At 41.8% G+C, this 142943-nt stretch overlaps 9 protein-coding genes and 1 pseudogene across 25 annotated transcripts in view; 5 read left to right on the top strand and 5 right to left on the bottom strand.

The window, feature by feature from the left end:
* Window positions 1-1013, top strand: part of gpatch2 (G patch domain containing 2) — a 7409-nt gene extending 6396 nt beyond the window's left edge. For both annotated transcript variants that reach the window (XM_058393253.1, XM_058393252.1), the window contains exon 10: window positions 1-1013. This exon is cut by the window's left edge and continues 1404 nt beyond it. The gene's annotated coding sequence lies outside the window, so the exon portion shown is untranslated.
* A 13427-nt stretch (window positions 1014-14440) lies between these two features.
* Window positions 14441-24722, top strand: esrrgb (estrogen-related receptor gamma b). 2 transcript variants are annotated; one of them, XM_058391123.1, is made up of 8 exons: window positions 14441-14645; window positions 14967-14984; window positions 17898-18244; window positions 18342-18458; window positions 19291-19407; window positions 19497-19673; window positions 20252-20521; window positions 21828-24722. In XM_058391123.1, the coding sequence occupies exons 3-8, from the start codon at window positions 17908-17910 to the stop codon at window positions 22082-22084; spliced, it is 1275 nt and encodes a 424-aa protein (XP_058247106.1). In that variant the 5' UTR covers window positions 14441-14645; window positions 14967-14984; window positions 17898-17907; the 3' UTR covers window positions 22085-24722. The 2 variants fall into 2 exon arrangements, with proteins under 2 accessions (XP_058247106.1, XP_058247105.1); XM_058391122.1 differs by lacking the exon at window positions 14967-14984.
* A 2904-nt stretch (window positions 24723-27626) lies between these two features.
* Window positions 27627-32249, bottom strand: LOC131354084 (tripartite motif-containing protein 16-like protein). Its single transcript, XM_058391354.1, has 6 exons — window positions 31594-32249; window positions 31118-31213; window positions 29536-29769; window positions 29068-29227; window positions 28813-28872; window positions 27627-28708 (listed from the first exon to the last, which is right to left on the bottom strand). Exons 1-6 carry the CDS (start codon window positions 32179-32181, stop codon window positions 28167-28169), a joined length of 1680 nt encoding a protein of 559 aa, XP_058247337.1. The 5' UTR covers window positions 32182-32249; the 3' UTR covers window positions 27627-28166.
* Window positions 32250-49474: 17225 nt separating this feature from the next.
* Window positions 49475-53453, bottom strand: LOC131354324 (tripartite motif-containing protein 16-like protein). Its single transcript, XM_058391831.1, has 6 exons — window positions 52851-53453; window positions 52196-52291; window positions 50634-50867; window positions 50372-50531; window positions 50163-50222; window positions 49475-50028 (listed from the first exon to the last, which is right to left on the bottom strand). Exons 1-6 carry the CDS (start codon window positions 53427-53429, stop codon window positions 49487-49489), a joined length of 1671 nt encoding a protein of 556 aa, XP_058247814.1. The 5' UTR covers window positions 53430-53453; the 3' UTR covers window positions 49475-49486.
* A 2923-nt stretch (window positions 53454-56376) lies between these two features.
* LOC131354316 (tripartite motif-containing protein 16-like) lies at window positions 56377-63607 on the bottom strand. Its single transcript, XM_058391822.1, has 6 exons — window positions 61402-63607; window positions 61026-61121; window positions 60103-60336; window positions 59736-59895; window positions 59439-59492; window positions 56377-59164 (listed from the first exon to the last, which is right to left on the bottom strand). The coding sequence occupies exons 1-6, from the start codon at window positions 62089-62091 to the stop codon at window positions 58632-58634; spliced, it is 1767 nt and encodes a 588-aa protein (XP_058247805.1). The 5' UTR covers window positions 62092-63607; the 3' UTR covers window positions 56377-58631.
* A 148-nt stretch (window positions 63608-63755) lies between these two features.
* On the bottom strand, window positions 63756-67688 carry LOC131354329 (E3 ubiquitin/ISG15 ligase TRIM25-like). Of its 8 annotated transcripts, none has more exons than XM_058391839.1 (7): window positions 67504-67688; window positions 67088-67371; window positions 66584-66691; window positions 66407-66499; window positions 64858-65017; window positions 64598-64636; window positions 63756-64369 (listed from the first exon to the last, which is right to left on the bottom strand). In XM_058391839.1, the coding sequence occupies exons 2-7, from the start codon at window positions 67352-67354 to the stop codon at window positions 63831-63833; spliced, it is 1206 nt and encodes a 401-aa protein (XP_058247822.1). In that variant the 5' UTR covers window positions 67355-67371; window positions 67504-67688; the 3' UTR covers window positions 63756-63830. The 8 variants fall into 8 exon arrangements, with proteins under 8 accessions (XP_058247822.1, XP_058247820.1, XP_058247821.1 ...); XM_058391837.1 differs by having other exon boundaries at window positions 64598-64639; window positions 67504-67685; XM_058391838.1 differs by having other exon boundaries at window positions 64598-64639; window positions 67508-67685.
* A 132-nt stretch (window positions 67689-67820) lies between these two features.
* On the top strand, window positions 67821-76960 carry LOC131354333 (RNA polymerase II-associated protein 1-like). 5 transcript variants are annotated; one of them, XR_009204739.1, is made up of 5 exons: window positions 67944-68164; window positions 68243-68390; window positions 68829-68971; window positions 70495-71258; window positions 76806-76960. XR_009204739.1 is itself a non-coding variant. In XM_058391850.1 (4 exons), exons 3-4 carry the CDS (start codon window positions 68937-68939, stop codon window positions 70961-70963), a joined length of 504 nt encoding a protein of 167 aa, XP_058247833.1. In that variant the 5' UTR covers window positions 67821-67936; window positions 68243-68390; window positions 68829-68936; the 3' UTR covers window positions 70964-73266. The 5 variants fall into 5 exon arrangements, 4 of the variants coding, with proteins under 4 accessions (XP_058247833.1, XP_058247834.1, XP_058247832.1 ...); XM_058391850.1 differs by lacking the exons at window positions 67944-68164; window positions 76806-76960 and adding an exon at window positions 67821-67936 and having other exon boundaries at window positions 70495-73266; XM_058391851.1 differs by lacking the exon at window positions 76806-76960 and having other exon boundaries at window positions 67944-68123; window positions 70495-73266.
* On the bottom strand, window positions 74595-80061 carry LOC131353868 (tripartite motif-containing protein 16-like). The gene is made up of 5 exons (XM_058390941.1): window positions 77588-80061; window positions 77219-77452; window positions 76945-77042; window positions 75805-75856; window positions 74595-75757 (listed from the first exon to the last, which is right to left on the bottom strand). The coding sequence occupies exons 1-5, from the start codon at window positions 77660-77662 to the stop codon at window positions 75176-75178; spliced, it is 1041 nt and encodes a 346-aa protein (XP_058246924.1). The 5' UTR covers window positions 77663-80061; the 3' UTR covers window positions 74595-75175.
* A 260-nt stretch (window positions 80062-80321) lies between these two features.
* Window positions 80322-85651, top strand: LOC131354317 (tripartite motif-containing protein 16-like). 4 transcript variants are annotated; one of them, XR_009204737.1, is made up of 7 exons: window positions 80322-81006; window positions 81450-81545; window positions 81710-81943; window positions 82091-82250; window positions 82893-82996; window positions 83589-83636; window positions 83713-83802. XR_009204737.1 is itself a non-coding variant. In XM_058391823.1 (7 exons), the coding sequence occupies exons 1-7, from the start codon at window positions 80416-80418 to the stop codon at window positions 84692-84694; spliced, it is 1728 nt and encodes a 575-aa protein (XP_058247806.1). In that variant the 5' UTR covers window positions 80324-80415; the 3' UTR covers window positions 84695-85651. The 4 variants fall into 4 exon arrangements, 2 of the variants coding, with proteins under 2 accessions (XP_058247806.1, XP_058247807.1); XM_058391823.1 differs by lacking the exon at window positions 82893-82996 and adding an exon at window positions 84655-85651 and having other exon boundaries at window positions 80324-81006; window positions 83544-83636; window positions 83713-84226; XM_058391824.1 differs by lacking the exon at window positions 82893-82996 and adding an exon at window positions 84655-85650 and having other exon boundaries at window positions 80324-81006; window positions 83713-84226.
* Window positions 85652-102171: 16520 nt separating this feature from the next.
* Window positions 102172-129424, top strand: LOC131353867 (uncharacterized; annotated as a pseudogene).
* The last annotated feature ends 13519 nt before the right edge of the window (window positions 129425-142943 follow it).

The following is a 142943-nucleotide window of genomic DNA, read 5'->3' as shown; positions in this document are numbered from 1 at the left end:
GTTCCAGTGAAAGGAACTCTTAATGCTTCAGCTTCATACCAAGACATTTTGGACAATTTCATGCTCTTTGTGGGAACAGTTTGGGGTTGACCCCTTCCTGTTCCAACATGACTGCACACCAGTGACCAAAGCAAGGTCCATAAAGACATGGATGAGTGAGTTTGGTGTGGAGGAACTTGACTGGCCTGCACAGAGTCCTGACCTCAACCCCATAGAACACCTTTGGGATGAATTAAAGCGGAGACTGTGATCCAGATCTTCTCGTCCAACATCAGTGCCTGACCTCTAGAGGAACGGTCAAATATTCCCATAAACACACTCCTAAACCTTGTGGAAAGCCTTCCCAGAAGAGTTGAAGCTGTTATAGCTGCAAAGGGCGGGACAACTCCATATTACATTCATGTGCATGGAAAGGCAGACGTCCCAAAACTTTTGGCAACATAGTGTATCTTTAAACAATTATGTAGATCTGCGCATCCATGAATTTAGTTCGCGTTACATCTAAGAATCATGGTTATTTTTTTTTTATTATTATTGAAGTGTTGGTTCAGCTGAAATCAGGAGGAGTTTGCTCAGTAAAAACGCCGTGTCTAGATTGATCTTCTCCCGTCTCTGTAAATGATCAAATTTGCACTGGCGAGCTGAAGCGGTTCACAGGGACCCTGAGATGAGAACCGCTGTATAGAGTACATCTTATCGATCATAAAGGTGCTGATATGGGATCGGTTTTTACTCCTGTGTATGCTGGTGTACTGTATAACGTTACGTCAACAAGGTCACTGATTGTAGATCAGCTCAGAGCGACATCCTGCTCTTCGGTTGCTGCGCTTCCTGTTTAGAAAATGGACGTCCGGATGGTTTATGGCAGGAAAAGGTGACTGTGGTGGATGGAGACTGATTCGCTCTGATCTTTACAGCTTTACATGGGTTTTGTAAAAGGTTCCGTTTTGTATTACAGACCAGAATGCTGTTCTCCATGTAAACGCTGAAATGAATAAAACCAAGAAACCTCATGGAGTCCATGTGTTGTTGTTTTTTTTCTTTCTGGGTCTTCAGCATGTGCTAGGCTAGCGCTGAGAGTAAATAATAGAGTAAATAATATAACCCTGATGCAAAGAAGAACTTGTATAGTATTGTAAGAAAGCTTAAATACGATACGATGCTGCTAATGCTAACAATTTAACCTCAGAGGATTTTAGTCACGTTCATGCTAACTAGCTAAAAGAAACGTACCTGAGTTTATTTTAAAGAGAGAGGTTTTTTTTTTTTTCAAAAGTCGTATTCATAAATATACATGAACTGCATTGCTAACGTTAGCTAGCTAGTCAACACTATGAAACCTGAAAGGATTTTTAGTCATAAACATACTTCATATTTATTGCAAACATTAGCCTGGTAGCTAAAATAAACTTACCTGAGGTATTTATTTATTTATTTTTAAATAGGAGATGATTAAAGTCATGTTCATAAATATACATGAACTGTATTGCTAACGAGAGCTAGCTAGTCAACACACTTTTACCTGAGAGGATTTTAGTCATAAAAGAACAAATTTACTGCCACCATTAGCTAACTAGCTAAAATAAACTTACCTGACCTTATTTTAAACAGAGAGGATTTTGTAAAAAGTCATATTCATAAATATACATGAACCTTATTGCTAACATTAGCTAGCCAACATCATGTAACCTGCGGGGATTTTTTTTAGCAATGTTTTTAGTCATGTTAATAAATTAGCAAAATAGCTAGCCGAAATAAGCTTACTTGACGTATTTGTTTTATCTAGAAGATTTTATTTAAGTCATATTCATAAATATACATGAACTGTATTGCTAACATTAGCTAGCTAGTCAGCATAAAGTAACCTGAGAGGATTTTTAGTCATATCCATAAACATACTTCATATTTATTCCAAACATTAGCTTGGTCGCTAAAATAAACTTACCTGAGGTGGTTTTTTTTATATTCTGAGATGATTAAAGTCATGTTCATAAATATAAATGAACCTTATTGCTAACGAGAGCTAGCTAGTCAACACACTTTAACCTGAGAGGATTTTAGTCATGTTCAAAAAATACCTAAACTTTACTGCTACCATTAGCTAACCAGCTAAAATAAACTTACCTGACCTTATTTTAAAAAGAGAGGATTTTTCCTAAATATACATGAATTGTATTGCTAACGTTAGCTAGCTAGTCAGCATAATTAAACCTGAGAGGATTTTAAGTCATACTAGTCATGTTCATAAATATACATGAACCTTATTGCTAACGTTAGCTACCTGGTCAACATCATTTAACCCGAGGGGATTTTTAGTCATGTTTATAAAAGCACATTATATTTACTGAAAACATTAGCAAAATAGCTAGCTAAAATAAGCCATATATATATCTATATATATATCTATATATATATATCTATATATATATATATATATATATATATATATATATATATATATATATATATATATATGGCTTATATATATATTATAAAAGACATACATTAATATACATGAACTGTATTGCTAATGTTAGCTAGCTAGTCAACATAATTAAACCTGAGAGGATTTTTAGTCATGTTTACTTCATATTTATGGCAAACATTAGCTAGGTAGCTAAAATACACTTACCCAAGGTGTTTTGTTTTAATCTTTGTTAGCTAACTTCTTAGCAACATCATTTAACCTGAGAGGGTTTTACACCATATTTACCGCTACCATTAGCTAACTAGCTAAAATAAACTTACCTGGCATATTTTCGAAACTGAGAGAATTATCTAAAAGACATATTCATTAAAATACATGAACTGTATTGCTAATGTTGGCTAGCTAGTCAACATAATTCATTTTTTTTATTAATTTTTAGTCAGAAACATACTTCATATTCATGTCAAACTATTAGCTAGGGAGCTAAAATAAACTTACCTGAGGTGTTTTGTTTTAATCTGAGAGGAATAAAGTCATGTTCATAAATATAACATTAACTTTTTTTCTTTCTTTTCTTAGCTAACTAGCCAACATCATTTAACCACTAAATAAGATGAGCTTACCTCATAGAGATTTTAGAGAGGATTTATTTTTTTAGTAATAGAAAAAAGGTACATCATATTTACTGCTATTATTAGCTAACTAGCTTGTGACAGTAAAATATCGGCGAGAATCAAGGGGAAGGTGTACAAAACAGTGGTGAGACCGGCCATGCTGTATGGTTTAGAGGCAGTGTCACTGAGGAAGAGACAGGAGTCAGAGCTGGAGATGTTGAGGTTCTCTTTGGGAGTGGACGCGGTTGGACATCAGAGGGACAGCTCATGTTGGACGTTTGGGGTACAAAGTTAGAGAGGCCAGGTTAAGATGGTTTGGACATGTCCAGAGGAGGGAGAGTGAGTATATTGGTAGGAGAATGTTGGACATGGAGCTGCCAGGCAGGAGGCAAAGAGGAAGGCCAAAGAGGAGGTATATGGAGGGAATAAATGAGGATATGAAGCGCAAGTGTTGAGGATGCAGAAGATAGGTGGAGAGAGACGATTCGCTGTGGAGACCCCTGAAGGGAAAAGCCCAAAGAAGAAGCTAAACTGAGCTTCATAAATTCATAAATGTTAGTGATAATATTAGCTAGATGGCTAAAATGAAGTAACCTGACAGGATTTCTGAGAGGATTTCTTTTGTTTGTTTGTTAACTTTGGATCCAGTGTTAAATTACATCAGGAGCGGATCCATGTTCCCAGGGTTCTAAGGGTCCTATGTTCCCCGGATCCCAGGGTCCTAAGTTCCCCATTTTCATACCAATTAACAGAAGCCTGAAAAACACCTCGGCTTTGATCGAGATTTTTAGTCATATATATATATATATATATATATATATACACACTATATTACCAAAAGTATTCGCTCACCCATCCAAATAATCAGATTCAGGTGTTCCAATCACTTCCATGGCCACAGGTGTATAAAATCAAGCACCTAGGCATGCAGACTGTTTTTACAAACATTTGTGAAAGAATGGGTCGCTCTCAGGAGCTCAGTGAATTCCAGCGTGGAACTGTGATAGGATGCCACCTGTGCAACAAATCCAGTCGTGAAATTTCCTCGCTCCTAAATATTCCACAGTCAACTGTCAGCTGTATTATAAGAACGTGGAAGTGTTTGGGAACGACAGCAACTCAGCCACGAAGTGGTAGGCCACGTAAACTGACGGAGCGGGGTCAGCGGATGCTGAGGTGTATAGTGCGAAGAGGTCGCCGACTTTCTGCAGAGTCAATCGCTACAGACCTCCAAACTTCATGTGGCCTTCAGATTAGCTCAAGAACAGTGCGCAGAGAGCTTCATGGAATGGGTTTCCATGGCCGAGCAGCTGCATCCAAGCCATACATCACCAAGTGCAATGCAAAGCGTCGGATGCAGTGGTGTAAAGCACGCCGCCACTGGACTCTAGAGCAGTGGAGACGCGTTCTCTGGAGTGACGAATCGCGCTTCTCCATCTGGCAATCTGATGGACGAGTCTGGGTTTGGCGGTTGCCAGGAGAACGGTACTTGTCTGACTGCATTGTGCCAAGTGTAAAGTTTGGTGGAGGGGGGATTATGGTGTGGGGTTGTTTTTCAGGAGCTGGGCTTGGCCCCTTAGTTCCAGTGAAAGGAACTCTGAATGCTTCAGCATACCAAGACATTTTGGACAATTCCATGCTCCCAACTTTGTGGGAACAGTTTGGAGCTGGCCCCTTCCTCTTCCAACATGACTGTGCACCAGTGCACAAAGCAAGGTCCATAAAGACATGGATGACAGAGTCTGGTGTGGATGAACTTGACTGGCCTGCACAGAGTCCTGACCTCAACCCGATAGAACACCTTTGGGATGAATTAGAGCGGAGACTGTGAGCCAGGCCTTCTCGTCCAACATCAGTGTGTGACCTCACAAATGCGCTTCTGGAAGAATGGTCAAAAATTCCCATAAACACACTCCTAAACCTTGTGGACAGCCTTCCCAGAAGAGTTGAAGCTGTTATAGCTGCAAAGGGTGGACCGACGTCATATTGAACCCTATGGATTAGGAATGGGATGTCACTTAAGTTCATATGCGAGTCAAGGCAGGTGAGCGAATACTTTTGGCAATATAGTGTATATATAAATATATATATTTACTGTTAACATTAACCAGTTAGCTAGGAAAGGTTCACAATCATAAACATACCTGATTTCTGCTGATGATGTTAGCTGGATGGCTCAGACGAAGCATCCTGACAGGATTTCTCACACAATTTGTTTTGCTGACTTTGGATAAAATAACTCGCATCAGCTAACGTCAACCTGCCAGAGACTTCCTAATGATTTATCATACATTTGCATAATCGTCACTGTCAGTGTTAGCTAGCTAAGTAGCACAAGCTAACCTAACAGGATTTCTGAGGGACAATTTTAAGTTCATATAAGTGTACATATAATTTGCTATTAATTTCGGTTAAGCATTTTAGCTAAAATGATATGGATTTCTCAGAAGATTTCTTAAAGCAATATTAATAAATAGGCACAGTTGTTTTTGGTAAAGTAAACTAGTTAGCGAACAAGTCTGAGATTGCTGCTATTTTTTAAAAAGTTTTAAAATCTTTACTGCTATTATTTTCTTTTAACACAACAAATACAGACAGTTTTAATTATACAAGCTTCTTAAAAGCTGTAACTCTGTTTTCTTTTATACTCATAAAATGCTAAGATCTATCATTTCATTCAACTGTCTCTCCTACAGTATACCATTTATTCTGTACTCTTTCTTTACTCTCCTGTGTGTTAATACACCGTATTGTGTGACACGGAAACCGGTTGTAGCAGTCTGAGGGATTTGAGTGATGTTGTATCAGCAACCATCTACAAAACATAGGGTTCGCATGGAGACTGTCGTCTTAAGAAGAAAAGAAAAATAGAAACAACAAAAAAACACCTCACGATAGCAGCAGTGAAAAAGATTGGTCCATGGTAGAAATGAAAATGACAAAAAAATAAAATAACATTTTTCTGTACAATGTCCATGTTTACTTCAAGTTTCAGCTAATAGATAGGAAAAAAAGCTTTGTGGTACTGATGTAGGTATTTTATTGATTTGACATTTTTTGTTATGTTTTAATGAGGATTTTTATAAAAGTTTTTTATTTTATAAAAGTTTTGTATATTTTCTTTTGAGTAAGATAAAAAAATATGTTAATGGAAAAAACCACCACAATGATTAATAATGTTATAAGTACACTACATTGCCACAAGTATTGGGACACCCCTCCAGATCACTGAGTTCAGGTGTTGTTTTTCAGGGGTTGGGCTCGGCCCCTTAGTTCCAGTGAAAGGAACTCTTAATGCTTCAGCTTCATACCAAGACATTTTGGACAATTTCATGCTCTTTGTGGGAACAGTTTGGGGTTGACCCCTTCCTGTTCCAACATGACTGCACACCAGTGACCAAAGCAAGGTCCATAAAGACATGGATGAGTGAGTTTGGTGTGGAGGAACTTGACTGGCCTGCACAGAGTCCTGACCTCAACCCCATAGAACACCTTTGGGATGAATTAGAGTGGAGACTGTGAGCCAGACCTTCTTGTCCAACATCAGTGCCTGACCTCACAAATACGCTTCTAGAGGAATGGTCAAAAATTCCCATAAACACACTCCTAAACCTTGTGGACAGCCTTCCCAGAAGAGTTGCAGCTGTTATAGCTGTAAAGAGGCTGGACAACTTCATATTACATTCATGTGCATGTAAAGGCAGACGTCCCAAAACTTTTGGCAATATAGTGTAACACCTTAAAACTGATTCAGAAGTAAGTGAATAAATAAACCCAATATAACTAGACATGACTACAGCACATTTAGGATCACATTAAAGAAATAATATAATGTTTATTTCCATTTTATCCCAAATATGACAAAGCCATCAGTCTAATATAGCTCAATTTCTATTAAATTCAAATACACCCCTCAAACCAGATCCACAGACTTGTTCATGTGGTTCAGGACCCAGTAGGACATGTTGTTATCTATAAACACGAAGAAAGCCTTACTAGCTGAACAGTGTAACGTTATGGAGGCTGCCATTTTGGATAGCTGGAATCGCTTTTCTTCTTTGTTTTGATTCTTATTAAATCTGGCATTGAATAGGCTAATAGAGTAGTGATAGTGATAGCTAGATATGTGCTGCTGTTTAGAGCAAATGGAGGTCTGGGTATGTGTTTACTGTAAATATTTTGGAGCGAGAAAGTTTAATTATTTTCCAGCTACTTGTCTTGCCCGATGCTTTACATTTTGTAATATAAATACACTCCACTACACTTGCCAATGGAGAAACTTGACACCACTGAATCTCTTCACTGAAAAACCGCGGGCTGCTCTGATTGGTCTGGGAGTTTAAGGGTTTGTGCTGATGAACGTGGGAACCGTAGAGGTTCGGGTGATGAGAAAGAGCTGGAAAAAAAAAAAGAAAAGAGGCACGACCGTGGTCTTGATCTCTTATCTCGCCGTGTATTTTGTCAACTTTACATCCTTGTTTACTCTGGCTTTTGCTGATGTGCCTTAATTAAACAACGTCAGGCTGCGTGAGAGGGAATCTGTCCGGATCCTGTGATCCTGTCTGTTACGTAATAACGTTAGGTAGGATGGATAGATGTGGATGAATAGATGAATGGATGGATGGATGGATTTAGGGGAATTTAGTGAGGTGTGTGTGTGTGTGTGTGTGAGTGAGTGGTCTGGTGTCTGAAATATATGCTAATTATCTTATAAATTGGTGAGCGAGTGAGCGTATTAAGTTTCCGAAGGCGTACGTTTTTTTTATTTCCTGTGTAATTGATGGATGAAGAGAGTCATCGGGGTTTAAGCAGATTAAGCTGACGGATAGACAGAACAGAACGCCTGAATGCCTGCTTGTGGCTTAAGTGAATCAAGCTTATTTAGAGTCCTTTGGTGTGTGTGTTTGTGTGTATGTGTGGTCTACTAGTGACAGGAGTCTTGTTCAAACCCAATGTCCTGTCAAAGTCCTGACTGAAAAAGCTTGTGTTTTGACGTGCTCTACAGCAGAAATATTAATCACATAGACAAGCAGAAGTAAAAGGAATTAATTCACCGAAAGGTCCTGAATATTTTCATCTCACCTTTGTTCTGTGATCTGCTAGCACATTTAAAGAGTGATTACTTGAGCCTTATTTCAGCTCGCACCGGACTGGCCACTCTTCTCTAACTCTCTCTCACCAACAAACTGTTTGATTGTTGTGAGTGAATATCTCAGGACATCAGCAGATTCGGAAAGAACTGCACTAACATTGCATTTGTTCCCCTTTCTGACTAAAGCCTCTGATCTCTATCTGCGTGATTTTTATGCTTGGGCTGCTAACACATGATTGGCTGAATGGATAATTGGTTCATTGTTCCTATTAAAGTGACTTTCACGCTTTAAAAACAGATAAATATTTACAGCATAGGGATTTTGCAACATGGGAACCTCAAAAATGAGATTTAATGTAAATTAGACCAAAGGTAAAGCATCTTAGATTCGCAGGAAAAAGTGGATTCTTTCAGAGAGATCAGACTCAGTGTTTAGCCAATCACGTTCATTTGTAGTGTAGAGTTACGTGGAATCTACTGAAATAACTATGTTCCTATTGAGCAGCGACGCTTGGTAGAAAGCTAATATTAGCGTAGGCTAATTAGGTAGAAAGTTAGCTAAATTTTCACTGGCTTCGCCTCACCATTGACGTAATTGACATAAAATCAGTAACTTTGACATTTTTTTTAACATGTATATCTCTCCTTTATATTGATTTGATGCTTAAGCTTCTGGCCAGACGTTTATGAGCTCAAATCCCAGGACCTTGAAGCAGCCTCTTAACCCTTTATTTTGTATACCGTTTCTCTTTCATGTCGCAACTGTTTGCTGTTGTCTTCACTCCTAACAAGGCGAGTGAGTGACCTTCACATACGCCCTTGTATCACTTCTCTGGTTAGTCTTTATTTATGTAACACATTTTGCTCCAATTCGAGGCTTTACAGTCAACAAAGACATGAATCAGCTGTGACAAATGTCCACTGCGGGTGAATATGCCCCGGAGGATGAAGAATAAAACCCTTCATGAAATATTACGTCTCACGTTTATAACCTGTGGATGAAAAATAATAATAATAATAATAATAATAATAATAATAATAATAATAATAATGGAATTATTCCTGAACTGAAACCTTTCTTTTATTAAAGAGCAATCAATAGGAAGACATACGTTCAATCCATCTATAGTGATATCTATAGTTTAATGATGTGTTATATCCATCTATCAATCCATCCATTGTCTATACCCACTTTATTCCTAATTAGGGTCACGGGGGTCTGCTGGAGCCTATCCCAGCACACATTGGGCGAAAGGCAGGGGTACACCCTGGACAGGTCGCCAGTCCACATATAGACAGACAACCGCACTCACTCCTATGGGCAATTTAGAATTACCAATCCACCTAATGTACATGTTTTTGGACTGTGGGAGGAAACCGGAGTACCCGACGTATACCCATGCAGGCATGGGGAGAACATGCAAAGGCTGGGATTCGAACCCAGGACATTCTTGCTGTGAAGGAACAGTGCTAATGTGGAATGTGCTTAGATTCTAGCAGCTACAAACAGTCGTTCTCTCACCAGCTTTTTTACTCTCTCCCTCTCGAAGTTAATAAATAAAAAAAAGAAACGTTACAAAGAAGCTGCAAAGTGTAAATTTGTACAAGATTCGCCATGAAATAAGGACTGAATTTGGGCTTCGAGCTTCCCAAGCATTGATTAAGCCATTACCCTTGTGAAAGGACTGTTGCTAGGCAACAACACAGCTAGCTAAATCCTGAGAGCAATATAGCTAGCAGTCGTTTAAATGGATGATGTAAAAACACGATGGAAATTAAACAAAGCTATGAGGAATGTCAAGTTTTTCCACAAGCGGAAACTTCGCCATTGTATTAGTGGACCTTTTAACAGAAACCTGCTAGTAGACAGGACAAGCACACAGCTTTTAAAGTTAGCACACAGTGTATTTGGATTTGTAACAGCAAAAGAATCTCATTTAAAGGAAGAAACAAACCCAGAATATTTGCACAATAAAGTCTAATGGATATCAAACAGACATCTAAAATAAAGAAAAGAAGCCATTCATACTGAAAGCAAAGATCTAATGTGTGTGTGTGTGTGTGTGTGTGTGTGTGGTTGGCAAGCTGATGTTTACTTCCGCAGAATAAAGGCTGTGTACACACAAGAGCTTAGTTCCTTAATCATTAAAAAAAATTATAATGGTGTTTGTAAAAGTAGCCTGTGTGTGTGTGTGTGTTATCAGTTATCAGTAATCAGTTACAGTGTGTACTGGAGTAAAGTGGACTAGGCTTTAATGTTGTACCTCAGACAGAAGTCTGTGTGTGTGTGTGTGTGTGTGTGTGGTGTAATGTCACCCTTCAGGAAACTGCTATGACCTGGAAAGTCTTTCTGGTCTTTCTGATACACAGCTCTTTGTATTGGATTAAAGACACCTGCATTTACACTGTTCACCTTTTACACGTTTTTTTATTTTAATCACTCAGTCGTTTCTTTTTCGTTGTGTTGTTGGAGGTAAAAAAAAAAACCTCTTGGTCATCACCAGCTCATCTTTCACACTAGATAGCATAAATGCGTGGTCAGTAACGGCTGGAGCGGTGAGTCCATTACCTGTATGAGGGAAAAGAGGAAAATGCGGAATGCGTTTTTCTTTTTGGCTCAGATGGAGATCATCCACGGGAAGATATTTAGGAGTATTGTATTTAAAATTGTGTAAAAAAAGTAAATAAATAAATTATACTCCCAGTCCTGGAGGAAAACTATATTATTATTATTACTATTAATATTATTGTTGTTGTATCTTCTGCATCCTCAACACTTGCGCTTCATATCCTCATTTATTCCCTCCATATACCTCCTCTTTGCCTCCTGCTGGCAGCTCTATGTCCAACATTCTCCTACCAATATAGTCACTCTCCCTCCTCTGGACATGTCCAAACCATCTTAACCTGGCCTCTCTAACTTTGTCCCCCAAACGTCCAACATGAGCAGTCCCTCTGATGTACTCGTTCCTAATCCTGTCCAACCGTGTCACTCCCAAAGAGAACCTCAACATCTTCAGCTCTGCTACCTCCAGCTCTGACTCCTGTCTCTTCCTCAGTGACACTGCCTCTAAACCATACAGCATGGCCGGTCTCACCACTGTCCTGTACACCTTCCCCTTGATTCTCGCTGATATTTTTCTATCACACAGAACTCCCGACACCTTTCTCCCCAAGTACTTAAACTCCTGTACCTTCTTCACCTCTTCACCCTGTAATCTTACTGTTCCACTTCCCTCCCTGTCATTCACACACATGTACTCAGTCTTACTACCACTGACTTTCATTCCTCTTCTCTCCAGGGAAAACCTCCATTTCTCAAGGTTTCCTTCATTTCTATTTAAAATAAACTAAAAAGAGTAAATAAATAGAATTACATAAAAACATTAAATTGTGAGGATATATTCTTTAGCAGGGCAGCACAGTGTCTTAGTGGTTAGCACTGTTGCCTCACAGCAACGTCCTGGGTTTGAATCCCGGGTTCAAACAGGGGCCTTTCTGAGTGGAGTTTGCATGGTACCCTGTTTACTCCGGGTACTCTGGTTTCCTCCCACAATCCAAAAACATATACATTAGGTTGACTGGTAATTCTAAATTGCCCATAGGAGTGAGTGTGTGTGATGGAGTGGTGACCTGTCCAGGGTGTACCCCTGCCTTTTGCCCAATGTGTGCTGGGATAGGCACCAGTAGATCCCTGTGTCCCTAATTAGGAATAAAGTGGCTATAGAAAATGTAGCAGTCATTTATATATTGTCACTACTCGATCTGTACCGGGAACACGATTTGTACTGCAGAAACTCGGGTTTTGTTATGCGCATGCGTGACATTGCTGCCAACAACACATTATAACATTATACTATTAGTAGTATTATAACAACAGTATTATACATACCTGCCGTATAAATGAACTGCTGTCAGTAGTTTCGTCGTACTTCAGACAGCATTCTCTGCACTTGCACAGTACAAATCGTGTTTCCGGTACGGATCGAGTAGTGACAATGTGGTGGCGAGTTCCCGAAAGAAAAAAAAGGATGGTGTTGTGCAACATCCATGAAAAGTACTTACATTAAAGCAGCTACCAGTTAAGGGCATGTAAATAAACCCATAAACCCGCAGATTGTTTTATTTATTCCATTCAATTCCATTGTCTGTACCGCTCATCCGATCTATCCTCGGGTCACGGGAAGCCTAATAGCTAGTATCTCAGGCGTCATCGGGCATCAAGGCAGGATACACCCTGGATGGAGCGCCAACCCATAGCAGGGCACACACACACACGCAATCACACACTATGGGCAATTTAGAGACTCCAGTCAGCCTAGAAGCATGTCTTTGGACTGTGGGAGGAAACCGGAGCACCCGGAGGAAACCCACCAAGCAAGCAAACTCCACACACACACAGTGAGCAGGAGCGAGACTCGAACCCATCTTTTTTTAATATGAAGCTGCTGTTCGAGAAAGTTCTGGACTCAGCGATCCAGGTTTGGAGGCTGTTTAAGAGTCAGGCCTCAGAAACGTGAATAAGAAAGAGCTGCACCTTTAATCCATGCTCAGGCAGCGTGTTTGGAGTTGTGTATGCAAACACGGTCTAATCTGAGAAAGTCAACACCGCCGTCTAAATCTCCATCTAATGAGCCTGTAGCCCGGCTCGAAAAACAACCGCTTTATCAGCGCTGTTATCTGATCGAGTACAAAAGCACGAAGGAAACTCCGATCTGAAGCTCAGATCTTTACCTTAAGCGCAACTGAAAAAATAATAATAAAATAAAATAAAAATAAAAAAATGAAACTCAGTGCGCGTGCGCGTGTGTATACTACTTTAATTCAGGTAGGTTTACCCCACAATATTGGCCTCTTTTATACCCTAAATAATCGCCCTTCCTCTCCGGTCTCTCCAGCTCTCTTCACCGGTATGACTGCCCGCTGTATACACGACACGCCGCCGTGGATAATTACTAATAAACACAACAAACACAAATACATCACTAACGACAATAATAGTGGCGGATTGAACCACCTCAAACCCGATTCTTTATTCCTGTATTGTGTATACATGACACAAAGAATGAAAACCCTAAACATCCAGCCCGTATCATCCATTACAGCTGTGACGCGATGCCGTCTTTAACTAATGATAATGAAGTGGTATTTATTGTGTCATCATCGTCTGTGGTCAACAGCGACGACAACGGCACGCGCTCGTCCCGGGGTGGTTGTATGGTTTCTATAGCAACGGCTGACTCCCTTTGACTAGTGCTGCAGATCTAAAACCGCGTTATAAAACCGGTGTCGTGTTTATTTAACATTTATTTTAGATTTTAAGCAATAATGTTGTCCGGTTTAAAGCTCGTTTTTGTGTTTTTTGGGGAATATAGGAACACGTAAATCACTGAAAACGGAAATAAATGTAAACTTCTGCAGCTCTCTCTATACACCTGTCTGTCATTTACTACAGTTTTACCTATAAAGAAATAAATAAATAAAGAAAGAAAGTAAAATGAAATAAATACACGGCTAAAAAACTAAAATATTGTCAAAAAATTACAAATAAATTAAAAATATATATATTTTGATCTTCACTAATCATTTAAACAAAGTTTTTTCTTTCTTCCTTGCTTTAGGTAACACACCTAAATTGTGTACATTTTGTGATTTTAAAAAATATTAAAAATGATTTTCAAATATTTTCAAATACGATTACATATTACACAAAAATACGCCATTTTTTTAGACCCGAACTTTACAGATTTGGGACTTGATTTGATTTAGATTTTATTTTTGTATTATATATAAAACACAGCTGGACATTTTGTACTTGATCTATCTATCTATCTATCTATCTATCTATCTATCTATCTATCTATCTATCTATCTATCTATCTATCTATCTATCTATCTATCTATCTATCTATCTATCTATCTAATTTTTAATTTTAGCTATTAATTATTCTATATATGTTATAATTTGTCTTACTTCTACATCACTTGTATTTTTATACTGAATACCTTGTATAACACATTGAGTTTATTATATTATATAATAATGATATAGAGTTTATATAATAATAATAATAATAATAATAATAATCATAATCATAATCATAATCATAATCATCATCTCTTTCTTTCTGTCTCTCTTCTTTCCTGTCTCCTGTCTATCTTTTTATTTTTCTTCACAAACCCCGCCCCTTATGCATATGCATATCACCGCCACCTTATTAGCTGGAAGTCCCGCGCATATGCAAATGAGCTCATGAATATTTATAGCCGCACCGGGTCTCGTTGCCCTGGCGCTCGAGCTGTGAGGATTCACGCGTCTTTCCTGGCTGAGCGCGTGACACACCGGAGCTCACCATACATATCTCCGAAAAACTTTAGAGGGAAAAAAGAAATCTTATTTAGGACGATAAAATAGAAATATAGATGTATATTTTTGAAAGCTATATTTTTAAATAGAGTATGACAAGAGCTGGTGTTTCTTCATGGATCTAATGGAGCTTTATCAGCGCGAGTAAGTGTTTCCGTTTCCACTCCTCTTCTTTTTCTTCTTCTTTCTGTTCATTGCTTGCTTTCTTACTCTTTCACTCTTTACCAACTTTTTATTATTAGTGAACTGGATTTAAACCTGAGCGTCATTCATTAACTGTAATCTCTCTCTCTCTCTCTCTCTCTCTCTCTCTCTCTCTCTCTCTCTCTCTGTGCTCATCTTTCAGTATAAATCTACTTCCTGTTAAAGGTTAATTACTTTTTTTTGTCACATTAACAGTGTGTTAATAGAACTCTCTCTCTCTCTCTCCCTCTCTCTCTCTCTCTCTCTCTCTTTTCCGGGCAGAATTGATGGCTGCTGAATGTATGGATGAAATAATTGTTCATATATCAAAATGCTTTTAATCTGACAAGGGATCATATATATATCACACACACACACACACATACACACACACACAGGATGGAGATGGAAAGTCTCTGCTCTTGCTATAATCATATATCTTTTCAGGTTGTATAAAGAGCCTCTTATTTCTCTTCCTCAGTCCTGACTCCAGACTTCTTTAACACTCACCTGCAGCGTTTCCTCTTGCACTTATACTGGCTTTTTCACTTAGCTAACGTAGCTAACAAGCAAGAGAAACGTATAGCTACCAGTTTAGCATTTGCACACTTTCCTTAAACGTCTTTGAGGAGTGGTTCAGTGTCTCGAGCTTCGTTTTAGGAAAAAATTAAACTCCTTCCTTCAAACTTCAGTGTGTTTATTGTTTGGTGTTAACAGACCACTGAAAAACAGAAAAATAGTACATTAAAATACATTCAAAAATTGATCTTGTGGTTATTTTGGATCGTTTGAGCTTTATTCGAAATATCTTTGGAATTTTTTGGTCACATAAACCAACAACAAAATGTTCTAAATTGTTTCTGTGTCGTTTTGTGTGTTTGGGGTTCAATGTGTTGATATAATAAACCCAGACCCCCTCAGGTGACACCAAACTACTACTACTCGCTCAGGTAAGGGGGTGTGGCCTAAAATGTAAAAGGAGAAATGACTGAGATGGTAAAACCATTCTAATTCTCACGACGAGCGTGTGTTCAGGCTGAACTGGTAGCTAATATTAAAACATTACTCTCTGTTTAACTGGGCTGTTCCTTGACAGAGATTTTTTAAAACTTTTCATGCACAGCTTTTACTTAAAAATGTGAAAATGGTGTATGTTTCCATAGTTCCAATAGCAATGAGGTAAGAGGTGGAGAAATAGACCTGGACTGCGATTAGCTTCTTCAGTAAAGCCGCAATATATTCAGCTTTCAGAAGGAAAGACTGTTACAGTAGATACATCTTGAGCTTTTGGAATCTTAACATCTTGGCATTCCAAGCTAGTAAGTGGTAAACTAGCTTGGTTAGCTTGCTAAGCGGTGTAGCTGTAGCTGCGCAGTGGCTTAGTGGTTAGCACTGTTGGTTTACAGCAAGAAGGTCCTGGGTTTGAATCTCGGGTCTGAACAGGCAGGGACCTTTCTGTGTGGAGTTTGCATGTTGTGTGGGTGTACTCCAGTTTCCTCTCACAGTCCAAAAGTATGTACATTAGGTGGATTGGTCATTCTAGATTGTGTGTGTGGTCTGGTCTGTTTATAAGTGATAGACTGGTGACCTGTCCAGGGTGTACCCCTGCCTTCCGCCCAATGTGTGCTGGGATAGGCTCCAGCAGATCCCTGTGACCCTAATTAGAAATAAAGCGGGTGTGGACGATGGATGGATGTAGCTCTAGCTTTAGTCACGTGTTCCTCATGCTCCTCCTCGCTAAGTCTTACCTTGCTTATTTTTGTAAAACGAAATTCTTGTTTTTTCTGTCGGTCAAAAAAAATTTGGCAGTTTAGTGCAACATCAACCTTAATCTTGATCTATTTTCTTCTAAGACTGACTTCTGCAAATCTCCAGTTTAATTAAATTATAGCAGGGATCCTCAAATCTTGCCCACGAGATCCACTTTACTGTAGAATTTAGCTCTAACCTCAAACACCTGAGCATGCTAATCAGTGTCTTCAGAGTTTGATGAGCTAAACTCTGCAGTAGACTGGCCCTCCAGGGAAAGATCTGAGGAACCCTGAATTATAGACTACATAAACATGGTTCAGGAGGCGTGGAAGTCTCTACTGGTGTACAGGTGTGTGTTTGAATCATCTGTGGAAGAACCCTAGAGTCGTTGAACGCTGCCGTTTCAGTCTTATCAGAGAAAAGTGGAACAGCAAACACGCGTTACACTGCAGACGCAACAACATCACACACAGTTTACACAAGAGCTGAGGAATGAGAACAATAGAGAGATACGAGGAGAGAGAGTCGGCGGAAATGCGGCGTACATTAAAGACGTTGTCGAGCGTCAGAGCGACTGATAACGTTCCGGAGCTGGCACGAGAAAATCCATTAGTGCGACTTTATCCTGTTGAAGGTGTAGAGACCGAAGAGAGACGAGTGATGATTTATTTCTCATTGAATCGTAAACAAACGAGATGTCAGTCAGTCGAAGGTAGATAGAGTTCTGACTGGACTAAAGGATACCACTGCTATGTTAAAACGCTTGAAGGTATTTCTATGATACGAGGAATGTGAACTAAAGGTGTTGTTAGGCAGTAGAGTGTTCATTAAAACACAGGGAGCTTCGTTTCTTCAATGGTTCTGACTTTGAATCTCGCAACTAAAAGGTGGAACTGCTGCAGGAACCGAGAACATTTCACTTAAAAAGAATAAAAATAAAAAACATGTAATTGTATGGGATTTACGGACAACACAATGAAACATGGAGTGTGTAATTGTTTGCTGATTGCATGGTGTACGGGTAAAAGTGTGTGTGTGTGTGTTGGTGGAAAGAGACTTATGGGATTGCCGTCCAGGTCAGTCAGGTCTAAATCGGCTAGTTCCCACGGAAAAGCCAAATCAGCTTCAGCCTCACATTACTGGCAGCTTTCCAGAAGAGTGTGTGTGTGTGTGTGTGTGTGTGTGACAGATGGGGGTGGTGTGACCTGTCTGGTTGAATGCTAATGGGCAGGTATTAACAGGTATTGTCTGGTAATAGTGTGTGTGTGTGTGTGTGTGTGTACTGTAAACACAAGTGGTACCTAGACGTGGGAAAGTGGGAGGAGATTCATGTGAGAACGAATCCGCCTAGCCGTCTTTTCCTGCATTTAAAGCGGAATTTTCAAGCTGACACGACGGAATTTGTTTTTCCTGGGATTTCCGACAAAAGTTCCAAAAACACTATGACTTTCCCTCTTGCAGCTACCTGGATATGATACCCATCAGCGGTCATTGCCCCGCCTTCATCAAAGCCGAGCCTGCGAGCCCCGCCTCCATGATGCAGCACAGCCCCGAAGGATCGTCGTCGGACAGCTACGGCTCCTTAACCCGGAGTCACCGTGGGGGCGTGGCCTCACCAGGTTCATATCATACCTCAGGGGCGGAGCTTAGGTCCGATTCGGTTCCCGGGCTGCAGGTGAAGAGCGAGTTTGAAGCGAGCTCGGGGCCCAAGCGCATGTGTTTGGTGTGTGGAGACGTCGCGTCTGGGTTTCATTATGGCGTGGCGTCCTGTGAGGCCTGCAAAGCCTTCTTCAAACGTACTATTCAAGGTTCGGACATGAAAATAAAACCTCTAGAGCTGTACTCCAGAATTTGATGTAATTCGGGAGCTTTATTCTTTCTCTCTTACTCTCTCTCTCTTTTTAGGCAGTATTGAGTACACATGTCCGGCGAGCAGTGAGTGTGAGATTACTAAGAGGAGGAGGAAATCCTGCCAGGCCTGTCGCTTCACCAAGTGCATCAAAGTGGGCATGCTGAGAGAGGGTGAGTGTGTATGTGTGTGTGTGTGTGTGTGTGTGCGTGTGTATGTGTAAGGAAGGAAAAGAAAGTAAAAAAAATAATTTGACAGTGAGCTACCTTTAGGCCAGGGCTCCCACATATAGGACACACCTCTTACATTTAGGACATGCCTCTTACATTTAGGACACGCCTGGTCTGCTGAGGAGATGAGGAGTCTGCTGTTTTTAAAGCTTAAAAACAGAAAAGAAAGACAGACAGGCAAAAAGAAGGACAAATGAGGGGAAGAGAGAGAGAGAGAAAGAGAGAGAGAGAGAGAAACTGATATAGACAAAGAATAATGACAGAGATAGATAGATAGATAGATAGATAGATAGATAGATAGATAGATAGATAGATAGATAGATAGATAGAGAAAAAAGATTTATATAGAAACAAACAGACAGAATAAAGGAAAGAGACAGATATACAGGACAAAAAAAATACAGAGAGAGAGGGGTGGGGGTGGGGTTGTAGATGGAGGGATCATAAGTCTAAAACCCGAGACACTCATCACGGCTTAATCGAAGGCGACACGGCAGATCAATAGTCATAATGAAATCCAATTAATCTCACACTTGCTTTTAAACATAATGTACCTTTAACTCAAGGACACACACACACACACACATATATGAGGAATCATGCACACAGTGAACAGCCTCTCAACTTAATATACACCTCAAACACACACACAATTTCAATTCCAGATTATATTAGACTGCGTTATTTTGTGTAATGATGCCCATGATGTGCTTTTCTCAGATGCTGATTGATCATGTTATTCTTAATGAATGTTTGTGTGTGTGTGTGTGTGTAGGTGTGCGCCTAGACAGAGTTCGAGGAGGTCGTCAGAAATACAAACGCACCATAGAATCCAACAGCAACTCTTACCTCAACATGCAGTTACCACAAACACACAAGAGAATACGCACAGGTACCACAGACACACACACACACACAGCACAATTACACTTTCTCTACATTACACACCAGCACTGAGACTAAACTGTGTGTGCATCTCAGAGTCCTACATCGTTGAGAACAAGGTGGTGTCTCACCTGTTGGGGGCGGAGCCAGAGAAGGTGTATGCCATGCCTGACCCCACCCTCCCTGATGATGACATCAAAGCTTTGACCACGCTGTGTGATCTCGCTGATCGTGAACTGGTGCTGAACATTGGCTGGGCCAAAAACCTTCCAGGTATACACACACACACTCTAACACTAACCCTAAGCCGAACCATTTTTGGTCTTTTTATTTTTTGCTAAAAGAGTGGACGTGGGCGTTTGTTCTCTAAATCTATCTGCCTTATCAGCGATAAATAACATAACACACACTCACAACAGAAATAACTACACACACACACACACACGTACACACACACACTCTAAATGGGCTGGCACCTGTTTTTATGTTGACACTCACCTATAAAGTAATGCTTACAAAACAAAGTCCCCCCAAACCAGGTGTGTGAGTGAGCATGCATTTGTGCGTGTGTGTGCGTGTGTGTGTGTGTGTTTGTGGGTGTGTGTTTGTGCTGTACAGATCAGCAGATTTCTTGCAGCCATCAAGCTTTGAAGCTTTGCTTGTTCTTAAAGTAAGGGTTGGAATAGCAGTGCAGTCACGAGCCGATACGCTCATTAGCATGCATGCTAGCGAACGTCAAAGCATTTCTCATACTAAACTCTCAAAGACTCATTTACTGTAATTCTCTCTCTCTCTCTCTCTCTCTCTCTCTCTCTCTCTGTCTCTGTCTCTCTCTCTCTTTCTTCATCCAGGTTTCTCCAGTCTCTCTCTGCCAGACCAGATGCGTCTCCTGCAGAGTGCATGGATGGAGATCCTGATCCTACGTGTGGTCTTCCGTTCGCTGGATGCTCAGGACAGCCTGGTGTTCGCCGAGGACTACGTGATGGACGCCGAGCAGGCAAAACGAACCGGTCTGCTCGAGCTCCACACGGCCATACTGCAGCTCGTCAGGAAGTACAGAGCCATGGGCCTGGAGAAAGAGGAGTTTGTCACGCTCAAGGCCATCGCGCTCGCCAACTCCGGTACAAATATATGAATCATGACCAGGAAGGGGGTGAATGTAGTCATGATGGTTAGTTAGGTATCCAATCATGTTGCAGCAGCACAGTGTGTCTTATTCTTCACGTCACGTAACATGTTTCTTCTGGGATTCTCACACACTGATCTGTAGAGTTTACACCGAATGGTGCGGAAAAACAGGAATAGTTCTGTGGGCAGAAACACCTTGCTGATGAGAGAGAAGTTGAGCATTTGAGTACTTTACAGCATATTAAAACAATCAAGCAACCACTCTTTACAAACAAGATGAGCAGAAAAGTATCTCAGGATGCACAACACAAAACAACACAAGAAATCCTCAGGCAGATGTGGTTACAACTGCAAAGAGATTTCCACTTCTTTCAGTCAAGAACAGTCTTCAGTCAGGTGACACAAACACAACCAATCAAAAGTGTGAAAAAAGAAGAACGAAAAATTATGAGTTACTTTGGCAACAAAGTTAGACAGATAGCAAGACCCAGGATGTTAGTAGGGGTGTTAATTTGTAGTAACACAGAACCGGTGGGATTGATTTCTGGGGACATGTGATGTGCTGGGGCTGATGGATAATGCAAGTTATTACATGTTATATTTATAACAAAGGCATAATCTGGATACAAATATTAGCTCAAGTAAGCAAGCTAACATAGGAAGTCTATTAATGCTAGCTAGTGGCTAGCTAATGCAGCCTGCTGAAATGCTTTACCTTAGTTACCAAAATACACTACATTGCCAAAAGTTTTGGGACACCCCTCCAGATCATTGAATTCAGGTGTTGTTTTTCAGGGGTTGGACTCGGCCCCTTAGTTCCAGTGAAAGGAACTCTTAATGCTTCAGCTTCATACCAAGACATTTTGGACAATTTCATGCTCTTTGTGGGAACAGTTTGGGGATGACCCCTTCCTGTTCCAACATGACTACACACCAGTGACCAAAGCAAGGTCCATAAAGACATGAATAAGTGAGTTTGGTGTGGAGGAACTTGACCTCAACCCCATAGAACACCTTTGGGATGAATTAGAGCAGAGACTGTGAGCCAGACCTTCTCGTCCAATATCAGTGCCTGACCTCACAAATGCACTTCTAGTGGAATGGTCAGAAATTCCCATAAACACACTTCTCTTCCCAGAAGAGTTGAAGCTGTTATAGCTGCAAAGGGTGGGACAACTCCATATTACATTCATGTGCATGTAAAGGCAGACGTCCCAAATGTTTTGGCAATATAGCGTATTTGGTCATATTTGTGCAAATGACAAAACAAAAGTTAACCCACCTTTTTTTCTGTCTCAGACTCTTTGCATATCGAGGATGTCGAGGCAGTGCAGAGGCTGCAGGACTGTGTGCACGAAGCTCTTCAGGACTACGAACGGCATCACCACGGCGATGACCCGCGGCGGGCGGGCAAACTGATCATGACCCTCCCCCTGCTGCGGCAGACCTCGGCTAAGGCCGTGCAGTACTTCTGCAGCATCAAGCAGGATGGCCGGGTTCCCATGCACAAACTCTTCCTGGAGCTGCTGGAGGCCAACACCCAGCCCTCGCCCTGATTGGACCACGGCTCTGAGGTGACCGCGCCCACTCTGGAGCTCTTTAGACGGGCACAAAAGATACCGAATCATAAAAGAGCTATGAAGAATGTAAAGGAAGGTTAACAGTAGATGTACAAAAGGGGGGAAAGAAGATTGTATAAATGATGTTGAAACATGAAACAATGATTTATTGAAGAAACCACGCTTGACACTTGAGACACCATGTCGCTGTCACGGCTGCGCTAATTTAAGATGACTTTCTTTTTTACTGGTGCTTCAATATGATGAGAAGGAGATGACCGGGATGTCGGACTTGCCAAAGAAAATGGAAGAGGGACGCTTTGACGAGCTAACGAAAAACTCATTGTTCACAATAAAGTTGTGTTATTTATGAGAATGTAATAAGTTTCGACAGGAGACGAGCAGGTGTTGCTGCTAATCGTTGTATTTGTTGATAGTTCGTGATTGTGCTGTTGAAAGTCTTTTTATTTTTCAATCTGTGCTGCAAATTTAAAGCAGCTTGTTGCTGTTGAGCTCAAATCTCCCTACAGTGTGAAGAAAGGAAGGAAGGAATTGTAGGATTCGAGGTTTTCAGTTCAATGCAATAACACCAAAAACTTTGTAGCTTTAACACCTCAGATCACAGTTAAAAAAATAGATCTGAGATCTGAACTCATGACCTTTGGCCCACCGAGGGTCGTATTCAGAGTTGATCTTAAATCCATATGGATGTGGGGAAAGTTACGTGTTATCAGACTCGGGTTACTGATCACAAATCATGCAAGTCACCCATATAATACGAGGTTGCCAGATCTTTCTTTAGTAATGGAAAATATTGTGCCTTTAAACACAAGCCTTCAAAACCAAAAAAAATCCAGAGTTAGAAAATGAAGAATGAAGAAGAAAATAGAGGTTTTGTCTTTTGCTGTCAAATGTAATATTAAGCAACAAGACTAATGTTATGAGAAAATGGTGAAGGTTGAAATAATATTGAAGTAATTAATAATATACTGCTGCATGAATATTCCTAGCTGGAATTATCACATTAGTCACAAAATAGCACTTGATCCAGTGAAGCCTATTTATTTTCCCTGCTTTCTTTCGGTTGTGCTCTGATGAAGCCAAGACCTCCGACACCCTGAAACTGTAACCTTGTAGTCTGTCATCTGTTTCATTCTCCATGTCAGTGTTTTGTTGAATCTATGTAAAGATAACATGCGCATGCTTTGAAGGATAAGCTGACCAAGCACTACTCTGTCTTCCGGATAATCAGTGTCTCTGATCGAGATGATTCTATGCAGGAAAAATTAAACAGAACAAACATTTTCATGGACATTAAAGCGGTCAATACTACGTAAAGAATCTAAGTTGACTCTGAATACGACCCGGACAAAGAAACCTCCACTCATCCAAAGCCAGCAGGGAACCTGATTACTCGCTACGATGCTAAAAACTGAGTAGATCTGAGTAGAAAAAGGAAGACAAATGACATACAGTTTCTCTTCAGTGTTTCTTCGTGTCCTCTGAATGTTTTGTCAAAAGATACTGAACAATAATTATGAAAAGATCATCTTTATAAATGCTTTCAAAACAACATAGTTGTTAAGGGTTAACCAAAAATATGAAAAGAAAATGTGACACAAATAAGTTCTAACACAAACTAAATCTTATTTTGGGACGGAAATTGTTTCAGAAATGATGCCAAATTTATCAGTATTTCTTTTGGATGTTTCCTGAAAGAAAAGAAGAATTGTCTTTTGCAGTCTCACTCGATGCATTTTTAAAGCAACGGAGAAACGAACGCAAGTCGAATCTGTCTGGTAAAAAAATAAAAAAATGAATATAAATAAATAAATAAATAAATAAACAATTATAAATAAATAAATAAACAGATAAATAAATGCATAATTTAAAAAAATATTATTATTAATAAATAACAAAACAAAACAAAGCTGAACAAAGCATACTTACCAATAATTTTAACTTGCTAACTAGCTGATGTTAGCTGGCAATAAAGATCAAATTATTCTCACTGCTGTGCTTCTATAACATTAACCATTTTAATTTTAAGGCAACTTCCACAAGGACATGTCCTTTGTAGAGCCTACGGAAGATTTGTAAAGAGCTACCAGAATGTATTTCAGTTTTTACTAAGCTGAGCATTGATTAGTACTAGAATAAACATGGGGCTAGGAGAAAAAAAGTGACCAGAATGTGCCATAAAGGTTTGATGAAAATACTTTGCAAGAAAAAACAACATGAACTATGAATAAAACTCTTAGCGATGGAGCTGCTATGGGAATTCCTCTAAAAAAAGCAGAAATGAGAAGGGAGTCAGAGGCGATTGGATGTGTGAGAGAGAATTAATCGTAAAGCGCATTATCTCTGCGCTCTGAAGCTAATCATTCTTTAATCTATGAAACGCAAACACATTATTTATGCTTGCACACCATGTCATGTTCATCATGTCGGTATACAAGGTGGAAATTACAAACCAGTGATGACATTAAACCCTCAAAAGTGTCTGATACTTCGACTTCTACCACTAAAGCAATTAGCTATAAGATGACAGAGATGATACGGTGATTTTTTCTTGAGTGAGGATGTATTTCCCTTTTTAAACCACAAAAAGAATGTGAAAAAACAACAAAAACAAATCAAGTGTTCAATAAATCATTTCATTTATTGTTAAAAAAATTCTTGATATTTTCTTGTCTCATCGCTTAATTAAGTTTTGGTTATATTTATACATATGGTTACATAGCAAACAGAAATGCATTAATAATCTATTTAATAATTATAATATATATTATAATCATATAAATGGAGAGTGTATAATATATATATAATGTATATATAATGTATATAATGTATATATAATATATATACATTATATACATTATATATACATTATATATATATTATACACTCTCCATTTATATGATTATAATATATATATAATGTATATATAATGTATATAATGTATATATAATATATATATAATATATATTATAATCATATATAAATGGAGAGTGGTGGCTCAAGCAGTTAAGGCTCTGGGTCACTGGTCAGAGGTTCGAGCCCCAGTACTGCCAAGCTACCACTGTTGGATCCCTGAGCAAGGCCGTTAACCCTCCCTGCTCCAGGGGCGCCGTATTATGGCTGACCCTGCGCTGTGACCCCAACTTTCTAATAAGCTGGAATATGCGAAAACACGGCATTTCGTTGCCTTGTACATGTGTAATGACAATAAAGTTGAAGCTAATCTATTATAAATTAATTGATACACAGTCTGTACATTTTGGTGTTTGAACATTTCGAAATGGAAATTGTCAAACCTTTCAAAAACAATCAAACAATTGTAGGCTAATCGCTTAATTAAAGGAAAAGATAAAGCACTGAGCCAGGAAAGATACTCACTCCAATCTCTCACGGAGATGCACGACTGTCCATAATCAATAACCCTAATTTGCCACTCTGTCAAACCTGGAACCGATGGACATGGGTGTTTTATTTGATTTTATTTATTTATTTATTTATTTTTTAAAAATCATCATTTCACAGTCTGTTGGTGTGGGAACACAGATCGAAGGATTCAGCACTAAATGAAGTCCCTTCTCTGATTGGAGGCAGATGATGCAGGAGTAATTAAATTGAGCTTGTTTGAGATTCGCTTACATGGGGAAAATTGCGTTACGCAGGATAGACACAGAATAATGAAAACCAACAAGGTGGCACCGGTGGAGGGTGTAACGTGGACCTGCTCTGAGGTTTTCTGTACACTGCACACACTTTAGGTTTGATCCAGGGAGGCGTTTTTAATCCAACATGACTTGAGCACCTGAAGGACCAGAACATGAGCAAGGACCTGACAGTGGCTGGGATTTAAACTCACTTGCTTCTCACCTGTAGGCCAGAGCCTTTATATCTAAAGTTTTACAAGAGTCCAAGTCAAGTTGCCAGTAAGGGTATTGTGGGCTAATCGTGAGTGCTGGTCATGTATTTAAATTAGCCTGTTTTTGTCATTTGGCTACAAATTCATGACATTTTAAAAGTCTAAATCTTAGATAAAAGTTGCTTAAACTATAAATATATCATACGTACTGAGCATTTAAGCAACATTTGAAAAGAAACCCCACTTTTTTAAAAACATAATATATTTTTTAAACATTTTTTCGACCCAAGTTTAGTTTACTCTGTTTAATATCAGTTTACACCCATTATTTTCCACTGCTTTTCTTTCTAAGGGTCTAGTCCACCTGTTTGTCCATCACATGCCTGCCTTCTGATCTCAGCACATTTTACATGTGGTGAACCTGAAAGGAACTTCCACATTTTGGACCGATCCTGACCTGATACCACCACCAGGCCTATCTTCAAGGATGTCCTCTGGGAAGCATGGTGCATGTTTTCTCTTTTTTGTATATTTCATGAGGGTTTTTAGGTTTCTCATCTTGGATAACAGCTCATCAGCTGAAACTCAATCCCAACAAAACTGAACTGCTGGTCATCCCAGGTGATTCATAGCCAGCTAAGGATCTTGCATTATCTCTGAATAACTCTATGACTTCCCCTTCAGCCACTGCTCACAACCTTGGGGTAACCTTGGGGCAACCTTGGGAAATCTCCCCTTTGGCCACTGCTCGCAACCTTGGGGTAACCATGGACAATCCACTGTCCTTTTCCTACCATGTCACTAATGTCACACACTCATGTCGGTTTTCTTCTGTACAACATCAGAAGAATTCGACCATTCCTATCCACAAAGGCTACTCAGGTGCTTGTTCTGTCTCTGGTCATTTCGAGACTGGACTACTGCAACTCTTTTCTGGCAGGTCTTTCTCTGAATGCAATTCGTCCACTGCAAATGATCCAAAATGCAGCTGCATGACTTCTTTTCAACCTGTCTAAGTTCTCCCATACCACCACCACCACTGCTGCGTTCCCTCCACTGGCTTCCGGTAGCTGCATCAGATTCAAAGCACTGATGCTTGCCTACAAAGCCAAGAATGGACCAGCACCATCTTACCTCAAAGATCTTATTACTCCTCACACGGCACTTCGCACCCTCAGATGCACTAGCACTGTCTGACTGGTCCCACCATCTCTCAGGGTAAAAGGTAGGTATATATCTAGACTCTTCTCTGTTCTGGTACAGAGGTCTTGGAATGAACTTCCTGTTACCCTGTCTGTACAGTCGAGGCACTGACCGTCTTCAAATGACAGATGAAGACGTAAATGTAAATGTAGGATTGCAGTATGTCTGATATTTTGTTCAGCAAGTGCTGCTCTAAATCTGTCCTCTGGTCTTGGTTTACGCAAGTTTATTCATTTAATTATTTTTATATATAGCACAGTAGTTCATGGAGCCAAATAAGCAGATTTCAGGTCTGATGTGCCATCACTTCTTTAATAAACACAGAGAGTCCAGACTCGAACCGTGAATACTGATGAAGCTATTAAAGCCTGACCATTTCTGTGTCACAGTCAATTAAAGTCAGTGTGTACACTTACTGTTGTGAGGATGATGTCAGTTGCTGAGCATCTCTGTGCTTCTGGAGCTCTGTGAAAGCTCAGCATGTCTCTGTATCACACAGTCCACTGAGATAATAACCACTGACCTCTGAGATAAAAATCATCCAAGTTCATACCTAGGCTTTCTGATTCTTTAACAGTGAATTTCAGAATTGCAGAATTAAGAGAAAGCATTGAACATGAGATTGATTCTATTTTATTAATTCTGATTGATTCTGTTTCTGATCGAGTCTGATTCTACTTGGTTATTAAAGCTGAACAAATGTATCTATACTGCCCTCTACTGGCCAGGGTACACAGGTGCACCCATATATAACCAGAAATCCTTTTGTGAATGAGTAAGTACGCATACATACACATACAAGAGGAGAATATTGATATATTAATATTATATATATATTGATATAGACAATAAGCCATTCCAAACTGAAAGAAATGATCACAAAAAATGTAACATTCTAAATAATTATATTGTAAGAAATAAAAAATCAGTTTATATTACATCTTTATTAGAGAAAACCTGATATAAAAAAGGAATGTTATATTTGCTAGTTTTGATAAAAAATCACATTAGTAAATTTTTATTTAATCTCACATCTGATTTTTTACTAACGCTGAGCCAGAATCCAGCGTATAGAGGCTGAGTGAATGTGGTGTGGACTCTGTGGAGGAGCTTCATGGGGTCAGAGACGCTGTAGAAGGACAGAGTTCCTGCACTGTGATCCACATAAACTCCTATTCTGGAGGATGATGGAACTCTGAGATCAGTCTTAATGTAGTTGTGATAGAAATAAAGAGAAGAAGAAGAACATTCCAGACTCCAGGACTGATTGTTGCGTCCAAACACACACTTATTACCCGGTCCTTTCCTGCTGATGTCTTTATATGAGACTGATATTTCCACACATCCCTCACTGCTCCACTCCACCTCCCAGTAACAGCGTCCACACACACTCTCCTTACTCAACACCTGACTGTAGATGTCAAATCTCTCTGGATGATCAGAGTATCGCTGCTTTCTCTCACTGCTCTTCACCGCTCTGTTCTTCTCAGACAGAATGAGGTAATAATGTACTGTGTTGGGATCCAGAGTCAGATCACAGAAATCTAAACACATGAGAAATGTGAACATGTTAGATATTAATCACAGGATATACTGATATGGAGTGTGTGTGTGTTTGTGTGTGTGTGTGTGTGTGTGTTACACGTACACTGCAGAAAATCTTCTCTGCTCTTTGGTTCTGAGGGTAAAATCATCTGAACTGCTGCAGCTGTGGAGACACAGAAACAAAATGGAGATGAAAAATCAGATGCTGTAAAAGACAGAAACAGTTTAAAGTGATAAAATTTGTGTCTGATGTTTAATCAGTTTTTTATTTTAGAAAACACATCTCTAGGTGTGGGATTTAATTGATTTTTTAGTCTGAATGTCAGTAAAATAAATCCAGCAGGGTGATTTCTCTCACCACATTCAGGGATTTTGATGAATTCCTCCTGGAAGATTTCCTCCAGTCTCTTTTTCAGATCAGAGAGAGATTTCCTCACTCCATCAAATGAGAGATGTTGATGGACAGTGATGCTGGATGAGTCGTCACGTCCAGAAGAGACACGGAGAGACTGGAAACTCTACAGAGAGAAAGACAAACATCATGGAGAAGGAGAAAGGTGGAGAAATACTGTATATATATGCTTAGTGGACTGATGAGCAGTGGTAGCTCAGTGGTAGCTTGAGGTGTTGGACTAATGGTTGGAAGGTTGTGAATTTAAATCCACCAATCTGCTGCTGTTGGGCCTGTGAGCAAGGCCCTTAATGCTCAATTGCTCAGTTATATAAAAATGTAAGTTGACCTGGATAAAGGCATCTGACAAATACTGTAAATGTAAATGATTATACAGACATTGTGTGTGTGTGTGTTTCAGACAGTGAGCGTTACCTGGAGGAAGTGGATGTGATCATGTGTGTGTGAAAGCTGCTCCATCTCAGTGTCTCTCTTCTGAAGATCAGCAATCTCCTGCTCCAGTTGCTCCAGGAGTCGTTCAGCTCGACTCAGTTCAGCCTTCTCCTGAGCTCTGATCAGCTCCGTCACCTCCGAGCACTTTTTCTCCATGGAGCTGATCATCTCAGTAAAGATCATCTCACTGTCATCTACTGCTGTCTGTGCACTGATCTGTTAGGACACACACACACACACACATACACACACACACACACACACACACACATGCACACACACACACACACACACACACATACACACACATGCACACAGGTATATTTGAAGCCTATTTGTCATTCTCTTACTGTCATATATTCCCCTTTCTGTATGTGCTACAGAATAGTACAGTACTGTGATAATTTTTGGTCAAACTTTGATCATTTTTGGTCCAAAAATAGTCATGGACAATGTCATTGTCAAGGTTTCTTGTCCTAGTGTGTCATTACTGTGTTCACCTATACACAATTCCTGACTAGTTTGCCTATTAAAAACCTTCTGTTTCTTTGTTTTATTACACAATATAATCATGCATTTTATGTTACCAAGTTCCAAGTTGTTGTTTCCCTTGTTTTGACCCATGTCTGCTGTCTAGTTTTCTGCTCATAGATATGTCTGTCTTAACCCTATCTGCCTGTGTATTGACCCATTCTAAAATTTTGATGATTATATTTGAACTGCCCTCAAGAAAATGCACATCAATTTAGTGCAGTTGTTTCCTGTCTCTTCACCTAATGCAAAACCAGAAACACCAGAGAACACTGAACAAACAGGGCTGCTGGAAAAAGAAGCTATATTTCTTTATCAAAATATAATAGTAAACAGCAATTTTCAGAACATATTGTACTGAACTATACATTATTATTCAAGGCCTAAACAATTGTGTGGTCCTCAGCATCGAAAAGTCATGTGACAATAAAATAAAAACTCACAACACATTTCATTATTCAGTCATTTTCCTCCAAAAAGTAAACCACAATTGAGAAACCAGGTGGGATAAGAACACCCTTCCTACTTCCACAATCATTAAGAGAGTAATTAGCAGCCAGATGTTACTCAGGAAATGTACAAGATTAGTTCATCATCAGAAAGTCTGACTGTCAGTATAAAAGCAGAAAATAAAAAAAAACTTTATGGCAAGTTTGGTGTTCTGGATCAATCAGCCAGGAAGACCTCAGAGAAACTTTGCTGCTGCTCATTAATCTGGAAAGAGTTATAAGGTCATCTTCAAATACATTGAAATTCACCATTCTACAGTGTGAATGATCGTCTACAAATTGAGAGCCTTCAAGACAGTTGCTGATATTCCCAGGATTTGGTATCCCAGCAATTTCAGTCCCAGGTCAGAGTGTTTAAGCTCTAAAAGAAAACCGAAGAAGTTTAGATCATGTGACCTTCAGAACTCTGCAAGCACAATAAATGTTCCTGTTCAAACATTTAATTTTGATCCATGTGTGTGTGTGTGTGTGTGCACGTGTGTGTGTGTGTGTGTGTGTGCGCATGATCTTAGGCCTCTAAGTACCTTCATGCTGTTCACAGTCTGTTTCAGCTCCTGCACCTTCTTCTGCTTCTCCTGGATTCTCTGCTGGAATTTCATCTGCTCCTCCTTTAACTCACTCTGAGGACAAATAAAATACATCTCACTGTTTATACATTATGAGATTCTGAGCTCAGTGGATGAACATTAACTGTAGGTAAAGGGTTAAAGTTCATTTCATTCATTTATACAACTGTGTCTTGTGCAGTTCTGGATAATTTGTTTTATCAAATGTGTCTTCTGTGTACCTTCTTTAGCTGGTGGAGTCACATCATGGATGCTTGCCAGAGAAAGTTTCAGTGCTAAATTGTGGCTGTTCTGTGTGAGTATATGTGTTTGTTCAACTTTGCATGATGTCTTGACTTGTACAGAAATGTTCACCAACTGGTCTGTTCAGTTTTATGTCAAATACTGACTGAGGATGGATGAAGTTATACAACATTCAATGTTAATAAACTCACCTGTTTTTTAGCTCTCTCTGATACAGCAGGAACAGTGTCATGACCTTTGTGTTTGTCCATCGTACACAGATAACAGATGAAGCTCTGGTCAGTACGACAGTAGATCTCGTTCAGTTTATCATGTTCAGGGCAGATCTTTTCAGAAGCTTTTTCTAACTTGTCCTTTTCCAAACCATTTCTATCATTTTTGTTTAAGGAGGTAGGACACATAAAGTAGGCCAGACACAACAGAACAATCAGCCACATCACATGGGACAGATGCATCAGATCATCTGCAGACTCCCCAGGTCCAGTGTAACAGTGAGCAGGAGAAGCAGCTTGGACTTCAGTCTTCTTCTTCAGTTTCTCCACCACTTCAGCCAGCATGTTGTTTCTGCGTAGAACAGGCCTTGGAGTGAAAGTGTCTCTGCACTGAGGACATCTATAAACTCCACTCTGATCCTCCTGATCCCAGCAGCCATTAATACACACCTTACAGAAACTGTGACCACAGGGGATAGCCACCGGATTCTTCAGGAGATCCAGACACACTGGACAGATAAACTGATCCACTGAAAGCTGATCTACTGAAATACTGGCCTCTGCCATTTTCCTGAACTCACAAGCAGTGAGAGAGGAAGTAAAATATGAAAAAAGTTCTTGTTATGTGTTGCGATGTGACAGAGACAGTGGGTGGAGCTCTATATTGGTAAAGAATGAAATAGAACTGGTCTTAAATGCTATCCTTCCCACTCTGAAAGCAGGACAATTATTCCCAGAGTTCCATACAGATTAGTCTATCTGTATTTCTGTAATTAATTTGCATGTAAACAAATGCAACACTTTTCTAGGTGTTAGTTTTAGAAATGATTAAACTGGTTTATTAAATAACCAAAATAACAACATATATAAATATACAATGAAACAATGGAAACATATTTGAATTAATTAGTTGTAATGTGACTAAATATCTATTCCTCATTGTAGACCGTTATTAAAACAGCTTTGATTAAAGTAACAATTTACCGACTATTGGCCACTGATCTAGGTTCAATCTTGTTGGATTTAATTGCAGCTTTTAGTACCATAAATCAATTTTTATACAGAGCAATAAAAGATGATAAACACCAGCTTAATAAATCTGAGAAATTTATAAAGTACATTAGACGCTGCATGTAAATCTACAAGGGTCACAGGATGTCATTTGGAGCTCATGCTATCTCTTTGTCATGGACTGCTGGACAGTTTCTTTGCCAGAACACCAGAGGGCAGTCTGGCAATGTTCCTTTATGTGCCCATATGTCTTTTGTTACTCGTTTTGCCTTCTGGTTCTGTTTGGTTTTTGTGTTTGTTAGTTTGTTCTTAGTTGCCTAGGTTTTCCCCAGTGTTTCCATTGTCTCTGTAGTTTTTGTTATTTATTAATAAAATCCAGTTTTCTCATCTTATCCCTGCATTTGGGTTTGGATTCTGCACCAGTGGAGGCACCAACTCCTGACAGAAGGACTCACAGACCCTGCAGGATAAGTCTAGCCAAGTTCCTAAGGGTTTTGTGGAGCATATATTTCTGGAAAATTTAAGTCTGGCCTTCAAGGACCTTTTTTTTTCTGGACTTTCTCTATTGCTCATGACATCGCTCTGCTTCTGCTCCTGTGAGGGACACCGCTTTGCTTCCTGTTTTCCACAGAGGGGGTCGCCTCACTCCTTGCCTATGAAGGATGCTACCAGCCTGATCTGCTTCTCCTGTTTCATTTTCTGCTCTGTGACATCACTTAGCTTCTGTTCCTGTGAGGGACACCGTTTCGCTTCCTGTTTTCCCGTGGAGGACGCCGCCTCACTTGTCTGCGAAGGATGTCACTGGCCTAATCTGTCTCTTTGGTATTCCCTTCACTGGTCTTTGGTTGATATTTTCCTGCTCCTGTGGGGACACGGCCCAATTTTGGGCACTCAGCAGAGGACGTTTTCCTCCCTTCTGCACTCAGGATGTTTTGCTGAGATCGTTGTTTGTTTTAGCTCGGTTTTGAACTTTGCTGGGCCTTGTGCCCAGCTGCAGATGTCACTTAGGACCCTTTGGCTTTGCCGCCGTGCTCCTTGCTCCCCCCACGTGCCTCACCATGCTCCCCGCTCCCCCCACCTGCCTCACCGTGCTCCTCGCTCCCTTACATGCCTTGCTGTGCACCAGAGGGCGGTCTGACAATATTTCTTTATGTTCCCATATGTCTTTTGTTACTCGTTTTGCCTTCTGGTTCTGTTTGGTTTTTGTGTTTGTTAGTTTGTTCTTAGTTGCCTATTTTTTCCCCAGTGTTTCCATTGTCTCTGTAGTTTTTGTTATTTATTAATAAAATCTTGTTTTCTCATCTTATCCCTGCATTTGGGTCTGGATTCTGCACCAACTCCTGACACTCTTACTCCTTGCTAAAGTAAAAAAAAAATTCAAATGGAACTACACTAGTATAGAAAACTAGTTAATGCTTTGTTTTTACCACTTTGTTGCGCCAGTGTACCACCTTACACTCTGCAGGTTTCAGTGAGAGAAAAAACAAGCTCCAGAATGTAGTACATACTAGAACCAAACAGTTTGATTACATAATCACATACACATAATTTATCCACACGACATTGTTTAAAAGTAAAATTTCAGACCTCTTCTTCTTCTTCTTCTTTCGGCTTTTCCCTTCAAAGGTCGCCACAGCAAATCATCTCTCTCCACCTATCCCTATCTTCTGCATCCTCAACACTTACACCCACTAGCTTCATATCCTCATTTATTCCATCCATATACCTCCTCTTTGACCTTCCTCTTTTCCTCCTGCCTGGCAGCTCCATGTCCAACATTCTCCTACCAATATACTCACTCTCCCTCCTCTGAACATGTCCAAACCATCGTAACCTAGCCTCTCTAACGTCCAACATGAGCTGTCTCCTGATGTACTCTCGTTCCTAATCCTGTCCAACCGTGTCACTCCCAAAGAGAACCTCAACATCTTCAGCTATGCTACCTCCAGCTCTGACTCCTGTCTCTAAACCATACAGCATGGCCGGTCTCACCACTGTCTTGTACAACTTCCCCTTGATTCTCACTGATATTTTTCTATCACACAGAACTCCCGACACCTTTCTCCACCCATTCCAACTTGCCTGCACTCGCTTCTTTACCTCTTTCCCACACTCTCCATTACTCTGGACTGTTGACCCCAAGCACTTAAACTCCTGTACCTTCTTCACCTCTTCACCCTGTAATCTTACTGTTCCACTTCCCTCCCTGTCATTCACACACATGTACTCAGTCTTACTACGACTGACGTTCATTCCTCTTCTCTCCAGCGCAAACCTCCACCTCTCCAGGTTTTCCTCCACCTGCTCCCTGCTCTCACTACAGATCACAATGTCATCTGCAAATACCATTGTCCAAGGAGACTCCTGTCTGACCTCCTCTGACAACTGGTCCATCACCATAGAAAACAGGAATTGGCTCCGAGCCGATCCCCGATGCAGTCCCACCTCCACTCTGAACTCCTCTGTCTGACCTACAGCACACCTCACCACTGTCCGCTCCTCTCATACATGTCCTGCACCACTCTGACATACTTCTACTCCTGACTTCCTCATACAGTACCACAGCTCTTCTCTTGGCACCCTGTCATACGCTTTCTCCAAGTCTACAAACACACAGTGCAGCTCTCTCTGACCATCCCTATACTTCTCCATCAACATTCTTAGAGCAAAAATTGCATCTGTTGTGCTCTTTCTGGGCATGAAGCCATACTGCTGCTCACAAATTTCCACTACCTTCCTTAACCTAGCTTCCACTACTCTTTCCCATAGCTTCATTGTATGGCTCATCAACTTTATCCCCCTATAGTTGCTGCAACTCTGCACATCACCCTTACCCTTAATGATTGGCACTAATACACTTCTCCATTCCTCAGGCATCTTCTCACTCTCTAAAATCCTGTTAAACAAACTATTTAAAAACTGCCTCTCCTAGACACTTCCAGACCTCCACCGGGATGTCGTCAGGACAAACTGCCTTTCCACTTTTCATCCTCTTCAAAGCCTTCCTGACTTCATCCTTTCTAATCTTATATACCTTCTGTTCCCCAGAGTTCACCCCTTCAACTCTTTTTTCCCTCTGATGTTCCTCATTCATCAGCTCTTCAAAGTACTCCTTCCATCTTCTCTGTACACTCTCCTCACTTGTGAGCACCTTTCCATCTCTATCCTTAATAACTCTAACTTGCTGCACATCCTTCCCATCTGGATCCCTCTGCCTAGCTAACCTGTACAAGTCCTTCTCTCTGTCTCTAGTGTCTAACGTAGTGTACAACTCATACTCCTTCTGCTTGGCCTTAGACACCTCCCTCTTCACTCTGTGCTGTAACTCCTTGTATTCCTGTCTATTCTCTTCAGTCCTGTCAATGTCCCACTTCTTCTTGGCTAACCTCTTCCTCTGAATACTATCCTGAACTTCCTCATTCCACCACCAAATCTCCTTATCTTCTTTCCTCCTTCCAGATGACACACCCAGCACCTTTCTTCCTGTCTCCCTGATCACTTTTGCTGTAGTTTCCCAGTCATCTGGCAGCACTACCTGACCACCCAGAGCCTGCCTCAACTTCTGTCTAAATTCCTCACTTTTCAGCTTCCACCACTTGGTTTTCTTCTCTATCTTTATCTTTGACCTCTTCTTCTTACAGACCATCAAAGTCATCTGTCGGAACTCAGAGCCCCCTCCGAGTGGACATATCACCAGGTGGAATTTTAGTTTGTGTCTATTTCTCTTAGCTTTCCATGATCTTACCCAATGAACTCAATAAACTATCAAAAACTTAGCCAAAATAAAGGAGATCTCAGTCAGCAGATGAGAAGAAGCAGGTTTCTTTATTCAGCCATGCAATCACATGCATTTCTGAAGAGAGCAGCTCATCTGAAAAACCCAGAAAATTCCCCTCTACTTATACCTCGAGCGCCCTATGGCACCTCCTTCTTTAATTTACATATGTTGAGCAGTTTTCCCATTATTTTCATGTTAAGAGCCATTTTGGCCCCTCCTTACTTAATTTACATACTTTTACCATTTCCCATTATTTTCTTATTTGTCCCGATACCGCAGCTAAATTAAGATCATCCTCCCCTTGATGACGTCACTTTTCCCCTCTCAAGTTCCCCTTATTTTTAGGCTAATTTGGAAAGTTTTAAGAAAAATAGCGCCTACATATAAGTGCCCACTTCCTTATCAACTTCATTTGACCGTGACCTTTCAAGCTGCCTACACGGATCATCTTGACCTCGTACGTTGCCTTCCACAATGATGTGTAAGTACCCTTTTTCTCTATGTCACCTTGACATTGACATTCATTAAATGATTGATCTAAGTTAGATGCGCTTCTATTTTTAATGTAATAAGCCTTGCCATTATACTGTTTCACATCCTCTGCGCTTCATTTGCAATTAAATACTGATGTACCAGTGCTGTTGATTACCATAGACTAGGTCACCATACCCTAAGAGCCTACCACTGTTGTCACAGTAACCTAGCTTACTGTCCACACTGTCTTCTCCAACCTTGGTGCATATCCTGGGCCCTGAGCCTTTAAGTGTTTCATTGCCTTTTCTTGTTGCCTGCTAAGCCTTGTTTAAGATTACATAGTCACACGATATACACCTCACTCATCCCATTCTGTTTTTCCCTCTAGCTCAGTCAGCCCGCCGTGCTATCTCCCGAGGAGTCCCGGGGGTGTTCTGAGATGCTATCGCCAGTATCAGCTGTCTTGCTTGGCCATTGAGCTTACTGGTTTCCTAGAACACCTGTCTGAAACCTCTATTCCTGAGTCTCCTCACCTTGCTCAACATATTGTGAGGGATACCATCTGTCATGATCAGAGCACCCAATTCTTCCCCAAAACCTGTGATCAGTCCACCCAGACCTTCTACTGGCATTGGACATGCACCCCTTCTCTCTAACTCACAACCTACCTGTGGGGCATAACCACTAACAACATTCAACCCCTTCAACCTCTAACTTCAGACTCATCACCCTGTCTGACACTCTCTTCACCTCCAGAACATTCCTCACAAACTCCTCCTTCAGGACCACACCTACCCCATTTCTCTTACTATCCACACCATAATAAAACAGCTTGAATCCTGCCCCTATACTACGAGCCTTGCTACCCTTCCACCTGGTCACACAATATATTCACCTTCTTTCTCTCCATCATATTAGCCAGCTCTTTTCCTTTCCCTGTCATAGTACCAACATTCAGAGTTCCTATTCTCAGTCCTACACTCTTACCTTTCCTCTTGGGACTGGCACAGAAGTCACTGGACTGTGGCCTCCATGGCTAGATTTCAGATCTAAAGGTTTTTTTAATCAAGTAGTAGTAAATGTAAATGTAACTGTACAACAACAAACAAACAAAAAACCTGTGACCTACTGAATCACTGTTATTGTATGCACTGATAGAGACTTTAAAGCACTCTTGTATGTCGCTATGGATAAAAGCATCTGCCAAATCTCAGAAATGTAAATATAGTATCGCAGTACGTCTGATATTTTGTTCAGCAAGTGTTGCTCTAAATCTGTCCTCTGGTCTTAGTTTACGCAAGTTTATTGATTTAATTATTTTTATATATAGCACAGTAGTTCATGGAGCCAAATAAGCAGATTTCAGGTCTGATGTGCCATCACTTCTTTAATAAACACAGAGAGCCCAGACTCAAACCATGAATACTGATGAAGCTATTAAAGCCTGATCATTTCTGTGTCACAGTCAATTAAAGTCAGTGTGTACACTTACTGTTGTGAGGATGATGTCAGTTGCTGAGCATCTCTGTGCTTCTGGAGCTCTGTGAAAGCTCAGCATCTCTCTGTATCACACAGTCCACTGAGACAAAAACCACTGACCTCTGAGATAAAAATCATCCAAGTTCATACCTAGGCTTTCTGATTCTTTAATAGTGAATTTCAGAATTAAGAGAAAGCTGACACGGGGGCTTCCACCTCAACCTTGCGACCACGCCCTCCATCACCGGAGTTCTTCACCTGACACTCATTATCTCACACACTATTTATCTCCCTCTCACCACACGAGCAGAGACTAGTATTAACATTACTATATGATGTTCATGACTTCTTTCCCCAAAGCCCTATGACTCGCTAGCCACTGCTTCTGCCCCATCTCACCATGTGGGGAAATATCTTCATTTGCCTTCTACTTGATCAGATAAGACTCTTTAAGTTACGTTTTCAGTTTGCTTTCCGTTTGCACTGTTTGTTGCATAATAAAGCACCACCGCTTTACTCACCATCTGCTCTCCAGTCTCTGTTCCTGGGTCCAGTGTGACAGAATACTAACCCGAAGAGAGAGAAAAGGGGACAGTCCAATCTTCAAGATGGAAGCCGTATCCCCTCCCGTCCCGGACCCAATCTCTGAGCTGGTCACTTCCCTTCGCGAGACTATCCGGACTTGCCCAGCCGTCTCCTGTCCCATGGCCATGCCGGATCGGTATTCGGGGGAGGTTGCGGACTGCCTGGGGTTCTTGATGCAATGCCGCCAGTATTTCGAAATGGTTCCCCAGCAGTTCTCTGGAGACAGCGCAAAGGTAGCCTTCATACTCTCCTTATTATCCGAGAATGCGCGACGCTGGGCAGAGGCGCTCTGGGCTTCCAAAAGCCCCATATTGGATGCCCTCGACACTTTCATGGCGCATTTTAAAGAGGTGTTTAGCACGAGCGCGTCAGCTCTTTCCGTCCATGATGAGCTGTGGAATCTACGGCAAGCCAAGCAGCCCATCCACGATTACACTCTCCAGTTCCGCACACTAGCAGCCACTAGCGGCTGGAATGAGGTGGCGCTCCTTTCAGCATATTGGTGCGGCTTACATCCCACTCTCCGCAAGCTAATGGCCGTCTACGATGATTCCATAGGACTGGAGAATTTCCTTTTGAAGGCCCAGAATGTGTTCCAACATCTGACAGCTGTCTCTGTTGAGGAAGGAGATTCTCAGATGACTTCACCCAGGAACCTCTCCTTGGAGCCAGAACTCATGCAGACCATGAAGAGAAGTTGTCCCTACTGGTGCTGGAGGAGGCCGAGGTTGACCCCTGGCTGGCACAGCACCAACCGGACATTCAATGGCTCTCGGGGAGCATTGTGCGATGGAGTGATCACTGCCTACAACACTGCATGTGGTCACTGCCGGAACCATCTCCAAAACCCACCATCCTCTGAGCCACCTCCATCAAAAGTCCCGACCAGCTACCCAGGTCGATCTCCCACACCAATACCAGGACGTTCCTAGACATCTTCTGCAAAACAGCTGCCACTAAACTGCCTCCTCACCGGCCATGGGACTGCGCCATAGACCTTCTGCCAGGGAACAAGCTGCCAAAGGGTAAGATCTATCCTCCCTCGATCCCAGAGCACCAAGCCATGGACGAGTACATTCGGCCTTCCACCTCTCCGGCGGCTTCCAGCTTCTTTTTTGTGGCAAAGAAGGACGGAGGACTCCGGCCATGCATCGATTACCGGGTCCTCAACACACAAATGGTGAAGTTTGCGTACCCCCTACCACTGGTGCCCTCAGCCCTGGAGGAATTACGGTGAGCTCACATCTTCTCGAAGCTGGATCTCCGGAGCGCCTATAATCTCATCCATATACGGCACGGAGATGAGTGGAAGACCGCCTTTGTTACACCATCAGGGCATTATGAATACCGGGTCATGCCATACTGACTCACCAACGCCCCCTCCATCTTCCAAAATTTCGTTAACGAATTCTTTAGAGACATGCTCCACAAGTTTGTGATTGTGTACATCGATGATATACTGATCTACTCCCCAAACCTTTCAGAACACGTGGAGCATGTCAAACGGGTACTGACCCAGCTCCGTCAATTCCACCTGTTCCTCAAGCAAGAGAAATGTGAGTTCCACCAGTCCACCATACATTTCCTCGGATATGTCATCTCACTCGAGGGCATCCAGATGGACCAATCTAAGGTGGAGGCCGTCAAATGCTGACCACAACCGTCCTCCATTAAGGATCTCCAGCGCTTCTTGGGGTTCTCCAACTTCTACCGCTGTTTCATCACCAGCTATAGTGGACTCATGGCCCTGGTTATGTCCTTGCTGTGCCAGAAGCCCAAGAGACTTGCCTGGACACCCGATGCTGACGCAGCCTTCCGGAAACTGAAAGTCGCCTTCTGCACAGCCCCTACACTCATCCACCCGGACCCAACTCGACCCTTCATAGTGGGAGTGGACACCTCTTGGAATGGGGGCTGTGCTATCCCAAAGGAGAGGAGAGCCTCCAGTACTCCACCCGTGTGCCTATTTCTTGAAGAAACTGTCCCCGGCGGAGCAGAACTATGACATTGGGAACAGAGAACTCTTAGCCATTAAACTGGCCCTGGAAGAATGGTGGCACTGGCTGGAGGGAGCCAACCACCCATTTGAGGTCATCACGGACCATAAAAACCTGCAGTACCTTTGAGAGGCTAAATGGCTAAATCCCTGGTGGGCCCTCTTCTTCACCCAATTCCACTTCTCGGTCAGTTATCGCCCTGGAACCAAGAACACCAAAGCTGACGCACTTTCTCAATTCCATTCTCCTAACCCGACACCCGAAGAACCAGAACCCATTCTCCCCCCCAGCCCTAATACAGCCGTATTTCCCATCACATGGTCCCTAGAGGAGAACATTCGTGCCTCCACAAGAGAGGAACCAGCCCCGCCGGGAGGTCCAGAAGGTAAGACCTACATACCAACCCCTCTACGCCTCTCCCTTCTGGACTCAGTGCACACATCTCTGGGATCGGGTCAACCGGGCAGCCAACGAACCCTCTCACTCCTCAAGGAGTGGTATTGGTGGCCCAACATGGCCCAGGATGTGACATGCTACGTCAAGGGATGCTCTGTCTGTGCCATGGTTTCCACCCCGCGACGACTACCGGAGGGTAAGCTCAAACCACTCCCTAATCTGTTTCGTCCCTGGTCACACCTAGGTGTCGATTTCAAAAGGGCCAGGCTGACCTCTGCAGATGGGAAGCTCCCCGGTATCAGCTGGGCGACCGGGTCTGGCTCTCCATGCGGAACATCCACTTACGGCTGCCCTGCAGGAAGCTGATGAGACCATCTACCAGGTCCGGGAGATCCTGAACTCCAGACAGCGAGGTGGATGCCTTCAATATCTGGTCAACTGGGAGGGGTACGGTCCAGAGGAGAGATCATGGGTGGACCTCTGCTTCTGCCCTGTCTCACCGTGGAGACAGGAAATGTCCGTGGTAAATATCTTTGTTCGCCTTCTACTTGCTCAGATAAGACTCTTTAAGTTACATTTTCAGTTCCGTTTGCACTGTTTGTTGCATAATAAAGCACCATCGCGTTACTCACCATCGGCTCTCCGGTCTCTGTTCCTGGGTCCAGTGTGACAAAAGCATTGAACATGAGATTGATTCTATTTCAATCATTTTGATTGATTCTGTTTCTGATCATTTTTGAGTCTGATTCTACTTGATTATTAAGATGGTGCCGGTGAGGTCAGCTGCCATCACGACTGCTCCTACCACTTTTTCTTTGTTTTTGTTTTTTAAGTTAACTTTCAATTCCGAAAAACCAGCCATTTCTTCAACATGGAGTGCATTCGTTACAATAGAGATACTCTTATTTCTATTGGTGTACAATGTACTCACAATTTGGCATTTTTAACCCTGGATCCAAGCTGGCCGAGTGAGATCCTGAGGGAGAACAAAGGACGTGACAAGAAGCGGCGGCCCAGGGGGAAACAAGCCAGCATCAGAAACAGGCTGAGAGCTAGCATTCTGCTCGCCAATGTCCAGTCTCTGGAGAACAAGCTTGATGACCTCTAGGCCAGGGTAAAGTTCCAGAGAGACATTCGGGACTGCAATCTCCTCTGCTTCACCCAGCGGTGCCAGACCACGCCATCCAGCCGGCCAAGTTCTTCTCGGTTCACTGCATTGATAGAACACTGGAATTGGTCAAGAGGAGTCGGCATGTGTTTAATGGTGAACAGTAGCTGGTGCAACAGCTCCTGCACACCCAACCTGGAACTATTGATCATCAAATGTCGTCCTTTTTATCTTCCTCGGAAGTTTACATCGGTCATAGTCAGCGCCGTTTATATTCCACCTCAGGTGGACATGGACACTGCTTTATGCAAGCTGCATGAAGCACTCACACAGCACCAAACTCAGCACTGGGACACTGTGCTTATTGTGGTGGGGGACTTTAAGAGTGCCAACCTCAAATGCGCAGCACCAAACTTTTATCAGCACATCAGCTGCCCCACCAGGGGTGAAATTACACTGGACCACTGCTACACAACAGTCAGAGATGGCTACAAGGCACAATCTCACCCTCTGTTTGGGAAGTCTGACCACGCCGCCATCTTCCTCATGCCAAAATATAAACAAAGGCTCAAGCAGGAAGTTCCGGCTCTGAGGGAGGTCTCACGCTGGATGGACCAATCGGTGGCCACTCTGCAGGATGCTCTGGATGATGCAGACTGGGACATGTTTCGGTGCAGCTCTGATGACATCAACATGTTTACAGAAGCGGTTATGGGACTCATCGGGAAACTAACGGATGACACAGTTCACAAGACTATCATCAGAACGTTTCCTAATTAGAAGCCATGGGTGGATAAATCTGTCCACGATGCTCTGAGATCCCGCTTCGCTGCATACAACATGGGGCTCACCAGTGGAAACATGGACGAGTATAAGGCTGTATCCTACAGAGTGTGCAGAGTGGTGAAGGAGGCAAAGCAGCGCTATGGACAGAAACTAGAGTCACAATTTCAACTCTGACTGTGGCAGGGACTAAGAACAATGACAGACCACAAAACACCATCTTCCAGATTGGTGAATGCAGATGCTTCTCTGGCAGACGAGCTAAACACCTTTTTTGCTCGCTTCGAGGCTGCAGCTCACAGCACTAACAGCGTGTTAGGAAACACGCACGAGGAGCAGGCTGTGAGAAAGGCATTCAGGAGAGTGAATACCAGGAAGGCAGCAGGACCAGATGGCATCACGGGTCGGGTCCTGAAGGCGTGTGCCGACCAGCTTGTTCCAGTGTTCACTGAGATATTCAACCTCTCCCTGGATCATACTATAATCCCGACATGCTTCAAATGGTCCACCATTGTTCCTGTACCCAAGAAACCCCAGCCCGCCTGCCTGAACGACTACCGCCCAGTAGCCCTGACCTCAGTGGTGATGAAGTGCTTCGAAAGACTAATCAGAGACTTCATCACTTCTTCCCTACTTGACACACTGGACTGCCACAGTTCGCATACTGTCCCAACCAATCTACAGAGGACGCCATCGCACACCTCCATCATGCAGCCCTGAGCCATCTGGACAGCAGAAGGTGGAATTATGTCAAAATGGTGTTTGTTGACTACAGTTCAGCGTTTAACACCATAATTCCCTCCATACTCACCACTAAGTTGGAGATCCTGGGCCATCCCTGTGTCAATGGATCTCCAACTTCCTGACAGACAGACCACAAGCGGTACGGTTGGGCAACTATGTCTCACCCTCACTCACCCTCAGCACTGGAGCCCCCCAGGGTTGTGTTCTGAGCCCCCAGCTGTACTCTGTACACCTACGACTGTGTGGACACTTCCAGCTCCACCAACATCATTAAGTTTGCAGACAATACTGTGGTGGTGGGCCTGATCACCAACAACGATGAGACAGCCTACCTAGAGGAGGTTAGAAACCTGGAATTATGGTGCCACGTCAACAATCACCTCCTGAACGTCAGCAAGACTAAGGAGCTGATAGTGGACTTTAGCACAAAGCAGGAGAGGAATTACCAGCCCCTCACTATCGATGGGACCCCAGTGGAGAGAGTGGACAGTTTCCGGTACCTAGGTGTTTACATCACGCAGGACCTGACATGGTCCTGTCACGTTAACACCCTGGTGAAGAAGGCCCGGCAGCGTCTTTATCATCTCAGACGCCTGAAGGACTTTAAACTGCCCTCAGAGGTGCTGAAGACATTCTACACCTGCACCACTGAGAGCATCCTGATGGGAAGTATCACAGCCTGGTTTGGAAGCAGCACCAAAAAGGACAGGCAAGCTCTCCAGAGGGTGGTGCGATCAGCCGAGCGTACCATCCGCACCGAGCTTCCTGACCCGGATACTATATACAGCAAGCAGCGCTGGACCAAGGCCAGGAAGATAATGAAGGACCTCAGCCATCCCAACAATGGACTCTTCTCTCTGTTGCAGTCAGGGAAACGTTTCCGTTCCTTGAAGGCAAACACAGAGAGAATGAGGAGGAGCTTCTTCCCCCAGGCCATTCGGGCCCTCAACCAGAAGACCTAGTACCTGGACTTTCTAGACTTACCCCATACATGAACATTACATTCTACCTCAGCTGATTGTCGCAGACACAAATTGCACTACTTGTATACTCTGCACTACTCTGCACACACAATAACCACACACACTGGACATCTTTGTGTGCATACTGCACCGACACTTTACTGTTACGATTGGTATTTGTACAATAGATATCGTTATTCCTGTTAAAATTGGACATTTATATTTTCCCTTATATATATACAGTATCTCTCCAGGTAAATGTTAAATATTCTATTGTCAGAATGTTAACACCACTTTTTGATTATCATTAAAGAAACAGGAAGTTTTCTACATTTCAAAAAAAATTTTTTTTTTATAAAATTGTACTTTATTAAGGTCTAATTATATGCATTGAGAAAAAATTAGTAAAGCCATCATGGCTTCTCTATTGTTAGCCAAACATCCTGAGGCACCTCATCCTCCGCAACACCATTCTCATACACCGCAACCATTTAAGGCCAGTTAAAGAGAACTTTAAATATCTCTTATGAGTTTAATATTAATTTCAAATTTCCTGAATGTTGATATTTTGCTTTTTAATTTGTTTCATTGTAGACAGTCAGGAAGTGAGGGAAAAAAAAAGCTTTAGCAAAGGCCAGGGTGACAAAGTTCAGGGAAAAATTCTACAGAAACCCAGAACTGCTGGAGGAGTACAGAAGTGGGAGAGAGAGAGGTTAGGTTTGGAGATGTTACAGCAGGGGTAATTAGCAAAAAATACCCTACAGTGTTAGTACACACACACACACACACACACGAGTAAGCATCAAGTCTATACTATATGATGATGTATAGATAAAATGTTTTCCCCCATGTTATGAGACTAATTTTATGTAATGCTTTCTTTCCGCTTCCAGGAATCAAAAACAAACTGGTAAAATAAAGAAAACTGAAGAGCTGACTAAGAAGCAACAGGAAAAGAAAAAAAGACAGTGGTCAGTTATTTTTTAGTGCCATGGTAAAATGGTTCATGTTTTTTAGGTAAACGTTGAAATGTTGTCCTGTTTATTCCTGTTTTAATGTTTCTCTTAATTTTTTTAATTTTTGGCTTTTGTATTTTTGAAGCACTGGACAATAAAACTGTTTTGAACTTGAACGCATGATTGTGGAAATATCATCTGTTTCTTTCTGCATTATCTCAGACTAGTGTACAAGTCTCAGTATAAATCTCAGACTAGTGTACAAGTCTCAGTATAAATCTCAGACTAGTGTACAAGTCTCAGTATAAATCTCAGACTACTGTACAATCCTCAGTATAAATCTCAGACTAGTGTACAAGTCTCAGTATAAATCTCAGACTAGTGTACAATCCTCAGTATAAATCTCAGACTAGTGTACAAGTCTCAGTATAAATCTCAGACTAGTGTACAAGTCTCAGTATAAATCTCAGACTAGTGTACAAGTCTCAGTGTAAATCTCAGACTAGTGTACAAGTCTCAGTATAAATCTCAGACTAGTGTACAATCCTCAGTATAAATCTCAGACTAGTGTACAAGTCTCAGTATAAATCTCAGACTAGTATACAATCCTCAGTATAAATCTCAGACTAGTGTACAAGTCTCAGTATAAATCTCAGACTAGTGTACAAGTCTCAGTATAAATCTCAGACTAGTGTACAATCCTCAGTATAAATCTCAGACTAGTGTACAAGTCTCAGTATAAATCTCAGACTAGTATACAAGTCTCAGTATAAATCTCAGACTAGTGTACAAGTCTCAGTATAAATCTCAGACTAGTGTACAAGTCTCAGTATAAATCTCAGACTAGTGTACAATCCTCAGTATAAATCTCAGACTAGTGTACAATCCTCAGTATAAATCTCAGACTAGTATACAAGTCTCAGTATAAATCTCAGACTAGTGTACAATCCTCAGTATAAATCTCAGACTAGTGTACAAGTCTCAGTATAAATCTCAGACTAGTATACAAGTCTCAGTATAAATCTCAGACTAGTGTACAAGTCTCAGTATAAATCTCAGACTAGTGTACAAGTCTCAGTATAAATCTCAGACTAGTGTACAAGTCTCAGTATAAATCTCAGACTAGTGTACAAGTCTCAGTATAAATCTCAGACTAGTATAGTTATCATCATTACTGAAATAATTAACCTCATTACCGAAACCTATACAGTGAGGGGAAAAATGTATTTGATCCCCTGCTGATTTTGTACATAATTTTGTCTAATTTAATGGTAAGTGTATTTGAACAGTGAGAGACAGAATAACATCAAAAAAATCCAGAAAAACGCATTTCAGAAAAGTTCTACATTGATTTGCATTTTAATGAGTGAAATAAGTATTTGATCCCCTATCAATCAGAAAGATTTCTGGCTCCCAGGTGTCTTTTATACAGGTAAGGAGCTGAGATTACAGTAGGAGCACTCTCGGGGAGTGCTCTTAATCTCAGCTGGTTAACTGTATGAAAGACACCTGTCCACAGAAGGAAGCAATCAATCAGATTCCAAACTCTCCATCATGGCCAAGACCAAAGAGCTGTCCATGGATGTCAGGGACAAGATTGTAGACCTACACAAGGCTGGAATGAGCTACAAGACCATCGCCAAGCAGCTTGGTGAGAAGGTGACAACAGTTGGTGCGATTATTCCCAAATGGAAGAAACACAAAAGGACTGTCAATCTTCCTCGGTCTGGGGCTCCATGCAAGATCTCACCTCATGGAGTTTCAATGATCATGAGAACGGCGAGGAATCAGCCCAGAATTACACTGGAGGATTTTGTCAATGATCTCAAGGCAGCTGGGACCACAGTCACCAAGAAAACAATTGGTAACACACTACGCCATGAAAGACTGAAATCCAGTAGCGCCCGCAAGGTCCCCCTGCTAAAGAAAGCACATGAAGTTTGCCAGTGAACATCTGAATGATTCAGAGGTCATGTGGTCAAATGAGACCAAAATCCAGCTCTTTGGCATCAACTCAACTCGCCGTGTTTGGAGGAGGAGGAATGCGGCCTATGACTCCAAGAAGACCATCCCCACCGTCAAACATGGAGGTGGAAACATTATGCTTTGGGGGTGTTTTTCTGCTAAAGGGACAGGACAACCGCACCGCATCAAACGGACAGTAGACGGAGCCATGTACCGTCAAATCTTGAGTGAGAACCTCCTTCCCTCAGCCAGGGCATTGAAAATGGATCGTGGATGCAAAGAGGAGTGGGCCCAAATTCCTTGAGATGTGAGATGTCTGCAAACCTGGTGGCCAACTACAAGAAATGTCTGACGTCTGTGATTGCCAACAAGGGTTTGCCAACAAGTACTAAGTCATGTTTTGCAAAGGGGTCAAATACTTATTTCACTCAATAAAATCAAATCAATGTAGAACTTTTCTGAAATGTGTTTTTCTGGATTTTTTGTTGTTATTCTGTCTCTCACTGTTCAGATAAACCTACCATTAAAATTCCAGACTGATCATTTCTTTGTCAGTGGGGAAACGTACAAAATCAGCAGGGGATCAAATCATTTTTTCCCTCACTGTATATCATTACCGAAACTCATGTTTATTAGATGTTAATTTAATTAATAGAAATATAGTACTTTGATTTTAAATGCATGTGCAGAATCTTATAATGATGTTCTCTCAGGTTTGTCACGTCATTTTGAAAAAATCTCAGGTTTCTTCAAAATGTAAAGAAAAAATGGTTGTGGACGGTGTTGCGGTATTGCTCTAAATCTGTCCTCTGGTCTTGGATTACGCAAGTTTATTCATTTAATTATTTTTATATATAGCACAGTAGTTCATGGAGCCAAATAAGCAGATTTCAGGTCTGATGTGCCATCACTTCTTTAATAAACACAGAGAGTCCAGACTCGAACCGTGAATACTGATGAAGCTATTAAAGCCTGACCATTTCTGTGTCACAGACAATTAAAGTCAGTGTGTACACTTACTGTTGTGAGGATGATGTCAGTTGCTGAGCATCTCTGTGCTTCTGGAGCTCTGTGAAAGCTCAGCATGTCTCTGTATCACACAGTCCACTGAGATAATAACCACTGACCTCTGAGATAAAAATCATCCAAGTTCATACCTGGGCTTTCTGATTCTTTAACAGTGAATTTCAGAATTGCAGAATTAAGAGAAAGCATTGAACATGAGATTGATTCTATTTCATCAATTTTGATTGATTCTGTTTCTGATCGTTTCTGAGTCTGATTCTACTTGGTTATTAAAGCTGAACAAATGTATCTATACTGCCCTCTACTGGCCAGGGTACACAGGTGCACCCATATATAACCAGAAATCCTTTTGTGAATGAATAAGTACGATACATACACATACAAGAGGAGAATATTGATATATAATCCACATCAGATTAGCTATTAACATTAAACCACACACACACACACACAGTAAGCCATTCTAAACTGACAGAAGTGATCACAAAAATGTAATATTCTAAATAATTACATTATAAGAAATATAAAAATCAGTTTATATTACATCTTTATTAGAGAAAACTTGATATAAAATGAAATATGTTATATTTGCTAGTTTTGATAAAAAATCACATTAGTAAATTTTTATTTAATCTCACATCTGATTTTTTACTAATGCTGAGCAAGAACCCAGCGTATAGAGGCTGAGTGAATGTGGTGTGGACTCTGTGGAGGAGCTTCATGGTGTCAGAGACGCTGTAGAAGGACAGAGTTCCTGCACTGTGATCCACATAAACTCCTATTCTGGAGGGTGATGGAACTCTGAGATCAGTCTTAATGTTGTTGTGATAGAAATAAAGAGAAGAAGAAGAACATCGCAGACTCCAGGACTGATTGTTGCTTCCAAACACACACTTATTACCCGGTCCTTTCCCGCTGATGTCTTTATATGAGACTGATATGTACACATATCTCTCACTGCTCCACTCCACCTCCCAGTAACAGCGTCCACACACACTCTCCTTACTCAACACCTGACTGTAGGAGTCAAATCTCTCTGGATGATCAGAGTATCGCTGCTTTCTCTCACTGTTCTTCACCACTCTGTTCTTCTCAGACAGAATGAGGTTATAATGTACTGTGTTGGGATCCAGAGTCAGATCACAGAAATCTAAACACATGAGAAATGAGAACATGTTAGATATTAATCACAGGCTATATGTGGAGAGTGTGTGTGTGTGTGTGTGTATGTATGCATGTGTGTGTATGTGCATGTCTGTGTGTGTGTGTGTGTGTTACACGTACACTGCAGAAAATCTTCTCTGCTCTTTGGTTCTGAGGGTAAAATCATCTGAACTGCTGCAGCTGTGGAGACACAGAAACAAAATGGAGATGAAAAATCAGATGCTGTAAAAGACAGAAACAGTTTAAAGTGATAAAATTTGTGTCTGATGTTTAATCAGCTTTTTATTTTAGAAAACACATTGTCAGGACATCAGGACGATTTCTCTCACCATGTTCAGGGATTTTGATGAATTCCTCCTGGAAGGTTTCCTCCAGTCTCTTTTTCAGATCAGAGAGAGATTTCCTCACTCCATCAAATGAGAGATGTTGATGGACAGTGATGCTGGATGAGTCGTCACGTCCAGAAGAGACACGGAGAGACTGGAAACTCTACAGAGAGAAAGACAAACATCATGGAGAATGAGAAAGGTGGAGAAATATATACATGATCATACAGACAGGTGTGTGTGTGTTTCAGACAGTGAGTGTTACCTGGAGGAAGTGGATGTGATCATGTGTGTGTGAAAGCTGCTCCATCTCAGTGTCTCTCCTCTGAAGATCAGCAATCTCCTGCTCCAGTTGCTCCAGGAGTCGTTCAGCTCGACTCAGTTCAGCCTTCTCCTGAGCTCTGATCAGCTCCGTCACCTCCGAGTGCTTTTTCTCCATGGAGCTGATCATCTCAGTAAAGATCATCTCACTGTCATCTACTGCTGTCTGTGCACTGAGCTGTTAGGACACACACACACACACACACACACACAGGTATATCTGAAGCCTATTTTTCATTCTCTTACTATCATATATTCCCTTTTCAGCATGTGCTAGAGGATAGTAGAGTACTGTGATCATTTTTGATCTCTGATCTCTTTTGGTCCAAAAATAGTCATGGACAATATGTCTGTCCATCCCATGTCTAGTGTGTCATTACTGTGTTCACCTATACTCAGTTCCTAACTAGTTTGCCTTTTAAAAACCATCTGAAAGAAAACTCATTCTTTGTTTTATTACACAATATAATCATGCATTTTATGTTACCAAGTTCCAAGTTGTTGTTTCCCTTGTTTTGACCCATGTCTGCTGTCTAGTTTTCTGCTCATAGATATGTCTGTCTTAACCCTATCTGCCTGTGTATTGACCCATTCTAAAATTTTGATGATTATATTTGAACTGCCCTCAAGAAAATGCACATCAATTTAGTGCAGTTGTTTCCTGTCTCTTCACCTAATGCAAAACCAGAAACACCAGAGAACACTGAACAAACAGGGCTGCTGGAAAAAGAAGCTATATTTCTTTATCAAAATATAATAGTAAACAGCAATTTTCAGAACATATTGTACTGAACTATACATTATTATTCAAGGCCTAAACAATTGTGTGGTCCTCAGCATCGAAAAGTCATGTGACAATAAAATAAAAACTCACAACACATTTCATTATTCAGTCATTTTCCTCCAAAAAGTAAACCACAATTGAGAAACCAGGTGGGATAAGAACACCCTTCCTACTTCCACAATCATTAAGAGAGTAATTAGCAGCCAGATGTTACTCAGGAAATGTACAAGATTAGTTCATCATCAGAAAGTCTGACTGTCAGTATAAAAGCAGAAAATAAAAAAAAACTTTATGGCAAGTTTGGTGTTCTGGATCAATCAGCCAGGAAGACCTCAGAGAAACTTTGCTGCTGCTCATTAATCTGGAAAGAGTTATAAGGTCATCTTCAAATACATTGAAATTCACCATTCTACAGTGTGAATGATCGTCTACAAATTGAGAGCCTTCAAGACAGTTGCTGATATTCCCAGGATTTGGTATCCCAGCAATTTCAGTCCCAGGTCAGAGTGTTTAAGCTCTAAAAGAAAACCGAAGAAGTTTAGATCATGTGACCTTCAGAACTCTGCAAGCACAATAAATGTTCCTGTTCAAACATTTAATTTTGATCCATGTGTGTGTGTGTGTGTGTGTGTGTGTGTGTGCACGTGTGTGTGTGTGTGTGTGCACGTGTGTGTGTGTGTGTGTGTGTGTGTGTACACGCATGATCTTAGGCCTCTAAATACCTTCATAGTGTTCACAGCCTGTTTCAGCTCCTGCACCTTCTTCTGCTTCTCTTGGATTCTCTGCTGGAATTTCATCTGATCCTCCTTTAACTCACTCTGAGGACAAATAAAATACATCTCACTGTTTATACATTATGAGATTCTGAGCTCAGTGGATGAACATTAACTGTAGGTAAAGGGTTAATGTTCATTTCATTCATTTATACAACTGTCTTGTGCAGTTCTTAAGAAAACCTTCTTAAGCTGGTGGAGTCACATCATGGATGTTTGCCAGAGAAAGTTTCAGTACTCAGTTGTGGCTGTTCTGTGTGTGTGTGTATGTGTGTGTGTGTGTGTATGTCTTGTTCACCAACTGGTCTATTCAGTTTTATATCAAACAATGACTGAGGATGGATTTAGTTATACACCATTCGATGTTGATAATCCATTAATGAACCATACTTAGCAATACAAAACTAAAGTAACAGTTTAAACTTACTTTTTCAAAGACAGCAAATTAAACTTACCAGTTAAGGAACAAATATAAAAAGTGTGTTACAGCAGTAAAATCAACAAACTAGACTGGAGTTGTGTTTCCATGCTATAACTGACTATGCAGCTAATCCTAGATAAGAAACAGGACAAAATTATTGCTGATAATGTTTTCAGGACTCACCTGTTTTTCAGCTCTTTCTGATACAGCAGGAACAGTGTCATGACCTTTGTGTTTGTCCATCGTACACAAATAACAGATGAAGCTCTGGTCAGTACGACAGTAGATCTCGTTCAGTTTATCATGTTCAGGGCAGATCTTTTCAGAAGCTTTTTCTAACTTGTCCTTTTCCAAACCATTTCTATCATTTTTGTTTAAGGAGGTAGGACACATAAAGTAGGCCAGACACAACAGAACAATCAGCCACATCACATGGGACAGACGCATCAGGTCCTCTCCAGACTCTTCAGCTCCAGCGTAACAGTGAGCAGGAGAAGCAGCTTGGACTTCAGTCTTCTTCTTCAGTTTCTCCACCACTTCAGCCAGCATGTTGTTTCTGCGTAGAACAGGCCTTGGAGTGAAAGTGTCTCTGCACTGAGGACAGCTATAAACTCCACTCTGATCCTCCTGATCCCAGCAGCCATTAATACACACCTTACAGAAACTGTGACCACAGGGGATAGTCACCGGATCCTTCAGGAGATCCAGACACACTGGACAGATGAACTGATCCTGATCTACTGAAATACTGGCCTTGGCCATTTTCCTGAACTCACACGATGTCACTCAAAGTTAGCTCTGAAATAAATGCTTGTTTTGTGTTGTGGCGTGACCTAGAGCATGGGTGGAGCTATACCTGGGTGGAGAATCAAATAGAATTAAATGCCATTTGTCCCACCCTGAAAGCAGGACAATTATTTTCAGACTCCCTTCCACAGCTGGCTATGGAATGGTTAGGATTAACCTGTGATCTCAATACAACAGAGCACACATGTGTGCCTGCTTTAAATAAAGTACTGATCTGAGAGGAAGCAAGTTCCATACAAATTATTCTTTCTCTATTTCTGTAATTACTTGCCATTCTTTACCATTTTTTTGTTCTGTGGCATTAATAGTGAATAAACCCCAGTTCAGAAGTTTTGGCTGGCACTGTAGGTAAACAAGACACAGCCCAAAGCAAACCAGTTGTAAAATGTTTACATGTAAACAAAGGCAAAATTGTCAATAATGATGATAATGACAATGCTGATGAAGACTAATCCAGATTGCAAGTTTTAGAAATTATTAAACTGGTTTGTTAATTGACTCCATAACTACATATACAAGTACACAATGGAACACTGGTGATCTAGGTTCAATCTTTTGTAAAATGTACTTGACTTAATTGCAGCTTTTAGTACCATACACTTCTGCCTAACTAAATCTGTCAACATGGAAGTACATCTAATAGGGTCACAGGCTGTCATTTGAAGCTCATGCGATCTCATAATCCTTGCTAAGATGAAAAAAATCTAACTGAACCAAATGACACAGAAAACTAGTTAATGCTTTGTTTTTACCACTGTTTAGGACCAGTGTAACACCTTACACTCTGCAGGTTTCAGTAAGAGAATAAACAAGCTCCAGCTAGTCCAGAATGCAGTACTTACTAGAACCAAACAGTTTTACATTTTAATTACATAATCACATGCACATAATTTATCCACACAACATTGTTTACAAGTAAGTAAAAAAGGTTTCTTTTACTCAAGTAGTAACTATAATTGTATATGAGAGCCAGTTAAATTATAACAGTCGTATAAACATATGTATATATATTGCGGAATTTTCAAGCTATATAGGATATGATGATGATGATGATAATAATAAAATATATCATACAAACTGAGCATTTAACATTAAACAGATAAAAAAAAACCTTTATTTATTACAAATATATTACATACATTTTATTGACCCAAGATTAGTTTACTCTCTTTAATGTCAGTTAAAACCCATTGTTTTCCACTATTTGTCTTTCTAAGGGTCTAGTCTACCGGTTTATCCTGTTTGTCCATCACATGCCTGCCTTCTTACCTCAGTACATCTGTCTTTACCTGCACATGAATGTAATATGGAGTTCTCCCGCCCCTTTGCAGCTATAACAGCTTCAACTCTCCTGGGAAGGCTTTCCACAAGGTTTAGTGTAGTGTGTTTATGGGAATTTCTGACCATTCCTCTAGAAGCACATTTGTGAGGTCAGGCTCTTCTGTTGGACGAGAAGGTCTGGCTCACAGTCTCCACTCTAATTCATCCCAAAGGTGTTCTATGGGGTTGAGGTCAGGACTCTGTGAAGTTCCTCCACACCAGACTCTGTCATCCATGTCTTTAAGGACCTTGCTTTTTTGCACTGGTGTGCAGTCATGTTGGAACAGGAAGGGGTCATCCCCAAACTGTTCCCACAAAGTTGGGAGGATAAAATTGTCCAAAACGTCTTGGTATGAAGCTGAAGCATTAAGAATTCCTTTCACTGGAACTAAGGGGCCGACCCCAACCCCTGAAAAACAACACCTGAACTCAATGATTTGCAGGGATGTCCCAAAACCTTTGGTAATATAGTGTATGTGGTGAATTTGAAAGAAACCTCCACATCATCATTATGGACAGATCCTGACATGGTGCCACCACCAGGGTTGGCTTCCAGGATGTCTTCTGGGAAGCAGGATACATGTTTGTCTTTTTTGTATATTTCATATTTCAGGGTTTTTCAGGATCGCAGTACGTCTGATATTTTGTTCAGCAAGTGTTGCTCTAAATCTGTCCTCTGGTCTTGGTTTACACAAGTTTATTCATTTAATTATTTAATTATTTTTATATATAGCACAGTAGTTCATGGAGCCAAATAAGCAGATTTCAGGTCTGATGTGCCATCACTTCTTTAATAAACACAGAGAGTCCAGACTCGAACCGTGAATACTGATGAAGCTATTAAAGCCTGACCATTTCTGTGTCACAGACAATTAAAGTCAGTGTGTACACTTACTGTTGTGAGGATGATGTCAGTTGCTGAGCATCTCTGTGCTTCTGGAGCTCTGTGAAAGCTCAGCATGTCTCTGCATCACTGAGACAAAAACCACTGACCTCCGAGATAAAAATCATTTTCATATTAGTCAGAGATTTCTGACTCTTATTAACTCTGATTCTAATTGATTGTAATTTTGATTGACTCTGATACTTAATAGATTCTGATACATCTTCTGACTCTCATTGTTTATTCCAGATGTGATTGTTTCTCACTCTGATTCTGACCATTAACACTTAACAAATGTATCATGTACTGCCCTCTGCTGGTCAGGATATGCTGGTGCATGGACAGAAGAAGAAAGAAGAAAGAATGAGCATTATAATATACATGTACAAGAGGAGAAAATAACAAGGTAAAATGACATGCCATGTCTGAGTCATAAATCTTTCTGCCAAGCAACGTTAGTGAAGATTTAGTCATTTCCTTAAAGGCAGCTCACTAAACCAGACTGGACCTGTAACTGACTAAACAGTTTTTGGAACGTTTATGAACATTTTGTAAGTTTTTCAGAGGCTTAAATTAACTTTTCTGACACTGGTTCCTCTCAAGATATCTTCCTCGTATCATTAAAATGAGGACATATCAAATTTGTCCTCATCACTCTAACCTCTTGTTGGTTCATAAAGGATTTAAACATACTGTAGATAATTGAATTTAACTGTTTTATTGGTAAGCTATAAAAATGACCAAAATAATCTTAATTTACAATTTTAGTTACAATAATATTATTGTATGGTATATATGGTATATATGGTATATATATATACAATATACCAGTTCACCACCTGGTAATCTGCTGTAAAATAATCAATATCTCTGTTCCCAGAAAGCGAATTGCTGTAATGTGTACCATGTTACTGCTAACAGAAAATCTATGTAGATGTAATAATAATAATAATAATAATAATAATAATAAGATAAAAAACAGCTCTTACAAGTAAACACATACACCCACCAACAAAAAAATAGTGATCATGTAAAGAAAAGGGAAAAAAAAGCTTAGAAGACTTATCAAGCTAAATTTAATCTCAGGCAGTTTTTAAGGTGTCCCTCAAGACTCATACTGTTCTCCATTCTGTTTACAGATTATGTTTTTATTCTACCCCATTATTCACCACATTTCACAGGTTTACCTCAGAACTCAATCTACTGCTCCTCTGCTCTTATTCTATAATATATATATATACAAATAAAAAATAATCCATTAATAATCAATTAGCCATAACATTAAAACCACTAACAGTTAAAGTGAATAACATTGATTATCTCATTACAGGATTGGGATACCTTACATGGCAGTTGAACAGGTAGTTCTTAAAGTTGTTGGAAGCAGTAAAAGTGGGCAAGTGCCAGAAGCCAAATGGCCAAACTGTGATGCCTCGATAACTGGGTGAAAGCACTTCTGAAACAACAGGTCTTTTTGGGTGTTCCTGGGATGCAGTGGCTAGTATCTACCAAATGTGGTCTTAAGGCTTGGTCACACTACAAGACTTTAACCGTCGGCAGATCGCTTTGCTGTTCAGACTACATGACTTCACTTCAACCTTTTTGTCCTTGTGGTGTTCACACTACGCGACGCTTCGTAAATGATCCACAAGAGGGGCTCGCACACCACACCATCTGACAACAACTCTCGTCACTCAACGCCGTCCCCAAACCACGTTTTGTCACGAAAACACACGCGACAGGTGGATCCGGAAATGACGCGAGACTTTCGGTAGAGGTTTGTTTTGAAAATGGACGTCGGCAGGAGTCTCGCTCTAAATAAATGTTAATTTATTAAAATAAATGTTGTGTCCACACTATTTTTGAAGCCATGTTGCTGCTGCTGCTGCTTTTCTTCCGGTGACCTCAACTCTGTTGACTTGCTCTCTCATTGGCTGGAGGTCGTAGCTACAACTGACACCACGTGATGTGGAGTCGGCCGACCGTCCCAGATATTTAACATGCCAGATATCTGGATTTTGTCAGCGACGCGTCAGCGAGCCTCTGTGATGCGTCCTTGAGTAGATCACACATAAAGATTGCCGAGCGCTGATCACCCTCTGATTTTCCCACGATCACAGACCGATCTGTCGGCGAGCTCGTTAATTTGCAAATCGGGCTTAAAATCCTGTAGTGTGAACTAGGCTTTAGGAAGAACCTGGTGAACTGGGTCATGGATGCCCAGTGCTCACTGATCTGATCTCACAGACGAGCTACTATGGAACAAATTGCTAAAAAAGTGAAAGCTGGCTCTGATAGAAAGGAGTCAGGTCATCACTGCTTGGTGTGTACAGAACTGCAGAGTGATCAAAGTGACCATGATGACTCCTATACACCAGCAAAAGCTCTTACAGTGGACATCAGAACTGGACCATTGAGCAATTGCTGAAGGAGGCCTGGTCTGATAAATCATGTTTTACTTATACATCATGTGGAGGCTGGTTGTGTGTGAGACACGTAGCTGGGGAAGGGATGGCACCAGGATGCACTATGGGAAGAAGGTGAGCTGGCAAATGATCTGGGCCGTGTAAAATCCTGGTATTCACATGGAAGTTGACATGTACCAAAAAGCTTAGACATTGTCAGACCAAGTACAATCTTCATAGCAACTGTGTTCCCGAACGACAGTGTCCTCTTTCAGCAGCTCCCTGCCACACTGCAGATATTGTTCAGGAACAGTTAAAGAAACACAGCACAGCTCAAGGTGTTGACTTGGATTGGTGTCAGATATAACAGCACACCTTCAGAGGTCTTGTGGTATCAAGGACTAAATGGGTCAGAGCTGTGTTGGTGGCACATAGTAGATCTACACAATATTAGGCAGATGGTGTTAATGTTATGGCTGTTATCAGTGTATCATGCAGAAATGAAAAATCTGACAATATATTTAAACACCAGAATGCACCACAGGTACATTATTTTGCATCACATAACCTGACACTTGATTCAGAATCCCAAATCCAGAACCCAGCGTATAGAGGCTGAGTGAATGTGGTGTGGACTCTGTGGAGGAGCTTCATGGTGTCAGAGACGCTGTAGAAGGACAGAGTTCCTGCACTGTGATCCACATAAACTCCTATTCTGGAGGATGATGGAACGTCAAGCACAGTCTCCGAATTATTGTGCCAGAAAGACAGAGTGGAAGATGAACACATCAGACTCCAAGACTGATTGTTGTGTCCAAACATGCAATCATTACCCCACCCCTTCCTGTTAATTTCTTTATATGACACTGAAACAAACACTTTGTCTTCACTTTTCCACTCCACCTCCCAGTAACAGCGTCCACACAGACTCTCCTTACTCAACACCTGAGCATAAGAGTCAAATCTCTCTGGGTGATTAGAGATTCTCTGGAATTTCTTATTACGTGTCACCACTGTGTTCTTCTCAGATAGAATAAAGGAACGGTGTCCTGTGTTGGGATCCAACGTCAGTGTACAGAAATCTAAAAAACAGAAGGGAAAAAAAGAAAAATGTAATCGGCCCAACATGCTAATTCAATAATGTTATTATATTGTACTGTCATGTGTACACTTTTATTTTTTTTTGTGCATTTAATGGGTTATTTAACCACCACCACCATAATAATAATAATAATAATAATAATAATACAGGTGTTCATAATTTGTCTGCTTACTTTAATGAGTTTTCTGGGAATTCTATTGTGTTTGTCTGTATGTCTCTGTGTGTGTGTGTGTGTGTGTGTGTTTTATGCATACACTGCAGCAAATCTTCTCTAGTCTGTGAAGGTAAGATCATCTGCACTCCTGCAGCTGTGGAAACACAGAAACAAAAAAAATGGTTGTTTATTATTATTAGCCAAGAAAAAAAATGATAAGTTGTTAGTCAGTTATTCCCTTTTAACCTCCTTGTTTTTTTGTGCCGCTATTGTTGTAGTCTAGTAGTGTTTGAAATAAAACAGTAGTCGTGGCATTTTAATTTCTACCAATGATGATAAGAGTGCAACAATAGCAGGAAAAAAAATCAGGACAACGATGCAGGTCAATTTTTCTTACCGTGTTCAGGGATTTTGATAAAATCCTCTTCACAGAATTCCTCGAGTCTCTTTTTCATATCAGATAGAGATTTCCCCACTCCATAAAATGAGGGATGTTGACTAACAATGATGCTGGGTGAGTCCTTACATCCAGAAGCAGCACAAAGAAACTGGAAAGTCTACAGAGAAAAAAAAAAACAGAGAAGGAGAAAGTTTGGCTATTAACTAGAGCTAACAGAATGCACTGCTACTATTTGTGAATAGGCATCTTGGGAGGTTTCTGAGATACTGCTCACTCTGTTAAGAGTATAATGAGTGTTACCTGGAGGAAGTGGATGTGATCATGTGTGTGTGTGTGTGTGTGTGTTTCAGACAGTGAGTGTTACCTGGAGGAAGTGGATGTGATCATGTGTGTGTGAAAGCTGCTCCAGCTCAGTGACTCTCCTCTGAAGATCAGCAATCTCCTGCTCCAGTTGCTCCAGGAGTCGTTCAGCTCGACTCAGTTCAGCCTTCTCCTGAGCTCTGATCAGCTCCGTCACCTCCGAGCGCTTTTTCTCCATGGAGCTGATCAGCTCATTAAAGATCCTGTCATTGTCCTCCACTGCTGTCTGTGCACTGAGCTGTTAGGACACACACACACAAGATTTACACAAGAGATCCATTTAAATGGACATGATAATGCTATATACCTATGATGAACCTTTAATATGGATTATTAATCTGCATACTGAGTACTGAATACACGAAGTTTAAAGACAGAACTTCATAAAGAGATTTTGTCATTTCCTGTCTAATTGATATAATGTGCCATGACATGGATTAATCTTTTTCATCCTAGAGATTTCAGTTTCCGCTGAACTCGTTTTGATGGTGGCTTTATATAGTTTGTTACCATTACCATTCGCTCTGAATGTAATCTACTTTGATCAAAAAGTGCAGGATCTTTATTGGTACCCCAAAGAATAATGACTATATCAGTGGGTTGAGCTTTCTCTTCCAAAGCACACAGTAATGCAGCAGTCTTCCAAATCGTGTTTGGGAATTTGTTAAGTCAAACATTTGTTAATAAGCTTTACTTCTAATTGAAGGTGCAGATTTGAGTTATAACATTCCCTCACCACCTGTTCTCTCTCTCTCTCTCTCTCTCTCTCTCTTTACTATTAATTGCTTCCGAGAGAATAGAAAGACATCATGGAAAAGGAAAAAGATGGAAAAATATATATGTGATTATACAGACAGATGTCTATGTCTAGTTGTGCTTCAACTGCAGTACATTTTCTTAAGATCTTTTTATAGGTTCTCTATGCACCTTAAGATTGTTCGCAGCCTGTTTCAGCTCCTGCACCTTCTTCTGCTTCTCCTGGATTCTCTGCTGGGATTTCCTCTGCTCCTCCTTTAACTCACTCTGTGAACAAATACAATATCTTTCACTGTTTATGTATTATGAAGTTAGTAGGTGAAAATCAACTGCAATAGAATAATTTACCATTATTCTACAGATCTTTGACAGTCATGTGATACTATAAATCTGTATTGTTGGAATACGGGTGTTAGCTGATCAAATGTTCACTGACTGGTCTGATGACTTTACAACAAAGAGTGACTTTGTTTGTGAATAACAAATCTACAACCCTGTTCATTGTTTAGTCATTTTAAAATATAAAAAATAATATTACAGTTCTGACCTGTTTCTGGTTTCTTTCCGTTGCAGTTGAAACTGTATTGTGGTCTTTGTGTTCATGCATTGAGCACAAAACACAGATGCATCGTTGATCAGTACGACAGTAAATCTCAACCAGTTTATTATGCTGAGAGCAGATCTTCTTTTGTATATTTCCAGAGGTTTCAACTAACTCATGCTTTAAGAAAGCAGGAACTTCATAATGTGGTTTCAGATGCGTTATACAAAAGGAGGCCAGACACACCAGACAGGACTTAATGGCTTTGTGTTTTCTCCCGGTGCAGAAATCACACGCCACATCTCCAGGTCCAGTGTAACAGTGAGCAGGAGAAGCAGCTTGGACTTCAGTCTTCTTCTTCAGTTTCTCCACCACTTCAGCCAGGATGTTGTTTCTGTGTAGCACCGGCCTTGGAGTGAAAGTGTCTCTGCACTGAGGACAGCTATAAACTCCACTCTGATCCTCCTGATCCCAGCAGCCATTAATACACACCTTACAGAAACTGTGACCGCAGTGGATAGTCACCGGATCCTTCAGGAGATCCAGACACACTGGACAGAGGAACTGATCCTGATCTACTGAAATACTGGCCTCAGCCATTTTCCTGAACTCACACGTTATAGTGTCATTCAAAGTTAGCTCTGAAGTAAGTACTTCTTGTGTGTTATGATATAGAACATGGGTGGAGCTTGACATGGGTGGAGAATAAAACTTTTCTTGAATGCCATCCTTCCCAAATATTTTGGCTGGGAGTGTAGGTAAAAAGGCACAGCCCCAAAAAAGCAAATCAATTATAAAATACTTGCATGGAAACAAAGGCAACGCTGGCAATAATGATGATAATGACAAGAACGATGATGATGATTAAACCAGAAAGCATGTTGATGAACTACAGGGTTATATTTTCCTTGTGTCATTTTGGCTAAGTGGTTTTGAAACAGTGTTGAATAAAGTAGCAAATTACTGATTATTGTCCGCTGATCTTTTTCAGTCTTTTCTATATGTTACTTGATTTAACTGCAGCTTCAAATATCATGAATCAGTTTTTTTAAGATCAGTAAAAGCAGTAAAAGATGATAAACATGAGCTTAATATACCTGAGGAATGTATAAAAGACATTAGACCCTTGATGTTGGGTAACATCTGCCTAGCTAAATCTGTCAACACAGATGGAAATCTACTAGGGCCACAGGCTGTCAGTTGAAGCTCATGCTATCTTTTAATCCTTGCTAACCTAAAAAACAATCTAATGGTACTAAATGATACCGGAAACTAGTTAATGCTTTGTTTTGCCGCTGTGTTGGACAAATGTAACATCCTCACACTCTGCAGGTTTCAGTAAGAGAACAAACAAGCTCCAGCTAGTCCAGAGTACTTACTAGAACCAAACAGTTTGATTAACATTGGTTCCCAGTAAAATTTAAGACCTAAAGGTTTTTTAGTTAAGTAGTAATTGTAAATTGGATAAATAAATTGGAAGTTATGCTGCTTAACTACTAAAAACTATATCAGTCTTAGATTTTATGATTTTAAAATTTATGCAATATATATACTGCTGAAAAAAATTAAAGGAACATTTTGAAAACACATCTCAAGATCTCAATGGGGAAAAATATCATGCTGGATATCTATACTGATATGGACTGGGTAATGTTAGGAACGAAAGGATGCCACATCATTTCATGGAAATGAAAATCATCAACCTATAGAGGGCTGAGTTCGAAGTGAAAAAATGATGCAGCAGGCTAGTATATTTTGCTGAAATTTCATTGCAGCAACTCAAAATGGTACTCAGTAGTTTGTATGGCCCCCATGTATGTATTTGTATGCATGCCTAACATCAGCGCATGCTCCTAATGAGATGATTGTGTACTGGGGTATTTCCTCCCAGAACTAGACCAGGACATCACTGAGCTCCTGGAGAGTCTGAAGTAGAACCTAGTGGTGTCAGATGGACCTAAACATAATATCCCAGAGGTGTTATTTTGGATTCAGGTCTGGTGAGCATGTTGGCCATTCAATGGTATCAATTCCTTCATCCTCCAGGAACTGCCTGTGAAACCTCTGTAGGGTCCAGGTATCACCTCATGCTACCAGTAGTGACACTGACCCTAGCCAAATGTAAAATTAGTGAAAAACAGTCAGGAAAGTGAGTATGGAAAAAAATGTCAGTGGCCTCCACCTGTAAAACCATTCCTGTTCTGGCGGTCTTCTCATTGTTGCCCATCTACATTTTGTAAATTCCATTAACACTAAAGCAGCTGAAACTGATTAATAACCCTCTCTGCTTCTTAACTGTCCAGATCAATATCCCAGGGATTTAATTGACTTGATGCTATCTTCTGATTAAAAAGTGTTCCTTTAATTTTTTTGAGCAGTGTGTGTGTATATATATATATATATTCTATGATTGATGTAGTTTTATTGTTTCATTTTCACATTTCTTTTGGCTCACATAACCTTACAGTTGATCCATAACAGCGCAGCCAGAACCCAGCGTATAGAGGCTGAGTGAATGTGGTGTGGACTCTGTGGAGGAGCTTCATGGTGTCAGAGACGCTGTAGAAGGACAGAGTTCCTGCACTGTGATCCACATACACTCCTATTCTGGAGGATGATGGACCACTGAGATCAGTATTAATGTTGTTGTGCCGGAAAGACAGAGAAGAAGGAGAACATCTCAGACCCCAGGACTTATTGTTGCCTCCAAACCAACCCTCATCACCCCGACCTTTCCTTCTGATGCTTTTATATGAGACTGCTATGTACACACACTCCTCACTGCTCCACTCCACCTCCCAGTAACAGCGTCCAGACAAAGTCTCCTTACTCAACACCTGACAGTAGTCGACAAATCTCTCTGGATGATCAGAGTATGGCTGATGTTTCCTACTGTCTGTCACCACTTTGTCCTTCTCAGACAGAATGAGAAAGCGGTGTGCTGTGTTTTCATCCAGAGTCAGATAACAGAAATCTAAAAAAAAAAAAAAAATGGGACTGGGTTAGATAGTATGTACTGATTATAGAATATACTGTACCCTGGAACAGGTTAAGACTCTAATAAAAATGTATTTAAATGATTAATATTATTTTACTGTTTTACTTTGATGTCTACCAGGAGAAACCCATGCTTGTTGGTATGAACTAAACTAAAATATGTGTCTTGTGTGTGTGTATGTGTGTGTTTGTGAGGTACACATACAGTTAAGAAAGTACTCTCTGCTTGGTTCTGAGGGTACAACTGCTGCAGATGTGGAGACACAGAGACAAAATATTTTTCATTATATTCTTTCTATCACACTTTAGTAGTCACATTTTCTGTGTGTGTGTGTGTGTGTTCTTGCATTTTATGACAGTATAGAACTATGGTAACAAATGCAAACAAATAAAGCAGTTAATTGCCTAAAAGTAAATTTGTATAAATATTCTTTAATATGCATGTTGAATTAGAAAGTCTCTCACCACGTTCAGGGATTTTGATGTATTTCTCCTTGTGGATTTCCTCGAGTCTCTTTTTCAGATCAGAGAGAGATTTCCTTAATGCATCAAATGAGAGACGTTGACTGACAGTGATGCTGGATGAGTCGTCACGTCCAGAGGAGACACAGAGAGACTGGAAACTCTACAGAGAGAACAGAGACATCATGGAGAAGGAGAAAGGTAGAGAAATATACACATGACTATATAGACAGGTGTGTGTGTGTGTGTGCATGCATGTGTGTGTAATACCTCAACCTGCAATGCCACCAGAGGAAGCTCTTGCCCATATACTGAGCCACTTCCAAACTCTCATATCTCTCAAAGTTGGACTATTTCATACCGAAACACTGGTCTTCTACATCATCTCCTCCCGAATCGAATCCCATTATCATGGGGTTCCCCTGGCTCCACCTACACAACTCTCAACTCTCCTGGCAAGACAAAGAACTTGTCCAACTTGTTCAGGTCTCTGCCTGGCCCACTGCCTCCAGTAGAAATGTACCCAAACAAAGTGAAAGCAGTGACTGAGTGGCCATTACCCTCCAATGTAAAGGAACTACAATGATTCTTGGGGTTTGCCAACTTCTATAGACATTTCATATGGGACTACAGCTCTGTGGCACCCCTGCTTACCACACTTCTATGGGACAAACCTAGACGTCTGCTCAGGACAGAGAATGGCAAGGCTGCTTTATGATGGCCCCGATCTTAAACCATCTCAACCCAAGCATACCATTGCTGGTGGAGATCTTAATGCCATAGGGACCCAAGTAAGCTGTTTCCATGTACTTTCCATTTATGGAAACTAACCCCCAGAGAGGCCAACTATGACATCAGGAACCGGGAACTCCTGTCCATCAAGGAGGCATTGGAGAAGTGGCAGCAGTGGTTCAAGGGAGCAAAATGTTTTCAGATAGAGGTGCCCAATTCACCCACCGGGTCTGGAGGGTCTTTTATGAACAACTGGGCATTAACATGAGCCTGACCTCGGGCTACCACCCTCAGTTGAATGGACATGTGCAGATGCTTAACCAGGAACTAGGCCGGTATTTACAGTCTTCCAGCAATTGGGAACAGCAACGCAGAAGGGACTTCTTCGCAAACATCTCAACTCACAAGGCCACCAGAGGGAGCCCTTGTCCGAGTACTGAGCTACTTCTGAGTTAAGGTCACTTCCAGGGTTTTTGAACATTTAAACAGCGTGCATGCTAGCATATAACGTGAAGTATTGTTACTCTCACTGCTTCCCGGGCCGTTTAATTGTTTCATTGCATTTGTTTGCCACGGACAACAACCAGGGCTTGTTTTCTCATTTTCTGATTATCTCTTTTTGTGATTTGGATTTGTTTGCCGATTTCTTCTGCCTGTTACCTGACCACAGTTCTTGGATTGCATTTTTATATTGTCTATCTTGGATTAATAAACTCTGTACATGGATTCTCAGCACTCAGCATCAGGAACTTTATTTCAGTATGTTTCAGACAGTGAGTGTTACCTGGAGGAAATGGTCATGATAGTGTGTGTGTGAAACCTGCACCAGCTCAGTGAATCTCCTCTGAAGATCAGCAATCTCCTCCTCCAGTTGCTCCAGGAGTCGTTCGGCTCGAATCAGTTCAGCCTCCTCCTTAGGAAGGAGATATGCAGGCCATTTAACCCTAGATCATTTGTTGTAATCATGTCATATTGTGTGTGTGTTATCACTGCTCACCTTTATAGTGTCCACAGCCTGTTGCAGCTCCTGCACCACCTTCTGCATCTCCTGGATTCTCTGCTGGAATTTCATCTGATCCTTGTTTAACTCGCTCTTTGATAAGGACTACATTTCACTAGTTTAAATTTCACAAGTAAATGTAATTTGCCTGCTCTTGTTAAGGAATGAATATTTTGTGCCCATTCCTTGACAAGTAGAAGCACAGGACGGTTGCATGTACTTGCACGATTTGTTTCAGTGCTCAGTTGTGACTCTATTACTCTCTTTGATAAATGTTTAACCTTGTAGTCTATATCAGAGGGATGGAGCATAACAAAGGTTTGGTGGCTTTCTTTTATCTGAATATATTTACCAGTCAATGATTAAATAAAAAAGGTGTGTTAGAGCAGTTAAATCACCAAACCAGACTGGAAACTTTGTCTCGCTGCTATAACTGACTATGCAGCTGAGTCTAGATAAGATAAAAGGACACATACTACTGAAAAAGATTTCAGTTCTCACCTGTTCTTCATTGTTATGGGGATGGCAGATGTTTTTCAGTTTCCCAGCCAGCAAGTTGTTACTGCATAGAACGGGCCTTGGTGTGAAAGTTCTTCTGCACTGAGGACAGCAGTAGATGACTTCCTGATGCCAGAAGGCATTAATACACACCTTACAAAAACTGCGACCACAGGGGATAGTCACTGGATCCTTCAGGAGATTCAAACAGATTGGACATTTGTACAGGTCCCCAGAAAACTGGTCTGCCAAACTACGCGCCTCTGCCATCTTTCTGCATTCACACACTGAGAGAGAGAGAGAGAGAGAGAGAGAGAGAGAGAGAGAGAGAGAGAGAGAGAAAATAAATTTCCTGCTTCCTACCTCCCTCTATATATATGTGGGGTGTGTGTGTGTGTGTGTGTGTGTGTGTGTTTTACCTACGAAAAAAAATCGGTGGCGCTTCAAAGACAGGGCAGTAGTGCTGGACTCTAACTGCAACACACAGTGTGTGTATGTAAAAAGAATTTTCTCTTAAGAGTGTTTAGATCTGCACTTAAAGAGCTGATATACTTCAGAAAAAATACATATGTTAAAAAAGTACACTAACCACCTTTCGTCAAAGTGCATTTTGACAGTTCTAGGTGAAAGTTCATCCAATCAGAACGCGTTGTGACAGGAAGTCCCGCCCCCCCATGTCATCCAATCAGAACGCGTTGTGACAGGAAGTCCCGCCTCCCTGTGACCAATGAGATTCTTCTATTTTCCGGATATCCCGCCCCACTTCCCCCTTCAACATGCTTCAGGGTGTGTGCAAAAGTATTCGGACAGTGCGCGAGGGTGCGTTTCACGCGGCCGTGTCTTGAACTTACGGTGTGATGTGAAACATTTTATTAATAACCTTTCTTTATTTTTTTTTTGTGAAACGTAAACGGTTACAGGCAAAAAGAGGATTAATGGCGTATCACGGGAGTTTTTTTTTTTTTTTTAAATAACTCTTGAACAAAGTTACCGCGGAAGAACTATCACCGTAGATCTATCTAAAGTTGGATTGCATATAGTAATGATGCTGCTGTGTATTCTCAAGTGTAGTTTTTAAAGGTGCCAAAATCAGTGATATCGGTTTGAAAATCATTAACTTCCCTGAGCTAATGATGGTCTATGCCTGTGTCTTTGTAGTTCAGCGCTCTTATCCTCTCGGACCCCGTGCTGACTTAACCTGACGTCTTGTGCTGGAGCAACACCCTCAGTGTCTCATTCCAGTGCCTGGATTTTACTCCATGAACACCACCTTCTCTGTCTGATACTCCGACTGGCTCATAGACTGGTACTGCAGCTCTTATACAGGCACACATTTGTCTTTCTAGCCTTGTAAAAACCTTAGTGACAGAATTTGTAATGTACCTAATTAATGCCATGCCCCTTTTTTATTTTTTATTTTTTTTAAGCTTTTGTCAGTTCTCAGCCAAATATCCTCACAAATCCTACCCTTCCCTCCAAGACTCAGAAACATGCCCACACCCACAGACTCACCAGCTAGTCATTTAACTCGTAATACTGTGGGCCAATTTATAACCTGCCTATATTAGTTTTTATGATTCTCTGCTTTCTAAATGACAATTTCAATATTTATCCTAACGTATTCTGGCTAAATTAAAGTGTAGAATAAAGTGTTTTGGAAGTACAGAAGAAGCATGTGTAAGCTTGTGTGTCTATATTAATTCAATACTTGTTTATGTCTTTCCCTTGTCGCCAAAATTTTTAGGTTCCTGCTTACCCGGAGCTGAAGAAACATGCTTGACTTTTTCACCAAGTTTCCTTGGCTTTGCTCTCCTGGCTGTCGCCTGGAAGTGAATATCTGGCACATGAGCTTATGTCTACTATGATCTTCAATCAGGACCTCTTTCCGTGAGTTTTATTTAAATTTTTTTTTGTTAGCGATTAAGTGCCTCACTTTATGTAGCCGGTCTTCTGAGCAGCGCTTCCATAACCACCATTATAACCGACATTATATAATCAAATTGCTAGGTAGCTGCAACTTTTCATATTTATCTCACAGTAGTATTTTAATGCTTGTAACACCTTAGATACTTTTGCTGAAATATATATTTGGTGTTTCAGTGTATGTCGTACTACTTTGCCCTGTTTTTTTGCCTGTGAAATTGGAGAGGATTGAGTAAGCGATTCAGTACAACGTGCTGAAGATTTTCCCATTCAGCTGTAGCTACATCCTGTTGGTGTTCTTGGCTGTGGCTTGCCAGCACCTACTAAATTCACTAATAGAAATGGTGAAGAGAAACTTGCATCTCGTGCAGTCATTTCTTTTACTCATGCTAAAGCATTTATGTTTTTAGTTCTCTCGCAGCATTCTATATGGAAATTTGAGCAAGGCTGTCATTTTTCACTTGACAGCTGCACAAGACATCAGGCCTTGTTCGTAATTCGAAACATATTTTCATTTCATGTAAAGTCACTGTATCTGCTGCAGTTACACAACTTTTTCACAAGAGAGCAGCGAATTATACTTATCGTAGCGGACATTATTCCTAGCAATCATTCCAAATCGTTTCTACCGTCTCTGTGCTCACTCGGTAGGTTTCACAACATGGTTCAGAATCGTGACACGTAGCCAGTTTATGGTTTTAAATAATAATGTTTAGAATGTAGGGCTGTTTGATTTATTTACCAAATTATGTATGTGAGTAAAGTATTCATGCAGTGGGGTCCAATAGTCTGGGAACACAAGCAAAAATGTTTCTGTTTTCCAATCTTTTCTATTCTTATTACAGATAATTTAATCAGCAACAGCCTGATTGAAAAGTAACATCTTTTAAAATGTTCATATAAAATATTTATATGAATATTAGAGTTAGTCTTTTGTATTTCCCAGTTTTGCTTTAATGACACTGTGCACTCAAGCTGGCGTGGACTCCACAAGTTTCTGCAAAACCTTATGATCCATTTTGGATTAAATCTATCGGAGTGTCTTCCGAACAAACGCCTCAGTAAAAGAGATCATACATGAGGAAAATCTGACCTTTTATGCAAAGCAGTTAACATGATCAATATCACACATTCTTTTGTAGATTTATACAGGGACCTAGAAATAGTGCAGAATTTAGAATAATGTATTATTAAAAATATCGAATTTTTTTTTGTTATAAATATTTCAAAATTGGAAAATGATCTGTTCCAATTTTAAATGGGGAAAAAAAAAAAAATCAATGTGGTCTCAGACTTTAGGACCCCACTTTAATGTTACATAATAAATAAAAATTGATTGAATGGTTAAAATGGAAGCATGTCTGATATTTTGTGAAAATCTGACAGGTACTTCTGGGAAGCAAGCCAAACAAGTGCATTTTTAAAAAAAAAACGACATAAAGTAATAAGATAGAGATATTTAGTGTGACTCAGTGTGTTTTTTGCAGTGAGGCTGGTAGTGGAGGTCCAGAAGCAGCGACCCTGGCAGAGCTGCATCTTCAGGAGATGTCTAGTCATTCACCTAGCCCCGGTCTCCTCCTCCGTGATGCCTTTACCCAGCTTCCCTCAATCCGTGCCTGCTACCTCACCCAGCTTGCCTACCTGGAGCCTGCTGTGATCACCTCCCGTGAGCGACACCTTGGTCGTAACCCCTGGCTTTCATCTCAGCTCCTCCCTGAGCTCTCAGGCCCTTCACTGCCCTCTGAGTGGGCCTTTCTGCCTCTCATCAGCCTGTACGAGCGAATAGGAGTGTCTCAGGGTGGTGGACTGCGGGCCGAATCTCTACCTGCTGGCTCAGTGCAGTCGCTTACGCATTGCCTGCAGTGGCTTCTTGTGCTGGAGAGCTTTAGGGAGCGAGCGCTGCAGCTGGTGCCACCTGTGGCCAAACTGGCACGTCTGGTCTATGTCTTCCTCTAGTGATATCTTTCTGGAGGGACCAGTGAAGGAGTTGACATGGGCACTGCTGCGTGGCCTGACTAGACCTGGCCATTTAGAAGCTCTGGACCCGAGTATACCGCCTCCAGGCTTAGCCTCCTTCCATGATCTTTACTCCGCTCTGCTGGCTCAGTACGAGGCTGTGTCCTTCGGCGACTCACTCTTTGGCTGCTTCATACTTTTGCCACTTCAGAGGCGATACAGTGTGTCGATGAGACTGGCTGTGTTTGGCGAGCATGTCTCAATTCTGCGCTCACTTGGGGTCTCACTGGAGCAGGTGAGGACCCACTGCTCACTCATATAACTGTCATGTGATGAGATGGAATGCAGTGAGGTAGTCCTACTGGATATACAAGCTCTATTTCCATCTACATGTGTATAAGTTTATGAGCAAGGCCTTGTTGGGTGTTTCAATGATTATTAAGTTTAATATTTTTTATATATTTTTGGTAAAATATATGAATCTGAAATCCGCAAAACCTGATGAATGAAGCCCATCTGCAGAGAGGAACAGCTATAGAAAGCCTTAATTAATATCTAGGTTTTTTCTGCTACATAACATTTGATCTTGTGTATAACTTTGTTTCCTATGCAGATTTGCCAACATCTTGGGTTTTGCCACGAAATTTTAATTTTTTAAGACAATCCTAAAACATGTTTCCACTTTTTCAGAAATCAGACCAAATGCAAATAAAATTCACATGACAGAAAAGACAGTTGACTGAAGTTCCAGCTAATTTAGTTTTTCCAGTGAATTTGGAAGTTTCTATTGTGAGGCAGCAGAAAACAAGACATCGGGACTGTGGTCAGTTTTATCTTTGGCTGTTTGGCAGTACATTGGTGGTCCATTCCGTTTTATAAATAAAATGAGTTATTTTATCGCAGCAAGTCTGATTAGTCATTAGACATTTTTACTTTGTTTGGATAACCTTACACAGAACTTTAGTGTTTGAAGATAAGGCCTTATCTTATTAGATACCTTTAAACAAACACTTGGGGCATCACAGAGAACAGAAATGGGGTTGATATTATAATTGACTTTGAACATTTGTGAAAATGTTGTTGTTGTTTTTTTTTATACATTTGTGTTTTCTCTTTTTAGTTACCTTTTAGCATTTAGTTTTATCTTTTTAGTTTTAATTTTTATTTAATTTTTGTAGTTCATTACGATGGATAGAAAGGGATTAAAATCTTATATACCAAAAGTAAAATTGTCCAATCAGCAATATTTTTTTCTCTAGGTAGATACAGCCAAGTGTGTTCAAGGACTTTTAAAGTTGTGCAGGGACATTTATTTAAGCATAATTGTAAAGTGATAGGGGAATCAATTACGTTTAGCTTTTTGAGAGGGAGTTTGTTCGGAAATATGTCTCACTCTAGGATCCTGTTCATTTATCTGAATCAGTAAGCACCTTGTCAGTGTTGTGGTGGATCTGGAGCTCATCCTGGGTACAGTGGGAATAAGACCAGAGACAGGACACACATTCACACGCTCATTTGCACATGCTTTTGGATAATACTGTCAATACAGAAATATATACATTTTATTGGAATTACTGCCAGAACTGTTGTCAGAGCCATGCTACATATTTTAGGCTGAACTGTAAATCATATTTAATTGTTGTTAAATCAACGCTTGAAAACTACTGTTATTTTCAAGGACTATGGTGAGGTCGTGTCAAGGATGAAAGGAAAGCATGGGTTACAGGATGGAGGAGGTGTTGTGGATGTTCTGGCACACTCATTTAAAAGCTTTTGTATTTCCATATTCAAGATTGTTCTTGTCATTTATAGGAATTATATTAACAGCATCTCTGTGAATTTCTAGAAACATACAGGATGTTGCATTTTCTATACGTATTTTCAATGTAGAGATGTATCTGTTTCATAATATTGAAAAAGGTTTTTATATTCTGTGCTTAATCTGGGAACTCTCCTGTGCCAGGGTCAACCACTTAATGATTCAATAATGTTAAAAGTGCAACACTGGCATATATCACTGTGTTCCTATTAACCAACAGATTTCTGGCAAAGGTTTTTTTTTTCGGGAAGCTGCAGTTGATGCAGTAAATATGTCATGAGTCGGAGGATGCTGAGATATTTTTTTTTTGTCTGAATGAGAAGAGTGAAAGGGTCACACTGGAGTTACTGTAGGTAAAAGTTACTGTTGGTGTGTGTGTGTGTGTGTGTGTGTGTGTGTGTGTGTGTGTGTGTGTGTGAGAGAGAGAGAGAGAGAGAGAGAGAGAGAGAGAGAGAGAGTTGGGTCGTTGACAATACATGTAGAGCCAATTACAAGCTACAATTTCCAGATTGCTGTAGCTTTTTGAGAACCAGCTAATAAAAGTAGATGTCATTTAATAAATGTAGCGAGGCCATTCCTCGCACAACGGATCCGACGGCGGTGTCCGAGTACGACGAAGACACGCGCTGCTTTTCCACGGACCCTCTTTACCAGAATCTTGAAAAATCGATATAAGGGTCTCGTTGATAATAGAACTCCCGTGATACGCCATTAATCCTCTTTTTGCATATAACCGTTTACGTTTCACGAATAAAAAAATAAAGGTTATTAATAAAATGTTTCACATCACACCGTAAGTTCAAGTTCGGCCTCACATTCCCGCGGCAGGCCTCGCGCACTGTCCGAATACTTTCGGCCTCACATTCCCGCGGCAGGCCTCGCGCACTGTCCGAATACTTTCGGCCTCACATTCCCGCGGCAGGCCTCGTGCACTGTCCGAATACTTTTGCACACACCGTGAAGCGCGCGAACGGAACCACGGTGCGCGTGAACGGATATTCAAAAAATTGGAAAGGGGGAAGTTGGGCGGGATATCCGGAAAATAGAAGAATCTCATTGGTCACAGGGGGGCGGGACTTCCTGTCACAATGCCTTCTGATTGGATGAAGTTTCACCTAGAACTGTCAAAATGCACGTTGACGAAAGGTGGTTAGTGTACTTTTTTATGTTGTTTAATACAGGATATTATATTTCTCTTTTCTGGTGATCACTTAAACAAACAAACGTAATAAATGCCGAAATGGATTCTTAGCTGTGGCTGCTGGAGTTTGTGTTGGATACTAGGATGTGCTGCTTAAAAAGATCTTTTATCATTTCAGAAGTTTACATGTGTTCAGTGTTAAAGTGGCATTTCACAGTGTTTTTATTTCTTTAAAATCCCAGATGTGAGCAGAAAAACTGACTGTTTTCACTATTAACATGTTGTCTCCTAGTGCCATTAAAATAAGCAGAAGCCTGTTTCTGAACTATTTTGTTAAATAATTCAGACTTTGCGATATTAGTTACAGAAATCTACGAGCTAATGAATAATCCTGTTAGGTTATCACTGCAATTAGCTATAGACTCTATTTCCCATGCTGCACCGTCACTTACAAACAAGGCTGCTCCATTAAATAACTCCCAACTGTGATGAGCAGAGGAATGACCTGAAGAGGGCTTTCATTATAATTAATCTCTGCTTTTAGACAGGAAGAAAACACTTAAAAGGGCTCCCAAATGATCCTTAAAAAGTCTTCATTAAATTTTGTAAATAAAAATGTAGAAAAACATTGACTCAAGCATGCAGGTCAGAGCATAAGGATGAGGGGTTCAGTGAGAAGAACTTACATCTAGGTAAAATAGTGGCAGTGTGGAGCTGGACGAACAAAACAATAATGATGCATACTAAAGTGTTCATGTTAATTATTTTTTATTTCCTCTGATATCATACATGTGTCATAAGAGTAAGAGTCTACTGGCTAAACAATATAATACTGTGATATATCAGTAAAATCTTCTTTTAGAGAAAGGATGTGTTAACTTGATAAGAAAAGTCAGAATATAAATAATTTATTCTGGAGCATGGGTGTCGCTAGGCCCCTAACATTTCTACTCAGCCCCCCTAAAAATTCTGTAATAAACATAAATTTCATATGAAAACGGCGTCAGACTTCGGCTCCTCCCCATCTTTCAGCCCGTTCTTCAATCCGCAGAGCGAGGATCAGAGGACAAGTGTGTGTGTGTGTGTGTGTGATCAGGAAGACTCGTATTTGGCTTGTTCAGTACTCAAATGTTATACACATCTATGCAATACAGTGGAATGCTGCAATAAGTTTACCATCCTACCCTGTTAGTCAAATGTTTATTTTATTTTATTTTTTACTATTATACTCTCATGTGGGGCCGAGACCCACTTAAATGAAAATCCTAGAATCGTCCCTGTCTGGAGCACAAAATCTCACAGATGATCTTAAGTCGAGCCAGAACCCAGCGTATAGAGGCTGAGTGAATGTGGTGTGGACTCTGTGGAGGAGCTTCATGGGGTCAGAGACGCTGTAGAAGGACAGAGTTCCTGCACTGTGATCCACATAAACTCCTATTCTGGAGGATGATGGAACTCTGAGATCAGTCTTAATGTTGTTGTGCCAGATAGAGTAAGAAGAGGAAGAACACTGAAGGCTCCAGGACTGATCGTTGCCTCCAAACACACTCTCATAATCTCCTTTCTTGCTGATGTCTTTATATGAAACGGATATAAAGACATATCCCTCACTGCTCCACTCCACCTCCCAGTAACAGCGTCCACACACACTCTCCTTACTCAATACCTGTTCCCAGTAGTCAAATCTCTCTGGATGATCAGAGTACTGCTGCTTTGTCTCACTGCTCTTCACCGCTCTGTTCTTCTCAGACAGAATGAGGTAATAATGTACTGTGTTGGGATCCAGAGTCAGATCACAGAAATCTAAACACATGAGAAATGTGAACATGTTAGATCACAGGATCTGTTGATCTGGAGAGAGTGTTTCCTGTGTGTGTGCACGTGTGTTCTCTGCTGTTTGGTCCTGATGGTAAAATCATCTGAAGTGCTGCATCTGTGGAGACACAGAAACAAATCAGTGAAAGATATTATGCAAGACTGAGCTAAGACACAAACCTGTTAACTAACTGGGCCCAGGTGATATCCGTGAACTAATAATGGGGTCAGGAGGAGGTTGAGCTTGTGCTCTCTTTCTCCCTCTACTGGACAGGTCTGGGTATGACATGTTCATCAGTCTCTAAAGTTGGTTCCATGTACATAATTAATATTAGTGGCTTTCTTCTAATAAATGAACTTGTATTGTAGTTTGTTTTCAAAGAAAGACATTGAACTACCTGCATCCAGGTAGGTATGTTCTGCTTGGTCATTTACTAAAACTCCATAGCAAGTGTTTGGTCCTAGCTCCACTTAGACCTGTTCTCCTAACCTAACCCTGGTCACATAGCAAAAGCCATTTGAGCATTTCAAAATAGGCACAATGAGGCTTTCTGATCAAGATGGTTAAAAAAACAGGTCTCTTTTTTGTTATAGGTATTCCATAGCTAGCTTTTTTGAACAGCTGGTGGTAGGTTCCTGGCAAGTCACTGGTTTCACCAACTACAGTTCAGAATAGTTTTTGGCTGGTAGGTGGTGCTGTGGAATGGAAGGCTGCAGCAGGTGTTGGCTGAGGTCTTGAATATTTGGTGACACTGGTATGATCTTTGTGTGCTGGGGAATAAAAGCCTAGTCCTGTCCTTCCTAAAAACAAACATGCTAGCTGTCCCTGTCCCTGATTCTGGACCTGCTGTATCATGACTCATTTTGTTGGATGCTCTTACAAAGCCTTTGAATTTATGTTTACTTTCTTCAATGCAACTACATAACTACAAAAGCCAACCATAAAGCAACAATAACAAGAAGTTCACATAATCATAAGAAATTATTCCCGTGTGTTTTGGGTAAAGATAGATAGATAGATTGATAGATTGATTGATTGATTGATTCATCTCTTATTCATCCCAAAGGGAAATTCACAGTTTCCAGCAGTATCCACAAAGACAGGTAATAGATAAATTCCACAACAGGACAATTTCTCTCACCATGTTCAGGGATTTTTATGAATTCCTCTTGGTAAATTTCCTTGAGCCTCTTTTTCAGATCAGAGAGAGAGATTTCCTCACTCCATCAAATGAGAGATGTTGATGGACAGTGATGCTGGATGAGTCGTCACGTCCAGAAGAGACACGGAGAGACTGGAAACTCTACAGAGAGAAAGACAAACATCATGGAGAAGGAGAAAGGTGGAGAAATATATACATGATTATACAGACAGGTGTGTGTGTGTGTGTGTGTTTCAGACAGTGAATGTTACCTGGAGGAAGTGGATGTGATCATGTGTGTGTGTGTGTGTGTGTGTGTTTCAGACAGTGAATGTTACCTGGAGGAAGTGGATGTGATCATGTGTGTGTGAAAGCTGCTTCAGCTCAGTGTCTCTCTTCTGAAGATCAGCAATCTCCTGCTCCAGTTGCTCCAGGAGTCGTTCAGCTCGACTCAGTTCAGCCTTCTCCTGAGCTCTGATCAGCTCCGTCACCTCCAAGCGCTTTTTCTCCATGGAGCTGATCATCTCAGTAAAGATCCTGCCATTGTCCTCCACTGCTGTCTGTGCACTGAGCTGTTAGAAAACACACACAAATCATAGAAGATATAAATCTCATCTATCATTCCCTCTCTTACTGGGACTCTAAATGACTGGTTGTCCATGTTGTGTGTGTTTCTAGGAGCAGCTCTGTCTCTGCTCACTGCTCACCTTTATAGTGTTCACAGTCTGTTTCAGCTCCTGCACCTTCTTCTGCTTCTCCTGGATTCTCTGCTGGAATTTCATCTGATCCTCCTTTAACTCACTCTGAGTACAATTAGTTGTTTGGTTTATTTTTATTGTAAAGTGGAACCTTTCAAAAAAGGCTTTGGAAAAGTAACAAACCCACTGACAAAAACTGCTGATCTTAAGAATAATCCCTATGAGGAGGGAATTTGTTCAGCATTACTCTCTCTTTCTTCCGAAATAAAATAAAGTTGCTGAAGGACAAGTTTCCTGGACATTCATTAGCAGTGGTAGAAGTCGAGCCTGAGTACAGATCTTTCTTCAGATCTTCACTGTACACTATTTGTATAAAAAATACACCAGACTCAAAGACTATAAGGAGACAAACTGGTCAGATCTGTTCAGGCCAGACTCATCCCCTCATGGTACAAACCTCTAGTCGAGAAACACCATGCAAGTCTCCAGCAGATGATTGTTCACTGGCTGGTAGCTGCAGGCAGACACCTGGCACACACTGACATCACTGTATGGAAATAACGTCTATTTCTATAGCCCTTAAGAGTCACTAGATCTTTTGTTTTTACATTGTTTTAGGATCCAGAGTTTAAAACAGTTAATCAAAAACACATTTAACACACACTTTACCCCTTTATATTTATATGCCTGATTCCTTAAATTAGAATGAATCGATTCTAATATGTCTGTAGTTCTCACCTGTTTTTCAGTTTTTTTTCCCAGTGCAGAAATCACACTCCACATCTCCAGGTCCAGGGTAACAGTGAGCAGGAGAAGCAGCTTGGACCTCAGTCTTCTTCTTCGGTTTCTCCACCACTTCATCTATAAACTCCTCTCTGATCCTCCTGATCCCAGTGACCATTGATACACACCTTACAGAAACTGTGACCACAGTGGATAGTCACCGGATCCTTCAGGAGATCCAGACACACTGGACAGATAAACTGATCCTGATCTACTGAAATACTGGCCTCAGCCATTTTCCTGAACCTACACACAGAGAAAGAGAGAGAGAAAGAGAGAGAGAGACTCTGAGTTTTGTTTGTTTTGTCACTTCCTAGTTTTTGTGTGTGTGTGTGTGTGTGTGTATGTGTGAGTGAGTGAGAGAGAGAGAGAGAGAGAGAGAGAGAGAGAGAGAGAGAGAAAGAGAGAGAGAGGAGAAGCACAAAGCCAGATTTCATAAATGTTCCTCTGTTACCAATTTTCTGGACAGAATCTCTTCCAGGACAAAGTAATTCCTCCAAACCACACCATATATTAAACCTTCTAACCAGTTGATTCCTGTCTAATCTTTTCCACTCGTCTGTGCACAACCTACATGCAACTCGGTGAATCTCCCTCAACCTTACGAGGGTGTTATAAACCTGTAATGCTAAAAGTTCTGCTGAAACTGTCACTGTAAATATTAAACCTGCTCCTTTGCACACTATCAGCACTCCATCTACTGCACCATCAGTGGAGCTGAATCCTTTCTCTGGAAACAAAAAGAGATGTTCCTTCTCATTAAGAACTGATACTTTCTGTCCAGGAATGAAACCATATTACAGTACTCATCTCCACCTGATCCATTCTTAAAAGTACCACTGAAATCCAGGGACTAGGGGTTGAACGTATTGAAAAAGCATCTTCTGCTCAGAAAGGGAAGTAGATTATGCCATCTGGTGCAACAATCTTGAGTTTTATCTCAATGACTCCATATAGTCTTGTGCATAGACAGTCAGGAAACGTATTACATGCCTCTAACTTTGTGTCGCTAATATTGTTAGGCATCTACTGCCCCAAACAAGCCTTATGAGCTATTTGCTAATTTTAATTTTTAATTTTTGCTTTTGTTAAGGAAAAAGCATTTGTTGTTTACAAAGTTGTTTTTAGAAAGGTGTGGTTTTGTTTCTACTGAACCAGATCTGCCATGGATCCTTATTAACAGATTAATCACCAGCTTGCGGTTGAACAGAAATAGACTAACCCACATACATTCTTAAAGTTTCTACTCCTCCTAACAGCTGAAGATGACAAACAAGCCGACCAACCAGACATGCAAACAAACAAGCAAACAGAATCTGGTTCATCTGCCATAACCAGGAGAATTCAAAAGCCGATAGATGAGTTGCAGCATGAAATTGTCAAACTTTTGAGATGTAAAGATTGAGAAGTCCTTAAAACCTGAAGCCCAAGAAGAACCCAAGATAAAGGACAAGCCTACAACACCATGGTGCTGTTTCCACTGTTGTGAAGATGGACACACTTCTCCATCTTATGTCTTCTTCATTGACAAGAATGGTCTTAGGTTGTCTGCTGACAAGTTTATTCATTAAACCAATGAGATGTTTTCTTCTTAGTTAACCAAATAAAATATGAAATGATTCATCCTAAAATCACACAATCAGCATCAGTATTTGTGTATGCGGAATTCAAGTTTCTCCAACCTGATAGATACATTAATACATAATAAGAATTTCTGTAAGCTCTGTTTATAGTATTACAGAACAAATACTGTCTTAATTGAGTAGAATATATGAATTATATCTTATTTGTTTAAAAGACAATGCTGTTAACATTTAGGGGTTGAAATCTTTTACACTGGTGTATGAGATAGAGGGAGAGGAAATGTTTAGAAAATGTGTGTTTATAACCTGTCTTTGTGACTCCTCCCCTTCCCCTCCCTCCCTCCCTCCCTCCCTCCCTCTATATAAATTTATTTTCACTTACACAGAAAGCCAGGAAGTAAATTTTAGTGAACAAGAAACTCAGAGTGCTGCTCCCTTTCTCTTTCTCTTGCTCAGCGTGTAAGTAAGAAAATGGCAGAGGCCAGTATTTCGGTAGATCAGGATCAGTTCATGTGTCCAGTGTGTCTGGATCTCCTGAAGGATCCGGTGACTATCCACTGTGGTCACAGTTTCTGTAAGTTGTGTATTAATGGCTGCTGGGATCAGGAGGATCAGAGTGGAGTTTATAGCTGTCCTCAGTGCAGAGACACTTTCACTCCAAGGCCTGTTCTACGCAGAAACAACATGCTGGCTGAAGTGGTGGAGAAACTGAAGAAGACTGAAGTCCAAGCTGCTTCTCCTGCTCACTGTTACACTGGACCTGGAGATGTGGAGTGTGATTTCTGCACTGGGAGAAAACACAAAGCCGCCAAGTCCTGTCTGATGTGTCTGGCCTCCTTCTGTGAAACTCATCTGAAACCTCACTATGAAGTTCCTGGATTGAAAAAACACAAATTAGTCGAAGCTTCTGGAAATCTTCAAGAGAAGATCTGCTCTGAACATGATGAAGTGTTGAAGATCTACTGTCGTACTGACCAAAGCTTCATCTGTTATCTGTGTACGATGCATGAGCACAGAGGTCATGACACAGTCGCAGATGCAGTAGAAAGAAGTGAAAAACAGGTGAGACATTTATGTATTTATAAGAATGATTTTTGAATAATTAAAAAATGATTCAAATATAATATAACATCATTAAGAGACTTCTGAATTTATTCTTGTTCAGCATTAGTCATAAACCAAACAAACAGGTAAGAGAACATTCCTGATGACTGGGTGAGGCAACATATGTTTCACAGAGAGAGAGAGAGAGAGAGAGAGAGAGACTCACGGTGAAGCAATTCACATAAGAAAATTTTTCTTTCTTATCATTTTGTTTTCCTCAGAAAGATTTTGAAATGTATTCAAGGGTTATTTAATAGCAGTTTACACAGATGTAAGTATAAATGTCATAAAAACACACACAGTACAAAGAATCTTTGTACTGTGTGAACTCGTGTACAGAAGGAGCAAATGCAGGAAGAAGTGAAATAAAAAATAAACCCTAAACAACAAATTGTCCTCAGAGTGAGTTAAAGGAGGATCAGATGAAATTCCAGCAGAGAATCCAGGAGAAGCAGAAGAAGGTGCAGGAGCTGAAACAGACTGTGAACACTATAAAGGTGAGCAGTGAGCAGAGACAGAGCTGCTCCTAGAAACACACACAACATGGACAACCAGTCATTTAGAGTCCCAGTAAGAGAGGGAATGATAGATGAGATTTAAATCTTCTGTGTGTGTGTGTGTGTGTGTGTGTGTGTGCGTGTGTGTGTGTGTGTCCTAACAGATCAGTGCACAGACAGCAGTAGATGACAGTGAGATGATCTTTACTGAGATGATCAGCTCCATGGAGAAAAAGCGCTCGGAGGTGACGGAGCTGATCAGAGCTCAGGAGAAGGCTGAACTGAGTCCAGCTGAACGACTCCTGGAGCAACTGGAGCAGGAGATTGCTGATCTTCAGAGGAGAGTCACTGAGATGGAGAAGCTTTCACACACACATGATCACATCCACTTCCTCCAGGTAACTGGAGGAACTCTCTGTCTCACACTGAAACTCTGAAACTCTCTCTCTCTCTCTCTCACACACACACACACATCTGTCTGTGTAATCATGTGTATAGTTCTCCACCTTTCTCCTTCTCCATGATGTTTGTCTTTCTCTCTGTAGAGTTTCCAGTCTCTCCGTGTCTTTTCTGGATGTGACGACTCATCCAGCATCACTGTCAATCAACATCTCTCATTTGATGGAGTGAGGAAATCTCTCTCTGACCTGAAAAAGGGATTCCAGGAATTCTGCAAGAAGGAATTCATCGAAATCCCTGAATGTGGTGAGAGAAATTGGTCTGTTAGTAAATTTTCCCAGGTTACATATGTAACCTGTTTACCTGAGAAAGGAAAGCCATTGATATAATGGGAATGCTTTTGTGATACTGGTGTCTGAGGACATCTCTCTTCTGAGAAGATGTCATTTCATGCATGCTCAATGTGTGACAAAGCAATGCAGAATCTCATTTCCTTTCTTAGGGAATTGAATTATGTACAGAACCTAAGACGTTCTCTTTGAAGGGAACTCAATGCTGAGTCATGGTGTTGACACTATGGGAATGTCAATACCAATGCCACATTCCTTGGGAGAATGCCTGGATTTACGCTACTGGTCTGAGCAGTACAGGTCATAGATCCTAAGAGCCCAGACTGGACATAGTAGATGAAGCCTTCCTTGCATGGGTGGAAGAGTGAAGGCTTGCAAGATGATAGGCTAACAGAAGGCAGATTTGAAATGTAGTGCAGTCTGGGGTGCAGAATAGCATCCAGGAGCAAAATCTAAGCAGGAGAAGGCTACTGGAAGGGCCTGCAAATCTCCTATTTTTGAGTGAAGATAATGCTAGTAGGTGACCCACTTTCAGAGCTAGTAACTTCTCTGCCATTGACTTTAATTGCTCAAAATGAGCCTCACTTAACTCTTCCAGGACCCAAGAAGGAATCCATGGCCTGCAGCTAAGCCTCAGCCATCTGTTGCTGCACAAAATGTGAGAAACCCGAGGATGGCTTCCCACAGGAGCTCCAACAATGGGTATGTGGCTAGCATAATTAGCATCCACATATATCTTAAAGTTAGCAGGAGCTAACATTCCTGGGAGGCTCTCTAGGAGGAACTTCTGCACTGTACTAACCAAGCAGCAGGCCGGATTCAAGTACAGCCTCTATTTTAAGTCATAAAATTACCTTTTAGAGTGTGTTCTGGAACAGGAATATTGTCTCAACAACCTCAGTTGGGAGACCAGAATCTATGAGCTGGTGCCCTTCAGGGGCAAGACCCGAAGCCTCCAAATCTCTTGCTGGGGGTGAGAGATCAACCTATGCACCTCAGACAGAAAGAGTGCCATCCAAGAAAGATTTTAGGTCCAAGAACCAGGCTCAGTCTGGCCAGCATAGAGCCACCAATAATAAACTGACTCAGTTTCACTAGAACTCTTCACTCTTCAAGTTCATTTCTCCATCATTCAGACTGAAAATTTTAATTTAAGTCCTACACCTAGTGTGCATTTATTTTTAAATAAAACACTGATTAAATATAAGACACAAATTGTAACACTTTAAACTGTTTCTGTCTTTTACAGCATCTGATTTTCCGTCTCTATTTTTCTGTGTCTCCACAAATGCAGCAGTTCAGATACCCTCAGAACCAAAGAGCAGAGAAGATTTTCTACACTGTACGTGTAACACACACACACACACACACACACATATCTATGTTAATATAATGTTCACATCTTTTCATCTGTTTAGATTTTTCTGATCTGACTCTGGATCCCAACACAGTAAATTATAAACTTATTCTATCTAAGAAGAACAGAGCGGTGAAGAGCAGTGAGAGAAAGCAGCGATACTCTGATCATCCAGAGAGATTCGACTACTACAGTCAGGTGTTGTGTAAGGAGAGTGTGTGTGGACGCTGTTACTGGGAGGTGGAGTGGAGCAGTGATGGATGTGTGTACATATCCGTCTCATATAAAGACATCAGAAGGAAAGGAGATGGTGATGAATGTTGGTTTGGACGCAGCAATCAGTCCTGGAGTCTGCAATGTTCTTCTTCTTCTCTAACTTTCTATCACAACAACATTAAGTCTGATCTCAGAGTTCCATCATCCTCCAGAATAGGAGTTTATGTGGATCACAGTGCAGGAACTCTGTCCTTCTACAGCGTCTCTGACACCATGAAGCTCCTCCACAGAGTCCACACCACATTCACTCAGCCTCTATACGCTGGATTCTGGCTGCCTTGTTATGGATCATTTGTGAGGTTTTGTGATAATTTAAATTAAAACTGAGCTTAGTTCAAATAATGATGTAATAGGAGTCATTTTAGTTTATTTCATTTTTCAGTAATAAAATTAAATCTCCATTCCACTATCTTTTAGGAGATTTTAATGTTATAAATGTGAATTTTAATTAAACCACATATCATTATATAATTTTTTAAACATATAAATTATAACAAAGAGCTGGTATAACTGCTTGCATGTCATTTCACATTTTCAAAATTTATTATTAAATTACTGTTCTCTTTAAGTAAAGTATTGTGGAATTCTGTCTGTATCTCTTAAAACTATCTGTCTACTAATTGTATCAATTAGTGTGATACATAAAATTCTGAATTTTATTAAATTATCAAGAATCTCATATGTTTTTCACAGTGAATGTTTTGTGTGTATGTGTGTATGTCACTAGGTTTGATAATGTAGCTAACAAGCAAGTTGAATGTGTCTGACCAAATCACTGAAACAACTGCCTCTTCTGACAAGCCAGGTGCTTCCTCAAGACCAGTGTTTAAAACAAGTGTGGAAATATGCCAATTATATTGTCCAACGTGAAGTCAGGTGAGACAAGACCATTAAAAGGTATGTACTTCAAAGAATTCCCAGATTCTAATTCTAAGAAGGGAGAAGTTTCAAAAATTTGTCAAAGTGATGCAATTTCTTCTCAGGGAACAGGCTTACATATGTAACTTGAGGATTTCTCTTTCAAGGGAACTCTAATGATGCATTATGGCTTGACTCTATGAGAATGTCAGTACCAGTATTGCCACATTGAAGAAGCATTGCTGGGTGCAGACCTGATCAACCTTGAAAAACCTGGGATCCTGGGTTTAGTCCAAGTCCAAACTGTAAAAACCTGATAAATGTGTGCGAAAATGACAAGACTGACACAGAACAAACATTGTGTAAGGATGCACTGGAGGCAGGCATAGCAGAATCCATTTGCAGATCTTTATTATAACAAAAACGGCAGGCAAGAATCAGTAAAGATATGGCTAGACAAAAGGGTCGAAGACTGGGGAATCAAACACACTCGAAACTGAAATCAAAAACACAAAACCGAGACTCATAGTAGACTGGAACAGGCAAGGATCATACACATGGTAGTCAAAGAATCAATATACAAAGGCTTGGTATGAAATCTAGAAAGAATGATACTTCGCAGAGAACAAAAGGCAGCGTGCTTCTTAAATACCCGAGTAACACCGGAAGTGAGTTCGAGAGTGTCAATACTCAGACAATGGCCCCCTCTGGCATTCTGGTTCAAATTCAAATTTTATTGGTCACACACGAAATCATACACAGTATGACATGTAGTGAAATGCTTTTTACGACTGTCTTACACAAAAAGAAAGAGTAAAAAAAAAAGAGATAAATTTAAAATTTAAAGTGTGGACAGTGTGGAAAGTCAGATATCAGAAGATCAGATATGCATATGCAAATATATGTCTACATATATATATATATGTATATATAGATATATATGTATATAATGTGTATATATATATATATATATATATGTAGTATCAATAGCAGTGAATATAAATATGAAAAATAAAATAAAATTAAATTAAAATAATATAATAAAAATATTAACAAAAAAATAGTAGTATAATATATATGTATACAAATATAAAACTGCTTTATAAAAACTAAATATAAAAAACAAATATAAAACAAAAATATAATACACTAATATAATACAGTACAATGGTTAACTTTGAAATGGTGTCGCAAAAGAATACAGTTTGTACAGTGTGCATATGTAGATAATATATAAATATATATGTAGATGTCTATAGGCAAGTATAAATGTCCAATTTAACAGGGAGTAAAGTGACAGTGCAGTGTGCACACAAAGATGTACAGGAAAGATGTACAGTGAGAGTGTATTGTGTGTACAGAATAGTGCAGAGTACAAAGTAGTGCAATTATTGCATGTGCAACAATCAGCTGAGGTAGAATGTCATGTCATGTGGGAGTATGTCCAGAGAGTCCAAATCCTAGGTGTCCTGGTTGAGGGCCCGAATGGCCTGCGGGAAGAAGTTTCTCCTCATTCTCTCTGTGTTCGCCTTCAAGGAGCGAAAACATTTCCCTGACCACAACAGAGAGAAGAGTCCATTGTTGGGATGGCTGAGGTCCTTCATAATCTTGCTGGCTTTGGTCCAGCACCGCTTGCTGTATATGGTGTCCAGGTCAGGAAGCTTGGTGCGGATGGCGCGCTCGGCTGATCTCACCACCCTCTGGAGAGCTTGCCTGTCCTGTTTGGTGCTGTTCCCAAACCAGGCTGTGATACTTCCCGTCAGGATGCTCTCAATGGTGCAGGTGTAGAATGTCTTTAGCACCTTTGAGGGCAGTTTAAAGTCCCTCAGGCATCTGAGATGATAGACGCTGCCGGGCCTTCTTCACCAGGGTGTTAACGTGGCAGGACCATGTCAGATCCTGTGTGATAGGTACTGGAAACTGTCCACTCTCTCCACCGGCATCCTATCGATAGTGAGGGGCTGGTAATTCCTCTCCTGCTTTGTGTTAAAGTCCACTATCAGCTCCTTAGTCTTGCTGACGTTCAGGAGGAGATTGTTGACCTGGCACCATGTCTCCAGGTTTTTAATCTCCTCTAGGTAGGCCGTCTCATCGTTGTTGGAGATCAGGCCCACCACCACAGTATCATCCGCAAACTTCACAATGTTGGTGGGGCTGGAAGTGGCCACACAGTCAAAAGTGTACAGTGAGTACAGCAGGGGGCTCAGAACACAACCCTGGGGGGCTCCAGTGCTGAGGGTGAGTGAGGGTGAGACATCGTTGCCCACCCGTACTGCCTGAGGTCTGTCTCGCAGGAAGTTGGAGATCCATCGACACAGGGACGGCTGAGTCCCAGGATCTCCAACTTAGTATGGAGGGAATTATGGTGTTAAATGCTGAACTGTAGTCAACAAACAACATTTTGACCCTTCTGCTGTCCAGATGGCTCAGGGCTGAATGATGGAGGTGTGCGATGGCGTCCTCAGTAGACCAGTTGGGAAGGTACGCGAACTAAAGAGAAGAGGAGAAGTAGAGAAGAAGTGATGAAGTCTTTCGAAGCACTTCATCACCACTGAGGTCAGGGCCACTGGGCAGTAGTTGTTCAGGCAGGCTGGCTGGGGTTTCTTGGGGACAGGAACAATGGTGGACCGTTTTAAGCACGTTGGGATTGTAGACTGTTCCAGGGAGAGGTTGAAGATCTCAGTAACACAGGAGCAAGCTGGTCAGCACAGGCCTTCAGGACCCGACCCGTGATGCCATCTGGTCCTGCTGCCTTCCTGGTATTCACTCTCCTGAATGCCTTTCTCACGTCGTGCTCCGAGATGATGAATACACTGTCTTCTCCGGCCTGCTCCTTGTGTGTGCTGCCTATAGCGCTGTTAGCACCGCTAATGCCGTTAGCGCTCTGAGCTGCAGAGTCGAAGTGAGCATAAAAGGTGTTTAGCTCGTCTGCCAGAGAAGCGTCCGCATTCACCGATCTGGAAGATGGTGTTTTGTAGTCCGTCATAGTCCTTAGTCCCTGCCACAAACTCCTAGAGCCACTCTGTTGAAATCGTGACTCTAGTTTCTGTCCACAGCACTGCTTCGCCTCCTTCACCACTCTGCGCACGCTGTAGGATGCAGCTTTATATTCCTCCATGTTACCACTGGCGAGCCCCGTGTTGTACGCAGCGGAGCGGGATCTCAGAGCATTGCAGATGGATTTATCCACCCACGGCTTTTGATTAGGAAATGTTCTGATTATAGTCTTGTGAACTGTCATCCGTTAGTTTCCCGATGAATCCCACAACCGCTTCCGTAAACATGTTGACGTCATCAGAGCTGCACCGGAACATATCCCAGTCTGCGTCCTCCAGAGCGTCCTGTAGAGCGGCCACCGATTGGTCAGTCCAGCGTAAGCCCTCCCTCTGAGCTGGAACTTCCTGCTTGAGCCTTTGTTTATATTTTGGCATGAGGAAGATGGTGGCATGGTCAGACTTCCCAAATGGTTGTGCCTTGTAGCCGTCTCTGACTGTAGTGTAGCAGTGGTCCAGTGTCCTTTCACCCCTAGTGGGGCAGCTGATGTGCTGATAAAAGTTCGGCTCTGTTAAAGTCCCCCGCCACAATAAGCACAGCATTCTGGTGCTGAGTCTGGTGCTGTGTGAGTGCTTCATGCAGCTCGCATAAAGCAGTGTCCGTGTCCGCCTGAGGCAGAATATAAACAGCGCTGACTATGACTGATCTAAACTCCCGTGGAAGATAAAAAGGACGACATTTGATGGTCAGTAGTTCCAGGTTGGGTGTGCAGGAGCATGTGAGAGGAACAATGCTCGCGCTGTCGCACCAGCTCCTGTTCACCATTAAACACACGCCGCCTCCTCTCGACTTCCCCGAGTCCAGTGTTCTGTCCATGCGGTGAACTGAGAAGAACTCGGCCGGCTGGATGGCGTGGTCTGGCACCGCTGGGTTCAGCCATGCCTCGGTGAAGCAGAGGAGATTGCAGTCCCGAATGTCTCTCTGGAACTTTATCCTGGCCCTGAGGTCGTCGAGCTTGTTCTCCAGTGACTGGACATTGGCGAGCAGGATGCTAGGCAGAGGTGTGCGGTGTGCACGGGCTCTCAGCCTGTTCCTGACACCAGCTCGTTTCCCTTGGGGCCGCTGCTTCGGGTCGTGTCCTTTGTTCTCCCTCAGGATCTCAGCTTGGATCCAGGGTCCAAATCGTCGAATTGTGAGTACATTTGTGGGAGATAATTTTGTAAATGAGGATATATGTATGAGGTGTGTGTTTGATGTAGTGTGAAATAATCAGGGGACAGCAGGAGTGAGTTCTCAGGTTAGGTTTATTCGTTAGGTCGTTTGAGCTTAAGAACAATATAAGGTTTAACACGGCATGTTGGCCTGTCACGGGCCTTGCACACAGGCTGCAAGGGCTTTGAAGAACAAATAGTTGTATCAATGATGTCAGTCTGGCAGGCCTTCTCTGCGGTACCAGGCTTTCCAAACTTGGACCAATCAATGGCAGAGATGCACCCTAGATTATTATGGTCAATCTTCGCTCCGCTGGTACCTGGAGCGGCAGTGATCTCATCATGAAGTAAACGCAGCGTGTGCTGGATACCAATGGTGGTACCAGGCGAAATATCTAGAGTACATACGTAGAAGACAGCAGATAAATCAGAAAAGCCGTGAAGTGTAGAGTGTAATAAAAGAAAGGGTGTTGGCCCCTGAAGGACTGAGAACTTACCCATGCTGTCTCCTGAAGAAGAATGAGGTGTTGGCGAGAGTGTGGCCGAAGACAATCCCACTGGTGGGGGTGGAAACGCCCAATTTTTAATTTAATGATGTAGGGAAGTTTTAATTATAATGGTATTTGAAAAGTTGTAAATTCAAAGATAATGGTGTAAAAAAGAGTCTAAAAGGTCTAAAAAAGAAAGATGGGTGGGATTGTCTAGGCAAAGAACCAGTGACGTGTTGCATTGGGAAGATAAGGGAAATGTATATAAAGGCTGTAGTTGGAGTTCCCCGAAGAGAGGTTGTTGGGACGTTCATGCGTGAGCATCTCAATTCTTGTGTCAGCGCTGATTACAAAATAAAATCTCTTATCTGTATTCATCTAGTCTGCTTGATTGGCTTATTTAGTTTTGAGGCCTTACTAACTGAGTCTCACTTAGACTGAGCTGTCGGGTCAGTGTGGAGCTGGAGTCAGATCTTAGTAGTGAGTACAGTAGAATTTTTATTCCACATTGTTTTGGTGACCCCGACGTGATTTCAAAGAAAACGAGATTGGCACAGAGAGAACAGCAGAGCCCCAGACCCGGGACCTGAGGCTGCGGCCGCCTCCCACGGACCAGACACGGGATCCAACTAGGACAGAGGTAAGGCAGAAGCCTGTTTAACCGAATTTCTGCATTAGTTGTGTGTGGTCTGGGGAGGCGGAGGCGCTCAGCCCAGGGTCGGATCAGCTCTGCTCCAACCTATTGAGGCAGAGAGGCAGAGTGAGTGTAAGTTAAAACCACATAGAGTGACATGATAAATTGCATGTTTTGTATTGAAAAGACTAGATGATGTCAGATGTATGAATGTGTAAAGGCCTGTATGATCGAAAGTCCTGGTGGGTTCCAGGTGGTATGAGAGAAATTCCTGTGAAAAAGACCTTATTTGGATGCAAACGGAGCGTTTAGTAGCAGAATAGTAAGTTCTGTGAACGTGAACACCGTCACTGGAAAAAGAAAAATAAGTGTCAAGTAGCAGGTGATAAAAGAGAAGAGTAAAATTCCTGGATCCGGGTGGTAGTGAAAGGAAAATAAGAGAAGAAAAGAGAAATATAGTGAAAAATCCCGGATCTAGGTGTAAGAGAAATAAGAGATAAAGAGAATATAAAGAGAAAAAGCGCTGAATAGAAAAGTCCTGGATCCAGGTGGTAGGAAAATAAAGAAAAGATTAAGAAATAAGGAGAGGCCTGCTGTCGGCCTTTGTCTGTTGTCTGTCCTGATTGTATTGCATGCAGTATGTGGGTGTGTTGAGTGCGAGGGGCTGTGAGAGTGTGAGTGCATGAGGAAAATAAATGGTGATTGGATGTGCGCACTGTAAATAGCACTGTATTAACCTTTTGTCTACTAACACTATTACTGTGAGATTATAGGAAAACCAGTGTGTACATGCATGCACATTGATATGGAATGTGATATATGAAACAGGTGGGGATGGTAGGGCTGAAGTCGAAAAGAAACTGCAACAGAGTGGGAAAATAAGGCAGAAGTCTTTGTGAGAGTAAAGGAATCACCGTGCATGGATGTAATCATACTAAGGTTTGATATATATGTTTTAGAGGTGCATTACGTGAAAAATGAAGGGAAAGTAAGGGTAGTGATGGTGTGGACCAGAATAGCCTTTAGAATAAATCTTATAGTGAAGCGGGCGTCCACATACCGTAAGTGAGGACCTAGTGCCAAGTGTGAGCTAATGTTTCACCTCAATTTGGTATGCGCTCATTGAAACAATAGAATACGTGTATCTGTCGCTCGTATAATTGTTCCACCCTCTATTGACGTGAAAGTGTGGTTTGACATCCATGGGGTCCAGGTGAAGATGTAGCACACCGAAGGACACTACTGCTCCTGAATGGTGGAAGTGTTTGTATCCGCCTACACAGGACGACACCGTGTGAGTGCTTACTTTACCGTTCCGGAGGAACTAAGTGAGGAAATTCCCAATATTATCACAGAAAGAGCAAAAACTCGCGGATTAGAGCTAAGTCTTAGCAGTCCACTACCATTCAAGCGAATTGGCTATAGGTTTCCAAATAGGTTTGAAAGGGAGTTCGCGGAGGCAGCACTAGAGTTGTTGAGAAAGGAAGCTGGGAAACTCCTGGTTAGGGTCAATTTAATGTGGCCTATGACCCCAAGAGGTCCTCAATACACGGAAGTTTGGATTAGCATGTGGAAGTGGGGGCAGGATCGTAGGTTGTGGAAGTGTTTCATTGCAGGAAGTTTAACAGTAGACCCTCAGGTGATGATGAAGAATTAAAAAGAGCAAGGGTGTGTGTGTGTGGAAAAAGATTGAGTGCTTTCTGGAGTGGTGGAGAGGTGTGTGTGTGTGTGCGGGGGCATTGTGCCAAGAAAGAGTGAGTAAGAGCGGAGACATCCCCGCTAGAAGGAGGAATTTCATACAGAATAAGTGAGGGAAAAGAGTTGTACATATGAATAGGCTGAGGAGTTCAGCGGCTAGAGACACGGTTTGTGGACTTGGGACGAAATCAAAAGTGGCTGAAAGCAGGCTTAGCGAGGGAGGGATATTGTGCAATCAGCAGAAGGGAATACTCAGGAAAAATCCACCTAAAACTTGGGTCTGCATTCTATTGGGCCACTCAGTGAATTGTAAAAAGTGTGACCCAGATAATACAACATTACCCTTATTGAAGTATTGAACTATTATATTGACACCATATACTGCATGCGCACTACTGTTTTCTTCAGCTGTATGGCCTTTCGCCAAGACTTGGAGATAGAAACAAGGGGAATACGCACACACTTTTGGGATGAGCGGACATATAAAGATAGAGAAGGAGTAGAGCACTGGCAGCCAGAAGATTTGATTAGAGATAAATTGTGGGCCCTGACAAAGTTTGACGGACTGTACACCTTACAAAGAACTTTCCCTGACTTAGACTGGTACGAAGCCTTGAGGAAGATTTGGCGCCCCAAATTGTTGAGTCCTATATTGAGAGCACTAGTTGACGCTCCTGAGCCCAGCAGTGTAGCCATCCCAATATTTGATTTCATCAGTGACCCATATAAGGAGGACGACGAACCCCTGGCAGAGTTATTCCAGCCCAGACCAAGCCAGTACAACTATTGTTCGGGATTGACAGCAACTGTGACAGTAGAACCGCGACTCGTACATTGGGAAAGAGGTTTTGCAACATCAGTGCTGGTTGATAAGATTAACGCGCTCGGTGAGAAAATAAGAAAGAATCCAGTAAGGCCGAGCTTGACAGTGAAACGAATCAGCGTCGCACTGACGTGGTCAGAAGGCAACAGGAATCCAGGAGAGAGAAGTAGCGCATATAGGGCACAGCAGGGGTGCATCATGAGTGAAGGGAAAAGACAGCCTACACCAGTTGACATTATAATAGCGCAACACAAACCTGACGAGAAGTATGTCAGGAAGTGTATGAGAAAATGGCATGACAGGACTCAGGGGACATGGCAGTGGCCGGTGGAAGGAACATTTGATGAAAAGGCCTGCTCAGAAGTGAGAGAAATGCTGAGACACTGGAAGCCAAGCAACGATGATGATAAATCCAGAGGAAAAAAGTATAGGTGATTAGAGATTCTGGAATGGTTCATGAGAGAAGGAAAGAAGGTCAGAGAAGTGGAAGAAGCGGTGAAGCGAGCGATAAAGAAGGAAGAAGGTGAGGGATAGTGTTCATAATTTCGCGCATCAGCTGGAAGATTTAGAAGAGCGCTTACAAAATTCAGTTACAGCATTGGAGGAGCAGCTGGAACGGGAGCGCACGCGACCAAGAACCTTAAGGGACAAGAAGTCATTAAAAGCACCGCAGAGATATGGGTTTGATGACGAGGAAGAGGTTCGAATGAATCCCCTGGTGACAAAAGGAAGAGATGTGCAATATGTTCCATGGACATTTATGGATATGGTAGGATTAAGCTCACAGCTACCGGAGATGTGTAATAGAGGGCAGAGGTGGATTACAAAGTTTGAAGAAACGACAGCAGGACATACCTTGTCGATAGGAGATGTGAAAGCCATATTAGCCCAAACAATAGGGAAAGCAAAGACAGCTGAAATACTGGATGAAGCTGGACTAAAAGGAGCAATGGCTCTACCAGGCTGGGATGCTATAGCACTGGGGACATGGAGAAATAGGTTGTGGAATGAAATAAGGAAAACCTACCCCACGAAAATGGACCCAGGACAACTGGAACACATGATTCTGAAGGAAGAAGAAAATGTAGTAAAATTCATTCATGATTATCAGAATAAATGGAAGGAAGAGACAGGTGGAACATGGGACGAGACGGACACAAGTAAAGGACTGTTTAAATTAATGCTGAAGAAATGTCTACCAGAACAAGTCCAAACCTCGTTGGATGAGGTGGTCGGTCTAAACTCCATGCCTTGGGATACCTACAAAGCACATGTGATACATTATGTGGAACAATACAGAAAGAAACAAAAGGACGAGAAAACAGCCTCAGAGGCCCTACTGACACAGCTATATAAAACACAGCTTGGTGAGTTGACAAGAGCTAGACAGAAAGAAAAGGAGAGAGAAAAAGCAGGAAAAATACAAGCCGCAGTGGTTATCCCAGCAGGCCAAGAACTAGTACAGAATAACCAAATGCTGCCGCAACAAGGACAAACACCGCAGCAACCGCAAATGATGCCACAACCGCAGGTGGCAGCACCAAACTCACAGCATCCACAAAATAGCCAGGTGTACCCAATGACTCAACCCATTAATGTCCACATTGGCGGTGCACAAGGCGGACGCCCAATGAGAGGTCGGTGGCAAGGGAGAAGGCAGCCGTGGGAACGATTTGGATCACCACCGCAGGGATATGCGCCGCAGAGCCCTGGAGGGCCCCAAGGACTGAGTTATGCGCAGGCACCCCCCAATCCTCAGTACCAGCAGCCTCAACAACCACTCGAGTGCTGGGGCTGCGGAGGGACTGGACACATGAGAAGAGACTGCCCACATATGTATCAGCCCCAGATAGGCCCGGGACTGGGGCCCGCACCAAATTAGAGTTGAAACGGCCCTGAGAAGCCAGAGGGAGAGAATATGCAGTATGCCACTACACTGCATCCGCAACAGGAACCAACTGTCATGGTAACACTCAATAATGAGCGTCCTTTTCCATTCATGATCGACACAGGTGCCACATATTCATGTATAGGGCGCGAAGGCTCGAATCTCCCTCTCGCTCGGAAGACCATCAAAACAACAGGCTTCTCAGGGATCTCACAGATCTTACATTTCACAGAGCCTCAGATACTAACATTAGAAGACACCACCATTGTGGCACCACTTTTGTACTCGCCCTCTACACCAGTCAATTTAATGGGGCGAGATCTTTTGTGTAAATTTAAGGCCAGAATTCAGTGCAGTCCTACAGGCCTCTGGGTAACATTCCCAGACAGAACCACAGCAGAACAATATCTCATGGCTGGGACGCAGGCAGACACAGAGGCACAGACGCAGGCAGTAGCACAGTGTATTGGCTACAGAACGACAATCCCTCATTATCAGAGTTGCAGGCCAGCTATTTACAGTGGAAGCCATGGATACAGGCTATGCGGCCGGATTACACCGAACCTAAGAGCCCGCTGCACTGTACCATGTGTTTTGACCCTGACAGCACCAATGAAGAATATGCAACACTATGGTCAGGCATGTTGGAAGGAAAACTGTTTGACGTGGTGACAACAGACATCTTCGTGGGCCCTCAAGGAGTGGCAGCGGCAGTTCAGTTACCCAATAACTTAAAGAGCTGGTACCAGATTACAAACTCAATACCACACATCACACTGATGGTAGCAGGAGGATATGAATCGAAAGACCTGGGACCAATGCTCAAAGAAACTAGCCAGGTGCTGGAATGGAAGCCAACCATCAATCAGTACATGCACACCTCACCGGATGGAAAATTTATGCGCATTTCTCAAAAAGGCACAGACACTTTAAGAGCCACACAAACCTTGACAGAAAAGAAAATGTCACCTATCTATCAGTTACCACTTTCAGACGACAAAGACATCGCACCAGATAAACAATCGGATACAGAAACTGAAGGGCTGTTAGCCACAATCCCAAGTGTGCTCTGGACTCAGTACTCTACAGACGTAGGACTCAAAGTCAGCAGGACAGGTTTTGATAAAACTTAAACCTAATGTCAGGTACCCGTATCAGAAACAATATCCACTAACACCACAGGCTCAGGCAGGGATAGGGCCTACACTCGAGGGGTTATTGGAGGCAGGGGTTTTAATACCAACACAGCCGCTGCAACACACCAATATTCCCAGTTAGAAAACCAAACTCAGATAAGTGGCGACTTATGTGCATGACTTTTGTGCATGATTTACGTGCTATTAACCATATAGTTGAGGCAGAAGCGCCCATAGTCCCAGATCCACATACGTTACTCTCCAACATCCCAGGCAATACTAAGTGGTACACGGTTACTGATTTGTGTTCAGCATTTTTCAGTATTCCACTGCATCCAGATTCACAACATTTGTTTGCGTTCACGTATAACGGCCAACAGTACACATACACGAGATTGCCCCAGGGCTATTGTGAAAGCCCATCAATTTTCAATCGAATTGTGGCTAGGGATCTAGCTTCATTGGATATTGATAGTCTTCTCCTGACATATGTTGATGACATCTTGATTTGTAGCCCAACTAAAGAACAGTGCCAGGCAGACTCCCTAAAAGTAATGAGACTCTTAGCAGAAAACGGACACAAGGTGAGCAAGGAAAAGTTACAGTTCTGCAAACAGGAAGTAGAGTATCTAGGAAGAGTTTTGCATGGCACTAGTCGTAAGCTGTCGCCTACGCATCTAGAGGCGGTCCGTAAAGCCCCGAAACCGCAAACGGTTGGACAGATGTTGTCTTTCTTGGGTATGGTGGGTTATAGCAGACAGTGGATAGTAGATTTTGCATTAAAGGTAGCTCCACTACGTGCGTTGATAAAAGCAGCTGATCAGAAGAAAGCTGCATTGGTTTGGACGACGGAGGCCGTTGCAGCTTTCGAAATGCTGAAGGAGGATCTTTGTACAGCTCCAGCGCTAGCGAGTCCTGATTACGGTAAGCCATTCTTCCTGTATGTATCAGAAAAACGAGGTTTCGCTAATGCCGTGTTAACTCAGCAACAGGGACCAGGCAAGCAGCCTGTTGCTTACTTTAGCTGCAGGCTAGAAAACATTGAGAGTGGAATGCCGCCGTGTTGTCGTGGATTAGCAGCAGCAGCCTTTGCATATCAAAAGGCGTCAACCATTACAATGGGCCATCCTACTATACTGTACACTACACATGCGTTACACGCCCTGCTTACCAGTCCGACATTTGTGATAACTCATGCGCGGAAGACGGGTTACGACGTAATTCTCTCCTCACCAGAATTGACTATTCACAGATGCCAGACAGTTAATCCAGCTGATAGAATGATGACCCCATTGGATGGTGAACCGCACGATTGTCAGCAAGTCTCAGCCACATACTCTAAAGCGCATCAAGACCTTGAAAATCAACCATTGCCACATTCGGATGTAACCTTTTTTGTTGATGGCTCGTGCTTTAGAGGCCCAGACGGGAACTTGGCGGGTTACGCCATAGTAGCGCCCAGTAATGATTTGACTAGCTTTGTTACTGTTCAGTCTACGGTTGTTTCCCAACCATGTTCCGCACAATTGGCTGAGTTAAAAGCGCTCGCCGCAGCTTGTAAGCTAGCTGCAGGGAAATCTTGTACTATTTTCACGGATTCTCAGTATGCTTATGGTGTGTGTCATTACTTCGGCCCTACATGGGCCCAGAGAGGGTTATTGAGAGCAGATGGCTCTCCTGTGAAGCACGGAATGGCCATAACTGATTTGTTGCACGCTATTACTCTGCCAGCTAAACTAGCCATCGTCAAATGTTCAACGCACAAAACAGATGGTTCTTTTGTTACCAGTGGAAACACTGCAGCAGATGAGGCAGCAAAATCAGTAGCTTTAGGACATACCAACATTATGCTTGTGACGGACTCTGAAGGCGATGACTACCCAGAAACGGACTTAACCTCCTTAGCCGCAGCGCAAAACTCGGCCTCAGTGTATGAGATATCTAAGTGGATAAAAAGGGGGGCGGTTAAGAATGCACGAACAGGCGTATGGCGGGGTCCTCAGGGACATTTTGTGGCTCCTCTCTCAGTTCTCACATCATTGATTAATGATGCGCATGGCTTGAGCCATTGCGCAAGGGGGGAAGTGATCAAACGGATTCAAAGAGCATGGTGGTCTCCGTATTTAGCTCAGATGGTTGATCACAGGTTAGCACATTGTGAAATATGCGCAGAATACAACAACAGGAAAAGTTTTACTGCCCCAATAGGTCACATACCAGAGCCAGATGGACCATTCAGGCATCTGATCATTGACTTCATGGATATGGCTGAGGTGAAGGAGAAAAAAAGGTATGTTTTGGTGGTGGAGGATAGGTTTAGTAGATGGGTGGAGGCGCACCCAACAGCTAAAGCAGATGCAGATTCAGTGGCTAAATTTTTGTGTCGTGAGGTGATTCCAAGGTTTGGTATTCCTGATAAGATCAGCTCAGACAGTGGTACTCACTTTGTGAACAATGTGATTCGAAGAGTGTTCCAGTATTTAAGAATACGACACAGATTGGGCTGTGTCTATCACCCACAGTCGCAGGGAATGGTGGAAAGGGCCAATGGAACATTAAAAGCGAAGCTGGCAAAAATTTGTGAAGCTGGAAAAATGAATTGGGTGCAAGCTTTGCCATTAGCACTGATGAGCATGAGAATGCAAACTAACCGAATGACGCATCTAACCGCATGAAATGCTTACAGGACGACCTATGCCTGTGCCTTATCTACGAGGGCCCTATAAGGGCCCTTCGCTGGAGCAGCTTGAAAGTGAGCTTGGCAATTATGTGAAGCACTTAACTGAAATACACCGAGCTATATTCCAACAGGTGAAAGGTGATACGGAATACGGAAGGCGAAATTGACGAGGAGCTGAGGACTGTGAAACCAGGAGACTGGGTGTATGTCAAGGTTTTCAAGAGAAGATGGAATGAGCCCAGATGAGTTGGACCACTAAAAGTTGTCTTAGCTACTCCAACAGCCGTAAAGGTCGAAGGTAAGACTGCTTGGTTTCATCTAAATCACTGTTGCAGAGCACCAGATCCAGGGGCTGGAGCAAGACGTGAAAGAGCGCAGGAGCAGGATCCACTGATAAGGGAATTCGAGACGCGAAGGCGTGATCCAGTTGTTCCCGCCTCACAACCCCCTTCGGTACAAGCGCCCCACCCGCAGAGCCAGGAGTATCAACCGTGGGAGAGTCCAGCAGAACAAGAAGAAGACGACCCAAGGGAAGGGCCTTCACAACACGATTCTTGCCATGGGCACAGATTGGTAAAAACATGAGATGGATTAACTACATTTGGTACAATCAACAAAGGTTCATGAACTACACAATACAAGCATTGGATTTGATTCAAGAACAACTACATGCAACATCTACCATGGCCTTACAGAACAGGCTTATCCTGGACACCATGAGAGCCCCGGAAGAAGGAGTGTGTACTATGTTTGGAGACCAATGTTGTACTTACATTCCAATGCACACTGGTCCAGAGGGTAACCTGAGTAAAATATCGAGGCAGATGAAAGATCTTACAGATGAGCACGTAGAAAACACACATAAACCAACAAATGATTGGCTGGCTTGGTTGTTCTCCTCAAATTGGAGAGCCGTCATACTTAGGATAGGAACAGTTGTAGGTGTGGTTTTGGTGATACTTGCAGTTCTGTTGTGTTGTGTAGTTCCACTACTGCGTTCCATGATTACACAGATGACGCACACATTGTTTGGCCAATATGTTCAGATGACACATGAGATTGAGTCTCCGTTTAAACCCAGCAATGGCAGTGATGAATTGGACTTAATAAAGATGATTGCATAATGGAGGGGTATTGGAGGCATATATGGAAGTATTTATGGGGTAGGTTGTTGAAAAACGATTTGGGGGAGTGGGAGCCAAATGTAGGATTGCTAGAGTACCCTTTTATAGACAGACGTACATCGGTGAGGGAGATTTACGCAGACAGGATGTACATCACAGAGATACAAACATTCGCATACACTCCGAGGCAGACAGCGCAGTTACCTATTGTGGTAGAACATGCACATTATAGTGTAGAACGGTTACTTAATCTAGCGTACAGGAGGAAGAGAAGGTTCGGAATATGGATAGGCGTTCCTCTTAGAAAGAGGGTAGAGGTCATTACAGTCAAGTTAGGGGAAGATGTATTGTGGACCAATGTTCCTAGACGAATGATGGAGCTGCTGAGATCCTTGCCGTTCCAATCATCGGATTGCAGACTATTATCATTTACGTGTGTTTTGAAATATTACTGATGAAAAAGCGTAATCAGCCTCTTATATGAATCTATCCGTATGCCGAGTGTCAAATGTGCCGGGATCACTGGAGAAGTCTTATAATGACTACTGAATGATTGAATGTTACTCATTTATGCATCTTAATGACAACTGCTGATTTATGGTTAAGGGGAACATAATAATAATGATTCAGGCTTATTGGTCATGTGGGAACGAGAGGTAGACATTACTGAATGTGTTATAAACATAGAGTTAGTTGATACTTAATGTTTGCACACTTGAAGCTCTCTGCAGGTACAGTGGCTGGGTAGGTAAGGTGATGAGATCTCGAGAGTGACTGAAGACAGAGTGACTGAGGTTCCAATCTGGCTCATGGTACAGATCCCAATAATGCCCTACTGAAGAATCAAGCGAAGACAGACCAGCAACACAAAAGCCACACCAGAGTCAGAGGTGTTGGGCAACGGGAAAGCTGCTACCCAAAAAAAAAAAACAGGGGGCAGCCGGTGACCAGAGAAGAAGGCCGGTTAGCCAAAGACGGGTAAGATCTCACTGGGTGGGACAACCTAAGGCAGGCACGGTCGTGCTGCTGGTCACTGGGCGTGAAACGGAAACAATGTGGATTGCATGTAACCAGGGGAATACCTGGTGAGTAGGGTTGGGATCCAGGTAGGTATGAAATTGACTGGCAAATGTGAGAGAACGAGTGAGGTGGGCGATAGCAAGACTGAGAAGAACTACATGCAGTGGTACCTGCACAGAGCTTGGAGTACTTATTACATTCCTTAACGAGTATATAATTCAAATGCAATTGTTTACTAGCACCATGATAGTAGTGAAACACTGAAAACGAAATCATATGAGTATATAATCCGTGTGCTGATTTATGTACGTATATTAGGCATGTATGCATAGCGTCTGAACATGTTGAGTGTGTTGTGACGAGTCACAAAAGTGGGGAATGTGGGAGATAATTTGTAAATGAGGATATGTGTAGGAGGTGTGTGTTTGATGTAGTGTGAAATAATCGGGGGACAGCAGGAGTGAGTTCTCAGGTAAGGTTTATTCGTTAGGTCGTTTGAGCTTAAGAACAATATAAGGTTTAACACGGCATGTTGGCCTGTCACGGGCCTTGCACACAGGCTGCAAGGGCTTTGAAGAACAAATAGTTGTATCAATGATGTCAGTCTGGCAGGCCTTCTCTGCGGTACCAGGCTTTCCAAACTTGGACCAATCAATGGCAGAGATGCACCCTAGATTATTATGGTCAATCTTCGCTCCGCTGGTACCTGGAGCGGCAGTGATCTCATCATGAAGTAAACACAGTGCGTGCTGGATGGCAATGGTGGTACCAGGCGAAATATCTAGAGTACATACGTAGAAGACAGCGGATAAATCAGAAAAGCCGTGAAGTATAGAGTATAATAAAAGAAAGGGTGTTGGCCCCTGAAGGACTGAGGGCTTACCCATGCTGTCTCCTGAAGAAGAATGAGGTGTTGGCGAGAGTGAGGCCGAAGACAATCCCACTGGTGGGGGCGGAAACGCCCAATTTTTAATATAATGATGTAGGGAAGTTTTAATTATAATGGTATTTGAAAAGTTGTAAATTCAAAGATAATGGTGTAAAAAAGAGTCTAAAAGGTCTAAAAAAGAAAGATGGGTGGGATTGTCTAGGCAAAGAACCAGTGACGTGTTGCATTGGGAAGATAAGGGAAGAGAGGTTGTTGGGACGTTCATGCGTGAGCATCTCAATTCTTGTGTCAGCGCTGATTATAAAATAAAATCTCTTATCTGTATTCATCTAGTCTGCTTGATTGGCTTATTTAGTTTTGAGGCCTTACTAACTATGAGTCTCACTTAGACTGGGCTGTCGGGTCAGTGTGGAGCTGGAGTCAGATCTTAGTAGTGAGTACAGTAGAATTTTTATTCCACACATTGTACACCAATAGAAATAAGAGTATCTCTGTTGTAACGAATGTACTCCATGTTGAAGAATTAGCCAGTATGTCTGTACTGAAACTTAATTTAAAAGACAAAAACAAGGAAAAAGTGGTAGGAGCAGTCGTGACGGCAGCCGACCTCACCGGCGCCATCTTGGAGAAGCCATCTTGGTTCCGCATGCATTGTTATAGAACCCCCCTCTCTAGGAACACCTCCAGTGGGCGAGGAGCGGGTCGGTTCGGGAAGCTCAGATGGAATTCTTCTGTGAGTGAGGGGTCAAGAATGTCCTGAGTGTTAACCCAACGGTGTTCTTCTGGGGCAGTGAGGTCAGTGAGAAAGTCCATGGAGATGTGAGACCAGGGTCGGCGTGGGATAGGCAGTGGTTCTAGCAGACCTTTTGGTAGCTGTCGGTTTGTTCGGGATTGTGCGCAGGCCACCAGAATCTTTGTCATACTAGTTGAATGGTTCTACAGATGCCAGGGTGGCCTGAGCCTGTTCGATTTCCTCCATGAGGTCCCATTGTACGGGAACTACTCGAACAGATGGTGGGTGAATAGGCTCTGGACATGATGGTGGTTCTAGGGTTTCATGGATCCATGACAAGGCATCTGCTTTCCCGTCCTTTGAACCAGGGCGATACAAAACTGAGAAGTTGAATCTCATGAAGAATAGGGCCCACCTAGCTTGGCGAGGGTTGGGGCACTTAGCTTCTCACAAAGATAGGCCAGGTTTCTGTGATCAGTCAGGACCAGGAACGGGTAGCAGGCCCCTCTAACCAGTGTCTCCATTCTTCCAAGGCAGCCTTTATCGAAAGCAGTTCCCGATTCCTTACATCATAGTTGTTTTTGGCTGGCGTGAGCTTACGGAAGAAGAAGGTGCAGGGATGTAGTTTTCCAGACTCTGGTTGATGCTGGGAAAGCACAGCCCCTATCCCACAATTTGAAGCATCCACCTCCACTGCAAATGGCAGCTCGGGGTTTGGATGGCATAGTATCGGGGTGGAAGAAAAGCTTTTCTTGAGTCTCTGAAATGCCGCTCTGGCTTGATCGGTCCACTTTAATTTCTTAGGCTTGTCTCTCAGTAGTGAAGTCAATGGGCTAGCAATGGTACTCTATTTTGGGAAAATTGTAAAAGTTTGCAAATCTGAGGACGTGTTGTAGCCCTTTGATGGAGGTAGGTTCGGACCAGGACATAATTCTTGGGTGGCATGGCGTTAGTAAGAAGTTCTATGGCACAGTCCCAGGGTTGATGTAGGGGTCTTTACTGAAGACCTCTTGGAAGTCATAGTATTCTTTGGGAAGTGTAACTTGGAGAGATGATTCTGGGCTTTCGATGGATGTAGAGAGGCATGGATGGATTATCTTGTTGCAGAAACAGTTCTCAAGACAAAAGGTGGACCACTTTCTCAGTTCCCCCTCCTTCCATGAGATGTCCAGGTCATGAAGCTGGAGGCAGGGAAGGCCTAGGATGACAAGGTTAGATGGCGAGGAGATGATGAAAAATCTCAGTTTTTCCCAATGAAACAGTCTGATTTGAACATCCATGAGAGGTGTGTGGTGAGTGAGAAGGCCTTCCCCAATGGGCTGATCATTAACGGCAGTGACTCTTAAAGGCGGGTTGCACGGAATGGTAGGTAAGCCAAGCTCATGCACCACTCTGTTGTCAATAAGGTTCACTGCTGAGCCAGAGTGAATCAGCACTGTGACAGAAAAACAAGAGCCATTATGAAGGAAGTAGGCAGGAAGTGAAACTTTTGAAGCCAGCTTTATGATTTCTACCTGAGAGGTGGCAGGCTTCTCCGGGCATTGGAAGACTCTGTGACCTGGTTGTCCACAGTAGAAGCAGAGCTGCAGCTGTATGCGGCATTCACGCTTCCCCTCTGAAATGCGAGACCTCCCCAGTTGCATAGGCTCGGCAGCTTCCTCCCTAGGGCTGTGGTATTCCATAGCGTGGCGGGGCATGGCATGTGGCGTGGAGGTTGGAAGTCGATGCTGGTGTCATAGGTTGTCGAGACAAATGGTGGTGGATATGTATTGGGACAGCATAACGTTGGTCTCTCTGTACACCATCTCTGCTTTCAGCTCTCGATTGAGACCCTCAGAAAAACACCACCATGAGTGCCATCTCATTCCATCCTGACTGAGCCGCTAACATGCGGAAATTAATCGCGAAATCCCCTGCTGTATCAGACCCCTGGCGCAACTTCAACAGCTGTACTGAAATGTCTTTTCCCCCCGCCGTATAACTGAAGAGTTCCTTGCTGAGGTTCGTGAAATAATTTGCCAAAGTCTTAACCTGAGGATCCAAATCCCACACGGCCGAAGCCCAGTCCACTGCTTTTATCGTTAACAGCTATAACATGAAGGCCCACCTGATGGCAGTGGTCGGTGGCACCATCAAACTTTTCTGACAGCGCGAAATGTGGTAACTCACTGCGCGGGGGTGGTGCTGGAGCTGCGGCGGCTGTGGGAGGTTGTTGCTATAGCAGGGCGTTGGTGGCTTCTAACTCCACTTCCTGGTCTTGGTAAAAAACGGATCACATTTCCTTGGCGGATGATCGTAGCACGAAGATCTGCTTGATTCTCAGTTGGCGAAGTATCCTGTAAGGATGCACTGGATGCTGGTGTAGCAGAATCCATTTGCAGATCTTTATTATAACAAAAACAGCAGGCAAGAATCGTTAACGATATGGCTAGGCATAAGGGTCGAAAACCAGGAAATCAAACACACTTGAAACTGAAACCAAAAACACAAAACCGAGACTGTAGTAGACTGGAACAGGCAAGCATCATACATGTGGTAGTCAAAGAATCAACATGCAAAGGCTTCTAGAAAGAATGATACTTCGGGCTCCCTCTGGCATTCTGGTTCCACATGCAACATTACAACATCCCTGGCAAGAGCCCTGGAAAATGCTACACTCCTAGTAAAGTGGGCCATGACTCCTATTTGAAGTTTTTCTAACTAACTTGAGTTTCCTTACTTTTTGTCTTTCATTGCTAATTGTATGCCGCCCTTGTGTTGTGTTATTTTGACTTATGTGTTTGCCTTGTGATTTGGATATGTTTGGATTTTTTTGCTTGTGCTAAATAAAAGACCCCATATGGATCCCACAGGACCACTCATTACAGAATACTTTGCCACAGGGGAATCTAGCAGACCTCAACCAGCTGCAAATTAAATACATGTTAAAACATCCTCTGGTAGACGGGACATTTCGGAGCATCTGCTACAGTTTCAACAGGGGTCCGACACCACAACAAAATACGCGGTCAAATTCCATACACTGGCAGCCAGAGCGAATGAAATGATACTGCGTTACTGTCGATATTATGTCAAGGCCTTAACTAGGGATGCACAATATTTTTCGGACAGATAAATTATCGGCCAATATGGGTGAAAATGACATCATTTTTATTGCTCTGATAAATTAAATCCGATAACTAGATTCGATAAAGTATGCTTGCTGGTAAATCAATCAATCAGTTTGATTTATCTGAGATTCATCTGCTTTCTGAGTACAAGTGACTGTAGCTTTAAACTGTAGTGAGTCTCAGCCTGTGTCATGCTCATTAGGTCATCATCTGTGAACGTCTTCAGCGGTCTGGAAGTTTGTCTCGGTGGCAGCGGAGGACAATGCCATTGCTATTTGAAATGCATATTCAGCAAGGATTCTGAGAGGAGTTAAAAAGGCATCAAGTTTTAACACAACAAATGTTATAACTCACTTAAAGGGTTGTCATCGTGGCGAAGCTGTATTAAAAAAACATGATGCAGCCGCGGCAGCTACTAGTGCTAGGCCTAAAACACGGAGCGTTGATGTCCCTATTCAGCAGGCATCTCACCTAAGCCTTATGCTCTTCTTTTGAGAATGCACTTTATTTTTGTAGAGAATGCACTTTTGTTTTTCATTTTTTTTTCGAGGTTGACAAATGTCAATGCATCTTATTTATGATGTATTTGAAAAACGTGAGTTAAGGTCTATATACCTTCTTCATCCTGATGCACTAAAAATGTTGAATAAATGCATTTCTTTGTTATGCATGAAATACTACATGATGTAACATGATGGCACGCCAACTGCTCCTGCTGTCTGTCTTAAAAACTTGTCACTCAAAATGTGTCATCACTACTAGTGTACGATTGCCTAGCCTTACTTAACATTCGTAATTCTATGGAGACGTTACAGAAGGCCTTTGTGGTGGCATCCACTGGATACAAGCCACTGGTTGCTTGGATTGCAAGCCAAGTATGGCTGCTACGTCTCATGGAGCACATGGGAGTTCAGCTATGAACTCCCATGTGCTCTCCCATGTGCTCTCCCTCCCTCCCTCTCCAGAGGATCAGGCGGGGCAAACACACGTGGAAACACAAAACAGAAACAAAAGCATGTGGCACAAAAACACAACAGTGGCATAGAAAAAGCCCTGCCTCTGGTGGTCTGACAGGGAACTGTCCAAGCAGTCTATTACAGTAACGTTGTGTTTTAGATTATGGAATCAGATTCACGTTAATGAAAGTTTGTATTAAGATCGGAAACTTCGGATGGGTCACGCTATTTTTATTAAAATTTTAAACTACATAGAAGTAAGAAAGTAAGTTCTTACAAAAAATAAATTAAATATTCACATTCCCCTCTAAGCATAACACCCAAAGTTCCTCTGCTTCAAGATGGAGTTCTGACTGTTTTTGAAGCTTTCACTGACACAGAGTGTATAAAGGACTCGACTGAATTCTAATGGCATGCAGCCACAAAGCTGAAGAAGAGTAAAGAACATAATGCAAACATAATCTGCAAAGAATATCACATAACAGGTCACACAAATCGTGGTGGAGTGCAACAAATTCAAGTGAGCCTCTCATTCTGTCTGTCATTATTGTCATTACTGCTCTGTAATCGGAGAGAGTTTAAGATTTTAATATAACCTGGGTCTGAAACTGAAGGAGGGTTAGAGGGAGAAGAAACAGTTAAAAAGAGGAGTGTTTATAACCTCTGTCCTTGTGCTCCTCCCTCCCTCCCTCCCTCCTTCCCTCCTTCCCTCTCTCTCTCTCTCTCTCTCTCTCTCGTACACACACACGGAACCAGGAAGTTAATTTCAAAGGAAACGAAACTCAGAGCACGGCTCAGTTTCTCTCTCTTTTTCAGTGTGTGAGTTCAGGAAAATGGCTAAGGCCAGTATTTCAGTAGATCAGGATCAGTTCATCTGTCCAGTGTGTCTGGATCTCCTGAAGGATCCAGTGACTATCTCCTGTGGTCACAGTTTCTGTAAGTTGTGTATTAATGGTCACTGGGATCAGGAGGGTCAGAGTGGAGTTTATAGCTGTCCTCAGTGCAGAGACACTTTCACTCCAAGGCCTGTTCTACGCAGAAACAACATGCTGGCTGAAGTGGTGGAGAAACTGAAGAAGACTGAAGTCCAAGCTGCTTCTCCTGCTCACTGTTACACTGGACCTGGAGATGTGGAGTGTGATTTCTGCAGCGGAAGAAAACGCAAAGCCGCCAAGTCCTGTCTGATGTGTCTGGCCTCCTTTTGTGAATCTCACCTGAAACCTCACTATGAAGTTCCTGCTTGGAAAAAGCACAAATTAGTGGAAGCTTCTGGAAATCTACAAGAGCAAATCTGCTCTGAACATGATAAAGCGCTAGAGATCTATTGTCATACTGACCAAAGCTTCATCTGTTATCTATGTACGATGGATAAACACAAAAGCCACGACAACGTCTCAGTTAAAGTATATAGAATTGAAAAAGAGGTGAGAAATGTGTAAACTATTCAGAATTATTTCAAGTAGTTCATATTTCATAGCTTTCACCTTATCTGCAGTTAATGTTCATCCACTGAGCTCAGAAACTCATAATGCATAAACAGTGAGATGTATTTTATTTGTCCTCAGAGTGAGTTAAAGGAGGATCAGATGAAATTCCAGCAGAGAATCCAGGAGAAGCAGAAGAAGGTGCAGGAGCTGAAACAGGCTGTGAACACTATAAAGGTGAGCAGTGAGCAGAGACAGAGCTGCTCCTAGAAACACACACAACATGGACAACCAGTCATTTAGAGTCCCAGTAAGAGAGGGAATGATAGATGAGATTTATATCTTCTGTGTGTGTGTGTGTGTGTGTGCATGTGTGTGTATGTGTGTGTGTGTGTGTGTCCTAACAGATCAGTGCACAGACAGCAGTAGATGACAGTGAGATGATCTTTACTGAGATGATCAGCTCCATGGAGAAAAAGCGCTCGGAGGTGACGGAGCTGATCAGAGCTCAGGAGAAGGCTGAACTGAGTCGAGCTGAACGACTCCTGGAGCAACTGGAGCAGGAGATTGCTGATCTTCAGAAGAGAGACACTGAGATGGAGCAGCTTTCACACACACACGATCACATCCACTTCCTCCAGGTAACACTCACTGTCTGAAACACACACACACACACACACACACACACACCTGTCTGTATAATCAAGTATATATTTCTCTACCTTTCTTCTCCTCCATGATGTTTTTCTTTCTCTCTGTAGAGTTTCCAGTCTCTCCGTGTCTCTTCTGGACGTGACGACTCATCCAGCATCACTGTCAATCAACATCTCTCATTTGATGGAGTGAGGAAATCTCTCTCTGATCTGAAAAAGAGACTGGAGGAAATCTTCCAGGAGGAATTCATCAAAATCCCTGAATGTGGTGAGAAAAATTGTCCTGACAATGTGTTGAAATAAAATGCTGATTCAATATTGTCTTTAACAGCACCTGATTTTTCTATCTCCATTTTGTTTCTGTGTCTCCGCAGCTGCAGCAGTTCAGATGATTTTACCCTCAGAACCAAAGAGCAGAGAAGATTTTCTGCACTGTACGTGTAACACACACACACACACACTCGACATCAATATATCCTGTGATTAATATCTAATATTTTCCCATTGTTCATGTGTTTAGATTTCTGTCATCTGACTCTGGATCCCAACACAGTAAATTATAAACTTATTCTGTCTGATGAGAACAAGGTGGTGACCAGCAGTGAGACAAAGCAGCAGTACTCTGATCATCCAGAGAGATTTGACTCCTGCAGTCAGGTGTTGAGTAAGGAGAGTGTGTGTGGACGCTGTTACTGGGAGGTGGAGTGGAGCAGTGAGGATTGTTTGTACATATCAGTCTCATATAAAGACATCAGAAGGAAAGGACAGGGTATTGAGTGTTGGTTTGGATTCAACAATCAGTCCTGGAATCTGAGATCTTCTTCTTCTTCTCTCTCTTTCTATCACAACAACATTAAGACTGATCTCAGAGTTCCATCATCCTCAAGAATAGGAGTTTATGTAGATCACAGTGCAGGAACTCTGTCCTTCTACAGCGTCTCTGACCCCATGAAGCTCCTCCACAAAGTTCACACCACATTCACTCAGCCTCTATACGCTGGATTTGGGCTGCCTTATAAAAAATCAACTTTCAGATTGACTGACCCGGACTAAAACATTAACAATGTGAATTTTTCACTAAAATAAAAGCAACATTACATCAATTTTACACTAAAATAAAAGCAACATTACATCTTTATCCTAAGTTTAATCCTAATAAATAACATGAGAAATTCATTTTAGATTTCCTAATTTTCATTAATAATATTAGATCTTCATTCTTTTGAATTTAAGGAGGTTTTACTGTTATAAATATGAGCATTATAAAACACATAAAAGAACATTATTATTTTAAGGTGAAGGCATGCCCATGTTTTCACATTTTCACATCTTTCCTCTTTTGATTATTATTAGATTAATGATCACTTGAATCCATTTAAAAAGCTTAATGTAACTTGTGGGGATGAAATGAAAATAAAAGTGTTTTGAATAGAAATGTGTTTGTCTGGTCAGTACAATTTATAGCAATATATCAAGTGTGGCAACAGTTGCCACACAGCTGCCAACAACAACACAGCAGGTGCTCTTCGCACAACTCCCGCAAGTGTGCTGAAGAGAAAGACCTAGTTGAGCATCATGGACAGCATGATGGTGATAAGCAGGGGTGGAATTGGAGCATGCTGTCTAACTGCCGAGACATATCTGCTATACACTGCCTCACCAGGCTACCGATCCGTCTTCTGGAACCTGCCTTGTCTGCTTGGGCCACCCACCAATACAGGTGAACTCCTGAACACTAGTTATGTTGCCTCTTTCACTCTCTTTCCCCCATTTCCTGATCTCTCTCCACCTTCCATGTCCTCCCTCATGTCTTCCTTACTTCCCTAGTTCCCACTTTCAGTTTGAAATTTGGGTAATAAATTACTTGCACTTTATGAGGCTAATATATACAGTATCAAAAGTGAGTACACCCCTCACATTTTTGTATATATATACACAATATATTATATATTTTATTATATCTTTTCATGTGACAACACTGAAGAAATGACATTAATGTCTAAACCGTTGGCAACAAAAGTGAGTACACCCCTAAGTGTAAAATGTCCAAATTGGGCCCAAAGTGTCAATATTTTGTGGCCACCATTATTTTCCAGCAACGCCTTAACCCTCTTGGGCACTGAGTTCACCAGAGCTTCACAGGTTGCCACTGGAGTCCTCTTCCATTCCTCCATGATGACATCACAGAGCTGGTGGATGTTAGAGACTTTGCGCTCCCCCACCTTCTGTTTGAGGATGACCCACAGATGCTCAATAGAGTTTAAGTCTGAAGACATGCTTGGCCAGTCCATCACCAAGGCAGTGGTGGTCTTGGAGGTGTGTTTGGGGTCATTATCATGTTGGAATACTGCCCTGTGGCCCAGTCTCCGAAGGGAGAGGATCATGCTCTGCTTCAGTATGTCACAGTACATGTTGGCATTCATGGTTCCCTCAATGAACTGTAGCTCCCCAGTGCCAGCAGCACTCATGCAGGCTCGGACCATGACACTCCCACCACCATGCTTGACTGTAGGCAAGACACACTTGTCTTTGTACTCCTCACCTGGTTGCTGCCACACACGCTTGACACCATCTGAACCAAATAAGTTTACCTTTTTTTTTATTGGACCAAAGGACATGGTTCCAGTAATCCATGTCCTTAGTCTGCTTGTCTTCAGCAAACTGTATGCAGGCTTTCTTCTGCATCATCTTTGGTAGAGGCTTCCCTCTGGGACGACAGCTGTGATGGGGAAGGGGCCCATAATGTCCACAGCTACTCTTTCCATTGGTGCTCCTACATTCTGCTACTGGAGTTCCGCATGGGACTTGTCGAGAGGGCCCTGATAGGCTGCACAGACATCACATCAACAGCAGAAATGTTCCATGTCTTGTCTGTGCTTGCCCAAGTAGAACCTTTGGTGAACTTGGTGGAGGGTTTTGGACATGCTAAAATGGCCGGCCCTGATAATCCCATGACAAGCTGTTAACACCGACTCACTCAGGACTTTGGGTACTACCACTTGCCATCTGAAATCCAGTGGCAGGTTCCTTCCATGTGCGCTGGAGCACTCCATCACTCAGCTGCAGGGTGTCAAATTTGGACCACGACCCCTTTGTGACCAACGAGTACCCCAGAATGTCCCCTCAAACAGGTCTCTGCTGTGCTTCCAAACAAATCTGCCACTAGAAGGAGAATGTGGCAGAAATTCCCAACATAAGCCCACAACAGTCTCTGTAGGCCATGGTCTAACTCCTCCTTCCACTTGCTGTTCCTTGTCCTCAGCTGCAGACACAGTACAGGATATAGTATTACAGGCCCATGTCCCCCTTTGGCATTCCCATGCATTCAACTGAGCCTGGGGCACTGTCTGAACAGATGGCCTAGTCGGCCACAACCCCAGCAAATTGAAGGTCAGCTGTGTGTGCAGGGTTCCGAAGCAGAGTGGCCTGGGTGCAACACTGAAACACTCGTAGAGTTACTCATTCATACAGGCATCTCTGGGTGCTATTCAGACATTTCTGCAGCTCTCACTATTGGACTTATTTCATTTGCATTCTTTTCTGCCCCCAATATCTCCCTTTCAATAGCCAGCTCCAGAGCTTCAGTCAGTGTGGTTGGGTGGGCCAACTGCATCTGCACCCGAAGCTCTCGTGGGCATTTCAGCATAGGGATGCCTACATTAACATTCAATGTCGTTGACTAAAATGTGGAGGGGCTCAGCTTGTCATCTGTGTCTGTTATGAAATTCTGTCCTTAAGAGAACAGACTGACTACAATGTCCAAACCGTCTGTGAAGGGCCCCAACCAGTGCAACATAATCATTCTGCTCCTCAGGGCTCAATAACAAGAGGCAGGCAGCTGTATCATCAGTGAGGCACATTGCTAACTGCAAGGCTTTATGATTTACGGACCAGCCCCCAGCAACAGCTAACAATTCAACCTGGGCTCGGAATGCAAGAGAACCATGGCACTTTAAGAGCATGAATGTGTGAGTTTCTGGTGTGGTCACTGGGGGTCTGAGGGCTGCCCTGATTGTTTACATCCTGTGTCATATCATAGCGAGAGCACAGCACACCAGCCTGCACATGCACTGTCATTTCTGCGCCATTTTTTTGAAGCACAAATTTACCACGTGAAGTGACAGCTTTCGCAGCTTGTAACATGAAGACATCACTCTTTTTGCCCGCCTCTCTCGAAGTCCAGTATGGATCTGCCACCTGGCCGTGCATCCACAAACACTCGCTTTGCTCTTCCATGCTCTCATCCGGCATCTTTTGTTTCACTTTCACCCACGCTCCGTAATCCATCTCAGTGGGAAATACTCAGTTCTTGCATCGAAGTCCATCAGTTCTGACACCAAATATAGCGTTCACTACGAAGATAACCAGGCGGAACTTTATCATTTTTTGTCTTTATTCAAGAACTGTAGGGCTGCTGTTTTGGCCACAACCCATGTCGTACAAAACAGCAAGAAAAACAGCTAGTTGCCCTCGCTAACCTGCCAACTAACTCAGCCCCCCCGAACTCCCCCTCTCTCTTAAAGTGAACATGAACTAACAGTTAGAACCAGCTCTAACTAACAATTGACATCCTCACACTAACTAGTGTCTTCAACCTTGTAATGATGTTACAATACGATTTCATTTTACAATACTTTAACCTCATATCTGAGAAAACATGTAGAGGTGAGCTCGTCCTGTGATAATCATAATAGCGATTTTCTTTAAAATAAAATCTAATGTTAGCTTGCAACAATGAAGGATTTTATTGTATGTGTTAATAAATCTCATTATCTTAATTATATTGTGCATGGCTAGTTGCACTTTAGCTAGCTAAATAAGCTAACAATCAGTAACTTTTGAGCAGCAGTTTATATTAAGGTTATTGATGTTATAGATGCAATCCAGTAGGCGAACATTTATTGCTGATCTTTGACCAGTCTCCAAGTAAATCTTCTTTTCATAGTTTTTTTTTTTTTTTTTAGGTAAAGCAGAATAAGATTCCTGCACAAATACTGTAATTGCCTATTACACACCAGAGCATTAGTTAACTAAATACTGAAATCTGTAGAACAGCAAGTGTCTGTTAAAGTGGATCTGCTTAGATCCTTGCTTGTCATTTGTTTAAAACCGATTCTCAGGACACAGGCATGTCTAGTGTAGTGCATGCTCTACTGCATAAGTATAGATCTATTAGCCACAGAATACAGTAAGACAGAATGCAGAATATTATGCATGCATTATGCAGAATACACCTCCTAATGTTTGAGCCATATCAGAAGTCTATATCCGCTCTTGATGCCGAGTTACAGTGAGACAAGGGATAATAACCACAAGGATAGATGGCAATTAATGGCTAAACAGCTCATGATTATATATATATATATATATATATATATATATATTTAATCCACCTCTATACCATCATGATGCCACTGTAGGCATCGCTAGGCCATTTTCTACTCAGCCCTCCTAAAATTCTGCAGCTCTCCATAAACTGTACACAAATTCATGATCGCCTCAAGTCCCCTTTAAATTTCATATAAAAACGGTGGCAGACTTCGGCTCTTCCCTCTTTCAGCGCGTTCTTCAATCCGCAGACCACGGCATCGCAGAGTGAGGATCAGAGGACAAGTGTGTGTGTGTGTGTGTGTGTGTGTGTGTGATCAGGAAGACTCATATTTGGCAGTACTCAAATGTTATACACATCTATGCAATACAGTGGAATGCTGCAATAAGTTTACCATCCTACCCTGTTAGTCAAACCTTTAATTTATTTATTTTTTACTATTATACCCTCATTGGGCGCTGAGCCCCCCTTAAATGAAAATTCTAGAATCGCCCCTGGACACCACGGCAATAGATACTAACAACCGTTAAATAACAAAGTAAAAAAGAAATTAGGCTACAGTATTTGATGCCGTATGCAGCAAACTGCAATCTCTGGAGGACGCAGCATCCGAAATGAGATGCAGCAAATAAAGAAACACTGTATATGGGCGGGTCGCTGCCTCTGACTACTCCAATTATCCAATCAAAGGACGGGAAATTGCTGATGTAATCATATGCCTGCTAGATGGCCAAAGTGATGCCAACTCGAAATCTGATTGGTTAATGGAACAGTTTCATTGCCACTTATTTTAAGCTATGGGCGCCTGCACTATTAATTCTGAAGGCCTTAGGGCCAGGCATGTATGTATATTTAAAACATGAATTTTAGTTCATTTAGTTATTCTTTAGAACTTACTACTTATTTTCTTCTGCCATAAGATAAACTGAAATTGTTACTGTTAAAGCATGCAATAAATGTCCTATGAATCAGTGAATTTGAGTTCAATGTGGGTTTATTATCAGTAATGAAGTAATAAAAAGCTACATCATTAAAACACACACACTGGAAAGTTGCCTAATCACAGGCCTCATTTCTTTCTGGCTTGCCAATTTCTCAGTGATCTTCTGGTTAGTCAGTCATCTTTGTCACCAGTCTCATTTCCACTGATAGCATGGCCAAACCATTCCATAAGAAGTGCTGGAAAAGCACAGATTGTAAGCTCAACCTCCATCACTTGACTGCTGCTGAATTTACAAATTGGGTCTGTCTGCTCCAAGCTCCTTGATTCTTTTCTTTATCCGAATGCCCTGTGAAAGGGCATTTTTGTAGATATTGCCAAATTTTCTTTGGCTAAAGAAAGGATCCTGTGGAAAGGATCTGTTAGGTGTGTGTTAACATTAACATAAAATTCAAAATGTAACTTAAGCTGAGAAATTTATATATTTCAAACAAGGAAGTTCAATTCTGGCACTATGATTCTCTGTGAGTCTACACTGGCCTCCATTTCACAAATCCCTGCCTCATTCTCCTCTTAATCTGAAGACAGCTTCTGTGTTATTGTATCTGCTTGGAAATCTTATTTATCTGTATTATTCAGCTGCTTTTCTCTCATGGAATTGGGATCTCTCCATGTAGTGGCTTCATTTCATTCTCTTTCGTCTCTAGAAGAAAAAAAAGAAGAAAAAAAAAAAAAAAAAAAGAACTCACGCACCAAGAAATGGCACATGGGCGGGGCTTAACTCAATTTGTGGCAAATATTGGTCTTTAAAGAGCCTATCAGCACTTCCAGTTAGTAATTGAATAGAATTCCTACTTCTTTCTAATTCTTTACTTCAAATCATGTCTGTTTCTACTGTTTATTCAATTTCCATTTCATTTTTACTAGTAGCCTGGGTTACACAGGTAACACTAGTGGCCGTCAACTTATATTATCCTCTATTCAATTCAATTTTACTTATATAGTGCTTTTAACAATGATCATTGTCTCAAAGCAGCTTTACAAAACAAAAAAAAAAACATGCAAACAGTCAGATACACTATATTGCCAAAAGTATTCGCTCACCCATCCAAATAATCAGAATCAGGTGTTCCAATCACTTCCATGGCCACAGGTGTATAAAATCAAGCACCTAGGCATGCAGACTGTTTTTACAAACATTTGTGAAAGAATGGATCGCTCTCAGGAGCTCAGTGAATTCCAGCGTGGAACTGTGATAGGATGCCACCTGTGCAACAAATCCAGTCGTGAAATTTCCTCGCTCCTAAATATTCCACAGTCAACTGTCAGCTGTATTATAAGAACGTGGAAGTGTTTGGGAACGACAGCAACTCAGCCACGAAGTGGTAGGCCACGTAAACTGACGGAGCGGGGTCAGCGGATGCTGAGGCGCATAGTGCGAAGAGGTCGCCGACTTTCTGCAGAGTCCATCGCTACAGACCTCCAAACTTCATGTGGCCTTCAGATTAGCTCAAGAACAGTGCGCAGAGAGCTTCATGGAATGGGTTTCCATGGCCGAGCAGCTGCATCCAAGCCATACATCACCAAGTGCAATGCAAAGCGTCGGATGCAGTGGTGTAAAGCACGCCGCCACTGGACTCTAGAGCAGTGGAGACACGTTCTCTGGAGTGATGAATCGCGCTTCTCCATCTGGCAATCTGATGGACGAGTCTGGGTTTGGCGGTTGCCAGGAGAACGGTACTTGTCTGACTGCATTGTGCCAAGTGTAAAGTTTGGTGGAGGGGGGATTATGGTGTGGGGTTGTTTTTCAGGAGCTGGGCTTGGCCCCTTAGTTCCAGTGAAAGGATCTCTGAATGCTTCAGCATACCAAGACATTTTGGACAATTCCATGCTCCCAACTTTGTGGGAACAGTTTGGAGCTGGCCCCTTCCTCTTCCAACATGACTGTGCACCAGTGCACAAAGCAAGGTCCATAAAGACATGGATGAGTCTGGTGTGGAGGAACTTGACTGGCCTGCACAGAGTCCTGACCTCAACCCGATAGAACACCTTTGGGATGAATTAGAGCGGAGACTGAGAGCCAGGCCTTCCCGTCCACCATCAGTGTGTGGCCTCACAAATGCGCTTCTGGAAGAATGGTCAAAAATTCCCATAAACACACTCCTAAACCTTGTGGACAGCCTTCCCAGAAGAGTTGAAGCTGTTATAGCTGCAAAGGGTGGACCGACGTCATATTGAACCCTATGGATTAGGAATGGGATGTCACTTAAGTTCATATGCGAGTCATGGCAGGTGAGTGAATACTTTTGGCAATATAGTGTATTTAGACAAAAATTATCCCTCATGAACAAGCCTGAGGCGAGAGAGGTGACTGTGGCAAGGAAAAACTCCCTTAGATGGTATGAGGAAGAAACCTTGAGAGGTTCCAGACTTAAAAGGGAACCCATCCTCATTTGGGTGACACTGGACATGAACAATGTCCTTCCTGCATTTATGTACAGTCAGTTGCATGATGTACAACTGTCAGTACACACAGGAAGCAGAGAGCAGGTTTAGTGCCACTTTAATTTAACACAGGTAGGCAGAAGGCAAAACATAACTAAGGAAGTATGCAAAACTAAACTGAGCCGGCAAAAAAGGCAAGTAGACGAAACAAGCAGAAGTTATGCTCTTTGGCAAGAGAAGAGACTAGTGGCCATCACTATCGCAGTCTTAATACTCACCGTCGTCACTGATGAGTGAGCGCTTTAAATAGGCGCTGGGTGAATTAGGTGCAGGTGTAGTAATTACAGCTCTGGTGACTGAGTGAGGTAGTGTTGGGACCGGCGTGCCCATGACAATAACGTATTGTGTGTATTAAGAGGTGGTTGTCGTCCTCAAAGTCCACATAGGGTATTAAAAGCAGCACTGCCAACCCAAGTCCTCACGAAGCAGAACCCACCTGGAGCTGGTCCATCTCTGGATGCCTCGGGATCCTCGCAGGGTTAGCATCCGTCTACTGAAGCTGGCACAATCTCTATGCCTCGGGATGGGTGGAAGAAGAGAAACAAGTAGAACAGAATTAGCATAGCTGCTGTTCATAATTAGTAGCAATAGATGATAATGTGCATTTAATCAGATGTACTGGAGTACAAGGTTATCAGATGCATTAAGTGTATGTTGGCTAAAGAGATATGTCTTTAATCTACGTTTAAACTGGAAGACTGTCTGAGCCTCGAACACTGTCAGGAAGGCTATTCCAAAAGTTTAGGAGCTAAATACAAAAATTTTCTACTCCCTTTTGTAGACTTTGATATTCTGGGAACTACCAGAAGCCCAGAGTTTTGAGATCTTCAGGAGCATGGTGGATTGTGACATGTTAGATGACTGGTTAGACACGTGGGAGCTAAACCATTTGGAGCCTTGTACATTAGTGCAAGTTTATAATCAATTCTAAACTTAACAGGTAGCTTGATCTAGTAAGAACTCTGGTGGCTGCATTCTGGACCAACTGTAGCTTGTTTAGATGCACGACAACCACCTAGTAATACACTGCAATCCTCTACCTCTAGTTCCACCAGTCCTCAAACAACCTGTATGTTCATCAAACTTCATATCTTATGAACCATGGAGAAAATAGTGATTATTGTTAAAGGGAGACAGGTATGTGGAAAGAGCTTGATATTTACCCTGGGCAGAATTCACCCAGAACTCATTTTGTTACTGTGCCACACAAATAATCAGCACCTTCAAGAATTTGCTCAGAAATATAAAGGTTTAACTTCATTTCCCATCAGCCTTAGGAAATACAAATCATGTCAGATGATTCAGCTCTATCACACAAATCAGTCTGAAAGAATTTAGGGTTAAGATTTTGATTGAAAATGGAAAGCCATGACTGGGCACGAACACGAAACAATTACAGATGAACAGAAACTAATGCCAAGTTCACACTGCATGACTTCAGTTGCCAACTAGTTTTGCAAAGTCACAGACTAGTTTAGTTTTTTAAAATCAAGGCAGAGCATGTGCACACGAGTGACAATCATGCAGTGTGAATGACCAAAAAATCTGACCTAGCTGCCTCAGAGTGGTACAGTGTGAAAGGAACTCTGACTGAAACATACCCCGGCGATGACCTACAGCCAATGAGAGCAAGATACAGGGCAGTGGGTAGTTCGGGGAGGAGTTATAGACCACAATATCAGCAAGCATGGCTAGGGTTGGAGCACAATTATAGTTTAATAGAGTTTATAGGTTTTTAATCAGTAAAAAATGTCTTAAATATAGTTATTAGAATAAATAAGCTTTACAATTACATGAAACAGAAATAAAGCAAAAATGTTTGCTTGACCAGCCACATCAGCAGCAGCACATTGCAAAATTATTCATTTGTTCATTTATACAGAATGCAAACAGAATCCTTGTTCCCCACACTGACCATTTGGCTCACGAACTTTTTGCGGGGTTCCATTTCTAGTCTCGCACGAGAACTGATCTCACGTGTGATCTTGCATTATTTATTCCTTATTATTTGAGTTGTCTGCGATTCTTCCTATTGTGAAATCATGCAGTGTGAACGCTCCTGTCGCCAATCCATCGTGCAGTGTGACCACAGCAGAGACTGAATGCTAACACAGAGTCGTGCAGTGTGAACCCGTAATAACACAGATACATGGGGGAAGCAATCAGGGAAACATGAGGAACAGGTGTGCAAAGGCAGGGAAACGGGACAGAGGGAGGGGCAAAAACACGTGGAAACAAAAGCACATGGCATAAAAACACAACAGTGACATAGAAAAAGCCCTACCAGATCGCCCTCTGGTGGTCTGACAGGGAACTGTCTAAGCAGTCCATTAGAGTAACATCATGTTTACAGTTTTTTCCTCATTTCCTGAAACACATTTGTCCACTCAGACATCACTTTTTCAAAACAGTTAACACACACAGGCTGAAACTGAAGCTCACTGGACAAAATGACTAATTTAATCTCAAAAAACTTTAAACAGAGTAGTGAAAATGAATACTACAAATCTCTAAGAATCAACTACACCACCCTGGAATTTATGACCAGGGAACACTACACCCCCTTAACTATGTAAAAAAGGGCACAGGTTCAAGTTTGTGCCAAGAGATGTGGATACAAAAATATAAGCTCTTATCACAAACAAATAACCTATATAAATAAAAAAACCAAAGCAATATCTAGCTTAAAATGATCATGATTCCAATTGCTGCTGATCTCCTTCAAAAGAAGGAAACTAAAAACACATTCAAACTTACAGAGCTGTGGCCAACTAATATCAGGTGGGCTAAAGCAGCATGTTTTACACAATCACACACTACCAATGCACACATTCACACTCACTCGATACCCAGTGTGATTGTTATTAGTGATCAACACGGCACAACAGCACACAGTGATGAGAAAACACTTCCACCGGAAGTGAGTGAGAGTCAGCCTCCCTGTGTTTTAGGCCCACAGCCTCTGTAACCAAATAGAAACAAAATTAAACTAAATAACAAAAAATACAAACATACACAACTTAAATCAATTTAATAGTAACAAAATAAACTAAAGAAAGTCAATAAATCCAAACCACACTTCTAAATGGATAAAACCATGAAGAACCTCCGCATGTGCTATATAGGCCACTAAAACCCAATAGAATCAGCAAAAGGGGCAATTACTTCAGATACCACAAACGATTAAAATGCAATCTTCACAATTATAAAAACAGAACAATTGAAAACGGAAAACAAATTAAATATAACAAAAAAGAACCAGGAACAAAACAGCAACGTTGCTCTGGATCCCAAAACTCGGTATCAACAAGCGCAGCAGGACAACTCCAGAACCTTATAAAAAAAATAAATAAAACAAATACCATGTTATTAAGTAAACTTAAATATATGAAACCCAAAACCCTCAAACATGTCTCAGTAATACATACCGGGCAACGCGGGCAAAAACTTAACGAAACCAGCATGGACGCCACAGCGTGAAGAAGCCCAGAGATGATACTAATACTCGATAATACAGCCGTCCGCCACACCAGAGCAGAGCCGGTAACCATACAAACAGTGTAAAACACGAGGATGTTGCCGACAGTTCGGGAACAAGGGTTCAGTCAAATAGGCAGTCTAACAACACACAATATGACTACAATTGATACAAAGATGGTAACATTAACAAACATAGAAAAATACTAAACTATGCTGCTATAATGCTTACCTTACAGGTACATACGAAGTAATTGACCCATGATAAGGCAAACCATGATGTAACTAGCCAAACTGCTAACAACCAGACGCAGGCAGGTACATGAGATCGGCGCACACATGACTGATGCAAACCAGCCCCTTATACACACCTGTGGCTGCTAATAGGCTACCAATACCGTGACATCACTACAGGGAGGGTCTAACTACCCTGCCACATATGCAATGAAATCAAATATTTCTACCAGACACTACAACTTGTTGTCAAATTTATATATTTACTCAATTATTGCACATTGGACAACAAAATATTAATATGAAGTTACACTGTTCAAACTCAGAAGTGTTGAATATGGTTTAAAAAAAAGACAAGATGAAAAAAAAACCCATCCCAAAGGAAAGTTATGGATGGAAATATCTAAAATAAATAAATACAAAAAATTTAAAACTTAGAGTTGAAATACTCATAACAGATTTATATTTCTAAAATGCTGGATTTCACACAGTCTGATGGTATTGTTTGTCATGACCATATCTACAATAGCAGCCTCCTGTTCAACACTACAGATCTTTCCTCTGCACCAGTGTGTGGTAGTGTGTGGATTCTGTAAAGTAAAAGCACAAATTGACATTATGACAGTCACATAAATGGGACTGATGAAACATCTGCATTAGCGTGGACACAGTTTGTTCTGCTAACAGGGCAATGCAGTAAAGCTGAAATACACAGTGGTATGCAGTAACATTGTGACTTACCTGTTCTCATTCAGAAAAAGCCTGACAATAGATGCCACAGTGCTCCGACTCAGAATGGACTGGACCCTTTGTCCAGCCTCTCTAAAGGAGAAGCCATGATTGATGACATGGTCAATAATTGTTGCCTGAATTTTATTAGAAAATTGAGCTCTATTTTGTCCTCTTACTGCAGCTCCTCCACCACACATACAAACACCTCTTCCTCTGGTTCCTCCTCCATGACCTCTTACTCTCCTTCCATGCCTTTCACCTGCAAAGAGCAACACAGAGGTGGCATCTTTTATAGATGGAAGTTGAATGATTGCAGATTGAAGAGCTGTGTAAGCAAGTTTCACAGAGGTGCATTAGAAATTCATAATAATGCAAGTTCGTTCTATTGACTGTGAATAGATGTTTTCCTTTTGTTCAACACAGTTAATCCAATAGAGTTTGGGGTCTTTCAATGAGAACTGTGGTAAATGGAGTTCTGTAACACACAGGAATCAATAAGTTTAAGATTTTAATATAATGAGGATCTGAATCTGAAGGAGGGTTAGAGCGAGAAGAAACAGCTAAAAAGAGGAGTGTTTATAACCTCTCTATCCTTCTGCTGCTCCTCCCTCCCTCCATCTTACTCTTGTACACACACAGAGAACCAGGAAGTTCATTGCAACAGAAACGAAACTCAGAGTGTGGCTCAATCTCTCTCTCTCTCTCAACGTGTGAGTTCAAGAAAATGGCTGAGGCCAGTATTTCAGTAGATCAGGATCAGTTTATGTGTCCAGTGTGTCTGGATCTCCTGAATTATCCAGTGACTATCCCCTGTGGTCACAGTTTCTGTAAGGTGTGTATTAATGGCTGCTGGGATCAGGAGGATCAGAGTGGAGTTTATAGCTGTCCTCAGTGCAGAGACACTTTCACTCCAAGGCCTGTTCTACGCAGAAACAACATGCTGGCTGAAGTGGTGGAGAAACTGAAGAAGAAGAAGAAGAAGAAGAAGAAGAAGAAGACTGAAGTCCAAGCTGCTTCTCCTGCTCACTGTTACACTGGACCTGGAGATGTGGAGTGTGATTTCTGCACTGGAAGAAAACACAAAGCCATCAAGTCCTGTCTGATGTGTCTGGCCTCCTTTTGTGAAACTCATCTGAAACCTCATCTTAAAATTCCTGCTTTGAAAAAGCACAAGTTAGTCGAAGCCTCTGGAAATCTACAAGAGAAGATCTGCTCTGAACATGATAAAGTGCTGGAGATTTACTGTCGTACTGACCAAAGCTTCATCTGTTATCTGTGTACGATGGATAAACACACAGGACACAATACTGTGGCAGCTAAAGCAGAGAGAACTGAGAAAGAGGTGAGAAATACATGTTTAATCTATTCACAGTCATTTCAGGCAGTTTATATTTCCAATCTAATGTAGCTGAAAGTTTTCACTCCAAGCAGGAGCCACACCTTATTCCACAGGGTTAATTGTTTAGTTTCCTTTTCTCCTGGAGGTCTCTGGACTCCACATTGAGAATCACAGCACTAGAGAGCTTTAGGTCACATGACGACTACCAGGTGGGGAGGGTGAAAGTGACCACCAAGTGGTTCCTCTGACACACATGAAGCCGCTACGTCTTTCTGAACTGCTGCTGACGTGACTTCACAGAGCAGCTGAACACACTTGAAGGACGTGGATCTACTGAGTTCTGCATTTCTTCAAAAATGAACTTTAAACACCAAACATTCACTTTTTTATACTTTAATAAGGTACTCCATAGAAGCAGAATGAACTTCAGTTCTACAGTTAATGTTCATCCACTGAGCTCAGAAACTCATAATGTATAAACAGTGAGATGTATTTTATTTGTCCTCAGAGTGAGTTAAAGGAGGATCAGATGAAATTCCAGCAGAGAATCCAGGAGAAGCAGAAGAAGGTGCAGGAGCTGAAACAGACTGTGAACACTATAAAGGTGAGCAGTGAGCAGAGACAGAGCTGCTCCTAGAAACACACACAACATGGACAACCAGTCATTTAGAGTCCCAGTAAGAGAGGGAATGATAGATGAGATTTAAATCTGTGTGTGTGTGTGTGTGTGTGTGTGTGTGTGTGTATGTGTATGTCTGTGTGTGTGTGTGTGTGTGTCCTAACAGCTCAGTGCACAGACAGCAGTAGATGACAGTGAGATGATCTTTACTGAGATGATCAGCTCCATGGAGAAAAAGCGCTCGGAGGTGACGGAGCTGATCAGAGCTCAGGAGAAGGCTGAACTGAGTCGAGCTGAACGACTCCTGGAGCAACTGGAGCAGGAGATTGCTGATCTTCAGAAGAGAGACACTGAGCTGGAGCAGCTTTCACACACACACGATCACATCCATTTCCTCCAGGTAACACTCACTGTCTGAAACACACACCACACACACACACACCTGTCTGTATGATCATGTGTATATTTCTCCACCTTTCTCCTTCTCCATGATGTTTGTCTTTCTCTCTGTAGAGTTTCCAGTCTCTCCGTGTCTCTTCTGGACGTGACGACTCATCCAGCATCACTGTCCATCAACATCTCTCATTTGATGGAGTGAGGAAATCTCTCTCTGATCTGAAAAAGAGACTGGAGGAAATCTTCCAGGAGGAATTCATCAAAATCCCTGAACATGGTGAGAGAAATCGTCCTGATGTCCTGACAATGTGTTTTCTAAAATAAAAAGCTGATTAAACATCAGACACAAATTTTATCACTTTAAACTGTTTCTGTCTTTTACAGCATCTGATTTTTCATCTCCATTTTGTTTCTGTGTCTCCACAGCTGCAGCAGTTCAGATGATTTTACCCTCAGAACCAAAGAGCAGAGAAGATTTTCTGCAGTGTACGTGTAACAACCACACACACACACACACTCACACACACACACACACACCAACACCCTCACTCACACACACACACACACTAACACACTAACACGCGCACACACACACACACACACACAAACATTCACTCACTCACTCACACACACACAAATTCAAATTTTATTCATCACATACGAAATCATACACAGTATGACGTAGTGAAATGCTTTTTATGACTGTCCTACATTTGAAGAAAGAAAAGAGTAAAAATTAAAGTTTGTGGAAATGAAAAATAAAGGGATATAGATAAAAATATATAGAGAAAAACAGGGAAAATTAAATGGTAGAAATTAAAGACAAAATAATTGTGAAAAAGCAATAGTTATCAGATATGCATATGCAAATATATGTGTATATACACTTTATTGCCAAAAGTATTCACTCACCCATCCAAATAATCAGAATCAGGTGTTCCAATCACTTCCATGGCCACAGGTGTATAAAATCAAGCACCTAGGCATGCAGACTGTTTTTACAAACATTTGTGAAAGAATGGGTCGCTCTCAGGAGCTCAGTGAATTCCAGCGTGGAACTGTGATAGGATGCCACCTGTGCAACAAATCCAGTCGTGAAATTTCCTCACTCCTAAATATTCCACAGTCAACTGTCAGCTGTATTATAAGAACGTGGAAGTGTTTGGGAACGACAGCAACTCAGCCACGAAGTGGTAGGCCACGTAAACTGACGGAGCGGGGTCAGCGGATGCTGAGGCGCATAGTGCGAAGAGGTCGCCAACTTTCTGCAGAGTCCATCGCTACAGACCTCCAAACTTCATGTGGCCTTCAGATTAGCTCAAGAACAGTGCGCAGAGGGCTTCATGGAATGGGTTTCCATGGCCGAGCAGCTGCATCCAAGCCATACATCACCAAGTGCAATGCAAAGCGTCGGATGCAGTGGTGTAAAGCACGCCGCCACTGGACTCTAGAGCAGTGGAGACGCGTGCTCTGGAGTGATGAATCGCGCTTCTCCATCTGGCAATCTGATGGACGAGTCTGGGTTTGGTGGTTGCCAGGAGAACGGTACTTGTCTGACTGCATTGTGCCAAGTGTAAAGTTTGGTGGAGGGGGGATTATGGTGTGGGGTTGTTTTTCAGGAGCTGGGCTTGGCCCCTTAGTTGCAGTGAAAGGAACTCTGAATGCTTCAGCATACCAAGACATTTTGGACAATTCCATGCTCCCAACTTTGTGGGAACAGTTTGGAGCTGGCCCCTTCCTCTTCCAACATGACTGTGCACCAGTGCACAAAGCAAGGTCCATAAAGACATGGATGACAGAGTCTGGTGTGGATGAACTTGACTGGCCTGCACAGAGTCCTGACCTCAACCCGATAGAACACCTTTGGGATGAATTAGAGCGGAGACTGAGAGCCAGACATTCTCGTCCAACATCAGTGTGTGACCTCACAAATGCGCTTCTGGAAGAATGGTCAAAAATTCCCATAAACACACTCCTAAACCTTGTGGACAGCCTTCCCAGAAGAGTTGAAGCTGTTATAGCTGCAAAGGGTGGACCAACGTCATATTGAACCCTATGGATTAGGAATGGGATGTCACTTAAGTTCATATACGAGTCAAGGCAGGTGAGCGAATACTTTTGGCAATATAGTGTATATATATAGATGTGTGTGTAAATATAAATATGTATATATAATATGAATATAAACAGTAAAAAAAATAATATAATACATAATATAAGATAAAATATAAAATAAAAATAAAAAATATAAATATATAATATAATATAGCATAATATATAGTGTATATATAAAAATAAAATAATAGATAGATAAATAAATAATATGTGTCAAATCTATAATATAGAGAAAGTATACAATATATACATATATGAAGATGCAAATAGACAAATTTATGACAGTATGACAATAAATAAATACAGTATGTACAGTACAGTGTGCAAATATAAATCTCCAATTGAACAGGAATATCAGGGAGTACAGTGACGGTGCCGTGTGCACAAAGATGTACAGAAAGATGTGCAGTGAGTGTGGTTATTGTGTGTGCAGAGTAGTGCAGAGTATGCAAAGTAGTGCAATTATTGCGTGTGCGATTGCGTGTGCAATCAGCTGAGGTAGAATGTCATGTCGTGTGGGGGTAAGTCCAGAAAGTCCAGGTTTTACGTGTTCTGGTTGAAGCACACACACACTCACACAAAGACACACACACAGATGCAGACACACACTCACACACAAAGACACACACACAGATGCAGACACACACTCACACACACACACTCATATACACACACACTCTCTCACACACACACACAAACACACACACTCATATACACACACACACTCTCACACACACACACACACACACACACACACAAACACACACACTCATATACACACACACTCTCACACACACACACACACACACACACACACAGAGACACACACGCAAACACACAGGCACATACACACACACACAAAAACACACAGACACACACACGCACATTCACTCACACATAAACACACACACACACATACACACAAACACACACTCACTCACACACACACACAGACACACACACACAAACACACAGAGACACACACGCACATTCACTCACACATACACACAAACACACACACACTCACTCACAAACACACACACACACACACATTCACTCACACACACACAGACACACACAAACACACACACACACAAAAACACACAGACACACACATGCACATTCACTCACACATAAACACACACACACACACATACACACAAACACACACTCACTCACTCACACACACACACAGACACACACACAAACACACACACACAAACACACGCACATTCACTCACACACACACAGACACACACAAACACACACACACACAAACACACAGACACACACACGCACATTCACTCACACATAAACACACACACACACATACACACAAACACACACTCACTCACTCACACACAAACACACACACAGACACACACACAAACACACACACACACAAACACACAGAGACACACACACGCACATTCACTCACATACACACAAACACACACACACTCACTCACAAACATACACACACACACATTCACTCACACAGACACACACACACAAACACACAGAGACACACACGCACATTCACTCACACACAAACACACACACACACAAAAACACACATTCACTCACACACACACACACACAAACACACACACAAAAACACACAGACACACACACACACACATTCACTCACACACACACACAGACACACACAAACACACACACACAAAAACACACAGAGACACACACGCACATTCACTCACACAGACACACACTCACACTCAGTCTGTCAGTATTATGGACTGTTGTTCCTTTCTTTGACCTCTAGAGGTCCTCTCTGAGCTCTCTTACTCTGTGCTCTGTTTTAATTAGCGTTATTTTGTTCACATGTGTCTCTTTGAGTAGGTGTTCTTAAATTCTCGGTCAGACTACAAGACTTTAACCGTCGGCAGATCACTTTGCTGTTCAGACTACATGACTTCACCGTATGTCTTTTTGTCCTTGTGGTGTTCACACTACGCGACACTTCATAAATGATCCACAAGAGGGGGTCGCACACCACACCATCTGACAACAACTCTAGACTCTGTTGACTTGCTCTCTCATTGGCTGGAGGTCGTAGCTACAACTGACACCACGTGATGTGGAGTCGGCCGACCGTCCCAGATATTTAACATGCCAGATATCTGGATTTTGTCTGCGAGGTGTCAGTGTCAGCCTCTTTGATGTGTCGTTGAGTAGTTCACACATAAAGATTGGCGAGCGCTGATCACCCGCTGATTTTCACATGATCACAGACCGATCTGTCGGAGAGCTTGTTAATTTGCAAATCGGCCTTAAATCGAGCTTTAAATCCTGTAGTGTGAACTAGGTTTAAGTGGCTTTGTCTCACAGTTTAGTGTTTAGTTGCTCTGGAGCCAGCTGCCCAGGTCAGTCTTTAACTCTGTGACCAAAAACTCTCTTAAGTGCATCTCCCTATTAGGTTCACCATTCCCCTGTGGCTCAGCGACTGGGAATCAGGTTCTCACACTGGAGACCTAAGTTCAAGTCCTGGCTCTGATGCACACACACGCTCACACAATCACACGCTACATGAATATATCATTAATATCTAACATGTTCACATTTCTCATGTGTTTAGATTTCTGTGATCTGACTCTGGATCCCAACACAGTAAATTATAACCTCATTCTGTCTGAGAAGAACAGAGCGGTGAAGAGGAGTGAGAGAAAGCAGCGATACTCTGATCATCCAGAGAGATTTGACATCTACAGTCAGGTGTTGAGTAAGGAGAGTGTGTGTGGACGCTGTTACTGGGAGGTGGAGTGGAGCAGTGGGGGACGTGTGAACATATCAGTCTCATATAAAGACATCAGCAGGAAAGGATGGGGTTATGAGTGTTGGTTTGGACTCAACAATCAGTCCTGGAGTCTGTGGTGTTCTTCTTCTTCTCTCACTTTCTATCACAACAACATTAAGACTGATCTCAGAGTTCCATCATCCTCCAGAATAGGAGTTTATGTGGATCACAGTGCAGGAACTCTGTCCTTCTACAGCGTCTCTGACACCATGAAGCTCCTCCACAGAGTCCACACCACATTCACTCAGCCTCTATACACTGGGTTCTGGCTCGGCTATAGTGGGTCATCTGTGAGATTATGTGATCCAGAATAAAACATTAGCAATGTGATTTTTAAATTAAAATAAAACATTAGTTTTTCACAATAAGCTTAATTCAAATAAAGATATAACATGAATAACAGTTTAGATTTCCTAATTTTCATTAACAATGTTTGATCTTCATCCTTTTGACTTTTAGGAGATTTTAATGTTAGAAATGTGACCTTCATAAAATAGATAAAAGAACATTATTATTTTAAAGATAGAAATTCTAGTAAACAGCTCTAAGTGATGGCATGTCACTGTTTTCACATTTTCATACTTTTGATTATTATTAGATTAATGATCAGCTGAATTATTTTGTAAAACTCAGTGTAATCTGTGAGGATAAAATGAAAATAAAAGTGTTTTGAATTAAAATGAATAGAAATGTGTTTTTGGTCTGTATCTCCTCATCAGTACAAGTTATAGCAATATATCAAGTTTATAATATTATTAAATATTGTAATGTTTTTATATATATAATTTTTTTCATCTTAAGTCACCAAGTGTGATACTGTAGCTAATAATTAAGGGAACTTTAGCATAGCATTTTAGCATAGTGCAAAGTGCATGTCACTAACAAGCCAACACGTACAACTGGAAAGCAGTGACAATCTCTCTGTACTTTTATTTATATTTCCATTCAACACCTCACTCAAACATAACGAGTCTCACTAAACCTTACGGGTTTGTCCTCAACCTCTTCATGAAACTGCATCCATATCACAAAGCACAAAGCCACAGATGTGTACATCTCAGAAGATCTCAGATTGGGTGATATTCTTTGCTCCACATCACCAGCATCAGCTGAATTTATTTTGATCCTAAAGAAAGAAAAGGTGCTCCGACCTTAGATTAATTACAAAGGATCAAACCTAGTGACTGTCACTTACCATTATCCTCTACCTCTGGTTCATTACTGCCCTCTCTCACTGTTCCAGGATCTCAATAGCACTGTTCTGAGGCATATATTGGGAAAATAATCTACAGTACACTTATATCAGCAGATTTCTCATCTATTCTCTGCTGGTAACACACCTGAAGAAACAGTTTCTGGATGAGGTTCATGAGGTCATGTTCCTGGGACACATTAGCAGTGAATGAGGGGTGTTCATGGACCAAGTGAATATCAACATGGTGGATAAATGTCTTGTTCCCAAATCAGCTCAGAAACCTCAGAGATTTCTGGGATTTGTTAAGTTTCAGTCTTGGATTCAGCTCCACAACTGACTGACTCTATGAATTGAGTAGACTGTATCTTTTTCTCCCAACGGAGCAGGCCACAAACTGGTGATTACTGTAAGTCTCACACTGAGGTACCACCCAAAGGGAGACAGACAGGTGGAAAGAGCTTGATATTTACCCTGGTCAGAATTCACCCAGAACTCATTTTGTTACTGTGCCTCACAAATAATCATCAGCACCTTCAAGAATTAAGTAAATACTTTCACTCCACTACATTTTGAAGTAACTTATCGTACTTTCTACTCCACTGCATTATGTCACATCTCTCATTACTGCTATTAAAAATGGAAAAAAAGCAGCTGTCCAATTACAGCACAGCGATCAAACTGAGGTACGACACACACATTATTTTTGACCTACGTATCTTTTTGGTTTGACTAAATGCAGTGATCAGAAAACAGTACAGTAACATTGCAGTGTCACATCCTGAAATACTGTAGCCTGTGATGGAAGAAAACCCTGACTCCATCCTGCTACCCACACACCCATGGCCTTACCTGAAGGATTAGTTTAAGTTGTAGAAGAGAATAAGGAGTCTTTCATATTCAGATTCCTGCTCTGCCTCAGTAACATAGGATTTCTTATTACAAGAATTCAACATCATATTTGAGAAAACATGTAGAGGTGAGAACGTCCTGTTATAATCATAAAGGTCATTTTCTTTAAAATAAAATCTAATGTTAGCTCAAAACAATGAAGGATTTTATTGTGTATGTGAATAAATTTGTCATTATATTAATTATGTCGTGAATGGCTAGTTGTGCTTTAGTTAGCTAAGTAAGCTAACATAAACAGTAACTCTTGAGCAGCAGTCTATAATAACATTACTGATGTTATACAGCAACACAATAACCCAATAGGTCAACTTTAATTCTCAAAAGTCTCAAAGTCTCAGTCCCAGTCTCAAAATAAATCTTCTGTTCATAGGTTTTTTTTATGTAAAGCAGAATAAGATTCCTGCACAAATACTGTAACTTTAGATTTCTGTGATCTGACTCTGGATCACAACGCAGAAAATTATAAACTAATTGATGAGAATCAATCAGTCCTGGAGTCTGCAATGTTCTTCTTCTTCTCTCAAAAGACTGATATCAGAGTTCCATCATCCTCCAGAATAGGACAGTATTATTATTAGATTACTGCTCACTTGTATCACTTCAAAACTTGTAATGTAATCTCAGAGGATGAAATAAAAATAAACAGAAGAAATGTGTTGTTATTCTGTTTGTATCACACGTCATCTGTCTACTGACTGTATCATTATAGAATTACATCAAGTGTATAATATTAAATTATCAAAAATTCTTGATATTTGTTTTCTCAGTGTAAGTCACCAAGGTTAGATAAAGCTCTCAAATGGTGATATTTATCCCTCCACATCAGCAGCATCTGCTAAAATCATTTTTAATCAAAAGAAATGAAAAATGCTCCGCCCTTAGATTAATTACAGAGGACCAAACCTAGTGTAGTGTGTAACGGGTTTGTCGTGTCACACTTGTGCAGTGTTCCGTATGGACCAATTGATCAGAAGAAAGATGTGACTACTGGAGAGAGGAGAGCAGCACAGCAAGTGTGCGAACAACCAATACAAAGTCTTATTGTATACATCAGTTTAATTTAATGTTAGAAAAAAGTATTTTTTGTTTTGCTCTTTGCTTCACTTTGTACGAATGAAGTGTGTTCAATAAGATGAACACACTTCGTATTGGTTCTTCATTAAATTCGCTGCACTTTTCTTGCATTTCATTCGCATAATACTCAAAATGTAACTTACCAAGGAATGAAATTTAAATATTTCAAACAAGGAAGTTTATTTTTGATACTTTGATGCTCTGTGAGTCTACACCGGCCTCTATTTCACAAATCCCTGCCTCATCCTCCTCTTAATCTGAAGATTCTATTTATCTGTCTTATTTAGTTACTTTTCTCTCTAAGTTTATTATTTAGCGCAGAGGAATGTTGGGATCTCTCCATGTAGCTGCTTCATCTCACTCTCTCTTTCATCTCTATGGGAAAAAACTTTCTCTAACGCACCAAGAAACAGCACATAGCCGGGGCTTAACTAAATTTGCGGCTACTATTGGTTAGTAAAGAGCCTATCAGCGCTTCCAATTAGTAATTGAATAGATTTCCTATTTCATTCTAATACTTTTCTTCAACTCACATCTTTTTTTTTAATTTCTATTTACTCTTTACTAGTAGCCTGGGTTACACAGGTTACACTAGTGACTGTCAACAACCACCAGTCCTCAAACAGCCTGTATGTTCATCAAACTTCATATCTTTTGATGAACCATGGAGAAACTGGTGATTACTGTAAGTCTCACACCGAGGTACCACCCAAAGGCAGACAGGCAGGTGGAAAGAGCTTGATATTTACCCTGGTCAGAATTCACCCAGAACTCATTTTGTTACTGTGGCACACAAATAATCATCAGCACCTTTAAGAATTTGTTCAGAAATACAAAGTTTTAACTTCATTTCCCCATCAGCCTTAGGAACTACAAATCATGCCCCATGATTCAGGGCTTTATCAGACAGAAATCAGCCTGAAAGAATTTAGGGGTTAAGATTTTGACAGAAAACAGAAACCTAATACTGGACCACAGATATATAGGGGAAGCAATCAGGGAAACATGAGGAACAGGTGTGCAAAGGTGGGGAAACAGGACAGAGGATCGGGCGGGGCAAACACATGAGGAACAAAAAAAAAAGCACGAGGCATAAAAACACAGTGACATAGAAAAAGCCCTGCCAGATCGCCCTCTGGTGGTCTGATAGAGAACTGTCCAAGCAGTCCATTACAGTAACATCATGTTTACAGTTTTTTCTTTATTGCTAAAACACATTTGTCCACTCAGACATCACTTTTTCAAAACAGTTAACACACACAGGCTGAACCTGAAGCTCACTGGACAAAATGACTAACTTTGTTTACAAAACGCTCTAACACTCACAAAACTTTAAACATATGCAACAAAAGCAAATATTTCCACCAGACACTACAACCTGTGGTCAAATTAATATATTTATTCAGTCAATCATTACACATTGGACAACAAAATACAAAACACAGCTATTAATATGAAATTACACTGTTCAAACTCAGAAGGGTTGAATATAGTTAAAAACGAAAGAAAGAAAGAAAGAAAGAAAGAAAGAAAGAAAGAAAGAAAGAAAGAAAGAAAGAAAGAAAGAGTCTCACACAGATGGAAAGAGCTTGATTTACCCTGGTCAGAATTCACCCAGAACTCATTTTGTTAGTGTGCCACACAAATAATCCTCAGCACCTCCAAGAATTTGCTCACAAAAAATAAAGATTTTAAAATTACATTTCGTATCAGCCTCAGGAACTACCAATCACATCACATGATTCAGCTCTTTATCACACAGACATCAGCCTGAGTGACTTTAGGTTCAAGATTTTGCTTTCATAATGATCAGCTTGTGGTCCTAAGTGCTGATCCTCAACCAAGACAATTGTGAACTGATATTGTGGAATATCACGAGAGGCCAGAGGGCATTTCTCCTCTTGCAGCTGTACTTGCCTGTTACTTTGTCAAAGTTGTCCACTCATCCTTTGTTGCCATTGTAGTCAAGGATGATGGCTGGTTTTCTGTCCTCCTGAGTGCTGACCTCTGCAGCCTTATGTAATGTTCTCATTAAGATTACATTACTGTTCTTCTTTCGCAAATATGAGATCAAATCTGAACACCGCCGATAGGGTACATTTCCAGGGACATTGGAAATATTGGTCTGCTAGTATCACCATCTCACAGACTAGAAGCAGCCTCACCTCAAAACTAGTACATATCAGCCAGTATTATAAGCCCCATGTAGGCATGTAGGTCAGTCACATCCATGATCTTCCATTCTTGACCATCTTGATCATTTAATCCCTTCAATGTTTGTCATTTCAATTACAATTTTTTCAATGCCTGGAGGCCTTAAGAGCTGGAATGTTGACAGAATGTCAGATGCATGGAAAGTAGCCAGTCTTGTGGGTTATGGAGTCATTTGAATGACATTTTCCACTGGCATCCTCCCTGCAACTGCAGGTGGAACTGAGGACCAACTGTTTTTTGACATAAATGTCTCACATGCTACCTGCTCCTCTCCCTCAGAGTCATGATCAGAGAGGATGTAATCAGAGTTTTCTTCCTAGCTGCCTTCCTGCTCTGACACATCCTCCTCCAAATCCCTCTCTGCTTCATCATCTTAGAAGATCATATCAAGTACCTCTTGCACACTATGTCTTTTTGCCATAACCTCAGTCACTGAAATGTCAGCTCAGGTACCTTTATGAACTTATGACCCCCCAACCATTCTTTTTATATCTCTTGATCGAATAAACTGACACTTTATTTTTGCTACATTGCAGGTACTTGTTTTTGTAGGTGCAGATATTGTGCCTGTGTCAAGGCACCCTCCGACCTCTGTATGACATCTGTTCCTCATGTTTGTTATGTATAATCACTCTTATACTGTTTTACTCTTTCACAGTTTTGAGATTCCCCCATGACCCTTCAAAGACAAACAGGTGCATGGTTCTGCAGAAACCTGGGCAAATGTGATGGGAACACAGACAGTTATTGGGACAGATTCAAGTTCCCCCTTGAACAGTTACCACTGTCCCATAAAAAATACACACATACATGGCATGTACAGTTTCACAGTTTCAGGAATCCTGAATTTCAGTAATTTGACATGCACTGGTATATATAAAATGTATTTTAATTGCTGTGGGTCAAATCTGACCTGGAACAGCCTCAATGTACAAAAATATAGTATTTAAAAATATTATATATAAATATTAATTATTATATGTAACCAGGTTGAAATGGTGACATGTCTTTTCATGAGACTGGTTGTCTGAAGCGTAGTTTAGGGGTACTGCACATGAAGTGTATATTAGTGTCCTTCTCATCCATTGATGAAAAAGTGTGTTGGCCCTTTAAGAATAGGGACGGTGTTACTGGCGGGAAGTGTCGTGATTTTCTACCGGTAAGCAGTGTGCTTTGTTGCATGGCGTGAATGGTGCTCATGCAGTGGAGAATTGAGGCCATTAAAGTGTGAGAAATAAAATGGTAGGAAATATGTACTTGCACTTAGTTAAACACTCCATCTCTGTATTTTTGTTATTCCGATGGTGGTGTATTTTGCCGATTGGAAGTGATTTCTGTTGGGAAATGTCTCGCGTGGTGAGAAAAAAGCACTTCGTTGTTTGATTAATACCAGCCTAATATTGAGACAGTTTTGTGTACTGAGACCAGTGTTATTAAAATGTTATTTTGTTTAATCAAGAGGGGAGAAAAGTGATTCATAGGCCCTCTGTGTGAGCATCGGAAGAAAAGTGGTGATTAATAGTAGGTTTGAATAAGTTCAAATTACTTAATTTACTCAATCAACCCACTTTGAAGTTGTTTGTTTACTGTGATGTAAAATGGTTACTTTGATGTATTAAGTGTAATGATGTATGTAATGTTTGAGATTTTTAATGGTTGAGATTATTCTCAAGAATGTAACGTAATGAAGAACTTTTTCATGTATTGTTCATGTTGCTTAAGCAGCCTTATTTTGTGTTCTGTGTTATCAGATTTTACACTTTTGTGTGTGTTTGTTTTCTCAGAATCAAGGGCTGCTCCTGTTGTTTATGTTGCCTAGCTTTGAGTTATCTGTGACTCGGATGTGACTTTCTTGAGTTCCAACAACTTTATACAAACTCAACCTTTTCTTACTAAAATTTCCCAAGATTTGCATAATTAATGCTGCACTGCTTACAGTGTGGTCTGGAATAAAAGATCCCCATTTAAAATTTTGCATCCTGTGTCTGGTGTCATCACTAATTCCTATCCCGGGCTACAGAGATTTTTGGTGTCAGAAGTGGGATTCCATAGCTTATTTTGGGGTGACGTAGGAAAGGGATCAACATAAACAACGGTAGTGGTGAAAACGGGTCGAGTACCAGTGCCAAGGATGCTGATGATGTGAAATGTGACGTGCCGGGAGAGCCTTCGGAGAAGCAAAGGACCAGCTTTGGGCAACGCAGGAGGGTGTTCACTTCAGTGCTGACGTCATTAACAAAGACGACTGCAATGAATTCCCCATTCAGCCTGGACTGTGATTGACTGTTCCATAACCATTTATTTAAGGTAGAGACTTCATAAGAACATGGACCAGAACAATGAGGTACTGGCTGCCCTGGCTGGAACCAGCCAAGATGTGGACTATGCTGTGGCTGCAGGCCAGGGTGATGGAGGTAATCCGGTGGCACAACTGCAGTCACAAATTTTGTAGCTAGGTCAAAAACACAATCAGGTAATGTCTGCTCTTGCTAATATGAGTAGTGTGTCAACCAGGTCCTATGTGTATATTCCAAGAGAGCGTCAGATTGTACCATTCAGTGGTGATGTTGCTAAAGATGGCCAGAATGTAGATGAGTTCATTGATGAGATTGATCATGTAATCAGAGTGAGGGGTTTAAATGCTGATGATCAGGTAGATTTTATTCTTTCTCATCTAAAAGGGTCTGCCTTAGAATATTTAGGGAGAAGATTTCCGTGACTATTCCCACGCTCTTTCTCAGCTTCTCAACTCTGCTTTCCAGCAGTTGACAAACCAGTTGTTTCTGACCCGCAGCTCACTATAAGAGACCAGTTCATAGAAGGGGTAAGAGATACAACCCTGCGTAGAGAGTTGTGAAAGCTTGTTCGAGATAAGCCCTAGTCTACTCTGTTTGATGTTCGGGAAGAAGCTATGACGTGGGTTGTGGAAGACAGGTCCCGTGGTTTAAATGTTGTCAAGGTATCGGTATATTGTGAGTACAGGGTTTGGGGAGATGTCAGAACAGTCAAACCCCACCAATACTGCACAAAGTGACACATCAGTAGCCTAAAATTTTAGGTAGTAAAAATAATCAATCAGCAAGGTAGAGCTATTGGCGAACTCACTAATGCAGTTTGTGAGCTTACTGTGCAAAAAGGCAGTCCAAATAGCAGTCAGACTGAGAAGCCTAAATTTAAACCCAAGTATACAGATGACGGCCAACCAATCTGCCTAAAATGTGAAGGGGTGGGGCATATAGCGAGACAGTGTACTGTAGCACGTAGTTCCAAAAACCAGTCCACCACAGGTTCTGCGGTACAGGGAAATGGAGTCCCTCTATTGCGGAGAGCCGAGCAATGCAAGGGAAGCCAGGAGGCTCAACATGCAGCCCGTTGACCAAAGAACGTTTTCTGGAGTGTGCCATTGGCAGGTGCCGGGAAGTTAACATTCACACTGGCGGTGTTCCAGTTAGGTGCCTGCTAGACACAGGAAGTAATGTAAGCACCTTGACGGAAAGCTTTTTCAGAGAACACCTCCATGGGGAGGACCAAAACCTTTACTGCACTGCTAAGGGCTAACTGCAGCAAACAAATTACCCCTGCCATATTTGGGATATGTTGATTTAGACAAGTGATGGGCTTAAACATACCTGAGTGTGGGTTCCTGATAATTCGTGATGGGGATGCTGGGGAGCCAGACTCAACTCCCCCAGGCATCATAGGTATGAATATTGCGCAGAGATGCAGACAGTCTGTACTCTTTGACACTACCCTAGGAGGACTTGACCACTTGACACGGTGTGGAGAGGAGCTTTTCATTGTGTACAGGAGGCTGAACTAGTTAAAACACTGTTGACAGCCAGAGTAACTGGCAAAAACAAGTCACATGTTTTTTCTCTCTTGTGAGAGTCCACAAGAGAACTATGGGCTCTGATTCTTGGCTATTGCTGGAACCGGGGAGCACACCACTGCCCGGTGGATTAATTCCCTTACCCACCATAGTGTCATCAGGTGATCGAGTGTTTCCAGTTCAAGTGGTAAACTTTTCAGTATAGGATGTTTGGCAGCCCTCAAAAGCTCATCTTGGAATACTTTACCCCTGTCGGTGTGTGGAGAGCGACCCCTGTGAGGTGAGATTTCACCACATCTCTGTTAACCAGGAGGAGGTGACAATTGAGCAGAAAGCTAAACCAGAGTCTGACACTGATCTACGAGATCTTTTAAGTAGACTGCGTGTAGGAGGCACCCTGGAGCAGCAGGAAAGGCTAGGTGCATTGCTTATGAAATATAGTGATGTGTTTGCAGCCTGTGATGAGGACCTGGGGTACACGGATCAAGTGAAACATGAGATCCCCTTTACAGATGATGTTCCCATCTCTCAGCCATACCGCTGCATACCACCTACCCAGTTTGAAGAGGTCAGGAAACATATATCTGGGCTACTCAAAAAAGTTGTCATACAGGAAAGCTCAGGCTCCTATGCTTCTCCAGTCGTGTTGGTGCACAAGGCTGATGGAAGTCTGAGGATGTGCGTGGATTATAGGAGACTAAACTCTAAGACCAAACGTGACGCCTTCCCCTTGCCACGCATTGATGAGAGCTTGGATGCGTTAAGTGGGCCACAAGTATTCTCAACAATAGACCTCGCTAGCGGTTACCACCAAGTTGCAGTCCATGAAAAGGACAGGCAGAAGACGGCATTCATCATCCCATTCAGGCTGTATGAATACTGGCGCATGCCATTCGGTCTTTGCAATGCTCCTGCCACGTTTCAGCACCTCATGCAGGTAATCATGAGCAATTTAGTGTTCCAGATTGTTCTTATCTACTTAGATGATTTGTTGGTATACTCATCCATCTTTCACAACCATCTAGTGAGATTGGAAACAGTGTTTAAGAAGTTGAAGAAAACCATGCTAAAGATAAAAGTAGAAAAGTGTCATTTCTTGCAGCCTGAAGTCAGGTTCCTGGGTCACCAAGTTTCAGCCCAGGGTGTACCGATCCTGACAAAGTAAGTGTGGTTCATGAGTGGCCAGTTCCTAGCACTCTTGGGGAGCTCCGATCCTTTTTGGGGTTTTGCAGCTATTATAGGAGATTCATTAAGGGGTTCTCTCAGGTAGCCAGCCCGTTGCATGATGTAGTAAATGTGTGCCTTAGGGAAAAAAGTGCAGTCAAGGCAGCTGAGGTCTATAAGAACTCTTGGACTCACCAGTGTCAGGATGCTTTTGATCAGCTCAAAGTCAAGCTTACTAGTGCACCAACCCTGGGGTATGCTGACTTTACCCTTCCATTCATTGTAGAGACAGATGCAAGCAACCTTTGGTTAGGGGCGGTATTATACTAGCACCAAAATGCTGGACACACTGTGACAGTGTATGTCAGTACGAGGTTGCAGGGAGCTGAGAAAAATGACCTAAACTACAGCAGTATGAAGTTGGAGCTGTTAGCACTAAAGTGGGCGGTTACTGAAAAGTTTCGGAGTTACCTACTTGGGTCCAGGTTCACCATCATAACTGATAATAATCCTCTTTGTCACCTCACAACTGCCAAATTAGGTGCTGCTGAGCAATGATGGGCAGCTCAACTTGCAGTTTTTGACTTTGATGTCAAATACCCCCCTGGACGATTTAATACTGCAGCTGATGCCCTTTCGAGGAAGCCAGGATTGGATGAGTCAGATCCTGAAAGTGAGGACGCTGAATATGATAGCTGTTTGGCAATCTGTAACTCACTTTGGACAGGAACAGCCCTGGGACTAGGCTTGCTGGCAGTGGGAGTGCAAAGCGGTGAAGTAAGACAACAACTGGCTTCCTTGGCCGGAGATGATGATGTCAGGTGTGAAAATACCCCTGCTTTGACAGGGTATTCGAAAGTTGAACTCCGAGAGTTTCAGGTGTCTGATCCTACGCTCAGTGTATTTAGAAAGTTCTGGAACTGGAAAAAGAAACCTACCCACCAAGAGAGGCAAGGGTTGTCCAAACTTGTGTGCTCGCCACTGAAACAGTGGCGGAAAATCAGGGAAAAAGATGGCTTCTTGTACCATGTGATTGATGTGCATGTTGGAGAGTGTCATCAGTTGTTGCTACCCACCTGTTTGATCAAACAAGTTTTAAATAATGTTCACAATCAGATGGTGCATCAGGGTATTGAGAGGACCCTGGGGCTGTTAAGACAGAGATGTTTCTGGGGAGGTATGTACAAGGATGTGGAACAGTGGGTGAAGAAATGTAAGCGATGCATACTAGCAAAGATGCCACAGCCCAAAATAAGAGCACCCTGGGCACAGTTCTTGGCCTCCCGGGCACAGTTTTTGCCTCCCAGCCACTGGAAGTTGTAGCAGTAGACTTCACTACACTTGAGCCAGCTACGGACGGGCGAGAAAATGTTCTAGTAGTGACTGATGTGTTCACCAAGTTTAGTCAAGCATTTCCCACCCATGATCAGAAGAGACCACTGCCAAAATCCTCTTAAGAGAATGGTTCTTGAAATATGGAGTGCCACAACATCTGCACTCGGATCAAGGCAGAAATTTTGAAAGTGCTGTTATTTCTGAGCTCTGTGAGCTGTACGGAGTTAAAAAGACTCGCACCACACCACATCACCCCCAGGGAAATCCTCAATGTAAGAGGTTCAACAGAACTCTTCATGACCTCCTAAAGTCTCTTCCACCTGAAAAGAAGCGCAGATGGCCTGAAGATTTATCGGAGCTTGTGTATGCATATAACGTGACCCCACACACGTCTACCGGGTATTCACCTTATTATCTGTTGCTTGGGATCCATCCTCATCTGCCGATTGATGCTCTTTTGGGCCAAGAACCTGAAACGGACAACGGGCCTGACTGGTTAAAAGTGCATCAGGAACATCTCAGAGAAGCACATGCCAAGGAGTATGCCAAGGATTATGCAGAGAAGAAGGCTTCAGAGAGAGCCAGGCAGCAGGGAGAGAGGGTATACTGCCCTGCTGTAGAGATTGGACAACATGTGTACCTGCGACATAGACCACCTGGCAGAAATAAGATTCAGGATGCGTGGTCATCCACAATGTACAGAGTGGTAGATGTTCAGGGCACCACATACACTGTAGAGCCTGTCAAAGGCGGCCCAATTAAAAGAGTGCAATCTCAGACCCTGTGAAAACCCAGTTCAAGTGCCCATGCCAAGGAGTCAAAAACACCCTATGGAAGAATTACCTACCTCAGTTTCTGAGCCAGAGGTGCCATCACTAGAAGCAGAATGTGTTCTGGTGGAGGAGGTTCAATGTTCAAGGGATAGGCACCTGAGAATCAAGAACAGCTAGTTCAGGGACTGTTTCGATGAGAGGGTAGAGGAATCAGATGGGTATGAGGGACCTGATGGTGTTCTGGTAGCAAGGCCAGGATTGGTAGAGTCAGGGACTGGAGGTGGAGATGTCGGCTTACCTGTTGGAAATATGGAGGTGAGGCCTGTGCCTACTCCTAGAAAGAAGAGGGAGAGTTGTGTTAAGCCTTGTCCTGTACCACGCAGAACGCAAAGGACAACAGCAGTGGTACACAGTAACCCAAACAGATCACCTAGGTCGGCTTGCAATGCAGTAACCTTTAGTCCTGATGTGCTTTCCCAAGTGCTAGCGGGCATGGTTCTTTATACATCAGGAAAGCTACAAGGAGGGCTAGATGTTTAGTGTTTGTAGTCACCGGGGACGTTGACTCGAAGCAGGGGAGAGTGTAACCAGGTTGAAATGGTGACATGTCTTTTCATGAGACTGGTTGTCTGAAGCGTAGTTTAGGGGTACTGCACATGAAGTGTATATTAGTGTCCTTCTCATCCATTGATGAAAAAGTGTGCTGGCCCTTTAAGAATCGGGACGGTGTTACTGGCGGGAAGTGTCGTGATTTTCTACCGGTAAGCAGTGTGCTTTGTTGCATGGCGTGAATGGTGCTCATGCAGTGGAGAATTGAGGCCATTAAAGTGTGAGAAATAAAATGGTAGGAAATATGTACTTGCAGTTAGTTAAACACTCCATCTCTGTATTTTTGTTATTCCGATGGTGGTGTATTTTGCCGATTGGAAGTGATTTCTGTTGGGAAACGTCTCGCGTGGTGAGAAAAAAGCACTTCGTTGTTTCTTGAAGCATAAGTAATGGAATATGATTAATACCAGCCTAATATTGAGACAGTTTTGTGTACTGAGACCAGTGTTATTAAAATGTTATTTTGTTTAATCAAGAGGGGAGAAAAGTGATTCATAGGCCCTCTGTGTGAGCATCGGAAGAAAAGTGGTGATTAATAGTAGGTTTGAATAAGTTCAAATTACTTAATTTACTCAATCAACCCACTTTGAAGTTGTTTGTTTACTGTGATGTAAAATGGTTACTTTGATGTATTAAGTGTAATGATGTATGTAATGTTTGAGATTTTTAATGGTTGAGATTATTCTCAAGAATGTAACGTAATGAAGAACTTTTTCATGTATTGTTCATGTTGCTTAAGCAGCCTTATTTTGTGTTCTGTGTTATCAGATTTTACACTTTTGTGTGTGTTTGTTTTCTCAGAATCAAGGGCTGCTCCTGTTGTTTATGTTGCCTAGCTTTGAGTTATCTGTGACTCGGATGTGACTTTCTTGAGTTCCAACAACTTTATACAAACTCAACCTTTTCTTACTAAAATTTCCCAAGATTTGCATAATTAATGCTGCACTGCTTACAGTGTGGTCTGGAATAAAAGATCCCCATTTAAAATTTTGCATCCTGTGTCCGGTGTCATCACTAATTCCTATCCCGGGCTACATATATAATAAATATTTGTGTGGTGGCACGGTGGCTTTATGGTTAGCACTCTCCCC

Source organism: Hemibagrus wyckioides, linkage group LG06 (genome assembly GCF_019097595.1).
Source record: "Hemibagrus wyckioides isolate EC202008001 linkage group LG06, SWU_Hwy_1.0, whole genome shotgun sequence".
NCBI classification, from domain to species: domain Eukaryota; kingdom Metazoa; phylum Chordata; class Actinopteri; order Siluriformes; family Bagridae; genus Hemibagrus; species Hemibagrus wyckioides.
The sequence above is the reverse complement of the archived record's forward strand: the minus strand, read 5'-3'. Positions and strand labels throughout refer to the sequence as shown.

Bases quoted from the DNA above. Each gene is read 5' to 3' on its own strand.
- LOC131354324 (XM_058391831.1), bottom strand. From the start codon at position 53,429: ATGGCCAAGGCCAGTATTTCAGTAGATCAGGATCAGTTCATCTGTCCA. The intron at 52,292-52,850 runs GTGAGTCCTGAA...ATTTGTCCTCAG, and splicing joins CAGAAAGAGCTGAAAAACAG to AGTGAGTTAAAGGAGGATCA. The intron at 50,868-52,195 runs GTATTTAGAGGC...GTGTCCTAACAG, and splicing joins AGGCTGTGAACACTATGAAG to CTCAGTGCACAGACAGCAGT.
- LOC131354316 (XM_058391822.1), bottom strand. From the start codon at position 62,091: ATGTCAAGCTCCACCCATGTTCTATATCATAACACACAAGAAGTACTT. The intron at 59,493-59,735 runs GTAAGAAAAATT...GTGTTTCCACAG, and splicing joins TATCAAAATCCCTGAACACG to CTGCAGGAGTGCAGATGATC. The intron at 59,165-59,438 runs GTATGCATAAAA...TCTGTTTTTTAG, and splicing joins TAGAGAAGATTTGCTGCAGT to ATTTCTGTACACTGACGTTG.
- LOC131354084 (XM_058391354.1), bottom strand. From the start codon at position 32,181: ATGGCAGAGGCCAGTATTTCAGTAGATCAGCTTTCAGTGGATCAGTTT. The intron at 31,214-31,593 runs GTGAGTTTATTA...ATTTGTCCTCAG, and splicing joins CAGAGAGAGCTAAAAAACAG to AGTGAGTTAAAGGAGGAGCA. The intron at 29,770-31,117 runs GTACTTAGAGGC...GTGTCCTAACAG, and splicing joins AGACTGTGAACAGCATGAAG to ATCAGTGCACAGACAGCAGT.
- LOC131354333 (XM_058391850.1), top strand. From the start codon at position 68,937: ATGTCTACTATGATCTTCAATCAGGACCTCTTTCC. The intron at 68,972-70,494 runs GTGAGTTTTATT...TGTTTTTTGCAG, and splicing joins TTCAATCAGGACCTCTTTCC to TGAGGCTGGTAGTGGAGGTC.
- LOC131353868 (XM_058390941.1), bottom strand. From the start codon at position 77,662: ATGAAATTCCAGCAGAGAATCCAGGAGAAGCAGAAGAAGGTGCAGGAG. The intron at 77,453-77,587 runs GTGAGCAGTGAG...GTTTTCTAACAG, and splicing joins AGACTGTGAACACTATAAAG to CTCAGTGCACAGACAGCAGT. The intron at 77,043-77,218 runs GTAACATTCACT...TTCTCTCTGTAG, and splicing joins ATCACATCCACTTCCTCCAG to AGTTTCCAGTCTCTCCGTGT.
- esrrgb (XM_058391122.1), top strand. From the start codon at position 14,617: ATGGATCTAATGGAGCTTTATCAGCGCGA. The intron at 14,646-17,897 runs GTAAGTGTTTCC...TCCCTCTTGCAG, and splicing joins ATGGAGCTTTATCAGCGCGA to CTACCTGGATATGATACCCA. The intron at 20,522-21,827 runs GTACAAATATAT...TTTCTGTCTCAG, and splicing joins CATCGCGCTCGCCAACTCCG to ACTCTTTGCATATCGAGGAT.
- LOC131354317 (XM_058391823.1), top strand. From the start codon at position 80,416: ATGGCAGAGGCCAGTATTTCGGTAGATCAGGATCAGTTCATGTGTCCA. The intron at 81,546-81,709 runs GTGAGCAGTGAG...GTGTCCTAACAG, and splicing joins AGACTGTGAACACTATAAAG to ATCAGTGCACAGACAGCAGT. The intron at 81,944-82,090 runs GTAACTGGAGGA...TTCTCTCTGTAG, and splicing joins ATCACATCCACTTCCTCCAG to AGTTTCCAGTCTCTCCGTGT.
- LOC131354329 (XM_058391837.1), bottom strand. From the start codon at position 67,354: ATGGCAGAGGCGCGTAGTTTGGCAGACCAGTTTTCTGGGGACCTGTAC. The intron at 66,500-66,583 runs GTGAGCAGTGAT...CTCCTTCCTAAG, and splicing joins AGGCTGTGGACACTATAAAG to GAGGAGGCTGAACTGATTCG. The intron at 64,640-64,857 runs GTGAGAGACTTT...CCACATCTGCAG, and splicing joins CATCAAAATCCCTGAACGTG to CAGTTGTACCCTCAGAACCA.